We start from the raw sequence: 121,638 nt of genomic DNA, 5'->3' as shown, positions 1-121,638 counted from the left end.
GCCTGGTCAGTGAGCCCTGAGGACACTCAGGATGAGAAAGCACAGAATAGGCTTTCTCAAGATAGGCTGGCCCCAGATAGCTAAGATCAGTTCAGTTCAGTCTCTCAGTCATGTCCAACTCTTTTCGACCGACTGCAGCATGTCAGGCCTCCCTGTCCATCACCAACTCCTGGAACTTACTGAAACTCATGTCCATTGAGTCGGTGATGCCATCTAACCATATCATCCTCTGTTGTCCCCTTCTCCTCCTGCCTTCAATCTTTCCCAGCATCATGATCTTTTCCAATGAGTGAGTCCTTTGCATCAGGTGGCCAAAGTATGGGAGTTTCAACTTCAACATCAGTCCTTCCGATGAATATTCAGGACTGATTTCCTTTAGAATGGACTGGTTGGCTCTCCTTGCAGTCCAAGGGACTCTCAAGATATCTAAGGTGCATGTCAAAGGAATAATGTCAGTGAGTCCAAACTATTGCACCTTCCCATAAACAGAAAAAGTGCTAAATTCTTCAGTTTATCTGGTTTTCTTTTATTAACAATAATATTTTGGTGTTCTGATTATCTGATCTTTTGTTGCAAAATCTTCTGTCTCTCCTGGCTACCCCTTGCTTCTTCAGAATTTGCCTCTGCAAAATAGTTTCTTAGCACTGTGATGCTGTGTCCCAGGCTTGAAGCCCTCAGAATATCTGCCAAATAAAATTTAACTCTCAACTTTTAGTTTGTGCCTTTTTTCAGTGGACAACTTTATCACCCCAGTGGGTTCATAGCATTATGCTAGGTAAATAAAATAAAAATAATAAATAAATAAATATAAATATATATTTATATATATGAATATATATATAAATAAAAAATAATAAAAGAAAGAAAGAAAGAAACTGAATGTTCTGTTGATGTAATTTAAATTGTAAAGGAAGAGTTCTTAAAATGTATGTCCCTTGTGGTGCGGGGGAGATGCAGGCAGGGGAGAACGAAGTCATAGATATATTAACATCCATGTGTCATGATTTATACAATCTCTCTATATCACCATGAGGTAAATAAATTGGAATAATATTCTGAACACAATTGTAATGTTCTGTTTTCCTGGTATCCAATTAGCAATTGATCCAGCTGTAAAAATAAAACACAATTTTAGGTTCTTGGAAATCTTTTTATTTTTATTGAAATATAGCTATAATGCTCTATTAATTTCAGGTACACAGCAAAGTGATTCATATCACTTTTTTTGTATATGTTTGCTGTTATGTAATCACTAAATCGTGTGTGACTCTTTCGTGACCCTATGGACTATAGCCATGTGTTTTTGTCCATGGGATTTCCCAGGCAAGGATACTGGAATGGGCTGCCATTTCCTTCTTCAGGAGATCTTTCTGACGCAGGGATTAAACCAGTGTTTCCTGCTAAGCCCATATATATATATATACGTATATATATGTATACTGGTGTGACTAAGGAGGTAAAGAATCTCTACCTGCCAATGCAGGAGAAAAACAATTAATTAAGCACACACTTGCAATCCTAACACCATTTTCTGCTGTTTAAGACAAAGCATTTGGTTCTCATCACCCTCAGGCTGTCGTTTCCTTCTCCCCACTGGAAGCCCGCATTTGCCAAGCCTATGTCACCACTGATCTGTGTGGACAGAACCCACTCTGTAGTGTAGTTTCCACTGCCATGGGTGAGCTGAGGTTTGGTTTTATAGACAGGGCACCGTCCACTGTACAAGGCTCCCCTCTACCCCATCTGGAGTAATGGGGGCACACTGACTGCTCCTCCAACTCATCTGAAAAGCAAACACAAAAAGGTTCTTCTGTATTTCTTTAAGTGGCTTTACATAAATAATCTGGCCACTCTCTTACCTGCAAATTGTAGGAATTTATGTGAATTTCTCATTCCCTTATAATATTATTGTGCTTCATTTTACTGTATGTGTGTGCTCACTCAGTTGTGTCTGATTCTTTGTGATCCTATGGACTGCAGCCCACCAGGCTCCTCTGTCCATTGGATACTGGAGTGGATTGCCATTTCCTCCTCCAGAGGATCTTCCCAACCCAAGGATCGAACCCCTGTCTCCTGTGGCTCCTGTATTGGCAAGTGGATTCTTTACCATTAAACCATCAAGGAGCCACCCCCACCCCACACACAGGCATCGTTGCTCTAAATCACTTTTAAATCCTTCTATATCAATCCATGAATTTTTCAATCTCCAAGCAATTTCTTATTTATTTATTTTTTTCCTGTATTGTCTCTCATTCACTCTTCTCTGCTTGCCAAATTCTTCATATGGATTCAATTAATCCTCCCTTTCTCTGTTTTGTACCCAGAGTACCAGCTAGCATGCCTACATAGAGAAAGTGTTTTTATTGAGTTAAAATTCTCGGTCAATCCTGGCCTTGGACAGCCAAAATTCCACTTGAACGTGATGCACAGATAACACATATTGGAGTCAATGTCATTCATCATTGACTTTCTACCTACATGCGGTGAAATGAAATGCCTGCTGTCATATTGATAAACAAGAAATGTCACAGCCATCTGTGATTTCTGGCCTCCAAATGTGACTGAGGGCTCCTCAAACCGAGAGCCAGCTGATGCTGCCACCCCCACAGGTGTTCACTAAGGAGCTCAGGGAATGCAAGCAGCAGCCATCTGCCACATCGGCCACTCCTTAAGGTGAATGAGGAATGAAGGATGCAAACAATCAGGAGACAGAATTTGGCCTCAGATAGCAAGCTCTGGGAGTTGGTGATGGGCAGGGAAGCCTGGCGTGCTGCAGTCCATGGGGTCTGGACAGGACTGAGCTACTGAACTGAACTGAGCTGAAGTGTATATGGAAGGAATGAATTCAGTGAGCCCAGAGGCTTGCATCTTTCTGTATGCAGAAGAACGATAAACTCCTTAACTTGATATCTGATTTTCTCTACCTCACAATAATCTCTGATGTTCAGGTTCCCTGTCCCCTTTGTTGCAAACTTGTATAAAGCCTGACTCCCCCTCCTGCCACCTTGAAGCGGTTTTCTCATGACTACTGAGATGCTGCCTCCTGGTCTTAGAGTTCTTAACATTCCCATCAATTTTATGTATATTAATCTACCATTTTGAAAGTCATAATATATTTTTGCTTGAGATGTTCTTAAGAAATAGAAAAACACATTACATCATTTCTTTTGTGTTTACCTGACTCCTCAGTAAAACTCTAATTGCTCAGATAAGTGTTCCCATTGGGATTTGGATATCAGAGTGTGTGATCCTGAGATCTGAGATTAGAAAGCTAATATCAAAAAGTCTACCTTCAGGTTGTGACTATGTTATTTTCTAGTTGACAATGTTTACTTAAAAACCTTCTAATTCTCAATGCCTGTATAGGTACATTTGGCTTCATTTCAGTTTGTCCCACTGTTCTGTCACATAGAACTTCTATTAACTGATAAATTGCTTTGAACAGGTTAAATCAGATAGTAAGTATCTTCCTCCAGTTTTATGTATAATAATCTACCATTTTGAAAGTCATAATATATTTTTGTGTGACATATTCTTAAGATATAGAAAAACACACTACATCATTTCCTTTGTGTTTACTCAACTCCTCAGTAGAACTCTAATTGCTCAGGTAAGTTTTCTCATTGGGATTTGGATATCAGAGTGTGTGATCCTGAGCTCTGAGATTACAAAGCTAATCTCAAAAGCTTCAAAGAAACATATAAAAGGTTTTGCATTACCCTAAGGAACTTCAGTCTTTCCAAGGAAGGCACAGATTTCTTCTATGAACACAGAAGACCTGCCCAAATGTGTTGTAAAAATTAGACAATGGATCAATATTTCTTTATAAATATTTAAGTGCTAAAATTGATTTTTTCAGTGAAAAGTGAACTGATACTGACAACAGTGTAGAAAGAAGGTGAATGAAATATATAATAATCTGATAAGTGTTCTTACATTAATCCTAGGCTATTAGAATTTGATGGGAGTTTAAGTGCTTATCTTACTTTTTTTTTATTTTTCTCACAGCTCAGTTATGTCTGACTCTTTGAGAACCCATGGACTATAATCTGCCAGATTCCTTGGTCCATGGGATTGGCCAGGCAAGAATACTGCTATTTCCTTCTCCAGGGGATCTTCCCAACCTAGAGATCGAACCTAGGTCTCCTGTATTGCAGGCAGACTTTTCTTCTCTGAGCCACTAGGGAAGCTCACTTATTTTACACATAGAAACTGATGTTTTGAGGATAAACATACTTAGGGTAATACAGGTTTTAAATTCTGAAAATATATCTAACAGAAACAACAGCAGAAACAAAAACTTAATGTTTGACACATGATAGTGTTAAAGAATCTGCCTGACAATGCAGAAGACCTGGGTTTGATCTCTGGGTCAGGAAGATCCCCTGGAGAAGGAAATGGCAACCCAATGCAGTATTCTTGCCTGGGAAACTGCAAAGACAGAGAAGCCTGGTGGGCTACAATCCACAGGGTCACAAAAGAGTAGGACAAAACTTTGCAACTAAACAACAACAGCAATCCTTAAAACGAAGCTCACCATTACTGGACTATGCTTAGGAATCAGAATTAAATATTGCACAATTATCTTTATCTTTCTGGCTTACTTGCATACTAACACATATATATGGAATTTAGAAAGATGGTAATGATAACTCTATATGCAAAACAGAAAAAGAGGCACAGATGTACAGAACAGACTTTTGGACTCTGTGGGAGAAGGTGAGGGTGGGATGTTTCGAGAGAACAGCATGTATATTATCTATGGTGAAACAGACAACCGGCCCAGGTGGGATGCATGAGACAGGTACTCGGGCCAGGTGCACTGGGAGGACCCAGGGGAATTGGGTGGCGGGGCGGGGGGGGGGGGGGGGGGGGGGAGGTGGGAGGGGGGATCGGGATGGGGAATACACGTAACTCCATGGCTGATTCATGTCAATGTATGACAAAACCCACTGCAATGTTGCGAAGTAATTAGCCTCCAACTAATAAAAATAATTGAAAAAAAAATATTGCACAATTATATATCATTTATTTTTAAAGAATGGATGAATTAAATTAAATCAATTAAAGCTGAACTGATTTTTATATTATAGTGTTTGTCCTATCTTATGGTAATGCATTGATATCAACAACTATCAATACACAAGTGAAAAGACTCAGGCAGATAAGAGGGCTGACTTTAAGGGAGAAGAAAAAATAATGTTTAAAAAATAATGATCTGATCCATGCCAGCCCCTTGCTCTTGGACCAGAGTCCCTAGCTCTAATTATGCTATAATCTTATTTTTGCATTTCCTAACAATTTTGGGGATTTGATCCACAGTCCTTCCTACTGCTTAGAGTTCTAAGCATTTCTCTGGCTTCATACTAGGCTCTTCTTATAGTCTCTGAAAGATCTCAAAGGGTGTCCTGGGCCACCTGTATCAAAATCATCTAGATTACTTGTGAAGAAAAAAAAAAAAAAAGATTTTCAGGCTCTTACCTAGATATCCTGATGTCTAGAAAGATTATTAAAATTAAAAGATGCTTGCTCCTTGCAAGGAAAGCTATGACAAACCTAGACAGCATATTAAAAAGTAAAATGATTACTTTGCTGGCAAAAATCCATAGTCAAAGTTATGGTTTTTCCAGTACTCATGTACAGATGTGATAGTTGGACCATAAACAAGGCTGAGTGCTAAAGAATTGATGCTTTCAAATTGCGGTGCTTAAGAAAACTCTTGAGGGTCCCTTGGACAGCAAAGAGACCAAAGCAGTCAGTCCTAAAGGAAATCAACCCTGAATATTCTTTGAAGGACTGATGCTGAAGCTGAAGTTCCAGTACTTTGGCCACCTTATGAGAAGAGCTGATTCATTGGAAAAGACTGAGACACTGGAAAAGACTGAAGACAAAAGAAGAGGACGGCAGAGGATTAGACGGTTAGATAGTATCACCGACTCAATGGACATGAATCAGAGCAAGCTCAGGGAGATAGTGAGGGACAGGGAAGCCTGGCTACCACAGTCCATGGGCTTGCAGACACATGACTCAGTGACTAAAAAACAGCAAAAAAGAAATATTATAGAAGTGGGAAAGGATGCTGGAATTGAATTTCTAAAGATCTCTACCAGTAATTCTTAGGTGTTCTAAAGTTTGAAGACCACAGCTATATATTATTTCCATCAAAATATTCATATGTTTCATGACTTCAAGAGTTACTTTGCTGTAGTATCTCCCCATGTCCTCTCACCTGATTTAAGTTCTATACCTCCTTATAGGTGGTACTTCCTCTGGTGTATTTGTCAATTTGACATCAGTTGGAGCATGTATCATTCAGTTAAAACTAAAGAATTGTACATGAGTTATCCTCTTTCATTAATACATCAAACTAATCACCATTTCTAAAAAAAAAATAAAAAATAATGACATTACTCAACTATTAAAAATAATGAAATAATGCCATTTGCAGAAGCATGGACCTAGACAGTGTCATGCTGAGTGAAGTAATTCAGACAGAGAAGAAGAAATATCATATGGCACCCTTTTTATGCAGAATTGAAAAAGAATTAATAGAAATGAACTTATAAAAAACAGAAAGAGATGTACAGACTTAGATAATGAACTAATGGTTACCAGTGGAAAAGAGTAGGGGGGAGGAGAATGGGATTTGGGGATGAACATGTACACACTGCTGTATTTAAAATGGATTATCAGCAAGGATTATCAGCATAGCACTGGGAACTCTGTGTAATGTTATGTGGCTGCCTGGATGAGAGGAGAGTTTGAGGGGGAATGGATACTTGCATGTGTATGGCTGAGTCCTTCTCTGTTCACCTAATACTATCACTACATTGTTTGTTAATCAGATATACCTCAATACAAATAAAAAAGTTTAAAGAAATTAAAATAAAGGGAAAAAAGAAAAAGTGACTAAGGACGTCCCTGGCAGGTGAGCACATTGAGTTTTGGGGAAATAACTATATTATTTACAGTAATCTTCCAAGCTCCACCATTTCTAACATTTCAGTTTCGGGGAAGGTAGTGTTTATTGAAGAAGGTCCAGTATAGAGAATGTCCAAACTCAGGACCTGTTCTTTGATTGCAAAGCTATGTAGCCCTGGACTGTTCATTGGGCTGGAATCATCAGTTCCTTCTCAATAAAACTGAGAGATGATCAGCCCTGTTTAAAGAACTGTGAGACTTAAATTAGATGAGAAAGTTTACTTTGAAAATTATAAGATGCAGATGTATTTACGTCAGATACACACATTTACCCAGAATTTACCTAATCCACCTAGAAACAGAACAAATGCAGAAAAATAGCTGCTGAGCAATGCAGAATCTACAATTATTATTGTGTCTGTAGTTCATTTTCTGTGCCCGTATTGTGCTTATTAACTCTAAATGTATACACAGTTTTAATATGACATTTAGTTTTGTTAAGAACTTGGAACAAATTAAGGATAGGATGGGAGGTTAAGATTTTTGTAATGTGCTTAGATTATGTTCTGAGACAGAACATATGAGATGAAAATGAAAATGTATTCAAATCTGAAGTTATTTAAATACTGAGTTTGTAGGAACCATGAATAATGTGAATTGTTAAAGAAAAAATATATTTGTGTATATAACATATATGCACACATATTTAACTTATCTTTAACTTTTGTAGGCAGGAGACAGTGAGGTACAGGGAAGCCTAGCATGCTACAGTCCATGGAGTCTTAAAGAATCAGACACTACTTAGTGACTAAACAACAATAACAATGCATATAGCATGCATAGGCATCAAAGATTTTACTTACTTTATTCAATATGTAGCATGTTATAAAATGCACACAGCATAACTCAAAGAACCACAATATTATAAATCAGGAATTCACAAATAAACTGACAAATAGATGTAAAGCTGGATTTTTGCCATCAGCAGAGAGAGAAATCAATTATCTCTATCCTAGGCAAAATGTGCCTGTCTATAGACAAGTGTCACTTGAATTGCTATGGGTTATCTACAATTTACAGAGCTGTGGACTAAAGCAAAGGCAAGGAAATGCAGAGATAATATAGAGAGGTAGGTGGGTGAGCATTTGTAACATCTCTTTTTTTTTTAATACAGATAGTATAATTTTATTGTCTTTTTGTCTTTTTTTTCATTTATTTTTATTAGTTGGAGGCTAATTACTTTACAATATTGTAGTGGTTTTGTAGGTCATGATGAACTGCAGACCACCATAGGCTGCATTCAAACATTGCTCTGTTCACCAGGACCTACACTGTCATTACGAAATATAATAGGACTTCTAAACTTTGCCTGTCATATACAAAATCTTCATCCTTGAGGGCTTAGTGTCTGAAGTCACACCAGAGTTTTGCCAAGTATCAGAGAAGGTTAAGAATATTGAGCCTCCTTTCCTGAGAAGAATAATAGCTGATCACACAACTGTTAACACATTTGGTTTTTATTAAAATAGGTTAGGTAAGTACAGTTATGAACCTTTACTAATAAGGTGACTGAGGCAAAGACAGGTGTCACTTGCATAAAATCGTAAGTGGAATCCCTGATGGGATGAGCCTACATGCTGCATTTGGGTTTCTGCCAGCCACGAGATTCTGTGTGGAAGAGCAGAGCTACTGCACAGTTCTGAGTGGCATCCCTCCCGCTCAGTGCCAAGACCATTCAGTGGGTTTCCCTGACGGATCTCTCCCAGGTCTGCTGCTTCTCTAACTATATGAGTGGTGTCCCTAAACCAACAGTGTTCAAAGGAAAGGCTGTGGTTTTTGTCTTCGGATATACAAAATGTTTCAAAAATTCCTTGAATATAATTAGTTACAATAATTGGTTTCCAAATTCTTGACAATTTATGTGGCCTTCCCTAAATTGATCCATCTGATAAGTTCCTGAGTTTGAGGAGTGTTTCTCTATCTTCTTTCTATCTGGCACTGTCACTATTCCTTTTCTGTCATTTTTTTCAAAAGCAAAGATTCCTCTTTTCCATTCACATAATACCCTCAATTAGAAAAGCAAAATCAATTTTCCAAAACCTAAACACAAGAACACTGTAGAATATTACTTTCCAAGAAGCCTAAACTGTGCTTCAAACCTATGGTTTGACTTCTTATTTCTCTCTGATATATATATATATATATATAATTTTATATATGTATATATATAAATATTTATATATATATATATATTCATGGAAAACTATGACATTAGATGTGTTTTACCCCCAATACAGTGATGTTATGAAATTGAATATTAATAGATTGTTATTAGTTTGAAATTCTTAATACACCATAAACTTGTTTTCACAAAGTGTATCATCTGAAGAAGGCTGTATATTGTCAAGGCTATATATTGTCACCCTGCTTATTTAACTTATATGCAGAGTGCATCATGAGAAATGCTGGGCTGGAAGAAGCACAAGCTAGAATCAAGATTGCTGGGAAAGATATCAATAATCTCAGATATGCAGATGATACCACCCTTATGGCAGAAAGTGAAGAAGAACTAAAGAGCCTCTTGATGAAAGTGAAAGAGGAGAGTGAAAAAGTTGGCTTAAAGCTCAACATTCAGAAAACTAAGATCATGGCATCTGGTCCCATCACTTCATGACAAATAGATGGGGAAACAGTGGAAACAGTGGCTGACTTTATTTTCTGGGCTCCAAAATCACTGCATATGGTGATTGCAGCCATGAAATTAAAAGACACTTACTCCTTGGAAGGAAAGTTATGACCAACCTAGACAGCATATTAAAAAGAAGAGACATTACTTTGTCAACAAAGGTCCATCTAGTCAAGGCTATGGTTTTTCCAGTGGTCATGTATGGATGTGAGAGTTGGACTGTAAAGAAAGCTGAGTGCTGAAGAATTGACACTTTTGAACTGTGGTGTTGGAGAAGACTCTTGAGAGTCCCTTGGACTGCAAGGAAATTCAACCAGTCCATCCTAAAGGAGATCAGTCCTGGGTGTTCATTGGTAGGACTGATGGCTGAAGCTGAAACTCCAATACTTTGGCCACCTGATGCGAAGAGTTGACTCATTAGAAAAGACCCTGATGCTGGGAAAGATTGAGGGCAGGAGGAGAAGGGGACGGCAGAGGATGAGATGGTTGGATGGCATCACCGACTCGATGGACATGGGTTTGAGTAGACTCCGGGAGTTGGTGATGCTGGGGAGTTAGGGAGGCCTGGCATGCTGTGGTTCATGGGGTTGCAAAGAGTCGGACACGAATGAGTGACTGAACTGAACTGAACTGAACTGAACTGAACTGAAGAAGGGAGTCTCATGACAAAAACACAAAAACCAAAATCTATACAGAGCATCATTGTCAGTGGCCCTTTATATGTCCGGGAAACACATTCACAGGAAAGCTGCTTTGCATGGCAGGTGTTTTACATAAATTATTTAAATATAAAAATTATTGAAATGTATTTCATAGTCATTAGTCATAAATTGAGTAACATAAATATGCAGTTTTGTTTGATGAACTGTATTTAAACCACATAAAACAGCATTTTAGAAGAATATCAGAAAGGTGGAATGACATCAACAATATGTTAAATTTTCTAACTTTCAAATTTCATTGTTTTAATCAATTTTTTATTCTATGTGGAAGAATAGCAGTCATGTTTAATTGTTATATAATAAGCAGTACTTAATACTAAGTACATAATGAGGATACATAATTACTCATTCATTTATTCACTCATGTTTAAACATATTTATTATAGGCTTGCCCAGAGATAAGTACTATTTTAGGTACTGCAGGAAGAAAAAAAGAATGTTCCTTTGTCAAAAATTTATATTTAAGGGGAACAGTTTAATAGATTAATGTCTTAGTCATCTATAAAAACCTCATGTAAATATATGCTACACGTCTTGGAAGGCTCTTTTCCCATTGTTAATAGGCATTGAAGACTTCTTTGGACATTGGTTCAGTGAAATGAGGCTTTTGTGTCTATTAATTTTCGGAAGGCATCATTCACATCTTTATTCCTCAGGCTGTAGATCAGCGGGTTCAGCATGGGGTTGACCACTGTATAGAACACAGAGGCCACCTTGACAGTTTGTCACAAGTTCTTGGAATTGGGCACATAGTAGAGAGAAAGGATGGTCCCATGGAAGATGGTAATGGCAGTCAGGTGAGACGCAAAGGTGGAGAAAGCTTTGCGACATCCACTGGCAGAACGGATGTTTAGCACAGTGACAAGAATAAAGACATAGGAAGTGAGGATGATCAGAAGTGTACTCACCTCGTTGAAGGTGGCGAAGCCAAAGAGCAGCAGTTTGGGGGTGTGTATTGGAGCTTGAGACAGCAATGAGAGCAGTGTATTCACAGAAAAAGTGCTTGATCACCTTATGTCCAGAAAAGTTTAGTTGGAGGGCATAGCAAAAAAGTACCAATGGGCCAAACATGACCCAGAGATATGACCCAGCCACCAGCAGGGCACACAGCCTCTGTGACATGACCACTGTGTAAAGCAGAGGGTTACAGGTGGCCTCGAAGCGGTCATAGACCATCACTGCCAGCAAGAAGGACTCAGTCACCACAGCAATGCAGGACAGGAAGAACTGCAGCATGCAGCTACTGTAGAAGATGCTCTTATTGGCCATGACCAAGTTCTCGAGCAGCTTGGGAGTAACAATGGAAGAGTAACAAAAATCAACAAAAGAAAGATGACTAAGGAAAAAGTACATGGGGGTGTGAAACTTAGGGTTAATTTTGATGATTACCATCATGCCCAGATTTCCTACCACAGTGATAATGTACATGATCAGAAACATGAGGAAGAGAGGAATCTGAAGCCCTGGATAATCTGTGAAACCCAAGAGGGCAAACTTTGTCTCCAGACTCAGATTTTTTGTAGTCATCACTATGATGCCTTTGAAAAGAAAGGATGGGAGAAGGGAGTTTTTCTTGACAAAGAGGAGATTTACAGAAATAAGTGAAAATCATACTGTGACTTTCTGTGATGGACTAAATAAAATGAAAGGAGTTATTAGTTCTAACTTTTTCCATTTACAACATTCCTTATATAGATAACTACTGTGGATGGATCTACCAATCCAACTGAGTCTCTGAACTGTTTTTGCATATCCATTGCAGCTGGTATTTTCCTAGAAATACTTAACACATTGAAGTGAGTACATTCACTCATCAGCTAGTAGCATAGTATGCACATAACTGATAGAAAATATTTACACATGAATGCATAAGCAAATGAAAGTGTCTAAGAAAAATGTGAGATGTTTGCCTCAAATAACAACATACATTGTTACTGTATTTTGCTTGCATACACAAATCAATTAAAGCCTTGAAGAAAATATGTTTGTCTTCTAAGTATCAAGAAAAATAATAGAGACATCTAAGAAGAGAGTATCAGTTCAGTCAGTTCAGTTCAGTTGCTCAGTCGTGTCTGACTCTTTGCGACCCCATGAATCGCAGCACACCAGGCCTCCCTGTCCATCACAAACTTCCGGAGTTTACCCAAACTCATGCCCATCGAGTCGGTGATGCCATCCAGCCATCTCATCCTCTGCCGTCCCCTTCTCCTCCTGCCCCCAATCCCTACCCCCAGCATCAAGGTCTTTTCCAGTGAGTCAACTGTTCGCATGAGGTGGCCAAAGTATTGGAGTTTCAGCTTCAGCATCAGTCCTTCCAATGAACACCCAGGACTTATCTCCTTCAGGATGGACTGGCTGGATCTCCTTGCAGTCCAAGGGACTCTCAAGAGTCTTCTCCAACAACACAGTTCAAAAGCATCAATTTTTCAGTGCTCAGCTTTCTTCACAGTCCAACTCTCATATCCATAAATGACCACTGGAAAAACTATAGTCTTGACTGGACAGACCTTTGTTGGCAAAGTAATGTCTCTGCTTTATAATATGCTATCTAGGTTGGTCATAACTTTCCTTCCAAGGAGTAAGCATCTTTTAATTTCAAGAAGAGAGTATAGCAATCCCATTTTAGCATGTTTTGTTCAGTAAAGGATACTTCTCTCCTGGGACAGCTTCACTGCTGAGGAGGACAATGACTCGTTTTGAATTCTAAGTGGGGTGTACACTTTATCAGGATTTATAGCTTATGGCTTAACTTCTATTACAGACCTAGACATTGCATACATGTCTCTTAAGGGTCTCAAGATTTATCAGGTAAGAGTTCTCTCAGAATTAACTACTTCTCATTTTTGTAAAAGTTTATATATCAATTTAAACTACACATAAGTAAATATGTATAAATGCCCATTTCCCAGTAGCAAGTTTATTCTCTTCTTTGTGAAATAGTTGTCAGGGGTCTTGAAGCATGGTTGCTAATTTGTTTCTTTAATATTATTGGACTCAGAATTGGCTAGCATTTACAGTGATTTAACATAAAAAGAAAAGTGAAAAGAAAACCTCAGTTACCATTTCAAGAAAATAATATTTGTACTGTGTCATAAACAACTTCAAAAATTTATCTGTAATAGAGAAGCAGGTCTCCACCATCTTGTTTTTCTGTGGGCTGAGTATAACTGGGAGACCAAGACCCTCACATCTGACTCTGTAGCCCTGGAGGCTCAAACCCAGGAGGACCACTAGCAACATTTTCCTCACAAGCATCAAAACAGATCATTAAGGCAAAAGGTAGGTCTCATATCATTTTTAATGACTAGAGCTTTTTTGGAATTACACAGAAATGTGTGGCTTGAAATTGGCTGCTCGGCTTTGTTTCCATGTAATTGAAATGCCCCTGGAATGAATGACACTAAAATAAAGCTAAGGGAAAGATCCTTAATGATGTCTGAAATTGGAAGCTTACTTACATAGTTTTCTTGGCAATTTGGTTTGTCTGTTTCTTGAGTATAAGTTTAATATTTACTCTTTCTTGGATTTACTTATTGTTTTCCAAAAATTTTAAAAGATTTAGATATAATTTTCCAACTTTTTTTCACACCTGATATACCCAGTGTTGCAATTATTTTCCTAGAAAGCATCTGTCAGAAATATATTTCATGTTTGAGTTATAATGAACAGGACACAAGTCAATTCACAGTCAGCTACATCAGCAATAAGTGAACAATGAACTTCCAGATGCTCCAGCTGGTTTTAGAAAAGGCAGAGGAACAAGAGATCGAATTGCCAACATCTGCCGGATCATTGAAAAAGCAAGACAGTTAAAAAAAAAAAAAACACATTTATTTCTGCTTTATTGACTATGCCAAAACATTTAACTATGTGGATCACAATAAACTGTGGAAAATTCTGAAAGAGATGGGAATACCAGACCACCTGACCTGCCTCTTGAGAAACCTGTATGCAGGTCAGGAAGCAAGTTGGAACTGGACATGAGACAACAAACTGGTTCCAAATAGGAAAAGGAATACGTCAAGGCTGTATATTGGCACCCTACTTATTTAACTTGTATGCAGAGTACATCATGAGAAATGCTGGGCTGGAAGAAGCACAAGCTGGAATCAAGATTGCTGGGAGAAATATCAATAACCTCAGATATGCAGATGACACCACCCTTATGGCAGAAAGTGAAGAAGAACTAAAAAGCCTCTTGATGAAAGTGAAAGAGGAGAGTGAAAAAGTTGGCTTAAATCTCAACATTCAGAAAACTAACATCATGGCATCTGGTCCCATCACTTCGTGACAAGTAGATGGGGAAACAGTGGAAACAGTGGCTGACTTTATTTCTCTGGACTCCAAAATCACTGTAAATGGTGACTGCAGCCATGAAATTAAAAAGACACTTACTCTTTGGAAGGAAAGTTATGACCAACCTAGACAGCATATTAAAAAGCAGAGACGTTACTTTGCCAACAAAGGTCCATCTAGTCAAGGCTATGGTTTTTCCAGTGGTCATGCATGGATGTGAGAGTTGGACTGTAAAGAAAGCTTAGTGCCAAAGAATTGATGCTTTTGAACTGTGGTGTTGGAGAAGACTCTTGAGAGTCCCTTGGACTGCAAAGAGATCCAACCAGTCCATCCTACAGGAGATCAGTCCTGGGTGTTCATTGGTAGGACTGATGCTGAAGTTGAAACTCCAATACTTTGGCCACCTCATGTGAGGAGCTGTCTCATTTGAAAAGACCCTGATGTTGGGAAAGATTGAGGGCGGAAGGAGAAGGGGATGACAGAGGATGAGATGGTTGCATGGTATCACTGACTCAATGGACATGGGTTTGGGTGGACTCCAGGAGTTGGTTATGGACAGGGAGGCCTGGCATGGGGTCGCAAAGAGTTGGACACAACTGAGCAACTGAACTGAACTGAACTGACCCTGTGTGTCATGCCATCTCCTATGATGTACAGGGAAGGCTGACTTGCTGCAGTCCATTGGTCGCACAGTCAGAGACAAATGAGTGACTGAACTGAACTGATGATGGGATCATTAATATTTGATTTCCACCCAATTGAAATCAGACAAAGACACTACCCTGATCTCTCTATCTTCGTGGCTGAACTCACTGTTGGCCTCTTCCCTCATCTGTTTGTATAAAATTTGTAATACATACATTTCATCTTCCATTTAGCTCAGATAACAATTTGCCAGTTCCATGAAACTGTACCCCTTTTATTTGTAAATCAGTTTGTGAAAAGTGGTCTAGGTGATTTTTTAATAATACTCAAATAGACCTTTATCTTACATTTTAATAAAATTTTGCCACTTTTAATTGACAAATGAGAGAGGAATTTAGGTTTACCTCTGTCAATTTTCTGAAACAGTGTAGTTTACCCTCCTCTAGTGTAACCACATCCAGAATAACTAGATTGTTTTCCTCTAGTTCAGTATAACTATAACCTATAACATTACCCTTGTAGGATTAAGAGAAAGCTCCAGAGGCATCCATACCATGACTACTTTTTCCCATGATTTTCCTAGAGTGAGGTCAGTTTAAGTAATACAGAGCTGCTTTGAAAATACTAATGTCCTGGATTTCTGCTTTTCTTGTGATATTCTTGCCCCATATGTTTGGCTAAGAGATTCATCAATGTATTAAGTTGCGGTCATATGTTTTAGCCTCTGATCATGCATCTTTAAAAGGTTTAATATTCCTATTGTTACTGTTAAAAATTTGCCACAAACTTAGTGGTCTATAGCAATTCATAATTATGATCTTGCTGGCAAAAAGTCCACAGTGAGTCTTATGGGGCTTGAGACAAGAATGCTCACAGCTCTTTCCTTCTGGAGATCCCAGGAACCATTCATCCTTCTCTTCTTCCTGCTTCTGGGGGCTGCTGGCACTCCTTGACTTGCAGCAGCCTCACTCCAGTCTCTGGTCCATTGTCACATTTTCATCTCCTCTGTAACAAATCTCCCCCACCAGCCTCTTATAAAGACACTTATATTTAGTACTCATATCATCTTCCTGTCTCAAAGTCCTTATCACAGCCGTAAAGTCCCCTTGTAACAGAAGGTCACACTCACAGATTCCAGAGTTTAGAGCGTGAATGACTTTGGGGGATATTATTCAGTCTCTCACAGTTATTTTCTAATTTTGTCCTGAGAAGACTTTTGAAGTATGTATGTATTTGTGTGTATGCATATGTATGTATTTGTGTATGCTCACACTGTCAGGCGTGTATTTATCTATCTTCCTCTTCCACTAAGCTATACAAAGTATTGGACAATGATACTTGTTATGAGGAAATAACCAACCCCACCTCTCAGGACTTTGCTGCTGTTATAGTCCTCTACTGTTTCTGCACTTATTTGAAAATTCTCTCTTCTGTTTGTATCATCTTCTCCATTTAAGAGATGAAATTTTCTACTTCTATTTCCCACCTTTATTGAGGCATACTATTTTCTAGCTTTATTAGCTTAAAACACTACATAATTTTATGTGTACAATGGGATGATTTGATATACACATGTATTGGAAAACATTACATTAAAGTTAGTTAACATATCTGTCATCTCACGTAGTTACAAGTGTGTGTGTGTGTGTGATGAGAGCATTAAGATCAACTCTTTAGAAACTTTCAAGTATGCACTAGAGTACTTTTTAACTATAGTCATGATGCTGTACATTAGATCTTCAGAACTTATGGCCTTCTTTTTTTCTGAAAAACGTTATTTATTTTAATTGAAGGCTAATTATTTTACAATATTGTAGTGGTTTTTGCCATACATTGACATGAATCAGCATTGGGTGCACACGCATTCCCCATCCTGAACCCCCCTCCCACCTCCCTCCCCACCCCATCCCTCAGGGTCATCCCAGTGCACCAGCCCTGAGCACCCTGTATCATGCATCGAACCTGGACTGGTGAACTTATTGTCGTACAACTGGAAGTTGCACCCTTAGACCAATATCTCCCTGCTTCCCTCACTCCCTAACCCTTGCAAACCACTATTAAACTCTGCTTCTATGAGCTCATTTTTTTCTGATTCCACATATAAGTGAGATGACATGGCATTTGTCTTTCTTTGTCTTAGTTTATTTAGCATGTTGCCTTCAAGATTCATCCATGTTGTTGCAAATGGCAGGGTTTCCTTCTTTTCTATACCTGAATAATATTATATATTATTATACATACTCATAAAATTCTTAATCCTTTCATTTGTCAATGGACACTTATGATACTTGTATGGTTTCCATGTCTTGGCTATTGTGAATAATGCTGCAATGAATGTAAGGGTGCAGATATCTCTTCAAGGTAAATTGATTTCATTTCCTTTGGACATGTACTCAAAAGTGAGATTGCTAGATCATATGGTAGTTCTATGTTCATTATTATGTACCTTTTTCTATAGAGTCATCAACAGTGCACCAAGATTCTATTTTCTCTTCACTAGTAGCAAATTCTTGTTAGCATTTTCTCTCTCTCTCTCTTTTGTCTTTCTGTTTAGTTTTTGGATAATAGCCATTCTTAAAAAGTTGTTGCTGCTGCTGAGTCGCTTCAGTCATGTCCGACTCTGTGCAACCCCATAGACAGCAGCCTACAAAGGCTCCTCAGTCCCTGGGATTCTCCAGGCAAGAACACCCGAGTGGGTTGCCATTTCCTTCTCCAATGTGTGAAAGTGAAGTCTCTTAGTCGTGTCCAACTCTTAACGACCCCATGGACTATAGCCCACCAGGCTCCTCTGTCCATAGGATTTTCCAGGCAAGAGTACTGGAGTGGGTTACCACTTTCTTCTCCAAAAGGTGTTAGATGATATTTCATTTTGGGTTTAGTTTGTATTTCCCTAATTATCAGTGATTTTGAACATGTCTTCATGTATCTTTTGGCTATGTGTATGTTTTCTTTGGAAATAAGCTGCTTCTCTTCTGGAAAAAAATATCATTATAATTATGTTGTAAATCAAGGTGACTCTGCCTTTTGGCTAGGACTTTAATTTTTTCAGTGAGTTAAACATTTCAGAATACTAAATAGTAAGGTCAGTTAAAGAGCAGTTTCATCTTTTAATTTTCTAGAGCCTGCTTTTTTCTTTACCAATATATCGTTGGATAAAAACCATTTACCATTCACAGCACTTCTAAATCTTCCACATGTGAAATGTCTAAATGGTTTTGGATTTACACCAGAGATTTATGTCACACTGGTTATAAACAAGAAAATGAAGACGGGTTGTTTTATCTACTCCAAACTCCCTGAGCATCAAAAGGTAATTGCTTCCTAGAAAATGATATTTTGGTACTTTTAATGATCTCCCTTGGGGAAGAAATAAAGAACACTGAAATTTTCAATTTTGACTTTTCTTTCCCTTTGAAACACTGAGAGGTTGATCTAAAAAGTAATAATGATAATAACACTTGCTTATTTATTTTTCCTAGAACACTGCATCATAGATCAAAAATCCTTTCATAACTTCCTGGCTGTTCAGTTCAGTCGCTCAGTGTGTCCGACTCTTTGCGACCCCATGAACCGCAGCACGCCAGGCCTCCCTGTCCATCACCAACTCCCGGAGTCCACCCAAACCTATGTCCACTGAGTCTGTGATGCCATCCAGCCATCTCATCCACTGTCATCCCCTTCTCCTCCTGCCCTCAATCCCTCCCAGCATCAGGGTCTTTTCAAATGAGTCAACTCTTCACATTAGGTGGCCAAAGTATTGGAGTTTCAGCTTCAACATCAGTCCTTTCAATGAACACCCAGGACTGATCTCCTTTAGGATGACATTTCATTCCCCTCTTATTCCTTGGTGATTAACTTCATCTGTAATTTGGTTATTTTCACTCCCATGATATTGTTTATTTTGTACCTATGTGAATATTTATAAACAAGATATATAGCATTCACTCTACTTCTGGATATAAATGAGATTAAAGGATATTTATGCTAACTAGTACATTTTTCTAATGTAATAATTTCAATTTGTACAGTGTTTAATTGTGTGACTAAACCATTTTTTAAATGTCTTTTAAGGCTATTTCCATTTTTTGTTATTGCAATCTATATGCAGCTGAATGTTTTTGCACATTTTTTTCATTTGTTTTTATTAGTTGGAGGCTAATTACTTTACAACATTGTAGTGGTTTTTGCCATCTTTTTGTGTATATTTGAGTTTCTCCAGAGCAGTGATTTGCTATGATTTTTCATGTAATGACATACACAGAAAAAAAAAAATACCTATTGGATACACAAAGAAAAACTAAAGATGATTTGCTTTACATATTTTCTCAGTTTTATCACCTCTTTACTGTATTTTCCTAATTATTTTGTCATAGATATTATAATATTGATATTTAGTAGATACTTATTGTAGATATTGATCTTCAGCTTCTTAAATATATATTTTTTTCTCTCATTCTGAGGTTTCTTTTTAATGTTTCCATGTGCTTCAATAGAACATACTTTAATTCTAACATGGTGCATTTATTTTGATTTTTAATATTTACCTACTCTGAATTCATAGTTTGTTTATTACCTTAAGAGAGACCAACTTTTATAAGAATTTTTAATTGAAACATTAGCATAAAAAGTAGTATAGTTGCTTAAAGAGAGATTTTCACAGACTTTCTACAGGGTACTTACATATTTCAGACACTTTTTCTTGTGAATCATACATGATTTTTCTGGAACCTAAATATTTTTGAGGTGCTATACATCAGGAATGTGAGTAGCACTATTCCAAGTTTTCCAGTGAGCACAATTATCACTTGGTAGGTACCCCGAGGCAGTTTATCTAGAAATAAGTGGAATGATCCAGTATCATTCTGGCTTTTAATCCAAGTTGTAAACAAATTTCTCCAATTGTGGTGGACCAGAATCAACCTAATTAGGGATATTATTTATCAATTATATCTAGCACTCTGCAAGTTTGAATTTCTGCATCCAAGTAATTCAAATGAACTAATATTACCTAAACTATTAACTACATTACTGAATAAACTCTTCAGATTTTCTGAAATCTGTATTAGCTTAGAAAGGGCAAGATCCCTAAATTTAACATGATCAGTTTTAATAAACTGTATTCAAGGCCTAATTATGAGACACTTTTGATAATGGAAGTGTCATTTCTGTGATTCTGAAAACTGCAAGAGTCAAATGTTTATAGAATATGTAACTACAACTAAATATTTAAAATTAGGCAAAAAATATATTCCAAGGTACAGTACTCAGCAATAGAAGCATTTATATAAGTATGGTTATTTTTTACTTTGAGTGTATTATTTATGCTATTTTACCTTTTTAAATTTCAGGTGACAACTATATTCATTAAAGAGACATCACCTAGGTGAAGTGCTAGTCACTTAGTCGTGTCCATCTCTTTGTGACCCCATGGAGTGTAGCCAGGCTACTCTGTCCATGGGATTTTCCAGACAAATATAGTGGAGTGTGTTGCCATTTCCTTCTCCAGGGGATCTTCCCAACCCAGGGATCGAACCTGGGTCTTCTGCATTGCAGGAGGATTCTTTACAATCTGAGCCACCAGGGAAGCTCCCTTACCTAGGTGAACACAGTACTAATTATTATGAATTTAGTCAAAATTTTTCATTTCTTTTCATCTTTTACTCATCTGGCAAGTATTCACTGAAGGCCAAACATATTTCTAGGTAATGTTTTAGGCATTAGAGATATAAGATGCAATAATAAAACCAGAAATTTTTTCTCTCTTGGAGGGTATACAGGGAGAAGGAAATAAGAGACAAATACATTGTTGCATGTATTAAACATATCATCTATTTCTAGGAAAAAATATAAATCAATAAATCAAGTTAAGGGAATAATGAGTGATTATCTCATTATATTAGGTTTTCAGAAAAGAACTTTCTTGGAAGGTGATAGTTGAATAGGCACATACATGATTTCTTTGTATTATTATTATTAGTGCTAAATATTCTGGAGTCTATTAACTCCCTTACAAGGTGTTTCATGCTTTTGTATTTCAAGTATTATGTCAGTGAGTATATAAGCATGTATACTGTCAATGAGTTCAGCATGAGAATTAGCATGGTTTAAAAGAGACTCTACTTGAACAATTATTTATGAGAATTTGGAACTGAGAATACTATAGAGGGGCTTCCCAGGTGGCTCTAGGGTAAGGTACCTGCCGGAGACATAAGTGACTCGGGTTCAGTCCCTGTGTCCAGAAGATGCCCTGGAGGAGGGCATGATGACCCACTCCAATATTCTTGTGTTGAGGATCCCATGGGCCGAGGAGACTGGCAGCTACAGTTCAGGGTCTCAAAGAGTCAGACACGAATGAAGTGACTTAGCACACAGCAAGCACATACTATAGACAGAAAGGATGATGATGTGTGGGTGGCACAAGTAGACAGGACTCTGTGATGCCCACAGATAGAAATTATCTTTGAAATAGTGACTGAAGTGAAAGCTAGGACATGATGACTTTGAGCTTTTTTAATTCATTGAATTGGCTAAAGTAAAACAAGATCCAAAAGGGCAACAGAATATGCATATCAATTATGTTAACTATGATGGACTCACAGTAGGCAATACAACTTAAAGGATGAATGCAAGAAATAGTCTATGCTCAGCAGTAGCATCAGCCAGAAGGATGGAACACAGCTTCTGGGGCACAACAGCTGTGTAGAGTGCAGGATTACAAACAGCCAGGAAGCACTTATGTACCAACAGTACTAAAAATGAGGTTTTTTTTTTTTTTGTTGTTGTTGTTTTTAAGAATTGTGTGTGGTTTAGGAGGAAAGAGAGAGAAGCGGAATTCACACATTCTCCTTCCCTGTGTGTCTCTGTGTATCTTTTTCTGTCTCTTAAAAGGACACTCTTTGGATTTTGGGTCCACTTTAATCTCATCTTGACTCTTACCTTGATTACATCTGTAAAGATCTTATTTTCAAATAAGGTGACATTCTGAGTTCTGGGTGACATGGCTATTTGGGGGACAATATTCATCCACATCACTTCCATGGTGGCTCAGAAGGTAAAGAATCTCCCTGAAATGCAGGAAATGCAGGTTCAAACCCTAGGTTAGGAAGATCCCCTGGAGAAGGCAATGGCTACCCACTATATTATTCTTTCCTGGAGAGTTCCATTGACAGAGGAACCTGGCAAGCTATAGTCCATGGGGTGGCTAAGAGTCAGACATGACTGAACAACTCACATTTTCACTTTTCATACACCCACAACACACATCATTTTACACATGATATACAGTTATTTTATTTGACATTGAACTGAACAGAAACTAAAAGATGAAATAGCCAATTTACGACTCTAAATTTATGATCTAGTGAGCTGACTACATAATTTGAGTCATCATCTCTACAAGAAGATTTAATCAACAGTACATAATAGATCAAATTTCTTTTGGACATACAGATCTTCAACTAAATTGTATTAAGTGATTAATTAATTTCCTGACACTCTCTTTCACATCTTTGTTCCTGAGACTATAGATCAGAGGGTTCAGCATGGGACTCACCACTGTACAAAATACAGAACGTACTTTGACCATGAGCCATGAATTTTTGGAGCTGGGTACACAATAAAGGAACAGGACAGTCCCATGGAACATGGTGATGGTGGTCAAAAGGAGGGAGGGCACAAGTAGAGAAGGCTTTTTGGCGAATCCCAGCAGAAGGCATTTTTATGATAGTGACAAAAATGGAAATATAAGTAGTGAGGACAGTTACCGGGCTGCTCACCTCATTGCATTTGGCAATGGCAAAATAGAGCACTTGGCTGATGAAGGGGTCAGAGCAGGAGACAGAGACAATGACAGAGTGCTCACAGGAGAAATTATTTATGATGTTAGACCCACAGAAGGATAATGTCTGGAGAAAATAGGTGAGTGACAGGGAAGAGACTACACCCCACGTGTAGGGACAGGCCACTAACGATGCACAGAGCTTTGGGGACATGGCCACTGTGTAGAGAGTGGAGGCTTACAAACGGCCACAAGTCGGTCATAGGCCATCACTGCCAACAAGAATGCCTCTGCCACTACAAACATACAAGCCGAGAAGAATTGCATGATGCATCCCGTGAAAGGGATGGTTCTGTCTTCCACAACCAAATCTCCAAGAGTTTGGGTGTAACTGTGGTGGAGTAGTAGAAATCAACAAAGGGCAAGTGACTGAGAAAAAAGCACATGGGGCTGTGGAGTTTGGGACTGATCCTGATGATGGTGATCATGCCCAGGTTCCCCACCACGGTGACTGCATAGATGGTGAGGAAAACCAGGAACAAGGGAACCTGGAGGTCGGGATATTCTGAGAAGCCTAAGAGGGTGGCTAAGGCTTAGCCTAAGTGGCTTAGCCACTCTCTTAGCCTAAGAGAGTGGTTCTGGCACTCTGATTTCCTTCAGCAAACCACATAATTGTTGTTGGAGAAAATCTGAAATAGTGATAATAAAATGATAACAATGATGATAGTCCATGGATATCATATTTACTGTGTGTCAGACATCGTGTTAAAATATTGGTACATTAGTTTTGAGCACTAAATAAGATTTATGAATTTCAAAACAAGCAGTTTCATATTTTACAAAAGGAAATGGAAGCATATATGAGTTAAAAAACTTGTTTGAATTAACACAGCCTGCTGGTGATGAGTTAGGTTTGAAGTGACCATGAGTGACAGAAATTGAATTTAGTTTAGAGTCAGAGAGAAATATCTTCTATAATGTCATAGAAAAAACATGTTTTTCACAGTTCCATCATTCTCAAGGTCTGTGCTGTGTAATGGGAGTAACATAACAATAAATGAAAACATAGCACTCAAATTTATTTTAAAAAGCAGGAGGAGTAATATTTTTAGAGGCAGTAATACTTCTATCATTATGTTCAAACTGAAGATCATCGAAAAGGCAGAGGTCATGAGTCACCACAAGAATTTTCACATTTTGAAAAACATAAATGGACATTGAGGGAAATAAAGCTCTATCTTCAAGTTTTCCAGTGATTCCAGTTTGCTGCTAAGATTATTGGCTTGTGTTCAATACAGCCACCTGGTAAAGTAATGGAGCTGTATTATAATTTGTGGTACCCTCACTTTTGTTTTCTTTCCTATTTCACTATTTATCATTTGTCTCACATAGTGAGTGCCACTGATGCTCTCAACATAGTCTTTTAAATTATTTGATCAATATCTCTTAACTTGCTATCAATATTTTCAATCTAATAAATTTATTAGGAATATTATAGCATTAAATGCTTATAGAATATCTGAATTATAGAGTAGCTTAAAATACATTTTGCTCAACTCTTCCATATTCTATACTGTTTCTCAAGAAAATCTGATAATACAGTAATAAACACAAAGTTACATTATGACCCACTAAACTTCTGGTGACAGGAATATTGAGTTTGATTAAAACCACAGGTGAAAAAAAATAAAAATAAAAAAAAAACACAGGTGATAATCTTGCCTTGAGTTATACAATTATTTGTATACATTATTTTGAGAAAGCAAAAGCATCTTGTACTGATAAGCAGTTTATAGCAACAGAAGTATATTTATTTAGCAAATATTTTAAAATAAGTTAACCAATAACAAGCACACATCTGAAATACTCAGATTAATAAAGGGACTATTAGTTCAACTCTCATAAACACAGATGCAATTTTAGTTTTGTCTGACCATGTGAAGGGAGAAATAATTCATTATTTCTTGAATAGCTTTGTGGTACTTTTGACACTCAAAAAATGTATTTCCTATATGCAGAAAAGGGAATGGTTGGGGAGTGGAAAAGAGTTAGTGACAGACAGAATGAAGCACTGGCACAGACTGGCACAATGAAAGAAGCAAGGAGTTGGAAACGTAGATTTAAATTCAGTTGCAAGCTTTGGCATTCACTGTATGATCTTTGGTGATTCACTCAGATTTTATGAGCCTCAACTTCTTTATCAGTAATAGTGACATGATAATGTATATTTTATAGATGTATAAATATTAAGTTAGGAAATGACATTAATATAATTAGTACAAAGTCTGATAGTTGTGGAGTTTTCCCACCCTCATCCCTTTTAATTCTTAATGCTCTGAATAACTGGTATTATTTTTAAACACATATTATTTTAAACAATCTAAGAAACAGGTCAAGGTCCAAATTTGGCAGCAACAAAAATGCAGGAAGAATAGCTCAACTTTTTTTTTCTGAATTTCCTCTTGGCCCTGTTCATGTTAATTCATCAATCACTATCCTTCAATAAATTGTCTCTGTTTCCCCTTTGTTTTCTCTTTATTATCTGACTCTTACTAATCATCCAATTTTAATCTCATGGTCACCTAGGTTTAACCAACTTCCCTGTAGTGGTGCTACCCTGAACTGTGAGAAAATTAATTTCTTCTTGATTACTTTATCTGTTATGACAGTTTCTGTCTCTTAAAAACTTTAATTTCTCCCTATCAACTAATTTATCAAGTCTAAATTTCTCTGCTCAGTTTTACATAAAGCCTTATCCTAGCTATATTCTTCAATTTTCAACCTTCTTTAATCAAGTCACTATTCTTATAATATAATGCCTGTAATTTCCTCTTTTATTAGATACTGATGCAGTGATGAACAATATACAAAATATTTCATGAAAATTACTATCATAAGGACACTTTTCCTTTTCACTTCAACCATATTTCCTATACCCTTGACATACCTGCAGACATTACTGTCAGAAAAATGGAATTGTATATTATGGTGTTCATTATTATTATCTACATATGATTGTTACCTTCTTTCAACTCAGTTTTGAGGTGTTGAGGAATTCTCAGGCATTATAATATTTTTAAAAATTTCATTGTGACTATTCTGCTAAGCACAATGTGGATATCCTCAGAGCAAAAATCAGGATGATACCCCAGTGAAGGAGGAGGAGATCAAAGCTCAGCCTTCAGGAAAATCGACTCAAGAGACATCACCACACAAAGACTGACAAAGAGCGTCCACTGCTTTAGAGGTTTCAGGATCTCAGAGTTCCCCAAAGGAGAGAAAAGAAACACGATAGAACATTCCACCTGAAACCAACTCACCTGAAGATCCTGTTTCTACTATTAATTGTCTCCAGGGGAGTTCCCACTCTGAATTCAAATATCATGTAAAATATTAAGGAGTTGGTTAATGTAGCAGGAGCCCACAAAAATTTAATGGGGCTGGAATATAATTCTTTCTTAATATCCAGGAAAACTCAGAGAAAGGAAGAGACAGAGAGAGAGATTTGGAAGCTGAATCTGATTCCTATGAACAAAATGTAGGGCTTATGTATGCTTCCATGACCTTGGGGATTTAGACCCCAGAAAGTATTTCTTGAGCTATTTCTTTTTATACCCCACATCCAGAAATTAGCTGGAATGCTTTTCTATGTGGCAATTTGCAAGAAGGTAATTTCTTCTAAATCACTGGAGATAGTGCCTCAATAGCCTCTTTCATGGATTTCTTTAAAAAATAATTATAGAAAAATACATGAACTGAATAAAAAAGCATGGTGACTACAGTAAAATCCAAAATGAAAGATAAATAAGCTAATCTTTCAGAGATATTAATAACTGCTATTATATTTATTTACTGTATGATTTTTCTGTCCCATTCTGTGTATGAAATGCCATGTGTTTTGAGATGTGTGAACAACATAACTTGGTCTCTGGTTTTATTGCCTAACCTAAATGAATATTGTTGTCTGCAGAAACAATGATATTCTTTATTGAAACTAAATTGTCTTTCCTTCTAAATATGAGCTAAACACACTTCCAAGCTTATATTAATACAATTAAATCATATAATCTCTTAAAAATGCTGAATGCATCTTGGTGATGAATGGTGAATGTTTAAATCTCTAAAACCTCTGAGTATCAGTCAATCCACTGGTTTCACTACACTGAAATGCCACACAATTAGATCCACTGACTTGCCTGGTGGCTCAGCGGTAAAAAACAAGTTGCCCGAAATGCAGGAGATGTAGGTTCTATCCTTGAGGTCGGGGAGAAACCCCGGAGAAGGAAATGGCTGCCCCCTCCAGCATTCTTGCCTGGGAAATACATTGGACAGAAGAGCCTGGTGGGCTGCCATCCATGTATTTGCAGAAGATTTGGACATAGCTTACTGGCTAAACAACAACAACAAATGCTTTCCCTAGGCTCCTGACAACCTGACTAATGCTTGCCAGACTCTACCAGGAAGCCATAACACACCAGAGGCTGTTTCCCATCAGGCACAGAATTATTGTACATAGTGTGATGTTAATCCAAAATCCCACAAGTCATCATGGCTATTCTTTCACTGAGATAAGTTTGAGGTCCACAATGCATCTTCCCCCATTTCTGACACCTCTGTACCCTGGACTAACTTTTGAGCCAATATCTACACTCTAGCCACCCAGAGTTAGCAACCTTGTTGGATATTAGTTTTCCATGCTGTACAACAAATTGCCCACCAACTTAGAGATTTCAACTTCTATCACAGTTTCTATAGCATAATAGTCTGGGAAGTGTTTGAATAACTTTATAAGATACTGCTAAAGTATTTTCAAAGTTATTTAACCTTGTATTCTTATTTGAAATGCATAAGCATTCAAGTTGTCCCACATTTTCACCAAGATTTGAAACTCTTATTCATATTAGCTATTCTAAATAGAGTACAGTAGTTTCTCTTTGTGGTTTAAGTTGTAACTTTAATAAGAATGTCATTGATGACTAATGATGCTTAGTATTTTTTCATGTGTTTATCGATGGTTTGTGTGTTTTGTTTTGTCAAATGTGTGCTCAGATAGTTCATCAAACCTTTAAGTGTTTTTTTTTTTTCTTGTTGTTTTGACTATAAAGACTTCCTGTATGTTTTATATAGAAATAATTGATCAAATATAAGTTTTGCAAATATTTACTCACAGTCTATAGCTTATATTTTCATTTTATTAATGGTGTCATTTATGATTAAAAGACTTTTATCAAATATTTTTAATGGTAATGGAGTTCCTTTTATTGTTTTTTAAAGATCCATAATTTTTATGTTCTTTCAAAAAACTCTCACCCCAAGTTTTGAAAGATATTTTGTTTTATGCTAAATTTTTTAGTTTTGATTTTTATGTCTACATCTATGATTCATTCATCTATGACTTCTTGGAAGGAAAACCATGACGAACCTAGACAGTGTATTAAAACGTACAGACATAACTTTGCTGACAAAGCTATGTTTTTTTTTCAGTAGTCACGCTTAGGTGTGAGGGTTGGGCCATAAAGAAGTCTGAGTGACAAAGAATTGTTACTTTTGAATTGTGGTGCTAGAGAAGACTCTTGAGAGTCCCTTGGATAGCAAGGGGATCAAAACAGTCAATCCCAAAGGAGATCAACCATGAATAGTCATTGGAAGAACTGATGTTGAAGCTGAAGCTCCAATACTTTGGCCATCAGGTGAGAAGAGCTGACTCTTTGGAAAAGATCCTGATGTTGGGAAAGATTGAGGACAGATGAAGGGGGCAACAGAGGATGAGATTGTTGAATAGCATCACTGACTCAATGGACATGAGTTTGAGCAAACTCTGGGAGATGGTGAAGGCTAGAGAAGCCTGGTGAGCTGCAATCCATGGGGTGGCAAAGAGTTGGAAACAACTTAGTGACTGAACAACAGCAACGATTCATTTCATTTCATTCATGTTAATAGTTGTGTATGCTCTGAAATAAAAATTAGAGCTTATTCCTCCATGTGGATACTCTATTATCTCAGCCTTCTTTATAGAAAATTATAATTTCTCTATTGAATTATAATAACAGGTATTTTTGAAATTTAAATTACCAGAGACACTTGAGTCCATTTTCGTACCCTATTAGTCTAGTATTCTATTGCCTTGATTACTGGAAAAGCTTTTGTAATAAAATAAGGATATGAACATGGGGAAAGTAGAATGATATTTTAATTTTGTTTGCTGGTCAGCAGGCTATACATTTCATGAATAGAAATTGACTTCCACCATTTATTATGCAATGATTAGCAAATGATTCTTTATAAGCTACAATATGCTGAAACATTTGCTTAAGCCAGCTCTGGAGTATGATTATTAGTCTAGGGACTTATGTTTGACTTGCACATATCTGATGAGCTGAGAGTAAGTTTTTCTTTGGAAGGGAAAGTTGCTCAGTCATGTAGAACTCTTTGAGACCCCTTTGGAATTCTCCAGGCCAGAATACTGGAGTGGGTAGCCTTTCCCATCTCCAGGGGATCTTCCCAATCCAGGGATCAACCCAGGTCTCTAGCATTGCAGGTGGGTTCTTTACCTTCTGAGCCACAAGGGAAGCCATTTCTTTGGAAACACACATATAAAATTATACTATATATGGTAAAGAATTCATAAAGCAATTGTATTCCAATAATAAAATAAAATAAAGTAATTAATTAATAAATCACTGAAAAGTTTTGTTCAACAAGACATTTTTATTATCAATAGCAAAACACATGAAATAAAATTGCTTTTCATGGGCTGTGAACTCTAACTGATGGTACCTAATTGTTTTCAGAATGTACTAGTTTGAACCCTAAAAAAATAATAAAGAAACAGGGTTACCAGGGGCCAAAGTGGGAACAAAATCTAATACATTTCATCAGGCTCTCTTCTCCCTGCTGACTCCAGGTGTCTTCTTTTCTAGATTGCTGTCATGCGTGCCTAAACATTAGTCTAAGACAACATTTGGTCATTGTATGATTAGCATAATTGTGTTATTGGTTGATTACTCATATTTTATTGCTATTGTGTATTCAGTTGATTAGTTCTTGGAGTCCACATTGCCCTCCTGTCTTTAATTTTCCCAGACTTGTGTTTTGAAAAGGGAATCATAAACAGTTTAATGCCTTCTTTGCATGAAACTTGAACTTTCTCCTTAGTCATCTTTCTTATGATGTTCATGCCAACTGGCTAAGGCAGAAAAAAAATAGCTTATTTCACCCTGTACCCATAAACTTTTAATAAATTTGAATTCACTCAAAAGCAATTTACAAATATTACAAAAAACAGTCAAAAATTTTGTTTGTTTTGGTTTACATGTGGTTTACAGCTATTTTACTAAACATTGATGTATGCAACAATCAACTATCAATAAAAAGTTATCCTGCCATAGGTATATTAACTAAAAGCTTATTTATTAAAAGATTTGAATCATCAATTTCACTACAAGAATTGAACAATCTGTAGTATAGTAAATCAGCTTTTTTTCAGAAATAGAATAATGAGTCTAAGAATATTAGGTGGCATGACAAAGTGACTTTGTGAAAACTAATCTTGTGAGTGTATTTTTTACTTCTTTGTTCCTCAAGCTGTTGATAAAGGGTTCAGCATAGGAATCACTATTGTGTAAAACACAGAAGTCACTTTAACTGTGAGCCAAGAAGTTTTTGGATTAGGAATGCAGTAAAGGAAAAGGATGGTTCCATGGAAGATGCTGATGGCTGTCAGGTGGGAAGCACAGGTGGAGAAGGTTTTCCAGCACGCACTTGCAGAGGGCATCCTCATAACAGTGATAAAAATGAATATATAGGACATCAGAGTAATCACCAGGCTGCTCGCCTCATTGAATATGGCAATAATAGAACATAACATCTAACTGATATAGGGATCTGAGCAGGAGACAGAAACAATTACAGAGTGGTCACAGATAAAATTATTTATGGTGCTAGACTTGCAATAGGATAATGCAAGAAGAAAGTATGTGAGTGTCATGGAGCACACTACACCCCATGAGTAAGAGCCAGGCACCAGGAGAGCACAGCGCTTCGGAGACATCGCAGGGGCATAGAGCAAGGGGCTGCAGACTGCCACGAAGCGGTCATAGGCCATCGCTGCTAACATGAACGTTTCTGCTACACCAAATAGGCGAGCGAAACAAAATTGCACAATGCAACCAGAGAAAGAAATGGTTCTGTCCTCCACAATCACATTCTCTAACAGTTTGGGTGTAACTACAGCAGAAAAACAGAAATTGACAAAGGACAAGTGACTAAGAGAAAAGTACATGATCATGTGGAGTTTTGAATTGATCTTGATGATTATGATCATGTCTAAATTCCCTACCATGGTGACCATGTAGACAGAAAAGGAAACAAGGAAAAATGGGACCTGAAGTTCTGGATATTCTGAAAAATGCAGGAGAATAAATGTGGGTATGATACTCTGATTTCCTTCTGATAGCAGAATGATTACTGTTGAACAAAGGACCAAACATTATTCCTGAAAAATAGAAATGAATAGAAAAGAGAAACAGAGAAGGCAGAAGCTTCATATGTTTCTGGGGAGTTGGTATATATTCTCCAGGTATGGTCCTCAAACCAGCAGCAGCAGGGACACCTAAGAATATGTCAGGGATGAAAATTCTAAAGCCCCATCTCCAACTTCCTGAATCAAAAACTCTGGAATGGAGCCCACAATTTGTGATTTATCCAACCCTCCAGGTGATTTCTGATGCATGATAAATTATGACAACCGCTAAAATACAGACTATTCATTCTATCATTTAAAATTTAGCCCTTAGCTAGTATTTTCAATATACAACTAAAATATAAATTTGGAACACAAAACAAATTGTAAATCTCAAAACTTTGAGACGCCAAAAAGAAGCAGAGTACTTTGTTATGGTTCTAACAGTTACACTAAGGATCATGGAGATCACATGATATGTAAAAGGTGCCATATAAATCTTAGTATATATTTTTTTAATATTCTAGTCATATTAAAGAATTAAGCACCCATAAAGTTTGTGAATTGGCATACATCTTAAGTTGTAACTAGTTCATGCCTTCTATCTTGTGCTTAAATTAGTTATAGAATCTTATTCATGAAATAATCATGTACCTTCCATCAAAACCTCCATTAAGGTTATAGTGCCTCCTGGGATAATTTTTGGGCTTTTTATATTGACATTTTGTTTAACATTGATTCATTCATTAATGACGCTAATTAACTTTTATTAATTATTTTTAAATGTGATTTTAGATCATCTATTTTAATATAAAAGACTTCCACAATGGCTTAACAGTAAAGGATCCACCTTCAATGTAGGAGGCACAGGTTCGATTCCTCAGTGGGGAAGATTCCCTGGAGAAGGAAATGGCAACCCACCCCAGTATTGCTGTGGGCCTTTCTGGTGGCTGAGTCAGTAAATAATCTACCTGTAATGCAGAAGACCACCTGCGATGCAGGAGACCTGAGTTCAATCCCTAGGTTGGGAAGATCCCCTGGAGAAGGAGATGGCAACCCACTCCAGTATGACTTAGCAGCTAAACTTTTTTGATATATATCTAAAATTATAAGTGAGTGTTAGTTGCTCTCTTATGTCTGACTCTTTGAAAACCCACAGACTGTAGCCCATTGGGTTTCTCTGTCCATGTGATTCTCCAGGTAAGAATACTGGAGTGGATTGCCATTCCCTTCTACAGGGGATTTTCCCAACTCAGAGATCAAACCCAGGTTTACTGCAGACAGATTCTTTATCACCTCAGCCACCAATATGTGGTTAAATATATCATATAAAGTATATATAATATTATGAGAAACAGAAAGATATAATTATATTTACCAACAATAATTTTATGCAAAATGCTTTCAAAGACAATGAAAATTACACATTTTCTCTACCAATGAGTAAATCTCTGCTATGATGAGGCAAACTTGGACAAGATGGGGAAGCAAGAGCTGCAATGCCTTAAAATGAATGACCCCGAGACACAGACATAAAACTTCAGTAAAACTAGATGGATGGTCTGTTTCATCTTAGTTTTGTCTAGATCAAGTATCAGGCTACAGACCCAGCTCCATGAAGACCTGCTTGATATCCACTACAAACAACCCTAGAAATAAATAATGTGCCATCAGAATATTTTTTTTCCAATAGCAAGTGGTACTGGGCAGATACATTGTAAATGCCCATTATTGTTCAGATTATTTTAATAAATGACTCTCCTTTGACATTTGAAAATATTAGCAACACCTTGGTATATTAGGAAGACTGGAACCACTGTTTTAGTTTATTGATGCAATACTCACACCAATAACAAAATAGACTGAAAGATTGATTTGGTGTTCAACCTTAGCAATTTTAAATGATTTTGGAGAAAATCAGTGGATTAATGGTAGGTTTGTATTCAAATTGGAACTAGGTTTATGGAATTACAGAATTCTGTGTATTTTTGCAATTTCCCTATTGCTCATTGCTGCCAGTTTCAGTAATACAAATCTTAATTGTCAAAACCACTTCATGCCATATTAGTGCAAACTGAAATGTCTCTGATCATAGAAAGGAATCCTCTATAGTTTGTGAAATAATCTATATGAGCTGTAGCTCCATCTTTTCCACTTAATTTGAAAGATACAGAAAGTAACATAAACTGACCTTAAACCACATGTTCTTGATTAATTTACTGAGAATTTATTTTTTGGATTAATTAATCTCAGGTATATTTCTTCTCAATATTCAAACCTTCTTTAAGATATTAAAAGAATTTAGGCTTGCAAAATTGATAATATATTTCAATGAGCATGCCAACAAAATGGCATTTTATTTCTAGGGACATTAGACGTATCAAAAAACACAAAGAAAAATTTAAATGCTGAATTCACAGTCTAAATTCTGCGAAGCCCTGGGACTTATATTTCCCCCCATGACCATGAATATATGAAGTACACAGAATTGTAATTGGAGTATTACTCAGTTCAGTTCAGTTCAGTTCAGTCACTCAGTCGTGTCCAACTCCTTGCCACCCCATGAACTGCAGCATGCCAGGCCTCCCTGTCCATCACGAATTCCTAGAGTTCACCCAAACCCATCCAACCATCCAACCATCTCATCCTCTGTTGTCCCCTTCTCCTCCTGCCCTCAATCTTTCCCAGCATCAGGGTCTTTTAAAATGAGTCAACTCTTCACATGAGGTGGCCAAAGTATTGGCGCTTCAGCCTCAACATCAGTCCTTCCAATGAACACTCAGGACTGATCTCCCTCAGGATGGACTGGTTGGATCTTCTTGCAGTCCAAGGGACTCTCAAGAGTCACCTCCAACACCACAGTCCAAAAGCATCAATTCTTTGGCGCTCAACTTTCTTTATAGTTCAACTCTTACATCCATACATGACCACTGGAAAAACCTTGACTAGACGGACCTTTGTTGGCAAAGTAATGTCTCTGCTTTTCAATATTCTGTCTGGGTTGGTCATAACTTTCCTTCCAAGGAGTAAACATCTTTTAAAATCATGGCTACAAACACCATCTGCAGTGATTTTGGAGCCCAGAAAAATAAAGTCAGCCACTGAGTATTACTCAGTGGGCCACAAACCATGTAATTAGTAAAAACACTGTCTCTTGTGTCATTTCAGTAGATTCATTTTCTTCTAAATCATTAAAGATAATTACACCACCACATCTATCACATTAATTACTATTTTGACATTGAACTTTTGAAATAATAAGTATTCACCTAATAAACATGAAATGTAGACTTTGAAATATGAAAAAATATAGAAATAATTGTTATTAACATCATTTCAAATCCAGTTTTCAAGTTTAGAGTAGAGAAACTTGGCCAGCTCTGCATTAAGAAAAAGATAAAGGTAGTCTTCTCCAGTGATGTAATGTGGATATCATTCACCCCTAATATGATGTCATGAGAAAAGCTTCACCTCTGTGAGAAAACCATATTGAAAATCTACAATTCCAGTTTAATGTAACAGAATCATTAGGTAAACCCATATCCAGAAACATTCTTTAGGATACCTCACCAATATTCCTTAGAATTGTCAAAGTCAAGAAAAAACAAGAAAGGAGTCAAACACTGTTTCAGACCAGAGGATACTGAGGAGATGTGAAAACTAATGCAATATGGTACCCTGGATTACATCTCAGAAAGAAAGGAGTGTATTAGTGGGAAAAAACAAACCGGATGGAATCCAAATAAAATTTAAATTTTAGTCATCATAACATACCATTAATTCTTTCTTATATTTTATTTTACTGTGGTAAGAACACAATATGAGATCTACCCTCTTAAGATATTATTCAGTGTACAATACAGTACTGTTGACTACACATATCATTTTGTACAGTACAACTGTGTGTGTCTTGCTAAACTGAAACTTCTTAACCATTGATTTGTAAATTCCTGCTTCCCTCTCCACTAGCTTCTGGTAACTATTATTCCACTCCTTGATTCTGATATATTATACAAGTTGAATCATGCAGTATTTGTCATTCAATGACTGACATTTTAATATAGCATAATGTCCTCAAGTTTCATCCATGTAGTCACATATTACACAATTTCCTTCTTTATAAAGATCAGATTGTATTCTACTGTTTACATATGCACCACATTATTTTATCCGACTATCTGTCTATAGACATTTCAGTTGTTTCCACACCCTGGTTATTGTGAATGGTTCTACAGTGAATGTGGGAATGCTAACATATTTTTGAAAGCTTGATCTCAAATTTTTAGGATAATACCCATAAGCAGGATTTCTGGATCATGTACAATTCAATTTTCAACTTAATAAAAAAACCTCTAGACCATTTTCCATAGCAGCTGCAACATTTTGCATTCCCACTAACAATGTACAGTGAGGTGTGATGAAAACTCTGAAATATCTTTGCAACTTATTTTTTAAATTAAAAATTATATAATTTATTGTTAAAATGTCATCATCAATTAGTAGTCCCATTTTATTGTATCTCCAATACTACAACCAGCTCTGCTTTATGCCAACATACTATCAATTCTGAACTGAAAAAGTGTAAATGTAATAAGTAGCTCTCAGTATCTCCACTTTGCATCATTTTGCTACAACATTTGCCAGACTGTGCTTTTAGTATTTGTGACTGTCAGTGTGTTGGGTCCAGGTTGAGAGGTAGTTTTTGGAAGTACTAAGCAATATTTTTCAACTTATTATTAAGTAAATAACTACTAATTAGTGAATGCAAACTTACAATTTCCTAATAATGTTGGGCTGGGCATAAAAGTTCATTCCAGTTTTTCCATAATATGTTACAGAAAAACCAGAACAAACTTTTTGGCTAACACAATATACACATTTCACAAAGAAGTAAGCAAGACACAACAAATCTAATTTCCTGGGCCAGAAAATTGGTATGTGATGTCAGGGTTTGAATACTATATTCTTCACATAAATAGATACTAGAAAATCACAGGAGCTTTAGAGTCTCCTCCCCTAATAGGTTTCCTGGTGGCTCAGACAGTAAAGAATCTGCCTGCAAGGTGGAAGAAATGGGTCCAATCCCTGGGTGAGGAAGAACACCTGGAGGAGGGCATTGAACCCACTCGAGTATTCTTGCCTGGAGAGTACCATGGACAAAGGATCCTGGTGGGCTACAGTCTCTGAGGTCACAAAGAGTCAGACACAACCAAGCGACTCAGCGCACCAGGAATAGCCATCACTGGAGTAACTGCTTGGAGTACAGTAACTGGCCTTGGAGTACGGAATGAAGCAGGGCAAAGGCAAATAGAGTTCTGCCAGGAGAACGCACTGGTCATTGTAAACACCCTCTTCCAACAACACAAGAGAAGATTCTACCCATGAACATCACCAGATGGCCAATACCTAAATCAGACTGATTATATTCTTTGCAGCCAAAGATGGAGAAGCTCTATAGAGTCAGCAAGAAAAGACTTGGAGCTGACTGTGGCTCACATCATGAAGTCCTTATTGTGAAATTCAGACTGAAAATGAAGAAAGTAGGGAAAAATCACTGGACCATTCAGGTATGACCTAAATCAAATCCCTTGTGATTATACAGTGGAAGTGACAAAAAGATTCAAGGGATTAGATCTGATGGACAGAGTGCATGATGAACTATAGACAGAGATCCAAGACATTGTACAGGAGACAGGGATCAAGACCATCTCCAAGAAAAATAAATGCAAAAAAGCAAAATGGTTGTCTGAGGAGGCCTTACAAATGGCTGTGAAAAGAAGAGAAGTGAAAAGCAAAGGATAAAAAGAAAGATATACCCATTTTAATGCAGAGTTCCAAAGAATAGCAAGGAGAAATAACAAAGCTTTCCTCACTAATCAGTGTAAAGAAATAGAAGAAAACAATATAATAGGAAAGGCTAGAGATCACTTCAAGAAAATTAGAGATACCAAGGGAGAATTTCACACAAAGATGGGCTCAAAAAGGACAGAAATTGTATGGATCTAACAGAAGCAGAAGATATTAAGAAGAGGTGGCAAATATACACAGAAGAGTATACAAAAAAAGTTCTTCACAACTCAGAGAATAACGATGGCATGATCACTCACCTAGAGCCAGACATCCTGGAATGCGAAGTCAAGTGAGACTTAGGAGGCATCAGTATGAACAAAGCTAGTGGAGGTGATGGAATTCCAGTTGAACTGTTTTAAATTCTACAAGATGATACTGTGAAAATGCTGCACTCAATATGCCCACAAATTTGGAAAACTCAGCAGTGGCCACAGGACTGGAAAAGGTGTTTTCATTCCAATCCCAAAGAAAGGCAATGCCAAAGAATGCCTGAACTACCTCACAGTAGCAGTCATCTCACAAACTAGTAATGTTCAAAATTCTCCAAGCCAGGCTTCAATAATATGTGAACTGTGAATTTCCAAATGTTCAAAATGCTTTTAGAAAAGGCAGAGGAACAAGAGATCAAATTTCCAACATCTGCTGGATTACCAAAAAAGCAAGAGAATCCCAGAAAAGCATCTATTTCTTCTTTATTGACTATGCCAAAGCCTTTGACAGTGTGTATCACCACAACTGTGGAAAATTCTTAGGGATGGGTATACCAGACCACCTGACCTGACTTTTGAGAAATCTGTATGCAGGTCAGGAAGCAACAGTTAGAGCTGGACATGGAACAACAGACTGGTTCCAAATCAGAAACAGAGCACATCAAGGCTATATATAGTCACCCTGCTCATTTAACTTATATGCAGAGTACATCATGAGAAACGCTGGGCTGGAGGAAGCACAAGCTGGAATTAAGATTGCCAAGAGAAATATCAATAACCTCAGATATGCAGATGACACCACCCTTATGGCAGAAAGTGAAGAAGAACTAAAGAGCCTCCTGATGAAATTGAAAGAGGAGAGTCAAAAAGTTGGCTTAAAGCTCAACATTCAGAAAAATAAGAGCGTGGCATCTGGTCCCATCACTTCATGGCAAATAAATGTGAAAAAGTGGAAACAGTGGCAGACCTCTTTTTTTTTTTGGGGGGGGGGGGCTCCAAAGTCACTGCAGATGGTGACTGCAGCCATGAATCTAAAAGACGCTTACTCCTTGGAAGAAAAGTTATGACCAACATAGACAGCATATTAAAAAGCAGAGACATTACTTTGCCAACAAAGGTCTATCAAGGGATTAGATCTGATGGACAGAGTGCATGATGAACTATAGACAGAGATCCAAGACATTGTACAGGAGACAGGAATCAAGACCATCTCCAAGAAAAGAAATGCAAAAAAGCAAAATGATTGTCTGAGGAGGCCTTACAAATGGCTGTGAAAAGAAGAGAAGTGAAAAGCAAAGGATAAAAAGAAAGATATACCCATTTTAATGCAGAGTTCCAAAGAATAGCAAGGAGAAATAACAAAGCCTTCCTCACTAATCAGTGTAAAGAAATAGAGGAAAACAATATAATAGGAAAGGCTAGAGATCACTTCAAGAAAATTAGAGATACCAAGGGAGAATTTCATACAAAGATGGGCTCAAAAAGGACAGAAATTGTATGGATCTAACAGAAGCAGAAGATATTAAGAAGAGGTGGCTATTGTTGAGGGAAACTACGTGACTGCCTTGAGGAGAAGGTCCTCACAAGGAACTGGCAAAGGGCCAGGGCTGCCAGGCATGTCTCGAGGTTTTGCCCTGGGAAACATTTCCTGCATATATGGCTTTTACGACTGCATGAGAATAGTGCTGAGGATAAAAAGCTTACCTTGAGGAAAACAGACTGTCTTTTGATCCTGAGACAATAGAGTCTATGTGTCTCATGAACTTTGTAAACTTGCTGTTATCAACTTTGTACATGCTCAAGCTCCATCTGTGTAACCTTGGTTTCTGTATAAGCTTCATCTGTGTAACCTTGGTTTTTGTAAGCTATTTCCTTGCTTTCATGTATAAAACGATTTGCTGTAGAAGTCAAGTTTTGTCAGCCTCCCAGAGAGGCTGTCTGTGTCCTTTTTTCAGAGTCTACTCAGCCGAGCTTTCCACAGCTATGGTTTTTCCAGTAGGCATGTATGGATGTGAGAACTGGACTATAAAGAAAGCTGAGAACCGAAGAATTGATGCATTTGAACTACAGTGTTGGAGAAGACTCTTGAGAGTCCCTTGAACTGCAAGGAGATCCAACCAGTCCATCCTAAAGGAAATCAGTTCTGAATATTCATTGGAGGACTGGTGTTGAAGCTGAAACTCCAATACTTTGGCTACCTGATGTGGATACCGGACTCATTTGAAAAGACCCTGATGCTGGGAAAGATTGAAGGCGGGAGGAGAAGGGGACGACAGAGGATGAGATGGTTGGATGGCAACACTGATGCGATGGACATGAGTTTGAGTAGGCTCTAGGAGTTGGTGATGGACAGGGTAGCCTGGTGTGCTGCAGTCCATCGGGTCACAAAGAGTCTAATACTACTGAACAACTGAATTGAACTGAATAGTTCAGTTTTTTTTTTATATGAATACTGTTCTTGTATATCTCCCTATCACACTCTCTTTTTCATTTCTACATAATATTCACTGAATTGAATAAGAAAACTCTATTACCATTTCTGTGTTAAGAGACAAATATAATCTTGATGGCAAAAACTAACAGATAAAGGACAATAAAAGGAAATTACAGAACAATCTTACTAATGATCATAGGATTTTAATTATACATAAAATATTGACACATTAAACCAATCAACTAATATAAAGGTAAATATATAATGCTTATAGTAATTTTCTCAGGAAAAAACACATATTTTGATTAGAAATTTTTTAAAAATATAAGTTACCATATCAAAATATTAACTGGAGCCCATTATACAGAGTGAAGTAAGCCAGAAAGTTAAAGACCAATACAGTATACTAACACATATATATGGAATTTAAAAAGATGGTAAGGATAACCCTATATGCAAAACAGAAAAAGAAACACAGATGTACAGAACAGACTTTGGGACTCTGTGGGAGAAGGCGAGGGTGGGATGTTCTGAGAGAACAGCTTTGAAACAAGTATACTATCAAAGGTGAAACAGATCACCAGCCCAGGTTGGATGCATGAGACAAGTGCTCAGGGCTGGTGAACTGGGAAAACCCAGAGGGATGGGATGGAGAAGGAGGCGGGAAGGGGGATCGGGATGGGGAACACATGTAAATCCATGGTTGATTCATGTCAATGTATGGCAAAAACCACTACAATATTGTTAAGTAATTAGCCTCCAACTAATAAAAATAAATGGAAAAAATAATAAAGGAGTTAAAATGAGGAAAATTAGCTTGATAAATTCAATATTCATTCACTAAAAAAACAAAATATAACAGACACATACAAAAAAAAAAAAAAACAAGCATGAGATAACTTTGCTTAACATTTTAAAGCATGAAATGTTAAGTATTCATACTTTCCTTGTTAGATGAGGAAGTCAAGGATACCTACTTTTACTGCTTATTCAAAATGGTACTAATTTTTTTTTTTTTGGTACTATTGTTTTCACTTAGTTAACCAAACACACAAAAAATGTAAAAGGAATAACATTGGAAATAACATATTCAGAAAATGTTTAATTAGAGATTGTATGATATGCATGTTGAAAATCCAAAATAATCTGCAAATAAATTATAATATTATTAAGAGATATTTTTAGAGTTGCCAAAATGCATTGAATACTAATTGAAAAGCAATACACATTTTACAAACAATATTTGAAATAGTATGACGAATATCACACATCCATATTAATTTGAAAGTATATATATCTTATATATATGATATATCTTATATTGTAAAACATTAAGTAGATCTAAATAAACATAATAATGTAGCATGCTTATGATTTGGAAGACTTGAGGATGCAAACTTATTTTCTGCAAATAGATCTACAATTCTACTGTATTTCTACACTAAATATAAATAAGAATAACTCTAAAGTTTGTTTTAAAAGGTAAAGATAAATAATATATTAAAAACCCTGCAAGATAAAGAGTAACTTTTTAGGAGTAGCTCAACTTGATGTCAAAACCTATTAGTCAAGGGTAGTTCTGATTATAAAACACCTAGGAACATAAAGAAATTCTAGAAACAGAACTACAGATATACTGATATTTACTTTATGAATATTCTGACACCAAAGAACGTGTTAAAATGAGTGAATTTTTCAATAAGTATGTCTGGGGTAAATATACACCAATAAGTCAAAATATAAAATTAGCTTATAGTCATGCCCCACAAAAATTTACTTTCAGTTTGAAACAAATTTAAAATTAAAAAGAATACATTTGAATCAGTTCTAATAAGGTGGCTAAATGTGGAATGATCTGAGAGAATAACATTGAAACATGTATATTATCAATTGTGAAACAGATCGCCAGTCCAGGTTTGATGCATGAGACAAGTGCTCAGGGCTGGTACACTAGGATTACCCAGAGGGATGGGATGGAGAGGGAGATGGGAGGTTTCAGGATGGGGAACACATGTAAATCCATGGCTGATTCGTATCAATGTATGGCAAAAACCACTACAATATTGTAAAGTAATTAGCCTCCAACTAATATTAAAAAAAATGAAAAAAAAAATCAATGTAAAAAGAGAAAATAAAACCCTGATTTGAAAATATAGGAAAAATATAAAATAAAATACTGTATGAAATTTGTGATAATTTAGCACATAAAATATGAGAATATCTTTACTATTTTGGAGGTAAGAAGTGGATCTTAAATAAAACATTAAAAGCACTTCACTGTGTAAAGAAACAGTTTGATAAACATTGATTCATTAAACATAAGGGAATGTGTACACCTAAGTACATCACCAAGCGAGTGAACAGGCCAGCCACAATCTAGGAGAAAATAGTCATGATACACACATCAAAGGATTTTTACTTAGAATGCATAATGGAATACATATATCATAATAAAATATTAGCAACCTAATATAAAAATAGGTTAAAAGAAAACCTGAATAGGCCCTTCACAAAGAAGTAAGACAAGTCAAATGACTAATAACTAAATTATAGGGATTCAACCACATTAGTAAAGTGGAATTGAATTCAAAACCAAAATAAAGTACCCCTACTCACCCACCAACCTGAAAATATTAAAATGTTTACTATGACAATATTAAATGTTGGCAAGAATGGGCAATAATTAGAACCCACAAGCAATATAGTTGGAATTTAAACTAATCCATCTATTTTGGAAAATTGTTTGATGGTACCTAGCAAAAGATCATAAAAAAAGCACCCTTTGATCTGGAACATTCAGAGATAGGGCAAACCTCACACAATGAGTCCCCACGTGCAATGCAGCACATTATTGTGTAGGAATGTTCATGCAACATTTCCGTTAAAGATAAAAAAGATGAAATAACTAGGAGTGAAACTGCTGGATCATATGGTAGTTCTATATGTAGCTTTTGTGTATGTTTGCATGTGTGTGTGCAAAACTCCATACTGTTTTCCATACAGTTTGTAATTCAGTCAGTTCAGTTCAGTTCAGTTCAGTCTCTCAGTCATGTCCAACTCTTTCTGACCTCATGAACCTCAGCACGCCAGGCCTCCCTGTCCATCACAAACTCCTGGAGTCTGCCCAAACCCAAGTCCATTGAGTCGGTGATGCCATCCAGCCATCTCATCCTCTGTCATCACCTTCTCTTCCCACCCTCAATCTTTCCCAGCATCAGGGTCTTTTAAAATGAGTCAACTCTTCACATGAGGCGGCCAAAGTATTGGAGTTTCAGCTTCAACATCAGTCCTTCCAGTGAACACCCAGGACTGATCTCCCTCAGGATGGACTGGTTGGATCTCCTTGCAGTTCAAGGGACTCTCAAGCTTCTCCAACACCACACTTCAAAAGCATCAGTTCTTTGGTGCTCAGCTTTCTTTCTAGTTCAACTCTCACATCCATACATGACCTCTGGGAAAACCATAGCCTTGACCAGACGTACCTTTGTTGGCAGAGTAATGTCTCTGCTTTTTAATATGCTGTCTAGATTGGTCATAACTTTCCTTCCAAGGAGTAAGCATCTTTTAAATTCATGGCTGCAATCACCATCTGCAGTGATTTTGGAGCCCTGAAAAAATAATGTATGTAATTGGCTATACCAGTTTATATTCCCACCCACAATGCACAAGGTTTCCCTCTTCTCTAATTCTCTCTAACAATTGTTATTTGCAGACTTTGTATATAGAGGAAAGGCGAAGAAGCAATTTAGGACTATTAAGTCTACAAAATACTCTGTTTGAAAAAATAAGCAACAAGGATACCATTGTATAGCACCGCGAGTTATAGCTGTTATCCTCTGTGTGCTTTGCTGTGCTCAGTCACTTAGTCATGTCCAGCTCTCTGCAAATCCATGGACTGCAGCCCACCAGGCTCCTCTCTCCAGGGGTTTGGGTTGCCATGCCCTCCTCCAGGGGATCTTCCCCACACAGGAATCAAACCCATATCTCAGACATCTCCTGCATTGCGGGCAGGTTCTTTACCCACTGAGTTTGAATAGTGTATAATCTTAAAAAAATAATGAATCACTATCTTATGCATCTAAAAATATTATAACACTGTAAATCAATAATACTTCAATAGGGAAGAGGAAACAGCCAAAGTCCATTAGTAGTAGTATGAATAAACATATTATCATATCAGTATATTTATTTTATGGAACGTTCTTCAGCAATGAAAATGGAGGTACTGTTAAAATCACTTAAAAATTCTTTTTTTTTTTTTTCCATTTATTTTTATTAGTTGGAGGCTAATTACTTTACAATATTGTAGTGGTTTTTGCCATACATTGACATGAATCAGCCATGGATTTACATGTGTTCCCCATCCCGATCCCCCCTCCCACCTCCCTCCCCATCCCATCCCTCTGGGTCTTCCCAGTTCACCAGCCCTGAGCACTTGTCTCATGCATCCAACTTGGGCTGTGATCTGTTTCACCCTTGATAGTATATTTGTTTCAATGCTATTCTCTCAGAACATCCCACCCTCGCCTTCTCCCGCAGAGTCCCAAAGTCTGTTCTGTACATCTGTGTTTCTTTTTCTGTTTTGCATATAAGGTTATCATTACCATCTTTCTAAATTCCATATATATGTGTTAGTATACTGTATTGGTGTTTATCTTTCTGGCTTACTTCACTCTGTATAATGGCCTCCAGTTTCATCCATCTCATTAGAACTGATTCAAATGAATTCTTTTTAATGGCTGAGTAATATTCCATGGTGTATATGTACCACAGCTTCCTTATCCATTCGTCTGCTGATGGGCATCTAGGTTGCTTCCATGTCCTGGCTATTATAAACAGTGCTGCGATGAACATTGAGGTCCACGTGTCTCTTTCAGATCTGGTTTCCTCAGTGTGTATGCCCAGGAGTGGGATTGCTGGGTCATATGGCAGTTCTATTTCCAGTTTTTTAAGGAATCTTCATACTGTTCCCAATAGTGGCTGTGCTAGTTTGCATTCCCACCAACAGTGTAAGAGGGTTCCCTTTTCTCCACACCCTCTCCAGCATTTATTGCTTGTAGACTTTTGGATAGCAGCCATCCTGACTGGCGTGTAATGGTACCTCATTGAGGTTTTGATTTTCATTTCTCTGATAATGAGTGATGTTGAGCATCTTTTCATGTGTTTGTTAGCCATCTGTATGTCTTCTTTGGAAAAATGTCTGTTTAGATCTTTGGCCCATTGTTTGATTGGGTCATTTATTTTTCTGGAAATGAGCTGCAGGAGTTGCTTGTATATTTTTGAGATTAATCCTTTGTCTGTTGCTTGGTTTGCTATTATTTTCTCCCTTTCTGAAGGCTGTCTTTTCACCTTGCTTTGCTAAGCCAAATTAGCCAGACATAAGGGAATGTACTCTAAAATTTTATTAAGATAAATTTCAATAGCGGCAAAGTTAAATTTTATATTCTCATAAACTATTCTCCGGTTAAAAGAAAAAGTTTTGAACACAGCAATGAAGTTTGCTCCTAGAGGCATCAGAGAGGCACAGTGACTCAAAAAATGCTTACAGAAATGCTGCAAAGAGCTGATAATGTCTTTAATTTCTTGGAGAAAGTAACATATAGGATGATTATACAGAATTACTTGTCTACCTGTTTATCCCATTCTATAATTTGAGGGAGAGAAAAGGATGAGAAAAAGACAAAAAAAAAAAGAAAGAAAGAAAGAAAGAAAGGAGACATGGAACAGAAATCGTTTGCAAATTCTGAGGATTTTGGGTGTGGACAGCCTTTTGCTGAGCTGTACTTTGTTGCTCAGTGTCATCCGATTCTTTGTGACCCCATGGACTGTCCTCCACCAGGTTCCTCTGTCCATGGGGATTTTCCAGGCAAGAATATTGGAGTGGGTTGTCATGTCCTCTTCTAGGGGATCTTCCTAACCCAGGGAAAGAACCCAGGTCTCCCATATTGCAGGGAGATTCTTTACAATCTGAGCCACCAGGAAAGCCCGTGGACAACATTAGATGATCGTTATTTAGCCTATAACCCTCTGAAAGTGAGACATGTGCAGAAGTTTACTTTTTTTCTTTTAAACTGAAGGTGATATTTTAAAAGAACAGTGAAGTTTAAAAATCACATTATATTTATATGAGTTATATGATAGATATCATATATATATGTGTGTGTGTGTGTGTGTGTGTGTATTTTTTTTTCCCCCTCAAAAGATTGTATCCCACTGTGGCTCAGTCACTGAAAAATCCACATGCACTGTGGAAGACATGGGTTCCATCCCTGGGTTGGGAAGATCTCCTGGAGGAGGGCATGGCAACCCACTTCACTATTCTTGGCTGGAGAGTCTCCATGGACAGAGAAGCCTAGTGGACTGCAGTCCATGGGACTGCAAAGGGTAGGACACAAATGAGCAAATAAGCACATGTTTGAAGAAAAATGTAATAACCATCAACACACTGTATAAAGCACACTTAAGAAAGTGCTCTCCTTTATCTCTCTTCTCACTCAAAATTACATTGGGTGAGAAAAGATTTTGGTGTTGGCTAATTTTCTGATGGTCTCCTTCACATCATTATTTCTAAGGCTGTAGATAGGGGATTTAGCATGGGAATCACTAATGTGAAATGCACAGTGGCTACTTTGATGAAGAGACATGAGCTTCTGGAGTTGGGTACACATTAGAGAAGAAGGATGACCCCATGGAAAATGGTGATGGCAGTCAGGTTGGAGGCACAGGTGGAGAAGGCTTTTTGGACTCCACCGGCTGAAGGCATCTTGATGATTGTGACAACTATGAAAACATAAGAGGCGAGAATAGTCAGGAGGTGATGCACTTCATTGAGAGTAGAAATGATAAAACATGTCATCTGACTGAAGTAAGAGTCAGGGCAAGAGGCAGAGACGATGCAGAGTACTCACAGCCAAAGTGACATATGACGTTAGAACCACAGAAAGACAGCTCCAAAGGAGAACATGTGATTGTCAGGAACACATTCCACCCCATGTGTAGGTTCCAGCTACCAGGAGGCTGCAGAGCTTAGGAGACACACAACTGTGTAGAGCAGGGGTTACAAACAGCCACAAACCGGTCATAGGCCATCACTCCTAGCAGGAACATTTCTGTAATCACAAGTGTGCAACCAAAGAGGAATTGCATCATGCAACCCACGTAAGAGATGGTCCTTACATCCACAACGAAGATCTCTAAGAGTTTGGGTGTGGTTATAGAAGAGTAACAAAAACCAAGAAAGGAGAGATGGCTGAGAAAGAAGTACATGGGAGTGTGAAGTTTGGGATTGATTCTGATGATCACAATCATACCCAGGTTCCCCAGCACAGAGACTGTATAGATGGCAAAGAAGATCAAGAAGAGGGGCACCTGGAGCTGTGGGTATTCTGAGAAACCCGAGAGGACGAAGGTCATTCCAGCACTGTGATTCCTCTCATCCATCACTATGGTTCCTGCCAGAGAAAATCAGAGTTCACCCTAAGCAACCAGACAGGACAGAAATAGAGGGTTTTTTTTTTTTTTTTTTCCAGCCTGGACAGGTAATTGGTCTGCAGTGGTGAAGTCTGGGATTTACCAGGAATGCGAAAAGACATGGTTGGAGCCCAAATGGTACACCGTGTGTCTACAGGTGTGGAGAGTGCAGCTCAACTTCTTATGGAGGGGTAAGGAGAGGATGGACTGGGATGAACTGAGTGTCAAAGTGACTCAGAAAATGTCCTTGTTTGAATTTTCTCAACCTTCTCAGCTCTGTCTCCCTTTTCTCCACATGGATAATTACTTTATTTAGCTTCATTTAGTTGAACTTGTTGATGACACTTGCAAATTCTTATGTTTGTTCAGGCCATTCTAACTGCTCAAGATGTCTTCTGTTTTTTTCTCACTTTTCCTTAGCGCTCTTCGATCAGAGGGAGGCTTCCCAGGTAGTGCAGTGGTAAAAAATCCTCCTGATAGTTCTGGTGATTCAAGGGACATGAGTTCAATCCCTGGGTAAGGCAGATCCCCAGGGGAAAGAATTGGCAACCCACTCCAGTCTTATTGCTGGTGAAATCTGATGGATGGAGGAGCCTGGTAGACTACAGTCCATGGAGTTGCAAGTCATATAACTGAGAGATTCAGCACACACCTTATTAGAGAAGCCTTGGGTTTACATCCCTTTAATGATTTCACCAACAGCCCAAATATTTCAAAGTTTAAGTTTTTCAAGACACATAGTGGCAGGGGGGATGTAATGCCATTTCTTTCTTCCTAATATCTTAATATGCTGACCACCTTTAACTGATATGGCCCATGTGTAATGGATTTTATTTCTCTTTTTGAATCTCTAGTGTGACAAGTAGAATTAGAGGTGTGTTTTTTTCTTCCCCAGTGAAAAATCTGTCATGTTACATCAATGTAATACTAAATCCCTTCTAAAGGTAAGTAAATAATAAAATATAATGATACCAATTGAAAAGTAACAATTAGACAAATCTGTGAGATCCTTCTAAGCTAGTATTTTGAAAGAGTCCATAGACCTGAGACACTTTAAAAATTTCACTTTTGTGGGTCTGTCACAGATTTACTAACCTAGAATCTTCATTATAGAGTGTGTCCTACCAAGCTGCTTAGAAAATGAAGAAACAATAATAATATAATTAATTTTTTCAAAGTACTGACCTTACTGCTGAGCATCAAACTCAGAGCACAAATTTTAATTTTGCTTAAGATTTTGTGTTTATTTTTCTAGGTGGCATACTTATTCTCAGCCAAATATCATGGAGCAAGTCAATTAGAAATCACTGAATGGCTGCATTTAAAAAGGCATACATGATTTATTAACACAAGTGTAGACATGATTTCAATGTTAAATCAGTAGATAGGAAGACTCACTTCTCTTTGCTGGGAGAGTTACCTGGGAAGCTTAGAAAGGGGCAGTAGTTATCTGATATTTTCTAATACCATGTGCCTCATATACATTTCATAATATTTTAGAAAAGGTGTTTTATATATATATATTTATATAATATAAATTATATAAAATATAATGTTTATTACACAATAATTTAATAATAGAAAGTCTAAAATATAATAATCAAAACAAATTTATAAATATAATATTTAATAATCTAAATACATAATATAAAATAAACATAATTTTGAAGACTATATTAAATTGGATTTTTCAGTATGACTATGGACATTTAAACAAATACACATGAGAAAGGACTATTTATTTCCAAACATTTTCACTGCTGATGTATCCCATGCAAATGAAAAAAAATAAACCTTGGGTACAATTAAAGTACATATCTCAAGAGATCAAAGGTGCTAATTGACCAATTCTTTTATGATATATATTTGTGAGTTTAAAAAGAGATTCTGGTATAAAAAGACAGTTTAATACTAGATTTCTGAAGACAATCCTTTATCATGAGACTGCTTTATAAAAACACTGAGAACAAAATTAATTCTGAATACAAATCTAAATTTGAGCTAAAAAATAGATTTGAATTCTTGAGAAGGTACATGCAAATAAACAATTATTTTGCTAATTTGGCTCTTATTTTATCCTGTCATTGGAAGGTGATATATGTATTTCCCATAATTGTCATCAGAACCAAAACCATTTTCCCCATCAACTTCCTGATATCATTAGGGACCCATTATGTTAGAAATAGAGCTCTGTGATAACAGACACAGTAGCAGCTAAAACAGCCACAGAAAGAAGACGTCTTATTGGGAATTCATAGAGTTCAGAATTATAAATGGGGTAAATATAGTTATGTGTCAAAAATTGTGATGAATTTTGCAAGTATTACACAATATTTTCTCTTCTTGTTGCTTGATCATAAACCTGAAAAAAGGTGGAAGAGTCATGAAAGAAAAGGGAGTTTCCTTTTGATGAGTAAATCTCAGCTAAGTCTAATTGTATCATCCTCTTCTTTTCATTATTGTGTAGTTACTTGGCAACTGACTCCAGTACTCCTGCCCCGAAAATCCCAAGGATGGAGGAGTGTAGTAGGCTACAGTCCATGGGGTTGCAAAGAGTCGGACACAACTGAGTGACTCCACATTTTCCGCATATGTGTTTCCCACAATGAGACAGTTTTTATTTTTATATACCTGCACCTTCCGGCAACCTTTAAGAAAAGTGCCTTTAATGACAGCCAAGACAAAATGTCTTCATTGACTAAATACTAAATAAAGGAATGAATGGATAAATAAGTAGGAGCACTGTGAGCATGAGAGATACTAATGGATTAAGTATATTTTATAAAGCAGATTCCTTTGGGTTACTCAAGCAGAGTGCCACATGTCTGAAATAAACTGCATTAATATCACACCAGTTTCAGTTTTACTTATCTATCATGTTTATGTCAATATAACTAGCAAATAAGTTATTTGATTTTTAGTTAAATCACTGTATATTTTAATTTTCTGTTTTAAATATAACAAATCATATTCATTTTACCATTTGTAGGCTTCTTTGCATCATATTATTGAGTTGAATCCTGTTATTGACAATGCATTAGTTACTGCCTGATGTAGCCAAGTGTTTCATGTTGAAAATAAACCACAGAGGCAAAACAATTTGGCTGCATCATAGACTATGTTCCGCATTTAGAAATGTTCACCAATAGAAAGAAGGGTATGTGATAGGAAAAAAATATAGAGAATTTTAGTATTAACATGTAAAATAAGCAGGATGTTTCTTTTCTTTTATATTAATATATAAGTCCCCTATATATGAATGAGTTCTGTTCCTAGGGCACACTGGTAAGTCCAGTTTGTTTGTTAAGTCCAACAAAGTTAGCCTAGGTACCCAGGTAACACAATCAACTATATAGTGTTGTCCTGTAGTAGGTTTATAATAATTTTTGCACAACTAATGCATAAAAAAACAAACACGAAAGAGAAAGGAAATATCTTTAATCTTACAGTACAGCACCTTGAAAAGTGCAGTGCTATGGAACAACAGCTGGTATGCAGGGGCCGGCACTGAGTGAACAGGCGAGAAAAGTCACCGCCTGAACGGAAGAGAGGAGCTGGGAGATGGCAGAGCTGAAGACTGTCAGCGATAGTAACAGGGCAAGCTGCGATGTCCTCAGGCTTGACGCCGATGCACAGGTTCTTGTTCCTTGCCAGATTCAGTTCTACCCATGAATACCCTCTTGAAAAATTGATCCAGAGGTGTCTGAGTAGTAGCTCTTTTATTCTTGTCGTAGATGACAGGCTGGCAATGGACTGTATTCTGAACGGCTGCTGCAGCTTTCATGCACCATTCTACATTTGGGTCCTGAGCCTCAAAAAACTAACAGTGGCTCCTCAAATAAATAAAATCCCCTTACCATTTCCTGACTCTCTTCTGAGCAGTACCAGCTATATCACTGTTGCTTTTATGGTTGCTTCCACCCAACCTGCACCTGAAATAAAGATCCTGCACGGCTGTACTCCACACAGCAATGCCCAGTGATATACACAGAAGAGCAGTCCATTGCAGAGGAGGGACAGTGTATGCCAGACATGTAAGCTGACATGTGAGTGAACATGTGAACTCACATTTGCATTTTTGAAAGTGCACGACTTGGGGGTTCATATTAGGGAACACACACACACACACACACATATATATGTGTGTGTTAATCACTCAGTTGTGTCCAAATTTTCGTGACCCCATGGACTCTAGCTCACCAGGGTCCTCTATCCATGGGATTCTCCAGGCAAGAATGCTGGAGTGGTTGCCATGCCCTTCTCCATATTATATATATATATATATATATATAAAACATCTCACTTACTATATGTAAATATATGCATATGTTTATACATAATATTTTGCTAAATATATATTTTATAAATTATATACATATATATTTACAAAATTTAGCAAGCCTTATTGAGTCCAAGGAACTATTAGATATGCCTACTGAAGATCTCATTAAGCACCTAAAACAACCCTGTAAAGTAGTTATTGGCTGTTGAAATCTTATGACTGCCACACAAGGTATCATTACATTTTAAAATTTAAATTTCCAGCTGAGCTTCATGTTTTCTAAGAAAAATACATAATCAATTACACTATGTAAGTTTTAAAGTATATGAATTGGGTCCCAGAAATAGATAAGGGAAGAGAAAATTTCTAGAGAAATTTCTTTAAAAAGCAATCCAGATAGATTTGTTTGTTTGTTTGTTTTTTTAGAATGTAACCAATTCCAATGAATGTGAACTTGGAATTTTTGAATAAGTTCTAATTTTTTTTTAAATTAAAATCATGTACAAATTCTCAATTAACTTGAAGTCACTTAATATTTGCTTACCATCTGTTACTTTTTCATTATGGGAATCTAGGTCAGTGCTGCTTATCATGCCTTTGGACTTGAATTTCCTCCAACTTTTCTTATCATTTTTCAGCAGAGAAGTCAAGGGTCTGAGTTGACAGAAATGGCTGGGAACAATTTCACAGAGGTGATGTTCTTCATCTTCCACGGATTTGCAAATCACCCTAAACTACAAGTTAGCCTCTTCATGATGTTTCTTTTTATTTATCTCTTCACTGTTTTGGGGAATCTTGGACTAATTCTGTTAATCAGAATCAACTCTCAGTTCCATACACCTATGTACTTTTTCCTTAGCAATTTAGAATTCATTGATATATTTTATTCCTCTACTGTAACACCCAAGGCACTGGTAAATCTCCAGTCAATTCAGAAAATCATCTCCTTCGTTGGCTACTTTGTTCAAATGTACTTTTTTGTGGGTTTAGTGTGTAGTGAGTGCTTTCTTCTGGGGTCCATGGCCTGTGACCACTATGTAGCTATCTGCAATCCCTTATTGTATTCCGTGGTCATGTCCCAGGAGGTATGCAGGTGGTTGGGAGTCATCCCTTACATGATCAGCTTCACCAATTCTCTGGTCTCCATCTGTGTGATCAGCACATTGGCATTCTGTGATGCAAGCATCAATCACCTTTTCTGCAACACCACAGCTCTTCTAGCTCTGTCCTGCATGGATGCATTCAACACAGAAATGGTGATCTTTGTTTTAGCTGGCTTCACCCTTCTTAGATCTCTCTTCATCATCACAGTCACCTACATTGCCATCATTTCAGCCATCCTGCAGATCCAGTCTGCAGCAGGCAGACAGAAAGCATTTTCCACCTGTGTGTCCCACATCATGGGGGTGACTGTCTTCTATGGGTCCCTGCTTTTCACGTATTTGCAGCCTGATAACACATCCTCCTTGACCCAGGCACAGGTAGCACCTGTAATCTATACCATTGTCATTCCAGTGCTGAATCTGCTTATCTAGTTTGAGGAACAAAGATGTAAAAAATGCTCTTCTGAAAGCATTTCAAAAACTGTTTCCATGACAAATCTGTACATGTTTCAATTAAAGCAAACCTGAAGTGTTTCAGGCATTCAATGGCTCAAAAATTTGGGAACTAGTAGAGTAACCCCAAAAACAACAAGACAAAAGAAATGGTAACAGAGTCATGAAATGCAGGAGGTGAATTATCATTTGATTTGTTGACATAGAATCCTGAATCACCATGGAAATAGTTCATTTCAGTACATAAATTATTCAGACATAGACATGCACAGATTTGTAAAGAATCTGAATGGTGGCTAAACCCCACTTGTGATTATGCCATCACACTGCAAAATGTTGAACTACTATTAAATTGATGTTTCATAAGTTTTGACATGCTGTTTTCTCCACTATCAACAATTTAAGAGTAGAAAATTGGTAGACTAAGAAATGATGACTCAAATGTTATTAACAAGAAATGATTGCTGAATAGCCGAGAGGACGTGAAAGCATAGAGAAATAATAAAAGCAATTATAAATCTGTGGTCAGAAGGGAATGGTTAGGGTTAGAGTTATTAATTTCCATGAGGTGTAAGCACAAGTGATAAGAGGTCATTGGGTAATACAGAGAAATCTCTTGGTAATGTGCATTCATTTTGCATGACAGTTGAAATTCTTACCATTTATCTATGAAACCTCATCTTATGAAGTAGAGAATATTAAAAAAAAAAAAAAACCACAGAGTTCCATTTCTTAACAAATGCAAAGTGACTCCCTAAGTTCAAAGACTGAATAAACTGCATGTGTGTGTGTGTGTGTGTGTGTGTGTGTGTGTGTGTGTGTAGATTAATAAAGCACTGGCTATACACAATTCCTGAGGCATTTTGGAGGTATCTATAGAGATGGTGGCTCAGATGCTAAAGAGTCTGCCTGCACTGCAGGAGACTGGGGTTTGATCCCTAGGTCGGGAAGATCCCCTGGAAAATGGAATGGCCACCCACTCCAGTATTCTTTGGAGAATTCCATGGACAGGAATTCCTGGCAGGCTACAGTCTGTGGTATCCCAAAGAATTGGACATGACTTAGCAACTGAGTACACATGCACATTAGCACTCAAAAACTATTAGTTTTGTTGAAAATTATATTTAAGAAATTATTTCAAAGACATCTGTCATGGCTTGGGTGTGAGTTGGAAAATAACTTCTAGACATGAGACCGAGAGGGAAATAAAGTTTATTAGAGTGGGAGATGCTGTTAGAACAGTGGACCAGCTCAAGGGAGAACTGAAGTTGAACAGGGATCCTTAGTCCACTTTTATACCCACGGTACAAGGAGTGGGATAGGAGTCTGGCAGGTTATTTTCTGATTGGATGAGGCATGTATACTGGGTAGGGATGGGGAAGAGTAAGGCAAAGGCCTTCTCCCCTCCTATGGGGTAGGAGGGGAGACAGGTTATACTGCTCAGGAGGACCTGAAATCCATTAATAGTGACAACATGGGGGAGGGAAGGACAATAAGGATCTGGTGTTTCTGTTCCTGCAATCCAAGACCTTCCTTGATTTTATCTGCTTTTTTGTCCTTGGGTCACCACAGCATCTTTTATTTATAAATATATTTTCAAATCACATTTTCCTTAGTGGTTAGGACATTGAAATTAGTGTATATACAGAATTATACACTGTATAGGTGATTTTAAGTAATTGAATTCCACTAGTTATGTATTGTTGAAATATGTTTCTATTTGGAGCAAAGAAAGCTTTATTCTAAGGTTAAGCAAGGAAGATGTGGTGTTCATGTTCAAGGGGCTTCCCAGCTGACTAGTGGTAAAGAACTCACCTGCCAATGTAGGAAACATAAGAGATGAGAATTTGATTTCTAGGTGGGGAAGATCCCTTAGAGGAGGGCATGGCAACCCACTGCAGCATTCCTGTCTGGAGAATCTGATGGGCAGAGGAGCCAGCAGACTACATTTCATTGCATCGCAGAGTCAGACATGACTGAAATGAGTTAGTACACATGCACACGTGTTCAAAAGACCCAAGCTCCCAGATGATTTTCAAGGAAAAAATTTTATAGGCAAAATTTGCAGGGAGTTCTGCAGGATACTTGACCTTCCTCTGATTGGTTGGTGGTGAGGTCACAGGGTGGTGTTCCAGGAGTTTGCTTTCTGGTACCAGCCAGTCTGGCATCCCTGAGCTTGTGCTCAGCCTGAAGTTACCATCCTCCACCTGGGTGGGGCCTTAGTTCCTATAGAAGATCTCAGTGACATGCATTGTTATGTACCTCACTTGTGGAGGAAGCAGGACACTGGCCCGTTACTACAATATTGTTTCTTTCCACGTGTGCTCACTGACCTAAACAGTTATTGTTTGAATATGCCCTTTGAAACTCAGGAAAGGTCAAGGAGGATGAAAACCTTCTTTCTACAAAGAGGAAACTAGGAACAAGAAAATGCATTTGTACCTGGGAGAGCCCCACAAGTCCTACCGGGCTTCAATCACTCTTTTCTTTGATAATCCTCAACTTTGTGGGGAACAGGTGTTGGACAAGGAAGGGAAGAGCATTTTGGATAGAGATGTTAATCATAAACTCAGCAGAGGAGCTCGGTTTTATGAGGACTTGGTATCAACATGACAAAATAAACAGTCGTGGTCAAGTAAAAAATAAATATTCTGAAAGCATAATCCTAGACTTGAACAAAATGGGTTTCAACATTGGGACATTACTGAGCAAGAAGAGCTTGCTTCTGGTAATTTTGCAATCGTCATGGTTATTGAGGTGGCTTTACACTGAAAATAACAGAGTTTCTCAGTTGGCTTAATTCCCTAAGTTGTCTGTCCTCAAATAAGTTTACACTGGAGTTTTAATTTCTAAAGATTTCTATTTTAGCAGGAGACAAAGAAGTGCTATCTTTTGATGAATAGAATTGCCCTGCATCAAATGTAGAACACATAAAAAAGTAGCTTCTTTATCAACACCAATAAATTATTACCTGAAATTCTGGGTGTATGAGCAAACTTTCTTGTAAGATTCACATTTAAATCTATATAAACATTGATTTCATTATCATGAATCAGCAGAGAATTTATAATAATATTATAATCTGATATTTAGTCAGATTTAGACCCTTTTAGAGTCTTCTTCATCTTGGGCAAATAATCCTCAGTGAGATATTTAATATTTGATGAACATTTCTGCAGGGGCAGAGATTACTTTGCTGACAAAGGCTTGCATAGCCAAAGCTATGTTTTTTCCAGTGGTCATATATGAATGAGAGTTGGACCATAAGGAAGGCTGAAAACCAAATAATCAATGCTTTTGAACTGTGGTGTTGGAGAAGACTCTTAAGAGTTCCTTGGACTGCAAGGAGAGCAAACCAGTCAATCCTAAAGGAAATAATTCCTGAATATTCATTGGAAGGACTGATGCTGAAGCTGACGCTCCAATACTTTGGCCACCTGATGTGAAGAGCCTAGTCATTAGAAAAGACCCTGGTGCTAGGAAACATTGAAGGCAGGATGAGAAGAGGATGAGATGGTTGGATGGCATCACCAACTCAGTGAACATGAGTTTGAATAAACTTCAGCTGATGGTGAAGGACAGGGAAGCCTGGTGTGCTACAGACCTTGGGGTCACAAAGAGTCAGACACGACTGTGACTGAACTGAACTCTGGAGGAAAGTTGGTCAAGGGGTATCAGTCAATGCATAAGGCATTTAATTTTGGGATTTATGAAAGGTTAGCATAAAATCGGTCACATTATATTATGAAATTTTAGTTATAAAATGCAGATGGATACTGACTATATAGTATAATAAGTATGCAAATAAAGAATACAATTAAGCATTTAATGAACAAAAATAGCTCATTCACCAAAATTTGAGTTTGTTTATCTTCATATCATTTTTGAATCTTGTTATATATTCATTTTTGTACATGCTATATTTTAGTATGTGGTGGTTACCTTTAGAAATCTTTTTTTTTTTTTTAACCACAAAACACATACACATGCATAGAAGAACACAAGGGAATTTTTGGAGCTGATGGCTAGGTTTAGAACCTTGAATGTGGTGATGGCATTTGAATATATGCAGATGTCCAAATTCATTAATAAGTATATAGTAAATGCGTGTAAATCTTCCTGTATCAATTATACTTCAGGAGAAGGCAATGGCAACCCACTCCAGTATTCTTGCCTGGAGAATCCAGGGACAGAGGAGCCTGGTGGGCTGCTGTCTATGGGGTCACACAAAGTCAGACACAACTGAAGCAACTTTGCAACAGCAGCAGCAAAGCTTAAAAAATCAGTTCTGATCACCCCTGGAAGAATTTTCTTTTTCATATTTGGAGATTTCATTTTGTATCTAATGGACATATTTACTCTTAGCATAGTGTCACACACATATTTAAATATAACTATGAAATTTCATTGTAAAAAATGTATCTTTCCATCCCTGATGGTTACAGTCATAGATTGACCATTTCTCTAGAAATGATTACTCTACCACCACTGGAATAAATTTAAACCATCACAAAGGAAAACTAAAGCATTGGGCTCTTCATTGTGTGGCTCCTAAGGGAAAACACAACCAGCTTTTCAAAACTCAGCACAGCTGCATTTAGTCCTTGAACCCTTGTCCTTGGAGACATGCAAAGCAATCTTTGATGGAAATTGTCCATACGGATGACCAGATGTTGCACAACCACCAATCCCCAGTATATGAGGTGCCCTGGAGTTTCCAGGATGAGAGGCAAAGCATATTCTACTCTGTATTCATACACAGTTAGATCCCTGATATTCTCTTTTAGACACAACTTCCTGACAAATTTTACATTTGAACAATAGTTAAACAAAATTTCTATGTTGATTTACTTTTCCCACAGAATGCAACAAAATGAGAGAATTAAAATTAAAAAAAATCAAAAATACTATGTAACAGAAATTCTTAGCTGAAATCCTCTTCATATTTTATTCATGAGGGAAACTTTGTCCTATTTCTAGTCAGATAATATTGGAAACATTTGTTCCTCCACCAAAGTTGGCTGCTGGTAAGTGTCATTTTGAAAATCAGAAAGTTTTAGTTAGGTTCAAATAAAACAGGAACATTAGAGAAGCAGGCATACAGATGTCATTTAACCTTACCCAGGGCTTGTGAAAGATGACATTGATGTAATCAAGGTCTGCAAGGAATGTATGTATTTTAGAGATATAATTTTTGTAGAAATTTGGTTTTGCATATCAAGTTATGAAAACACATATATTTTTTGGAAGTTAATGCTAATATATGGTCTAGGATTCTTAATACACCCTACTGAAATCCAAAGGTTGAAATTTATATTTCATTAGTATTAAATCATATTGGAAAAAAAATAATTGTGCATGATGTATTGAAATAATTATTTAGTTATTGTTTTATATCTAGCATTTGTTTGTCAGAGTTGCTGAAATTAATTATGAATAGTAACTAGTACTATGGGCATACACTCTGTGATCAATCTGTCCTCATAAAATTACTGAGACAACACGTACTAGTTCTGACTCTGGATAAATTACCTAAATTCTCTATGTACTTTTTTAATGTAAAAAGTGTGACTAATATTAATATATATGGTATAATTTTCTCAATGGAATTAAATGCTTTAATAAAGTGAAGTGTTTAGAACACTATAAGACTATTTCTAATTTTCCAATACAGTAGTTTTTAGTACATTACATGTAAATGTCAACTTATACACATTTCTATATTTAGCAATCAAGTAAAAATTTTTTCTCTTCATAACTGACATACTCCCCAATATGTTCCCTTTTCAGAAAAAGCTAATATAAATATGCCATGTTGTTCATGGAAACACAAATCATTTTTGCAGTGATTCCTGCTAAGAATCAACTTTAATTGCTCAACAGTTTGGAGAATTTGAACACCATGGGCAGAAGGAATATCATTCACGTGTCTGATTTCATCCTCATGGGACTAACAGACTCTGAAGAGATCCGGCTGGTTCTCTTCACCCTCTTTCTCCTAATATACCTGAACACTGTGCTGGGCAATGCAGGAATGATGTTGATAATCTGCCTCGATGTCCAGCTTCACACCCCCATGTATTTTTTCTTCAGTCACCTGTCATTTCTTGACCTCGAGATTCTCAACCGCCCTCACCCCTAAAACTTTAGACAACTTACTGACTTCCAACAAGTATATTTCACACCTGAACTGTTTCATCCAGATGAATTGCTTTGTCTTCGTGGCACCACTGAATGTGTTCTTCTCTCCTCCATGGCCTATGATTGCTGTGTGATCTGCAACCCGCTGCATTACCCAATTGTTATGTCCACTAGATGCTGCTGCTCTCTTGTCTTTGGATCCTTCTTGATTGGCTTCATGGGCACCTTTGTCAATGTGCTTTGCTTGAACAAATTGCATTTCTGTGACTCCAGTGTAATCTATGACTTTTTCTGTGATGCACCCCCTGTTTTAGCCCTGTCCTGTACTGACACACATGCTATTGAAATCATAATATCCATTTTTGCTGGCTCCACCCTAGTGGTGTCTCTTATCACAATATCTGTGTCCTATGCGTCCATCCTGTCCACTATCCTGAAAATTACTTCCACTTCAGGGAAGCAAAATGCCTTCTCTACTTGTACCTCCCATCTCCTGTCAATCACCATCTTTTATGACACTACGACTTTTACTTACATAAAACCAAGTAAGTCCTACTCTTTGGGAAAGGATCAAGTGACTTCTGTTTTTTATAGTATTGCCATCCCCATGCTGAATCCGCTCATATACAGTCTTTGAAATAAATAAGTAAAAAATGCTCTCAGCAGAGTCTTACAGAAGAGAAAGAGCTCCAAACAATTAAAGTAACCTTGATCCTAAACTTTTAAGCTCCTCTGTTTGTTTGTTTTTTTGTCCCTATAGTGTATTTCCTTGCTCTTTCTCCAAAAACAAATAGAAGTATTTATTTACTTTATTGATACATCCTTTACTTGAATAAATTGAATCTCAGGCCTTTCTAAGAATATGATTTTAGAAATCTACATTGTAATTGGAAACCATGAAACACGTTTAAACCATGGTCTTAAAAACCATATGTATGTTTTTAAGGGCAACTGATTCACAAAATGAAAAGTATAGTTGTCAGTTTTTAAAGTGTGCTGTACAAATCCCCATGCATAATCAAACTGTAAAGAATTTTATGATTGCAAAGAGCTCCGTTTTGGGAAAAAACAATAGCAGTTTCAGAAATAATTTCCTTTACTTGGTGGAGAAGCAAGATAGCAGAGTGATTATGAGTACTTGGTTGGAAACCAAACGTTCAAGGATTTGGATTCCAAACCTTCTATGCAATTGTCTGTTGAATGCTTTAAAAAAAAATCGCTGAAACTAAGTTTTGAGTTCCTAAACTGCACAGATAAATAACAATTCCAGGTCCAAACAGTTACTATAAAGATTAAATCAGTTAATTGATATTAACTTTTTAAGGCCATACTAATAAATATTGGCCATTATCATCAGAACATTCACATCCCTGCAGTATTTTCAATGCCCAATGCCTTTTTCTTAATAAATATTCACGTGTAGTTTTATGAATTAGCTTTGGTTGATTTAAAGGACAAACACACAAAAAGAAACTAAATAAAAACTTAGCATTTCACAATTTTTCATTTAGAATGGAATGTGTCAATATTGGAGATATTTGAAAAATTTAAGGAAATCGATATGCCTAAGAAGTTATTCAGGGTTTTGTATGTGTTCTTCTAGATTGATAGTTTTTCTTTTTTAATTTGAGGCTAATCACTTTACAATATTTTGGTGGTTTTTGCCATAATGTGACTTGAATCAGCCATGGGTGTACATGTGTCCCCCATCCTAAACCCCCTCCCTCTCCCCTCCCCATCCCATCCCTCAGGGTTGTCCCAGTGCACCAGCTTTGTGTGCCCTGTTGCATGCATTGGATTTGGACTGGTGATCTATGTCACATATGGTACTATACATGTTTCAATGCTGTTCTTTAAAATCATCCCACCCTCACCTTCTGCCATAGAGCCCAAAAGTCTATTCTTTACCTCTGTGTCTCTTTTGCTGTCTTGCATATAGGGTCATCATTACCATATTTCTAAATTCCGTATATATATATATGTATATTAACATATGTTAATATACTGTATTGGTGCTTTTCTTTCTGACTTACTTCACTCTGTTTAATAGGCTCAAGTTTCATCTACCTCATTAGAACTGAGGTAAAAAAATGCATAAAAATGCATTATTTTTCATAGCTGAGTAATATTTCATTGTGTATATGTGCCACGGCTTTCTTATCCTGTCATCTGCCAATGGACATCTAGGTTGCTTATATGTCCTAGCTATTGTAAACAGATTGATAGTTTTAAATGTAAATATAGGGGTGTGTTTGTGTGTGTGTGTGTTTTGTGTAATAATATTCTTATCATTTCCTATGTCCTTTTTTGAGGTTTTCTGTCTACACTTACAAGTTTAATCTTTGATTATTCCTTTACCATTGAAATCTAAGACAACTGTGTTTGGTTAATGGGAGAATCTAGATTCTCATTTTGCAGTGTTTGGACATAAATATTTGTAAATTTATGAAGTTAAAATTCTGCACGCAGTGTTACCACTTTTATGGCTCCCAGAATATATCAATTATATTTTCTTAATAATTATTTATTTTGATGCATAATTGTTTTGCAATGTTGTGTTAGTTTCTGCTGTACAACAGTAAATCAGATATCAGTTCAGTTCAGTTCAGTTCAGCCGCTCAGTCGTGTCCAACACTTTGCAACTCCATGAATCACAGCACACCAGGCCTGCCTGTCCATCACCAACACCCACAGTCTACCCAGACCCATGTCCATCAGGTCACTGATGCCATCCAGCCATCTCATCCTCTGTCGTCCCCTTCTCCTCCTGCCCCCAATCCCTCCCAGCATCAGTGTCTTTTCCAATGAGTCAAATCTTCACATGAGGTGGCCAAAGTATTGGAATTTTAGCTTAAACAACAGTCCTTCCAATGAACACCCAGGACTGATCTCCTTTAGGATGGACTGGTTGGATCTCCTTGCAGTCCAAGGGACTCTAAAGAGTCTTCAACACCACAGTTCAAAAGCATCAATTCTTCAGCTCTCAGCTTTCTTTCTAGTCCAGCTCTCACATCCATACGTGACCACTGGAAAAACCACAGCATTGACTAGACAGACCTTTGTTGACAAAGTAGTGTCTCTGTTTTTTAATATGCGATCTAGGTTGGTCATAACTTTCCTTCCAAGGAGTAAGCGTCTCTTAATTTCATGGCTACAATCACCATCTGCCGTGATTTTGGAGCCAAAAAAAAAAAAAAAAAAAATCTGACACTGTTTCCACTGTTTCCTCATTTATTTGCAATGAAGTGATGGGACCAGATGCCATGATCTTAGTTTTCTGAATGTTGAGCTTTAAGCCAACTTTTTCCACTCTCCTCTTTCACTTTCATCAAGAGGCTTTTTAGTTCCTCTTCACTTTCTGCAATAGGGGTGGTGTCATCTGCATATCTGAGGTTATTGATATTTATCTCAGCAATCTTGATTCCAGCTTGTGCTTCTTCCAGCCCAGCGTTTCTCATGATGTACTCTGCATGTAAGTTAAATAAGCAGGGTGATAATATACAGCCTTGACATATTCCTTTTCCTATTTGGAACCAGTCTGTTGGTCCATGTCCAGTACTAACTGTTGCTTCCTAACCTGCATACATGTTTCTCAAGAGACAAGTCAGATGGTCTGGTATTCCCATCTCTTTCAGAATTTCCACAGTTTATTATGATCCACACTGTCAAAGGTTTTGGCATAGTCAATAAAGCAGAAATAGATATTTTTCTGGAACTCTCTTGCTTTTTTGACGATTCAGCAGATGTTGGCAATTTAATCTCTGGTTCCTCTGCCTTTTCTAAAACCAGCTTGAACATCTGGAAGTTCACAGATCACATATTGCTGAAGCCTGGCTTGGAGAATTTTGAGCATTACTTTACTAGCTTGTGAAATGAGTTCAATTGTGCAGTAGTTTGAGCTTTCTTTGGCATTGCCTTTCTTTGGGATTAGAATGAAAACTGACCTTTTCCATTCCTGTGGCCACTGCTGAGTTTTCCAAATTTGCTGGCATATTGAGTGCAGCACTTTCACAGCATCATCTTTTAGGATTTGAAATAGCTTAACTGGAATTCCATCACCTCCACTAGCTTTGTTCGTAGTGATGCTTCCTAAGGCCCACTTGACTTCACATTTTAGGATGTCTGGCTTTAGCTGAGTGTGAGTGATCACAGCATTGTGATTATCTGGGTCATGAAGATCTTTTTTGTACAGTTCTTCTGTGTATTCTTGCCACCTCTTCTTAATATCTTCTGCTTCTGTTAGGTCCATACATTTTCTGTCCTTTATCAAGCCCATCTTTGCATGAAATGTTCCCTTGGTATCTCTAATTTTCTTAAAGAGATCTCTAGTCTTTTCCATTGTGTTGTTTTCCTCTATTTCTCTGCATTGATTGCTGAGGAAAGTTTTTTTTTCCCCTCTCCTTGCTATTCTTTGGAACTCTGCATTCAGATGGGGATATCTTTCCTTTTCTCCTTTGCTTTTTGCTTCTCTTCTTTTCACAGCTGTTTGTAAGGCCTCCTCAGACAGCCATTTTGCTTTTTTGCATTTCTTTTCCATGGTTATGGTCTTAATCCCTGTCTCCTGTACAATTTCACTAACTTCCGTCCATAGTTCTTCAGGCACTCTGTCTATCAGATCTAGTCCCTTAAATCTATTTCTCACTTCCACTGTGTAATCATAAGGGATTTGATTTAGGTCATACCTGAATGGTCTCTTGGGCTTCTCTTGTGGCTCAGCTGGTAAATAATCTGCCTGCAATGTGGGAGACCAGGGTTCAATCCCTGGGTTGGGTAGATCCCCTGGAGAAGGGAATGGCTACCCACTCCAGTATTCTGGCCTGGAGAATCACATAGACTCTATAGTCCATGGGGTTGCAAAGATTCTGAATCAGCTATAAGTATATGTATATTCCTTCACTCTTGGGTTGGTGCCCCCTTTCCAACTGAAAATATTTAATAAGGCTACCTTTCTGTTACAGGTCAACAAGCTTCAGTAAATGCATCTTTGTTGAAATTCTGTGTGTTTTAAAACATTACTGCCTTTCTCCTTATTTCTATAGGTTTGATATGATTGTTAAAACTAAATTCTTAATCTGAATGCTTGGTTCATCTATTTTTTTTTAACAGAGAAAAATTATATACCTTCCAATTTGCAATGAATTCAGAAGCTTTGGTAACCCATGACATTTAGTCATTTAGAATACTAAAGTTTGTTATATTTTAAAGCTTTTCTTGTACATAACCTTGAATTGTAATTTTCATTTTCTCTATTGAAAGCTTATTTCAGAATGCATTTTTTATTTTCCAGGTAGTTCTTGTTTAAACTTTTGTAACTACTTAGATCATTTATTCAAGCATCAGTGGTTATAAAAAATTATTTGAAATTTAGATTGCTTTATATGTGAAACAATCTTTGATTTTTTAAAATATTTTTAAATGTTACAAATAAAATGCATAAGCATAAACTCTTTTTTAGGAGATAGTGTAAATTATTTGTATTAATTCAAAACTCTCAACAAATTCAAATGTTTTAAATGTGCATTGTTTCACTTACCTAATCTATTTTAATTATTTTCCATTTTTACAAATTCTACTTAAGATTATTATGACTTATTTTTGCTCTTTACCCATGTTTTCTAGACTCTATATTTACAGCAATTGCTATTTATTTTTGCTTGCATTTGTTCAATAATATACTTTTTGACTCCTGTCTCATCTTTCAGAAGCATAATGCTTTTTCCTATATTTCTGGGCATGTTTCATTTTTCTAGTCTTTTGGGAAGCTAAGTTTTCATCTTGTTTTCAAGAAAAAGGTGATGCATTTATGCATTGGAGTACAGAACCCATCAAAAACAGCTGTGTTTAATTTTTATTCACTATAATGTGCTTCCCTAAGATCAAAGAGTTGATAATTTTTTAATGTTTGTGTGTGTGTGTGTGCATGTATGTGTGTAAAAACATGAAGTACTTTAGCATAGCATAATTCCTAAGCCATTTTGGAAGTATATTTAGAGATTCTCATTTCTCCAAATCAGGCAGAAAAACTTCATTAAGTCTATAGTATTAAAAATGAAACTGGGTTTTGCTTTCATTTTTCCTTGAAAAGAGACTTGAACAACAACCCAGTTTAATGTACTCTTCCCAGCATTGTTACAAAATGACCTCTGGAAAAGATGAAATCCCCATTGCTGCCTTCACTGTGCATGAATCATTGAGAAGTAATGAAACAAATTGAGCAGTCAAAACATTTGTTGAAAGGAAAGTGAAAGAAAGAAAGAAAGTGAAGTCGCTCAGTCGTATCTGACTGTTTGCGACCCCATGGACTGTAGCCTACCAGGCTCCTCCGTCCATGGGATTCTCCAGGCAAGAACACTGGAGTGGGTTACTGTTTCCTCCTCCAGGGGATCTTCCCGACCCAGGGATCGAACCTGGGTCTCCCACATTGGAGGTTGAAGCTTTAACCTCTGACCACCAGGGAAGCAAAGATTAATTTAATGAAGTTCTTTCAGAATAAAACACATGTGTTTAAAATATTTGTCTCTCTCTTCAACAAGATTGTAAGCTCTTTGGGAAAAACTTGTTTAGTCATAGTTTTGCTCTCCACAGCATGGAACGAATGTGTTACATATACAGTATATAAGTAAATGCTTTCTTTGCTTTTTTGCCTTGTGGAAACATAGTGATGAATTCATTAAGGTTAAGAATTCTATCTTATTCATGTTTATCTCTTGCCTGGTATTTAGACAACCCTGTGCATATCAGCACTCAAAAAACATTAATTGAAAGTTCTATTTCTAGAATTCTTTCAAAAACATTGCTTACTTGTATATTAAAAATGGCATAGCGATTAATAGATTTTCTTTCAACTGATTTTTTTCTTTAATGGTTAGTATAAGGAAATGAGTGTATGTGGATTTATACTTTGTTGATGTGTTTTGTAATCAGTACAGTCAACTGATAGGCCTCTTATAATCTTATGTATATCACAAACCAACCTCCTGAAGAAATAAAGAGTCTTCAGTCTTGGGACTAGCTGAAGACAATTCATGTGAAAGGATGTGTGTGTGTGTGTGTGTGTGTGTGTGTGTGTGTGTGTGTGCGCGCGCGCACGCAATGTATACATTTGGTTTTGAAATTTTAATTTTCTTCTCTGACCTACATTACTGATATCTGACTCCTGAAAACTTCACTTTACAATGTGATTTTACATGATAAACTATTGCAAGTGAAAACTGATGACATATACTATATAATATTTTATATATTATATATAAAGGCTTATTAAGGCTGTCTTAACAATTCATCACTCATTCCCTTTCTTAAATCTACATACATTTTTCCTTCTAAGCACAATATCAGATTCAGATGATTGCTTTCATTATATTTTACCTTCATCATGGAAAATTATTAAACTGATATTTCCCTTTATTTTTTCTCTATCAAAGCTTTTCATTTATGCACTATAACTATAATGCTCACATTTTTATAATTGTGTGAAAAATGTCAGCTGTTGAAATTTATTTATATTTACCTATATTTTCCTTGGTTCTAATTGTATGTATTATCTGTACTTGCACTGTGTATTTATTCTGTAGATCATTCCAGGCCTTTATATTTATCTAGTATTAATAAAATTATATATCAATTGTTATTTTTAATGTTTTAATGTTTCCTAGTTAATCTCTCTCTAACAGCAGAAATATACCACAATTTTCCAGTTAATCATAAAATGTAGAAATATATTTTACTTGTCAAGTTATGATTAAATATCCAGATGTACACACATTTTGATATATACCTCAAATTTATCCTTGGTGACCTCTAATCATTTTCCCTTTGAACTGCTCTATATGTACTGTCCCTCAAAACCTCTAATATGCATCTTCCCAGAATGGGCCAAGCAGGTGTTACTAGGTCCTAGAAAAAATCAATAAATTCAACCTGATAGGGAACAGAGTTTTCAATGCCAATAGATGCTTTGTAGGCTCAAGGATTATCTGGTTATTTAAAAAAAATAAAATAAAACAGTAGACACAGAAGATGTTCTGGAAATTTGTAGGAGGCATTTACATTTAAAGAGGAAATGTCCATGTAGCTCAGATGATAAAGAATCTGCCTGAAATGCAGGAGACTTGGGTTTAGTCCCCAGGTGGGGAAGATCTCTTAGAGAAGGAAATGGCAACACACTCCAGTATTCTTGCCTGGAGAATCCCCATGAACAGAGGACCTTGGTGGACTACAATTCAATCCATGGTGTTACAAAGAGTTGGACACAGTTGAGTGACTAACACTGCTACTCTCCATTTGGAAGGATGGCTCCCTCTCTGTGGGCTTCCCTGCTGGCTCAGAGAGTGAAGAATCTGCCTGCAATGCAGGAGACCTGTTTGATCCCCAGGCTGGGAAGATCCCCCAGAGAAGGGAATGGCTACCTACTACAGTATTCTTGCCTGGAGAACTCCAAGGACAGAGGATCCTGGTGGGCTACAGTCCATGAGGTCACAAAGATTCACAGAGTCCGACATGACTGAGTGACTATCACTTTCACTTTGCCTCCGTTTCTATACCAGGAGGAGAAAGATGGCTAAATCCCTATTCAGTGAAGAAGGAATGAAGTTGATTCTGCATTAACAGTTGCACTCTTGGTTCCTATTCTTTCTCTGGCTCCTACCCTCCCACATCTTCTTTTACCTTTAGCTGGAGATGGTATTTAGGGGTTTGGGAACTTTTTGGAGAATTACTCAATTTTCTTGTGTGTCTCCCATGTATAAAGGGGGTATACATATTACTAAATTTCTATTTGTTTTTCTCCTGGTTATCTGTCTTTCATTGCAAGAAAGTGGGTTTTAGCCAAAAATCTGAAAGGACAGAGTGAAAATTATTTTTTTGTTCCCCATAAATCTCATAAAGGAAGGAAATCTCATAAATCTCAAGCAGGAATATCTTAAGGAGTTGCTTTGTTGATGCTAGAAGAATGCAGTTATTTAAGGCTGAGCAGGTGTTTCTGTTGATGGTAGAAGTTTGGATGCAGATACACAATGCACAGTAGAGGTGAGAGAGGAGGTGAAAGGCCAGAGGAAAATTTTTGTTTATAATTTTTATGGTCTCATCACAAAATGTAGACTTTATTTCACACCTGTTCTAGCAGAATGAAGCTTCAGTGAGTATAATTGCTCTTCTAAAATTGATTAAAAATACAATAAATGCACAATCTTTTTTTTCTTTTTTCCAAACAAAAAATTATCTCCTGAAATTCTGGAGTATGACCAGAGTTTTCTGTAAGAGTAACTTAAATCTATATGAAAATTGGTTTAGTTGTCATGAATTAATGAAAGATTCATTAGAGTATTTCCATCTGATTCTCAGTCTATCCTTTTCATAGTCTTTCTCTGTTGTATCTTGGATAAATAATGTTCAATAAAGTTCTTAATATCTGAAGAAGACTTCACTAGAATAAAGTTGGTTATAGGGTATTGGTCAATAAATAAAACAAGAAGTTATTGGCTTCATAAGAGGCTAGAATAACATTGGTCATAGTGTGTTATGAAGTTTAAGTTATGAAACAAGGATGGATACTGAATATCCAGTATGATAATAACTGCGAAGTTCTACAGGAATGCAAACTAGCATTCTATTAAAAAAAAAATCATCCTGAGAAGTTTGTCAAAGTGTTACAAAAGTTTTGAAAATTTTCATATCATTTTTTTAAAAGATGAGTACTTTATTTATTTTTTAAGGTTTTTGGCTCATATTTATTTATTTATTTTCATTTATTTTTATTAGTTGGGAGCTAATTACTTTGCAATATTGTAGTGGTTTTTGCCATACATTGACATGAATCAGGCATGGATTTACATGTGTTCCCCATCCCTCTGGGTCTTCCCAGTGCACCAGCCCTGAGCACTTGTCTCATGCATCCAACCTGGGCTGGTAATCTGTTTCACCCTTGATAGTATACTTGTTTCAATGCTATTATCTCAGAACATCCCACCCTCGCCTTCTCCCACAGAGTCTTCTGTTCTGTACATCTGTGTCTCTTTTTCTGTTTTGCATATAGGGTTACCATCTTTTAAAATTCCATATATATATGCGTTAGTATACTGTATTCATCTTTATCTTTCTGGCTTACTGCACTCTGTATAATAGGCTCCAGTTTCATCCATCTCATTAGAACTGATTCAAATGAATTCTTTTTAATGGCTGAGCAATATTCCATTGTGTATATGTACCATAGCTTCCTTATCCATTCATCTGCTGATGGGCATCTAGGTTGTTTCCATGTCCTGGCAATTGTAAACAGTGCTGCGATTAACACTGGAGTGCACATATCTCTTTCAGTCTGGTTTCCTTGGTGTGTATGCCCAGGAGTGGGATTGCTGGGTCATTTGGCAGTTCTATTTCCATTTTTTTTTAAGGAATCTCCACAATGTTCTCCATAGTGGCTGTACTAGTTTGCATTCCCAACAACAGTGTAAGAGGGTTCCCTTTTCTCCATACCTTCTCCAGCATTTATTGCTTGTAGACTTTTGGATAGCAACCATCCTGACTGGTGTGTATTGGTACTTCATTGTGGTTTTGATTTGCGTTTCGCTGATAATGAGTGATGTTGAGCATCTTTTCATGTGTTTGTTAGCCATCTGTATGTCTTCTTTGGAGAAATGTCTGTTTAGTTCTTTGGCCCATTTTTTGATTGGGTCATTTATTTTTCTGGAATTGAGCTGCAGGAGTTGCTTGTATATTTTTGAGATTAATCCTTTGTATCCGTTTATGATAGAAACTCTCCAGAAAGCAGGAATAGAAGGAACATACCTCAACATAATAAAAGCTATATATGACAAACCCACAGCAAACATCACCCTCAGTGGTGAAAAATTGAGAGCATTTCCCCTGAAATCAGGAACAAGACAAGGGTGCCCGCTCTCACCATTACTATTCAACATAGTGTTGGAAGTTTTGGCCACAGCAATCAGAGCAGAAAAGGACGTAAAAGGAATCCAGATAGGAAAAGAAGAAGTAAAACTCTCACTCTTTGCAGACGACATGATCCTCCACATAGAAAACCCTACAGACTCTACCAGAAAATTACTAGAGCTAATCAATGAATACAGTAATGTTGCAGGACATAAAATTAACACACAGAAACCCCTTGCATTCCTATACACTAACAATGAGAAAACAGAAAGAGAAATTAAGGAAAAATACCATTCACCATTGCAACAAAAAGAATAAAATACTTAGGAGTATATCTACCTAAAGAAAAGAAAGACCTATATATAGAAAACTACAAAACACTGATGAAAGAAATCAAGGAGGACACAAATAGATGGAGAAATATACCATGTTCATGGACTGGAAGAATCAATATTGTGAAAATGAATATACTACCCAAAGCAATCTACAGATTCAATGCAATCCCTATTAAGCTACCAACAGTATTTTTCACAGAACTAGAACAAATAATTTCACAATTTGTATGGAAATACATATTATTCTTTCAATTTTGTTAAATTCTCAATTTGTTTCTAATGAAAATATTCACTCCCATATAGTATCACACAATTAAATATAAAAGACTCATTGTGAAAAATGTATCATACCTTCCCTTACAGTTTCAGGCATGAGTAAGTAAGTATTTCTCTAGAAATAGTTTCTCTACCATCCAGGCAAAAATTTAGAGCATCATGCAGGAAGATCAGATCATTAGGTCCTTCACTGTAGGTCTTGGAAAGGAAGACATTTAGTTTCTCATGACCTAGCATACCTGCAATTTAGTCCTTGAAGATATGCCAAGTCCCTTTTACCCCTGGAGATATGACAAGAATTCTTCCTTGGAAATTGGTCCACAGGGATGACCAAATGTTGCAATCAATCCCCAGTATATGAGGTGCCCTGGAATTATTAGGATAGGAGGCAAGGCATACTCTGCTCTGCTTCTGATATTCATTTTAGAATAAATTCCTGGAAGATTTTGCATTTGATCAGGAACTGAACAAAATTTCTAGGTTGATTAATTTTTCCTCAGAATAAAGCAGAATGACTACACTAAAATTTAAAAAGAATTTATCTCAAAGAAAAAAAAATTATATTACAGAAATTTTCAACTGAAATGGTCTTCATATTTTATTTGTGAGTAAGTGTTGAAGTTGACGTACTTCTAGACAGATAATTTTGGAGAAAAGTGTTTTTTGATCAACCTTGCCTCCCAGTTGGTATTATTTTCAAAATTGGAAGGTTTTAGTTGAAATCAAATAAACTAAAGATAATATCAGAGAAGTATGCATTCAGATGTCATTTTAGATATATTTGCCTCAGTAGTGCCAGGACTGGTGGACCCAGAAATATAGGGTTTTTATAATCATGGTCTTTTAGCAATTTAGAAATATAATTTTGGAAGAAATTTGATTTTGAATGGTCAGGTTATGATAACTTTGTATCTTTTGGAAAGTAATGCTATGTATGTTGTACCTCTACTAAAGTCCAAAGGTTGAAAGTTATTTTAATTAATATTAAATAATATTGGGGGAATAGAAAAGCATGGTATACTAAAATATTCTATTATGATTGTTTATGATCTATAAACAGCATTTTAATAGGCATATTTGAAATTACTATGACAGGAATGTAATGGACATGCTCTCTGGAGTAAATCTATGTTGGTAGAAATACAGAGCCAACATTTAATAGTTCTAACTATGAATATACTACCTAATTTTGTTCCCTTTTTCTCATGTGAAAAATGTGGCTAATAATTCTATGGAATAATTATATTATGGACATTAGATGTATTAACAATGGGAAGTGTTTAGAACTGTGTCAGGCTTATACAAATTATTCAATATACTACCTTTTGTTGTATTCAAATGTCAATTTACATCTATTTCTATATTGGGAATCAAATTCATATTTTACTCTTCATACACAGTCCATACCTCATTATCATCAGTTCTTGGAAATGCTAAACGAATATAAATATGTCATGTCATATACAGAAACACAAAGCTTTTTGAAATAATTTCTGATAGATTTCAACTTGGATTTTTCAGCAGTATAGAGCTTTGAACACTATGGGTAAAAGGAATATCACACTTGTGTCTGATTTCATCCTCATGGGACTGACAGACTCTGAATATATCCAGCTGATCCTCTTCACCCTCTTCCTCCTGATGTACCTGATCACTGTGCTGGGGAATGTGGGGATGATACTGATAATCTGCCTGGATTCCAAGCTTCACACACCCATGTATTTTTTTCTTCAGTCACTTGTCATTTCTTGACCTCATTTACTCAAGTGTCATCATCCCTAAAACCTTAGACAACTTACTGACTTCTATCAAAACTATTTCATACCTGAACTGCTTCACTCAGATGTATTTCTTTGTCTTTTTGGGTGCCACTGAATGTTTCCTTCTCTCCTCCATGGCCTATGATTGCTATGTAGCCACCTGCAACCCTCTGCATTACCCCGTCGCTATGTCCATCAGGTGATGCTGCTCTCTTGTCTTTGGATCTTATCTGATTGGCTTTACAGATTCCTTTGTCAATGTGCTTTGCATGAACAAATTGCATTTTTGAGACTCCAATGTAATCTATCACTTTTTCTATGACACATCCCCAATTCTATTCCTGTCCTGCACTGACACACACAACATTGAAATCATGATATTCATTGTTGCTAGCTGTACCCTAGTGGTGTCTCTTATCACAATATCCATGTCCTATGTGTCCATCCTGTCCACCATCCTGAAAATTACTTCCACTTCAGGGAAGTGGAAAGCCTTCTATACCTGTGCCTCCCATCTCCTGGGAGTAACCATCTTTTACAGCACTATGATTTTCACTTACCTAAAACCAAATAAGTCCTACTCCTTGGGAAAGGATCAAGTGGCTTCTGTTTTTTATACTATTGTCATCCCCATGCTGAATCCCCTCATATACAGTCTTAGAAACAAAGAAGTGAAAAATGCTGTCAGTAGAGCCATTCAGAAAAGAAAGGTTTCCAAGCAATTAAAATAACAGTGATGCTGAACTTTTAAGCTATTTTTTTTCTTCTTCCCTCTATAGCATTTCCTTCCTCTTTCTTCAAAAATGAATTGAAGACTTCACCTGTTCTTTATTTATTCACTTATTCAGTAGAATTATCCTTTGATTGACTAAATATTTTCTTAGACATTTATTATAATATGCCTTTAGAAATCCACGTTGTAATTGGAAACACTGACACATGTTAAATCCATGGTGCAAATGTATCTGTTTTTAAGGGTAACTGATTAGCAAAATGGAAATTACTTTTACCACCTTTTAAAGTACATCATGCAGATTCAGAGAATTTTATGATGGAAAAGAGCTTCATTTTAGGAACAATGTTAGCAGTTTTATAAATTATTTCATTTACATTGTGGAAAAGCAGTATAGCAGAATGCTCTTGTTTTTGAACCAAACATTCCAGACTTATGATTCTAGATCTGCAACTCTTTCAGCTGTGACACTCTTAAATAAAATATTTCCTCAATCAAACATAATAAATTATGAATCCAGGTCCATAGAGTTTTTGTAAAGATTAAATTATATAATTGATATAAGTGTTTAAGGTAGTACTATTAAATACAGGGCATTATCATTAGAAAACTCATTTCTTCAGCATTTTTAATGTACAGTATCTTATTCATACAGAATATTCTCTTGTTTGTAAAAAATTACTTTTGGTCAATTTAAAAGATAAACACACAAACAGCTAAGAAAAAAACTTAGCACCTCACAGGTTTGGATTTAAAATGGTACCTGTCAATATTGGAGAAAACTTGAAAAATGTTGAAAATTTCAGGAAATAGAAATGTCCTAAAAATTAATAACTTTGTACATTTTCTTCCAGATTGATAATTATGTATGCACATATATGTGTATATATATGCACACTTTATGTGCTAGAACAATACCTCTGTCATTTCATATGTACGTTTTGCAGTTCACAGTGTACACTAACAAGATTAACCTTTGACTATTTCTTTGTCAATGAATTCTAAGATGAATGTGTTTTTGATACATGAGTAAGATTTAGACTTTGCAATTCTTTGGACATGAAGTGTTTGTAAATTCATCAAGTTAAAAATCTGCAGACAGTTATATCTCTTTGGTGACTATCTGAAAATATTAAAAAAATCCTTCCTTTCTATGATGTGTTAACAAACTTCAATAAATTGCTTTTAAATTGAAACTCTGTGCATTTTAAAGTATAATTGCCTTTCTCCTGATTTCTATAGATTTTTTAATGGTCATTTAAATTAATGAAATTAAGTGCTTAACTCATTTGTTTTAAATTACTTAACAGAGATAAGTTGTAAAGCTACAAATTTACAATGAATTCAGACTTTGTGTTAGCTCATTAATTTTAGTCTGGTAGAGTGCTAAAAATTTCCCTTATTTTAAAGTTTTTCTTGGACATAATATTGAATTTCAATCTTAATCTACTTTGATATTTAAAGGTTAAGAACATATTTTTCATTTACCAAGCATTTAATATTTTTTGTTTATATTTCTGCAACTAGATAGATCATTTTTATTCACACTATAATGATTATAAACTTTCATTTTTAAAAATTAATATTATTTTCTCTGAAAAACTATATTTGATTATTTTAATAATAATAATATGCAGAAGGGCAATTCTCTTTTAAGAGTTAAAAGTTTACATTGTTTTTACTAATTCAAAACTATTAACAAATTTAAGTGTTTTAAAAATGAGTTATTTTCTGATAATTTGTTTACATGATAAACATCATTTATCAAGGCCATTTGAAGTTATCATGACTGATTTCCATGATTTCTAGATTCTTTACTTAGAGCAATTGCTACTTGTTTTTGCTTTCATTAGTTTAATAATATGCTTTTTGTCTGCTTTGTTATCATTCATAAGCATAATGTCCTTTCCTATATTTATGAGCCCCTTTCAGTTTTCTAGACACTTTTGTAAATTATGCTTTTACTATGCTTTCATTTCCATTTCTATGATTAGGAAATGTATCTTCTTATTTTCTGCAAACAAATATGATGAACAGATTCTATGATGTGGACAATTCTTAAATTAGGTAAACTATAAGCAACATAAACTCTATAAATTGACAATACTATTCTTATAATAATGTAGTTTAGAATACATTTTATGGTAATAGAAATATAAGTAATGTTATTACCCATGTGCATTATGTTTTATAATCTATAGGCCATATGAAATATTTCAACCATTTTCATTTTCCTAAACGCTCCTTGTTATATTAGAGCATACCACGTTTTATGTAAAATGGGGTCTGAAGTAATTTAAAATATAATATACTTTTTTACAGTGTCATGCCAAAATGTTATTTAATAAAAGTATGATACAGAGAAGAATACCAAAAACATAAATAGCTGCATTTACTGTCAAATAATTGATAAATAGAATGATGATAATACATTTTGTTAAGTATTTCCCATCTACCAGCCAATACTCAAAGTGTTTTAGATATAGAGTGAAAAGAGTTTTTCTTCACAAGATAACTTTCAGGTAAATAACAGCAACATCTACATATTAGTTTCAGGTGATGGAAGGCCATCCTCCTAATTGTTCAGTCAAAGACTTAAAAGGAATCCTGAAATTTTCTCTTTATCTCACACACCTCACATTTAATCTATCAAGATAGTATATAGATTCAAAATATAAGATATATTTGAAGTCTGACTACTCAACATTTTTTCTGCTACCTATACTGGTTCAAAGAACCATCACAGTCTTAGAATTATTGCTGCAGTCTCTGGGCTTGTCTCTGCTTGGCCTTGTCCCTCTTGAATTTAAATGCAAGTGTAAGAGCCAGAGAGATCATACTATTAAAGAGTAAGTTGGAATATATTACTTTACTCAATAATCCTACAGTCTCATCTCACTAAGAGTAAAATGAAAAATCTTCATAAGATCCCACTAGTCCATAAAAACATTGCATCCACTCCTAATCTCCATGAACTCATTCCTTACTATTGTATCAATTATATTCACTTTCATTTAACCACATGGCATCCTAACTCTTCTGTATATACTAATCCTGATACCACCTGGGATTTTTCCATTTTTGCTTCATTCAGAAATTCCTCTTCATAGACAACTGCATTTTCCCCCCTTATTCTGTTGAATAAAAACATCCTTGCCACTTTATTTACAATTGTACCTGTTCTCTATTCCCTTTCATGTTTCATTTGTTTCCCATACCAACTATCTACATCTGACTATTAATAATATTTTGTTAGAGCAGTTTTGCATTTTTTTCTTGTCTGCTCCCCCCCGCCTCCCACACACACACACACTGTCATATAAACTTAATCAGTTCAGGGTTCTTTCTTGCTTTGCTCAACATTGTATCCCCAGCATTAGATCTATGCCTCAAGATGTATCTGAAGGTTGCAATTTACAGATGAGGAAACTGCAGAGCAGAAAGAGTAAATAGTGGTCCACAGTCACTCCACTAGTTAAAGAACAAGCTCACATTTGAACCCAGAAACCCTAACTCTATTGTTAATATGCTTTACCACCACTCTCTGACTGGATATTTTTTAAACAATATCCTACTATAATTATCAGAGTTGAAAAAGTAGAATTCATAGCTATATTAAAGAAAACATTAAAGAAAATACCAGGGGCTGTTGAAAGATGTATGTTGCTGGCAGACATTCTCTGGAAATGCTGATTGAAGACAGTGTAGTTTTGGCATGACTAGCTGTGGAAACATACAGTTACAGTCCTATTCACAGAAGAAAAAAAATTTGTAAAATAAAGAACAGTTTATCCCTCAAAAGTATTATTCTTAAAAAAACATCTGTAATAGTCAAGGAACAGGCTATGCTGGTGTAAGAGTGGGATTCAGAAACAGAGTGTCTCAATAAAGAAAAAAATATCCTCAGTTGCAAACTCCTAGATGTTAACTGGTTAGGGTGCCTGGATGATTCTTTTTCACAGAATAATCCTCGAAATTACATTTCTTTTATATTTTTGATTGATTAGCTCCCAAATGTTGCCCTCTTCTGCATTGTTCAAAGTATCGATTATTTTTTTTTAAGTATTGGTAGAATTTACCAGTAAAAACATCTGTGCCTGAGTCTGCTCTTCAGTATCTATCCAAGCTAACTGAAAGCACGAATCCACTTAAGCAAATGAGTGAAAATGTTCATAAGCAGTATGAATGACAGCTATAGAATAGAAACAACTCAAATGGCCATCAGAAGATGATGAATAAATAAAGTGTGATATAGCCATTCAATAGAGCAAAGTATGGCAATAAAGAAAAAATAAAATGAGTATACATGTTACTAACACTCAGCTAGAGCCAGACATCCTGGAATGTGAAGTCAAGTTGGTCATAGGAAACATCATTATGAACAAAGCTAGTGGAGGTGATGGAATTCCAGTTGAGCTATTTCAAATCATGAAAGATGATGCTTTGAATGTGCTACACTCAATTTGTCAGCAAATTTGGAAAACTCAGCAGTGGCCACGGAAATGGCAAAGGTCAGTTTTCATTCTAATCACAAAGAAAGACAATGCCAAAGAATGATCCAACTACAGCATTATTGCACTCATCTCACACGCTAGTAAAGTAATACTCAAAATTCTCCAAGCCAGGCTTCAACAATACATGGACCCTGAACTTCCAGGTGTTCAAGCTGATTTTAGAAAAGGCAGAGGAACCAGAGTTCAAATTGTCAACATCTGCTGGATCATCAAAAAAGTAAGAGAGTTCCAGAAAAAAACAAAACAAAACAAAACATCTATTTCTGCTTTATTGATTATGCCAAAACCTTTGACTGTGTGGATCACAATAAACTGTGGGAAAATTCTGAAAGAGATGGGAATACCAGACCACCTGACTTGCCTCTTGAGAAATCTATATGCAAGTCAGGAAGCAAAAGTTAGTACTGGACATGGAACAACAGACTGGTTCCAAATAGGTAAAGGAGTACATCAAGGCTGTATATTGTCACCCTGCTTATTTAACTTATATGCAGAGTACATCATGAGAAACGCTGGGCTGGAAGAAGCATAAGCTGGAATCAAGATTGCCGGGAGAAATATCAATAACCTCAGATATGCAGATGACACACCCTTATGGCAGAAAGCAAAGAAGAACTAAAGAGCCTCTTGATAAAAGTGAAAGAGGAGAGTGGAAAAGTTGGCTTAAAGTTCAACATTCAGAAAACTAAGGTCATGGAATTCAATACCATCACTTCATGGCAAATAGGTGGGAAACAGTGGCTGACTTTATTTTTCTGGGCTCCAAAATCACTGTGGATGGTGATTTCAGCCATGAAATTAAAAAAATGCTTACTCCTTGGAAGGAAAGTTATGACCAGCCTAGATGGCATATTAAAAAGGAGAGACATTACTTTGTCAACGAAGATCCATCTAGTCAAGGCTATGGTTTTTCTAGTGGTCATGTATGGATGTGAGAGTTGGACTATAAAGAAAGCTGAACACCTAAGAATTTATGCTTTTGAACTGTGGTATTGGAGAAGACTCTTGAGAGTCCCTTAGACTGCAAGGAGATCCAACCAGTCCATCCCAAAGGAGATCAGTCCTGGGTGTTCATTGGAAGGACTGATGCTGAAGCTGGAACTCCAATAATTTGGCCACCTGATGGGAAGAGCTGACTCATTTGTAAAGACCCTGATGCTGGGAAAGATTGAGGGCAGGAGTTGAAGGGGACGACAGAGGATGAGATGGTTGGATGGCATCGCCGACTTGATGGACATGGGTTTGGGTAGACTCCAGGAGTTGGTGGTGGACAGGGAGGCCTGGCATGCTGTGGATCATGGGGTCACAAAGAGTCGGACATGACTGAGCGACTGAACTGAACTGATACATGTTACATCATAGGTTAACTTTGAAACCTTTATTTTAAGGAAATACTTTAGTCACAAGACACAACATACTGTATGAAGCAATTTACGTGAAATCTTTAGAATAGGCAAATGAAAGAATATTTAAAACTGCCTATGAATGGATATAATGTGTTCTGTGTAAGTCAATAAATAATAATCATTTTAAAGAATTGATTAAAGTAAAAATGTCTATTTATTATGTTAATTTTTATACAATTTAAAGCAAAAATTCAAAATTTGTGTTTAGTTTTATGTTATCTTGCCATAAACCTGAATTTTATTTCACACTTGTTTTAGTAGAACTAACTTTTGGTGACTAAATTTGCCACTCCAAATTTCAAAAATGATACAATAAATGCAAAAGTAACTCCTTTATCCAAACCAACAAATTATCTCCTGAAATTCTGGAGTATGAGCTGAGTTTCCTGTAAGGGTCCCTTTTAAATCTGTATAAAATAGGTTTAATTTGCATGAGTTAATAAAGGATTCACAAGAATATTTTAATCTGATCCTCTGTTATTCCTTCACAGTCTTTTTTTGTTTCCTCGTGTTGGATAAATAATATTTAAGAAAGTTCTTAATATTTGAGGAAGGCTTCACTAGAACAAAGTTGATTACGGGCTATCAGTCAATGCATAGTACATGAAATTATGGGTTTTACAAAAGACTAATATAGCATTGGTCATAATATGTTAAGTAATTTTAGCATAAAATGAAAATGGATATTGATCATGCATTCTGATATTAATTATGAAAATCTGGAGGCATGCAAATAAGCATTCTATGAACAAAACATAATTGGGAGAAGTTTATCAAAATGCGACAAAATTTTGGTAATTTTCATGTTATTCTTTGAATTTTATTGTAGTCTCATCTTGCTTCTAATGAACATATTAAATCCTATGATAGTGCCACATGTTTAAATATAAAAGTTTCATTGTAAAAAAAATATGTCATGTCACCCTTCCTGGCTTCAATGTTAGATTAATTAAGAATTTCTCTAGAAATAGTTTCTCTACCATCCCAGGTATAAATTTAGCAAATCACAAAGGACAACCAAACCATTAAGCTCTTCATTGTTGGCTGCTAAGGAAGAGACAACTAGCTTCTCAAAACATAGCACAACTGCATTAAGTCATTGAGCTTTTGTACTTGGAGACATTCTGATAAATCTTCCTTGGTAATTAGGATGACCAAATGTTGCATTATTATCTATGCCCAGTCCATTAAAAGTGAAAGTGAAAGTCACTCAGTTGTGTCCTACTCTTTGAGACCCCATGGACTATACAGTCCATGGAATTCTCCAGGCTAGAATACTGGAGTGGGTAGCCTTTCCCCTTTCCAGGAGATCTTCCCTACCCACGAATTGAACCCAGGTCCCCCTCATTTTGGGCAGATTCTTTACCAGTTGAGCCACAAGGGAAGCCGAAGCATACTGGAGTGGGTAGCCCATGCCTTCTCCAGAGGATCTTCCCAATCCAGGAGTTGAAGTGAGGTCTTCTGCATTGCAGGCAGATTCTTTACCAACTAAGCTGTAAGGAAAGCCCTGTCTATGAAGTATCGTTGATTTATCAGGATGAGAATCAAGGCATATTCTGTTGTTCTGCTTATATATTTAAACAGTGGATCCCTAATATTCACTTCAGACACAACTTCCTGGAAAATTTACATTTGAAATTATATTTACAGGAGCTGAACACAATTTCTAGGTTTGCTTAGTTTTCTCTTTGAATAAAATAAAATGAATGCACTAAAATTTAAAATGAACTCATCTCCAAAAAAAAAAAAAAAAAAAAAACCAAAACAAATATTATAGATTTTTTTTTTTTTTACTGAAATGGTCTTCATATTCTCTGTGTGAACACAAATTGAGACTGATGTAATTCTAGACAGATAAAACTTGGAAGAATTTTTTTTTAACCAATTTTGACTCTTGGTAAGTACCATTGCATCAAACAAACAATGAAATAAAAAAGTGGGCCAAAGAACTAAACAGGCATTTCTCCAAAGAAGGCATACAGATGGATAATAAACACATGAAAAGATTCTCTGCATCACTCATTACTAGAGAAATGGAAATCAAAACCACAGTGAGGTACCATCTCATGCTGGTCAGAATGGCTGCCATCAAAAATCTGCAAATAATAAATTCTAGAGAAGGTGTGGATAAGTGGAAATTCTCTTACATTGTTGGTGGGAATGAAAACTGGTCCAGACATTATGGAGAACAGTGTGGAGATTTCTTTAAAAACTGGAAATGGGACTGACATATGACCCAGAAATCCCACTGCTGGGCATACACACCAAGGAAACCAGAATTGAAAGAGACACATGTGCCCCAATGCACATTGCATCACTGTTTACAGTAGCTAGGACTTGGAAGCAACCTAAATGTCCATTGGCAGACAAGGAAATGGACAAGGAAAGTATGGAATATTACTCAGCTACAAAAAAGAACACCTTTGAGTCAATTCTAATGAGGTGGACAAAAATGGAACCTATTATACAGAGTGAAGTAAGTCAGAAAGAGAAATACCAATACAATATCTTCAGTTCAGTTCAGTCACTCAGTTATGTCCAACTCTTTGTGACCCCATGGACCACAGCACGCCAGGCCTCCCTGTCCATCACCAACCTGCAGAGTTTACTCAAACTCAGGTCCATTGAGTCACTGATGACATCCAACCATCTCATCCTCTGTCATCCCCTTTTCCTCCCGCCTTCAATCTTTCCCAGCATTAGGGTCTTTTCAAATGAGTCAGCTCTTCTCATAAGATGGCCAAAGTATTGGAGTTTCAGCTTCAGCATCAGTCCTTAAAATGAATATTCAGGACTGATCCCCTTTAGGATGGACTGGTTGGATCTCCTTGCAGTCCAAGGAACTCTCGAGAGTCTTCTCCAAGACCATCGTTCAAAAGCATCAATTCTTTGATGCTCAACTTTCTTTATAGCCCAACTCACATGACTACAGGAAAAGCCATAGCTTTGACTAGACAGACCTTTGCTGGAAAAGTAAAATCTCTGCTTTTTAATATGCCATCTAGGGTGGTCATAGCTTTTCTTCCTAGGAGCAAGCGTCTCTTAATTTCATGGCTGCAATCACCATATGCAGTGATTTTGGAGCCCAAGAAAATAAAGTTTGTCACTGTTTTCATTGTTTCCCATCTATTTGCCATGAAGTGATCGGACTGGATGCCCAGATCTTAGTTTCCCGAATGTTGAGTTTTAAGTCAACATTTTCACTCTCCTCTTTCACTTTGCTCAAGAGGCCATTTAGTTCTTCTCTGCTTTCTTCCATAAGGGTGGTGTCATCTGCAAATCTGAAGTTATTAATATTTATCCCAGCAATCTTGATTCCAGCTTGTGCTTCACAGAGCCCAATGTTTCTCATGGTGTACTTGACACATAAGTTAAACAAGCAGGGTCACAATATACACCCTTGATGTACTCCTTTCCCTATTTGAAAGCAGTCTGTTATTCCATGTCCGGTTTTTGCTGTTGCTTCCTGACCTGCATACAGATTTCTCAAGAGACAGGTCAGGTCGTCTGGGATTCCCATGTCTTGAAAAATTTTCCCACAGTTTGTTGTGGGAAGTCAAAGGCTTTAGCAGAGTCAATAAAGAAGAAGCAGATGTTTTTCTGAAACTCTCTTGCTTTTCTGACCATCCAACAGATGTTGGCAATTTTATCTCTGGTTCCTCTGCCTTTTCTAAAACTAGCTTGAACATCTGGAATTTCATGGTTCATGCACTGCTTAAGCCTGGCTTGGAGAATTTTGAGTGTTACTTTGCTAGCATGTGAGATGAATGCAATTATGCAGTAGCTTGAACATTTTTGGCACTGCCTTTCTTTAGGATTGGAACTAAAACTGACCTTTGTCATTCTCGTGGCCACTGCTGAGTTTTCCAAATTTGTTGGCATATTGAGTGTGGCACTTTCACAGTATCATCTTTTAGGATTGTAAATAGCTCATCTGGAATTCCATCACCTCCACTAGCTTTGTTCATAGTGATGCTTCCCAAGGCCCTCTTGACTTCGCATTCCAGGATGTCTGGCTCTAGGTGGGTGATCACACCATCGTGAATATCTTGTTTGTACAGTTCTGTGTATTCTTGCCACCTCTTCTTATAGCTTCTGTTTCTGTTAAGTCCATACCATTTCTGTCCTTTATTGTGCTCATCTTTGCATAAAATATTCCCTTGGTATCTCTAATATGTAAAATAGATGACCAGGGCAAGTTCTATGCATGAAGCAGGGCACTCATAGTCAGTGTTCTGTGACAACCCATAGGGATGTGGTGGCGGTTTCAGGATGGGGGAACACATGTGAACCTGTGGCTGATTCATGTCAATGTATGACAAAAAGCAAACAAACAAACAAACAAAAAACACCACAATATTGTAAAGTAGCTACCCTCCAATTAAAATAGATAAATATTTTTTTTAAAGAATGCCTTCTTAAATAAACAATGCATAGACATAGAGGAAGACAATAGAACGGGAAATAATAGAGATATCTTCAAGAAAATTGGAGAAATCAAGGGAATATTTCATGCAATGACAGGCATGATAAAGGACAGCAATGGTAAGGACCTAACAGAAGGAGAACAGATTAAGAAGGTGCAAGATACACAGAAGAATTATACAAAAATGGTATCAATGACCCTGATAACCATGATGTTGTGGTCATTCACATAGAGCCAGATTTCCTGGCATATGCAGTTAAGTGGGTCTTAGGAAGCATTACTACAAACAAAGTTAGTGGAGGTGATAGATTCCCAGCTGAGTTATTTCAAATCTAAAAGATGTTGCTGCTATAGTGCTGCACTCAATATGCCAGTAATTTGGAATACTCAGCAGTGACCACAGGACTGGGAAAGGTCAATTTTCTATCCAATCTCAAAGAGGGGCAAGACCAAAGGTTGCCCCAACTACCATAAAATTTCTCTTATTTCACATGCAAATAAGTGTATGCTCAAAATCCTTCAAATTAGGTTTCAGCAGTATATGAACCAAGAACTTCCAGTTGTAAATCTGGGTTGAAAAAAGAGAGAGGAACGAGAGATTAAATTGCAACATTCACTGGCTCATAGAGAAAGCAAGGAAATTCCAGAAAAAAAATCTGCTCCATAGACTATACAAAAGCCTTTGACTGTGTGGATCACAACCAACTGTGGAAAATCCTTAAAGAGATGGGAATATCAGGCCACCTTTCTGTCTCCTCCTGAGAGACCTGTATGCAGGTCAAGAAGCAACAGTTAGAATCAGACATGGAACAACTAATTGGTTCAAACTGTGAAAGGAGAACAACAAGGTTGTATTAACATATTGTCACCTTACTTTTTAAACTCTTGTGCAGAGTACTTACTGCAAAATTTTGGGCTGGATGAATCACAAGCTAGAATCAAGATTCTGTAGAGAAATATCAACAACTTCAAGTATGCAAATGATACCACTCCAATGACAGAAAGTGAAGAGGAGATAAAAAGCCTCTTGATGAGGGTAAAGGAGGGGAGTGAAAATGATGGCTTGAAACATGAACTAAGATCATGGCATCCAGTCCCATCACTTCATGCATATAGAAAAGACAATTGTAAACAGTGAGAGATTTTATTTTTTGGCCTCCAAAATTACTGCAGACAATGAATGCAGCCATGAAATTAAAAGACACTTTCTACTTGGAAGGAAAGCTATGATAAAACTAAACAGTAAATTAAAAAAACAATAACATCACTTTGCCAACAAAGGTCCATATTGTGAAAGCTATAGTTTTTCCAGTAATCTTGTAGAGATCTGGGAGTTGGACCATAAAGAAGGCTGAGTGCTAAACAATTGATGTTTTCAAATTGTGATGCTGGAGAAGCGTCTTGAGAGTCCCTTGGACTGCAAGATCAAACCAATCAATTCTAAAGGAAATTAACCCTGAATATTCATTGGAAGGACTGATGCTGAAGCTGAAGCTCCAATACTTGGGGCACTTCATGCAAAAAGCCAACTCATTGGGAAAATCCTGATGCTGGTAACCACTGAGGGCAAAAGGAGAAGGTCATGGCAGAGGATGAGATGGTTAGAGAGCATCATGGACTCAGTGGACATGCATTTGAGTAAACTCCTGAAAAAAGTAAAGGACAGTGTATTCTGGCCTGCTGAAGTCCATGGGGGTCCCAAGGAGTTGGACATGACTTAGTGACTGAACAACAAAAACAACATTATATAATATTGCAATGGAAAGAACAATACATGTTATATTAAACTATTCTTTTATCATTGTTTATTACAAATCTAGCATTTTATTAATGCAGTTATTTGGAATTAATTATAAATAACAGTGTAATATTATGAAAATGATCTCTGGAGTCAATCTACCTTGGCCAAATTACAGAGCAACATTAAGTAATTTTAACTCTGGATAAGTTACCTAAATTCTCTGTTCCCTTTTTCCCATATGAAAAATGTGGTTAATAGTACTAACTGTGATATCATAATCTCATGGATATAAAGTGCACTAATAGTAAGAATCATTTAGAACAGTGTTCAGGCTTATTCTAAACATTCAATATACTACATTTTACTATATTGTATCCAAATATTCCAGGAACTGGGAAAAGATTATATACAAATGTTTCTTTCTTTTTTTTTTTTTTATTTTTTATTTGTTTTTTATTTTTATTTATTTTTTTTTCCAGTGGGTTTTGTCATACATTGATATGAATAAGCCATGGATTTACATGTATTCCCAATCCCGAACCCCCCTCCCACCTCCCTCTCCACCCGATTCCTCTGGGTCTTCCCAGTGCACCAGGCCCGAGCACTTGTCTAGTGCATCCCACCTGGGCTGGTGATCTGTTTCATCATAGATAGTATACATGCTGTTCTTTTGAAATATCCCACCCTCACATTCTCCCACAAAGTTCAAAAGTCTGTTCTGTATTTCTGTGTCTCTTTTTCTGTTCTGCATATAGGGTTATCGTTATCACCTTTCTAAATTCCATATACATGTGTCAGTATGCTGTAATGTTCTTTATCTTTCTGGCTTACTTCACTCTGTATAATGGGCTCCAGCTTCATCCATCTCATTAGGACTGGTTCAAATGAATTCTTTTTCATGGCTGAGTAATATTCCATGGTGTATATGTACCACAGCTTCCTTATCCATTCATCTGCTGATGGGCATCTAGGTTGCTTCCATGTCCTGGCTATTATAAACAGTGCTGCGATGAACATTGGGGTGCACGTGTCTCTTTCAGATCTGGTTTCCTCAGTGTGTATGCCCAGAAGTGGGATTGCTGGGTCATATGGCAATTCTATTTCCAGTTTTTTAAGAAATCTCCACACTGTTTTCCATAGCGGCTGTACTAGTTTGCATTCCCACCAACAGTGTAAGAGGGTTCCCTTTTCTCCACACCCTCTCCAGCATTTATTGCTTGTAGACTTTTGGATAGCAGCCATCCTGACTGGCGTGTAATGGTACCTCATTGTGGTTTTGATTTGCATTTCTCTAATAATGAGTGATGTTGAGCATCTTTTCATGTGTTTGTTAGCCATCTGTATGTCTTCTTTGGAGAAATGTCTGTTTAGTTCTTTGGCCCATTTTTTGATTGGGTCATTTATTTTTCTGGAATTGAGGACACAAACAGATGGAGAAACATACCGTGTTCATGGATTGGAAGAATTAATATTGTCAAAATGGCTATTCTACCCAAAGCAGTCTATAGATTCAATGCAATCCCTATCAAGCTACAAACGGTATTTTTCACAGAACTAGACCAAAGAATTTCACAATTTGTATGGAAATACAAAAAACCTCGAATAGCCAAAGTAATCTTGAGAAAGAAGAATGGAGCTGGAGGAATCAACCTGCCTGACTTCAGACTCTACTACAAAGCCACAGTCATCAAGACAGTATGGTACTGGCACAAAGACAGAAATATAGATCAATGGAACAGAATAGAAAGCCCAGAGATAAATCCACGAACCTATGGACACCTTATCTTTGACAAAGGAGGCAAGGATATACAATGGAAAAAAGACAACCTCTTTAACAAGTCGTGCTGGGAAAACTGGTCAACCACTTGTAAAAGAATGAAACTAGAACACTTTCTAACACCATACACAAAAATAAACTCAAAATGGATTAAAGATCTAAATGTAAGACCAGAAACTATAAAACTCCTAGAGGAGAACATAGGCAAAACACTCTCCGACATAAATCAAAGCAAGATCCTCTATGACCCACCTCCCAGAATATTGGAAATAAAAGCAAAACTAAACAAATGGGACCTAATGAAACTTAAAAGCTTTTGCACTACAAAGGAAACTATAAGTAAGGTGAAAAGACAGCCCTCAGATTGGGAGAAAATAATAGCAAATGAAGAAACAGACAAAGGATTAATCTCAAAAATATATATACAAATGTTTCTGATGCTGTGAGTGAAGGCCCCTTTGAAGGGCTTAGCCCAGGAGAGCCCCCAATCATGCCAATCACACTGGCGCTGCTTGCTTCCTCATTGGCAGTACTGCTCTCAGCCGGGAATGCCTGTGCAAGGATTGCAAAAGAAACGGGCATTTCACGGCCCTCTCACTAGAACTTTGCTGCTCTGAGCAGGTCTCCCGTTGTATCAGCAAACTTCTTGCTTCAAATAGAGGCTGGCAAGCACACGGCAGCTTGCTGTCTCTTCTTCCCCGAAGGAGGCTCGCTTTTCCTGTATCATGCGAATTTCCTGTTCCAGGCTCCTGGCAAAGTGCTTCTTAGAGTTCCTTTCCTAAGGGCACTTTTCCCTGAGCTTGGGGTAATAGGGAGTAGCCCCACTCTGAAATGGGAAGGAACAGCCACATGCACACATCTCTGGCGTCCCCTTTGCTCTGTAGCAGAGCTCCAGTGAAACAAGGTCTGTCGGGAAATTCTTGGCTTTCATGGGAAAACACCCAGTTTCAGGATCTGCATACCAGACCTAAGGGCCACAAGAAACCCATTTTGCTCCACTGGGACCTAAAGTGCTGCATAATAGAATAGCTTGAAAATCCATAACACTGCTCCCTTCAGACATTTGCAGAGCTAGCTTTGCTCCAACTTTTGTCAGTGTGGAAAGACAGGGCCACAGCTGTTCCCCAGAGGTACTTGTGGCCTACATATGAGTGAAGGCCACTTGAAGGGTTTAGCCCAGGAGGGCCCCCAATCATGCCAATCACACTGCCGCTGCTTGCTTCCTCATTGGCAGTCCTGCTCTCAGCCGGGAATGTCTGTGCAAGGATTGCAAAAGAAACGGGCATTTCACAGACCTCTCACTAGAACTTTGCTGCTCTGAGCAGAACTGGAGGTCTCCCATTGTATCAGCGAAATTTTTGCTTCAAGTAGAGGCTGGCAAACACGTGGCGGCTTGCTGTCTCTTCTTCCCTGAAGGAGGCTCGCTTTTCCCGCATCCTGCGACTTTCCTGTCCCAGGCTCCTGGCAAAGCACTTCTTAGAGTTCCTTTCTTAAGGGCAGTTATCCTGGAGCCGGGGCTACTAGGCAGTAGCTCCAGTCTCAAAAGGAAAGGTACTGCCATGTGCACACATCCCTTCTGTCCCTTTTGCTCTGTAGGAGAGGTCTAGTGAGCAAGGGTCTCTCTGGAAATTTCTGGGCTCTGATGGGAACACACCCTGTCTGTCAAACTCTATACCAGACCTAGGGGCCCCAGGGCGACTGATTCTCTCGAGTGGGCCTTCAAGTGGTTCAGATTGGCAAGAGCTTGAACATCCACCAAAGTGCTCTTTTGCTACCTCTCACAGAGCCAGCGTTGTTGCACACATTGGCAGGCTGGAAGGAAGAGGGCCAAAGCCCTTCCCCAGTGGGATTTGGTTCCTACCTCGAGAGAAAGGCCCCTTTGAAGACCTGAGCCCAGAAGGCCACCCTATCATGCCAAACACACTCCCACTGCTTTCTTCTTCAGTGGAAGTACTGCTCTCAGCCAGGAATGTCTGTGCAAGGATTGAAACGGAAATGGGATTTTCACGACCCTCTCACTTGAACTTTGGTGCTCTGAGGAGAGCTGGAGGTCCCCCGTTATATCAGCAAACTTCTTGCTTCAAATAGAGGCTGGCAAGCACACGGCAGCTTGCTGTCGCTTCTTCCCCGAAGTAGGCTCGCTTTTCCCGCATCATGCGAATTTCCTGTCCCAGGCTCCTGGAAAAGCACTTCTTAGAGTTCCTTTCTTAAGGGCACTTATCCATGAGATTGAGGTAATAGGGAGTAGCCCCACTCTGAAATGGGAATGATCAGCCACATGCACACATCTCTGGCGTCCCCTTTGCTCTGGAGGAGAGCTCTAGTTAGACAAGGTCTGTCGGGAAATTCTTGGCTTTCATGGGAAAACACCCATACAAGACCTAGGGGCTACAAGAAACCCATTTTGCTCCACTGGGACCTAAAGTGCTGCATAATAGAATAGCTTGAAAATCCATAACACTGCTCCCTTCAGACGTTTGCAGAGCTAGCTTTTCTCCCACCTTAGTCAGTGTGGAAAGACAGGGCCAAAGCCACTCCCCAGAGGCCCTGGTGGGTTACATATGAGTAAAGGCCCCAGGAGGGTCCCTAATCATGCCAATAACACCGCCACTGCTTGCTTCCTCATTGGCAGTACTGCTCTCCACCAGGAATGACTGTGCAAGGATTGTAGTGGTACAAGGTTCATCTCGCAGTGAGGGGGAAGTGTGAGTGGAACATTGGAATTCCTCGCCAGTTGAAGAATGAGAATTGGCCCTCATCTCGAGATCATATGGGGTACATGGTGTCTTCTGGAGTGTATGTCCTGACCTCGGTGTTCCTCTAATCTTTCTGTGGTGTTTTCGGGAAATGTCTGGATTGCCAAAAGAAGTCATGCCTCCTGACTTGTTTGATGGGGAATATGGGATGGCTCTTTGGTCAGTGCAGGAGAATAGATCCTCATCTTGCAGTGAGGGGGAAGTCTCATGGTCTTTCTTCAGTTGCGGCAGGAACCTGGGGATTCCTCTCAAGTTATGACGGGGATGACCCTTAAAAACTCGTGTTTTTTTTGGCGATGTCAGGACTCCTGTCTTGTTGCGAGGGACACCTCGGTATTCTCCTCAACGATTGGCAGGGCAATAGGGACCACTCTTAAGTTGAAACAGGAGACCCAGTGTCCCTTTCCAGTTGCCACAGGGATATTGAGATTCTTATCAATTTTCAAGAGGAGTCAGGCATCATCTCCTTTTGAAACATGGAACTCTGCATTCCTCTTGAGTTGTCAAAATGGTGTGAGGCATCCTGTCAAGAAGACACGGGGAACTAGGGCTCTTTCTAGGGTCTCAACAGGGGATTCAGACACCGCTTCATGATGTGAGAGGAAACATGGGCTTGTATTTGAGTCACTGCAGGGAACTAAGGCCTTACCTCGAGTGAGGGGAATTCAGTGTCCATTCCACTTGAGGCAGCAAACTCAGGGTTCCACTCACATACCTATAGCTGAGAGAAGCCTCCTATTGAGGTGCAAATGGAGAGTCGCCATTACTGTTGAAGTGAAGTAGGGAAATCGGCCCTCAGCTCGAGATGATTTGGGGTACATGGAGCTGTTTTGAGTTGCGGCAGTGACCTCGGGGTTCAACTAGACTATTGACCGTGCTCTTGGGGACTCTCTGGAGTTCCATAAAGGAAGTCAAGCTCCTTTCTTGCTTGATGTGGAACACGGAATGGCTCTAGAGGCAATGCTGGGTATTCAGGCATCATGTTGCTTTGAAGGTGGACTTTGGTGGTTTTACTCAAGTTGCGGAAGAAAACTCGTGGTTCCTCAACAGTAACTATGGGGATGGCAGTGAACCTCTCATGGTTTTTCAGGGATGTCAGGCCTACTTTCTCGTTGTTAGAGACACTTTGGGATTCTTCTCGAGTTGTGGCAGGGGAATCAGGGCGCATCTCGAGGTGAGGCAGAAATTCCAGCGTCCGTTTCCTGTTGTGACAGGGATCTTGCAGTTTGTATAGATTTTCCAGGGGAGTCAAGCATTGTCTCGTTCGAGGCATGGAAGACCTCTTTGCTCTCAAGTTCGAAGTGGGGTATCAGGTCTCATTTCGAGATGGGGCAGGGAACTCGGGCTTTTTCTAGAAGTGCAACAAGGGAGTCAGACCTCCGTCAGTGTTGCAACAGGAAACTCAGAGTTCCATTCAAGTCATTGCCATAGAATCGGTCCTTATGTCGAGCTGAGAGGGAACACGATGTCCTTTTAACTTACAGCAGGGACCTCGGGGTTCTTCTCGAGTCTCAACAGGTGAGACAAGGCAGCGCTTCTGGTGTGAGTGGAACATCGGGATTCCTCTCCAATCGAAGAATGAGATTTGGCCCTCATCTCAAGATGCTTTGGGGTACACGGAGCTCTTCTCGAGTTGCTGTGCTGACCTTGGTGTTCAACTAGACTTGTGACGGTGTGTTTGGGGAATCTCTGGAGTTGCTTAAAGGATGTCATGCATCCTGACGTGTTTGATGGGGAAGGCAGGATGGCTCTGGAAACAATGCAGGGGATTCAGGCCTCATCTCGTGGTGAGGGGGGAAATCTCATGGTATTTCTCGAGTTGCGGTGGGAACCTGGGGTTTCCTCTCGAGTTACGACAGGAATGTTCTTTAAGCACTCGTGTTTTCTCAGTGACGTCAGGACTCCTGTCGAGTTTCCAGGGACACCTTGGGATTCTCCTCGAGTCGTGGCAGGGCAGTAGGGAGGCCTCTCGAGTTGAGGAGGGAGACCCAGTGTCCCTTTCCAGTTGCCACTGGGATATTGGAATTCCTATTGATTTTCAACAGGAGTCAGGCATCGTCTGCTGTTGAAGCATGCAACTTCGCATTCCTCTTGATTTGTCAAAGGGGTGTGAAGCCTCCTGTGGAGATGAGACGGGGAACTAGGGCTCTTTCTAGGGTCTCAACAGGGCATTCAGACATCCCTTCATGTTGGGAGAGGAAACACATGCTTGCATTTGAGTCACTGCAGGGATATGAGGCCTTGCCTAGAGTGAGGTGCTCTCGGTGTCCATTCCACTTGAGGCAGCAAACTCAGGGTCCCTCTCACATAGCTAAACCTGAAGAAGCATCCTCTTGAGGTGCCTGTGGAAAGTTGGCATTCCTCTTCAGTCGAAGCCAGGGAATCAGCTCTCATCTCGAGATGACTTGGGGTACACGAAGCTCTTCTCGTGTTGCCGTGCTGACTCGGTGTTCCTCTAGACTTGGGACGGTGATCTCGGGGAATCTCTGGAGTTGCCTAAAGGAAGTCAAGCCACTTGTCGTGTTTGATGGGGAATGCGGGATGGGTCTGGAGCCAATGCAGGGGAATCGGGCCTCATCTCGAGTTGATTTTGGGTACACGGAGCACTTTCGTGTTGCTGCAGTGACTTCAGGGTTCCTCCAGACTTGTAACCGAATTCTTGGAGACTCTCTGGAGTTCCATAAAGGAAGTGAAGGCTCCTTTCACGTTTGATGTGGAACACAGAATTGCTCTGCAGGCAATGCAGGTGAATCGGACCTCATCTCGTACTGAGGGGGAAGTCTCATGGTTTTTCTCTAGTTGCGGCAAGAAACTGGGGTTTCCTCTCGAGTTACGGCGGGGATAACCCTTAACACCTCGTGTTTGTTCAGCGACGTCAGGACTCCTGTCTCGTTGCGAGGGACACCTCGGGATTCTCCTCGAGGCTTGACAGGGCAATAGGGACGCCTCTCGAGGTGAGGCGGGGGACCCAGGGTCCCTTTCCAATTGCCACAAGGATATTGGGATTCTTATCGATTCTCAAGAGCAGTCAGGCATTGTCTCATTTTGAAGCATTGAACTCCGCATTCCTCTCGAGTTATCAAAGGGATGTGAGGCCTCCTGTCGAGATGAGGCAGGGAACTAGTGCTTTTGCTTGGGTTTCAACAGGGGATCAGACATCCCTTCATGTTGTGAGAGGAAAGAAGAGCCTGCATTCAAGTCACTGCAGGAAAATCTGGCCATATTTCGAGTCAGGGCCTCTCATTGTCCATTCACTTGAGGCAGCAAACTCAGGGTCCCTCTCACATACCTATAGCTGAGAGAAGCCTCCTCTTGAGGTGCGAGTGGAAAGTTGGCATTCCTCTCGAGGTGAAGCAAGGGAATCATCCCACATCTTGATATGATATGTGGTACACGGAGCTCTTTCAGCTTCTGGCAGTGACCTCAGGGTTCCTCTAGAGTTGTGACGGTGTTCCTGGGGACTCTCTGGAGTGTCTTGAAGGAGGTCAAGCCTCCTTTTGTGTTTAATGTGGAACATGGAATTGCTCTGGAGGAAATGCAGGGGAATCTGTCATCATCTTGCATTGAAGGTGGAATCTTGTGGGTTTCCTCAAGTTGCGGTAGGAAACTCTTGGTTCCTCTCGTGTAACTACAGGGATGGAGGAGAACCTCTCATGATTTCTCAGGGATGTCAGGCCTCCTTTCTCGTTGCCAGAGACACTATGGGATTCTTCTCGAGTTGTGGCAGGGGAATCCGGACGCATATGGAGTTGAAGCGGAAATTCGAGTTTCCGTTTCCTGTTGTGACAGGGATCTTGTGGTTTGTATAGATTTTCCAGGGGAGTCAGGCCTTTTCTCGTATTGAGGCATGGAAGAGCTCCTTGGTCTCAAGTTCGAGATGGGGTGTCAGCCCTCATTTCGAGATGGGGTGTCAGACTCGGGCTTTTTCTAGAAATGCAACATGGGAGTCAGACTTCCTTTAGTGTGGCAACAGGAAACGGAGTTCCATTCAAGTCATTGCCATGGAATCAGTCCTTATGTCGAGCTGAGGGGAACAAGATGTCCTTTCGATTTACATCAGGGACCTCGGGGTTCTTCTCGAGTTTCAACAGGTGAGACAAGGCAGCGATTCCAGTGTGAGTGGAACATCGGGATTCCTCTCCAATTGAAGAATGAGAATCGGCCCTCATCTCGAGATGATTTGGGGTACACGGAGCTCTATCGGGTTTCAGCAGTGACTTCAGGGTTCCTCTAGACGTCTGACGGTGTTCCTGGGGATTCTCTGGAGTTCCATAAAGGAAGTCAAGCCTACTTTCATGTTTGATGTGGAACACAGAATTGCTCTGGAGGCAATGCAGGGGAATCGGGCATCATCTTGCGTTGAAGGTGGAATCTTGTGGGTTTCCTCAAGTTGCAGTAGGAAAATCGTGGTTCCTCTCGAGTAATTATGGGGATGGCAGTGAACCTCTCATGGTTTCTCGGGGATGTCAGGCTTCCTTTCTCGTTGTCAGAGGCACTTTGGGATTCTTCTCAAGCTGTGGCAGGGAAAATGGGACGCATCTCGAGTTGAGGTGGAAAATCCAGCTTCCATTTCCTGTTGTGACAGGGATCTTGCGGTTTGTATAGATTTTCCAGGGGAGTCGGGCATCATCTCGTATTGAGGCATGGAAGCCCTCTTTGGTCTCAAGTTTGAAATGGGGTGTCAGGCCTCATTTCGATCTTGAAATGGGGTGGGGAACTCGGTTCTTCTCTAGAAGTGCAACAAGGGAGTCAGATTTCCCTTAGTGTTGCGACAGGAAACTCTGTGTTCCATTCAAGTCGTTGCCGTGGAATCAGTCCTTATGTCAAGCTGAGGGGGAACACGATGTCCTTTCAACTTACAGCAGGGGCCTAGGGGTTCTTCTGGAGTTTCAACAGGTGAGACAAGGCAGCGCTTTCAGTGTGAGTGGAACATCGGGATTCCTTTCCAATTGACGAATGAGAATCGGCCCTCATCTCGAGATGATTTGGTGTACACGGAGCTCTTCTCGAGTTGCTGTGCTGAATTCGGTGTTCCTCTAGACTTGTGATGTTGTTCTCGGGGAATCTCTGGAGTTGCCTGAAGGAAGTCAATCCACTTTTCGTGTTTGATGGGGAACGAGGAATGACTCTGGACCAAATGCAGTGGAATTGGCCCTCATCTCCTGTTGATTTCGGGTACACGGATCTCTTTCGTGTTGCTGTGGTGACCTCAGGGTCCCTCTAGTCTTGTGACATTGTTCCTGGGGAGGCTCTGGAGTGGCATCAAGGAAATCACCTACTTTCGTGTCTGTTGTGGAACAGGTAATTGCTCTGGAGGCAATGCCGGGGAATCGAGCGTCATCTCGCGGTGAGGGGGGATATCTCATGGTTTTTCTCGAGTTGCGGTGGGAACCTGGGGTTTCCTCTCGACTTAAGACGGGCATGTTCTTGAAACACTCGTGTTTTCTCAGCGACGTCAGGACTCCTGTCGAGTTTCCAGGGAAACCTTGGGATTCTCTTCGAGTCGTGGCAGGGCAATAGGGATGCCTCTTGAATTGAGGAGGGAGACCCATGGTTCCTTTCCAGTTGCCACTGGGATATTGGAATTCCTATCAATTTTCAAGAGAAGTCAGGCATCGTCTGCTGTTGAAGCATGCAACTCTGCATTCCTCTGGAGATGTCAAAGGGGTGTGAAGCCTCCTGTGGAGATGAGGCGGAGAACTAGGGCTCTTTCTAGGGTCTCAACCGAGGATTCAGTCATCCCTTCATGTTGTGAGACAAAAGACAAGCTGCATTCAAATCACTGCAGGGAAATCCAGCCTTATTTCGAGTCAGGGCATCTTGGTGTCCATTCCACTTGAGGCAGCAAACTCAGGGTCCCTCTCACATACCTACAGCTGATAGAAGCCTCCTCTTGAGGTGTGAGTGGAAGGTAGCATTCCTATCGATGTGACACAAGGGAATCGGCCCTCATCTCGAGATGATTTGGGGTACATGGAACTATTTCGAGTTGTGACAGTGATTTCGGGGTTCCTCTAGACTTGTGATGGTGTTCCTGGGGACTCTCTGGAGTTCCATAAAGGAAGTCAAGCCTCCCTTCTTGTTTGATGTGGAATCCGTAATTGTTCTGGAGGCAATGCAGGGGAATCGGGCGTCATCTTGCATTGAAGGTGGAATCTTGTGGGTTTCCTCAGGTTGCGGTAAGAAACTCGTGGTTCCTCTCGAGTAACTACGGGGATGGCAGTGAACCTCTGATGGTTTCTCAGGGATGTCAGGCCTCCTTTCTCATTGCCAGAGAAACTTTGGGATTCTTGTCGAGTTATGGCAGGGGAATAGAGAGGCATCTCGAAATGAGGTTGAACTTACAGCTTCCATTTCCTGTTGCAACAGGGATCTTGGGGTTTGTATAGATTATCCAGGGGAGTCAGTCATCGTCTCATGATTAGGCATGGAAGCCCTCTTTGGTCTCAAGTTCGAAATGGAGTGTCAGGCCTCATCTCGACATGGGGCGGAGAACTCGGGCTTTTTCTTGAAGTGCAACAAGGGAGTAAGACCTCCCTTAGTGTTGCGACAGGAAACTCGGAGATCCATTCAATTCATTGCCATGGAATCAGTCCTTATGTCAAGCTGAGGGGGAACACGATGTACTTTCAACTTACAGAAGGGACCTCAGGGTTCTTTTCGAGTTTAAACAGGTGAGAAAATGAAGCGCTTCCAGTGTGAGTGGAACTTCGGGATTCCTCTTCAATCCAAGAATGAGTATCGGCCCTCATCTTGGGATGATTTGGGGTACACGGAGCTCTACTCGAGTTGCTATGCTGAACTCAGTGTTCTTCTAGACTTGTGAAGATGTTCTCGGGGAATCTCTGGAGTTCCCTAAAGGAAGTCACGCCACTTGTCATGTTTGATGGGGAATGCGTCGAGTCACTCGAGGCAAGGCCTGATTTCCCTGCTGTGACTCAAATGCAAGCCCGTGTTTCCTCTCACAACATGAAGGGATGTCTGAATCCCCTTTTGAGACCCTAGATAGAGCCCTAGTTCCCCGCCTCATCTCCAGAGGAGGCTTCATACCCCTTTGACATCTCCAGAGGAATGTGGAGTTGCATGCTTCAACCGGAGACGATGCCTGACTCCTCTTGAAAATCGATAGGAATTCCAATATCCCAGTGGAAACTGGAAAGTGACACTGGGTCTCCTTCCTCAACTCGAGAGGCGTCCCTACTGCCCTGCCACGACTCGAGGAGAATCCCGAAGTGTCCCTGGAAACTAGACAGGAGTCCTGACGTCGCTGAGAAAACAGGAGTGTTTCAAGAACATCCCCATCGTAACTCGAGAAGAAACCCCAGGTTTCCAGCACAACTCGAGAAATACGATGAGTCTTCATCCCTTACTGTGAGATGAGGCCCGATTCCCCGGCATTGCCTCCAGAGAAATTCCCAGTTCCACATCAAACCAGAAAGGAGGCTTGACTTCCTTTATGGAACTCCAGAGAGTCCCCAGGAACACCATCACAAGTCTAGAGGAACCCCGAGTTCACTGCCGCAACATGACAGCACTCCGTGTACCCCAAATCATTTTGAGATGAGGGCCGATTCTCATTCTGCGATTGGAGAGGATTCCCGATGTTCCACTCACACCAGAAGCGCTGCCTTATCTCACCTGTTGAAACTCGAGAAGAACCCCGAGGTCCCTGCTGTAAGTCGAAAGTACATCGTATCCCCCCTCAGCTCCACATAAGGACTGATACCATGGCAATGACTTGAATGGAACTCAGAGTTTCCTGTCGAAATACTAAGGGAGGTCTGACTCCCTTGTTGTACTTCTAGAAAAAGCCCAAGTACCCCGCCCCATTTCAAAATGAGGCCTGACACCCCATTTCGAACTTGAGACCAAAGAGGTCTTCCATGCCTCAACACGAGATGACACCTGACTGTCCTGGAAAATCTATACAAACCACAAGATCCTTGTCACAACAGGAAACGGAAACTGGAATTTCGGCCTCAACTCGAGATGCCAACCGACATCCCTGTCACAACTCGAGAGGAATTCCAAAGTGTCTCTGGTAACGAGAAAGGAGGCCTGACATCCCTGAGAAACCATGAGAGGTTCACTGTCGTCCCTGTAGTTACTCGAGAGGAACCACAAATTTCCTATCGCAACTTGAGGAAACCCACAAAATTCCACATTCAATGAATAATGATACCCGATTCCCCTGCATTGCCTCCAGAGCAATTCCATGTTCCACATCAATCATGAAAGGGGCTAGTCTTCCTTTATGGAACTCCAGAGAGTCCCCAGGAACAACGTCACCAGTCTAGACGAAGCCGGATGTCAGTGCAGCAACTCGAAAGAGCTCCATGTACCCCAAATTATCTCGAGATGAGGGCCGATTCCCATGCTTCAACTCGAGAGGAAAGCCGGCTTTCCACTCGCACCTCAAGAGTAGGATTCTATCAGCTATAGGTATGTGACAGGGACCGTGAGTTTGCTGCCTCAAGTGGAATGGATACCGAGATGGCCTGACTCGAAATAAGGCTGGATTTCCCTGCAGTGACTTGAATGCAGGCCCGTCTTTGCTCTCACAACATGAAGGGATGTCTGAATAACCTGTTGAGAACCTAGAAAAAGCCCTATTGCCCCGCCTCATCTCAAAAGGAGGACTCACATCTCTTTGAAAACTAGAGAGGAACGCGGAGTTCAATGCATCAAAAGGAGACGATGCCTGACTCTTCTTGAAAATCGATAGGAACCCAATATCACTGTGACAAATGCAATGGGACACTGGGTGTCCCACCTCACCTCGAGAGGCGTCACAAGTGCCCTGCCAAGCCTCCAGGAGAATCGCGAGTTTTCCCTCACAACTGGACAGGAGTCCTGACGTCGCTGAACAAACACGAGTATTGAACGGCCATCCCCGTCGTAACTCGAGAGGAAACCCCAGGTTCCTGCCGCAACTCAGGAAAAACCAAGATGCTTCCCTCTCTCCATGAGATGAGGCCTGATTCACCTGCGTTGACTGCAGAGCAATTCTGTGTTCCACATCAAACACAAAAGGAGCCTTGACTTCCTTGATGGAACTCCAGAGTCCCCAAGAACACCGTCACTAGTCTAGAGGGACCCTGAGGTCACTGCAGCAACACAAAAGAGCTCTGTGTACCCCAAATCAACACGAGATGAGGCCCGATTCCCCTACATTGGCTCCAGAGCCATCCCGCATCCCCATAAAAAACGACAAGTGGCCTGACTTCCTTGAGGCAACTCCAGAGCTTCCCTGAGATCACCGTCCCAAGTCTAGAGGAACACCGAGTACAGCAGAGCAACTCGAGAAAACCTCCGTGGACCCCAAATCATCTCGCGATGAGAGCTGATTCCCTGGCTTCGACTCAAGAGGAATGCCAACTTTCCACAAGCACCTCAATAGGAGGCTTCTCTCAGCTATAGGTATGTGAGAGGGACCCTAAGTTTGCTGCCTCAAGTGGAATGGACACCAAGTTCCCCTCACTTGAGTCAAGGCCTGATTTCCCTGCAGTACTCAAAGGCAAGCCCGTGTTTCCTCTCACAGCATGAAGGGATGTCTGAGTGCCTTTTTGAGACCATAGAAAGAGCCCTAGTTCACCGCCTCACATTCACAGGAAGCTTCACACCCCTTTGACATCTCCAGAGGAATGCGGAGTTGCATGCTTTAACAGGAGACGATACCTGACTTCTCTTGAAAATCGGTAGAAATTCCAATATCCCAGTGTCAACTCGAAAGGGAACCTGGGTCTCCCTCCTCAACTCGAGAGGCATCCCGACTGCCCTGCCACGACTCGAGGAGAATCCCGAGGTGTCCCAGGCAACTAGACAGGAGTCCTGACGTCGCTGAGAAAACACAGGTGTTTAAAGAACATCCCCATCATAACTCAAGAGGAAACCCCAGGTTCCCACTGCAACTCGAGAAAAACCATGAGATTTACCCCCTCACTATGAGATGAGGCCCGATTCCCCTGCATTGCCTCCAGAGCAATTCTGTGTTCCACATCAAACACGAAAGGAGGCTTGACTTCCTTTATGGAACTTCAGAGAGTCCCCAGAAACATCGTCACAAGTCTAGATGACCGCCAAGGTCACTGCCGCAACCTGAGAGAGCTCCTTGTACCCCAAATCATCTCGAGATGAGGGCCGATTCTCATTCTTCCATTGGAGAGGAATCCCGATGTTACACTCATACCAGAAACGCTGCCTTGCCTCACCTGTAGAAACTCGAGAAGAACCCCGAGGTCCCTGCTGTAAGTCCAAAGGACATCTTGTTCCCCCTCGGCTCAACATAAGGACTGATTCCATGGCAACAACTTGAATGGAACTCCGAGTTTTCTGTTGTAACATTAAGGGAGGTCTAACTCCCTTGTTGCACTTCTAGAAAAAGCCCGAGTTCCCCGACCCATCTCGAAATGAGGCCTGACACCACAGTTTGAACTTGAGACCAAAGAGAGCTTCCATGCCTCAACCCGAGATGATGCCTGACACCCCTGGAAAATCTATCCAAGCCGCAAGATCCCTGTCACAACAGGAAACAGAAGATGGAATTTCTGCCTCAACATGAGATGCGTCAAGATTCCCCTGCCACAACTCGAAAGAATCCCAAAGTGTCTCTGGCAACAAGAAAGGAGGGCTGACATCCCTGAGAAACCATCAGAGGTTCACTGCCGTCCCCCTAGTTACTCGAGTGGAACTACGAGTTTCCTACCGCAACTTGAGGAAACGCACACGTTTCCAACTTCAATGCAAGATGATGCCCGACTCCCCTGCATTGCCTCCAGAGCAATTCCGTGTTCCACATCAAACAGGAAAGGAGGCTTGACTTTCTTTATGGAACTCCAGAGAGTCCCCAGGAACACCGTCACAAGTCTAGAGGAACCCCGAAGTCACTGCCACAACATGAAAGAGCTCCGTGTACACCAAATCATCTCGAGGTGAGGGCCGATTCCCTTGCTTCACCTCGAGAGGAATGCAGACTTTCCACTTGCACCTCAAGAGGAGGCTTCTATCTGCTATAGGTATTTGAGAGGGATCCTGAGTTTGCTGCCTGAAGTGGAATGAACACTGAGATGCCCTGACTCGAAATAAGGCCGGATTTCCCTGCAGTGACTTGAATGCTGGCTCGTCTTTCATCTTACAAGATGAAGGGATGTCTGAATCCCCTGTTGAAACCCTAGAGAAAGCCCTAGTACCCCGCCTCATTTCGACAGGAGGCTTCACATCCATTTGGCAACTTGAGAGGAAAGCAGAGTTCAATGCTTCAAAAGGAGACAATGTCTGACTCCTCTTGAAAATTGATAGGAATCCCAATATCCCTGTGGCAACTGGAAAGGGATGCTGGGTCTTCCGCCTCACCTCGAAAGGTGTCCCTATTGCCCTGCCAGCCTCGAGGAGAATCCTGAGGTGTCCCTCGCAACTAGACAGGAGTCCTGACGTCGCTGAACAAACACGACTCTTGAAGGGACATCCCCATCGAGAAAAACCATGAGACGTCCCCCTTGCCACGAGATGATGCCCGATTCACCTGCATTGTGTGCAGGTCAATTCCGTGTTCCACATCAAACATGAAAGGAGCCTTGTCTTCCTTGATGGAACTCCAGAGACTCCCCAAGAACACCATCACAAGTCTAGATGGACCCTGAGGTCACCGCAGCAACATGAAAGAGCTCTGTGAACCCCAAATCAACTCGAGATGAGGCCCGATTCTCCTGTATTGGCTCCAGAGCCATCCCACATTCCCCATCAAACACGACAAGTGGCTTGACTTCCTTTAGGCAACTCCAGAGATTCCCTGAGAATGCTGTCCCAAGTCTAGAGGAACACGAAGTTCAGCACAGCTACTCGAGAAAAGCTCCTTGTACCCCAAATCATCTCGAGATGAGAGCTGATTTCCTGGCTTCAACTCAAGAGAAATGCCAACTTTCCACAAGCACCTCAAGAGGAGGTTTCTCTCAGCTATAAGTATGTGAGAGGGACCCTGAGTTTGCTGCCTCAAGTGGAATGGACACCGAGTTCCCCTCACTCGAGTCAAGGCCTGATTTCTCTGCAGTGACTCAAATGCAAGCCCGTGTTTCCTCTCACAACATGAAGGGATGTCTGAATGCCCTGTTGAGACCCTAGAAAGAGACCTAGTTCCCCGCCTCATCTCCAGAGGAGGCTTCACACCCCTTTGGCATCTCCAGAGGAATGCGGAGTTGCATGCTTCAACAGGAGACGATGCCTGACTTCTCTTGAAAATCGATAGGAATTCCAATATCCCAGTGGCAACTTGAAAGGGACCATGGGTCTCCCTCCTCAACTCGAGAGGTATCTCTACTGCCCTGCCACGACTCGAGGAGAATCCCGAGGTGTCCCTGGAAACTAGACAGGAGTCTTGACGTCACTGAGAAAACACGAGTGTTTCAAGAACATCCCCATCGTAACTCGAGAGGAAACCCCAGGTTCCCACCAAAACTCGAGAATAACCATGAGATATCCCCCCTCAACACGAGATGAGGCCTGATTCCCCTGCATTGCCTCCCAAGCAATTACGTGTTCCACATCAAACACAAAAGGAGGCTTGAGTTCCTTTATGGAACTCCAGAGAGTCCCCAGGAACACCGTCACAAGGCTAGAGGAACCCCAAGGTCACTGCCGCAACCTGAGAGTGCTCCGTGTGTACCCCAAATCATCTCGAGATGAGGGCCAATTCTCATTCTTTGATTGAAGAGGAATCCTGATGCTCTACTCACACCGGACGCGCTGCCTTGTCTCACCTGTTGAAAGTCCAGAAGGTCCCCGAGGTACCTGCTGTAAGTTGAAAGGACATCGTGTTCCCCCTCAGCTCCATGAAAGGATTGATTCCATGGCAACGACTTGAATGGAGCTCTGAGTTTCTTGTCGCAACAGTAAGGGAGGTCTGACTCCCTTGTTGCACTTCTAGAAAAAGCCCGAGTTCCCCACCCCATCTCGAAATGAGACCTGACACCCCATTTCGAACTTGAGACCAGGAGGGCTTCCATGCCTCAACACGAGATGATGCCTGACACCCCTGGAATATCTATACAATCCGCAAGATCCCTGTCGCAACAGGAAACGGAAGCTGGATTTTCTACCTCAACTCCAGATGCGTCCCAATTCCCCTGCCACAACTCGAGAGGAATCCAAAAGTGTCTCTGGCAACGAGAAAGGAAGCCTGACATCCCTGAAGACCATGAGAGGTTCACTGTCGTCCCCGTAGTTACTCGAGTGGAAGCACGAGTTTCCTACTGCAACGTGAGGAACTCCACAAGATTCCACCTTCAATGCAAGATGATGCCCGATTCCCCTGCATTGTCTCCAGAGCAATTCCGTGTTCCACATCAAACATGAAAGGAGCCTTGACTTCCTTGATGGCACTCCAGAGAGTCCCCAAGAACACTGTCACAAGCCTAGAGGGACCCTGAGATCAGCACAGCAACATGAAAGAGCTCCATGTACCCCAAATCAACTCGAGATGTGAACTGATTCCCTGTCTTCGACTCAAGAAGAATACCAACTTTCCATAAGCACCTCAAGAGCAGAGTTTTCTCAGGTAAATGTATGTGATAGAGACCCTGATTTTGCGGCCTCATGTGGAATGGACACCGAGATGCCCTGACTCGAAATAAGGCCGGGTGTCCCTGCAGTGACTTGAATGCTGGTTTGTCTTGCATCTCCCAAGATGAGGCGATGTCTGAATCCCCTGTGGAGACCCTAGAGAAAGCCCTAGTTTCCCGCCTCATCTCATAGCAGACCTCACATCCTTTGCCAACCCGAGAGGCACGGGGAGTTCAATGCTTCAAAATGAGACGATGCCTGACTCCTCCTGAAAATTGATAGGAATCCCAATATACCTGTTTCAAGTGGAAAGCGACCCTGGGTCTCCCACATAACCTCAAGAGGCGTCCCTATTGCCCTGCGAAGAATTGAGGAGAATCCCGAGGTGTCCCTTGCAACTAGACAGGAGTCCCGACGTTGCTGAACAAACAGGAGTCTTGAAGGGCCATCCCAGTCGTAAATCGAGAATATACCCCAAGTTCCTGCCGCAACTCGAGAAAAACAATGAGACTTCCCCCTTGCCGCGAGATGAGGCCCAATTCCCCTGCTTTGTTTACAGAGCAATTCCGTGATCCACATCAAACATGAAAGAAGCCTTGATTTCCTTGATGTCACTCCAGAGATTCCCCAAGAACACTGTCAAAGTCCAGAGGGACCCTCTGGTCACTGCAACAACAGGAAAGAGCTCCGTGTACCCCAAATCAACTAAAGATTAGAGTTGATTCCTAGGCTTCGACTCAAGAGAAATACCATCTTTCCACAAGCACCTCAGGAGGAGGCTTCTCTCAGCTATAGGTATGTGAGAGGGACCCTGAGTTTGCAGCCTCAAGTGGAATGGACACCGAGATGCCCTGACTCGAAATAAGGCCAGATTTCCCTCCAGTGACTTGAATTCAGGCTCGTCTTTCACCTCCCAAAATGAAGGGATGTCTGAATCCCCTGTGGAGACCCTCAGGAAAGCCCTAGTTCCCCGCCTCATCTTGACCGGAGGCTTCACAACCCTTTGACAACTCAAGATGCACGCGGAGTTCAATGCTACAAAAGGAGGTGATGCCTGACTCCTCTTGAAAATTATAGGAATATCAATATCCCTCTCTAAACTGGAAAGGGAAACTGGTTCTCCTGCCTCCCCTTGAGAGGCGTCCCTATTGCCCTGCCAAGCCTCGAGGAGAATCCCGAGGTGTCCCTCACAACTAGACAGGAGTCATGACGTCGCTGAACAAACACGAGTCTTGAAGGGCCATCCCTCTTCTAACTCGGGAGTATACCCCAGGTTCCCGTCGCAACTCGAGAAAAATCATGAGACTTCCCACTCGCTGTGAGATGAGGCCCGATTCCCCTGCATTGTGTGCAGGTCAATTCCGTGTTCCACATCAAACACGAAAGGAGCCTTGACTTCCTTGATGGCACTCCAGAGAGTCCCCAAGAACACTGTCACAAGTCTATAGGGACCCTGAGGTCACCGCAGCAGCTCGAAAGAGCTCCCTTTATCTCATATCAACTCGAGATGAGACCTGATTCCCTGGCTTCAACTTAAGAGGAATACCAACTTTCCACAAGCACCTCAAGAGGAGGCTTCTCTCAGCTATAGGTATGTGAGAGGGACCCTGAGTTTGCGGCCTCAAGTGGAATGGACACCGAGATGCCCTGACTCGAAATAAGGCCGGATTTCCCTGCAGTGACTTGAATGCAGGCTTATCTTGCATCTGCCAAGATGAAGGGATGTCTGAATCCCCTGTGGAGACTCTAGAGAAAGCCCTAGTTCCCCGCCTCATCTCGACAGGAGCCCTCACATCCCTTTGACAATTCTAGAGGCACGTGGAGTTCAATACTTCAAAAGGAGACGATGCCTGACTCCTTTTGAAAATTGATAGGAATCCCAATATTCCTGTGGCAACTTCAAAGGGACCCTGGGTCTCCCGCCTCACCTCAAAAGGCGTCCCTATTGCCCTGCCAAGCCTCGAGGAGAATCCTGAGGTGTCCTTCACAACTAGAGAGGAGTCATGATGTTGCTGAACAAACATGACTCTTGAAGGGACATCCTGTCGTAACTTGAGAATATACCCCATGTTCCGCTGCAACTGGAGAAAAACAATGAGACTTAACCCTCGCCAGGAGATGACACCCGATTCCCCTGCTTTCTGTGCACAGCAATTCCGTGTTCCACTTCAAACATGATAGGAGCCTTGACTTCCTTGATGGCACTCCAGACAGTCCCCAAGGACATTGTCACAAGTCTAGAGGGACCCTGAGGTCACCACAGCAACACGAGAGAGCTCCATGTACCCCAAATCAACTCGAGATGAGAGCTGATTCCCTGGCTTCGACTCAAGAGGAATCCGAAATTTGTCCATGCACCTCAAGAGGAGGCTTCTCTAAGCTATAGGTATGTGATAGGGACCCTGAATTTGCGGCCTGAAGTGGAATGGACACCAAGATGCCCTGACTTGAAATAAGGCTGGATTTCCCTGCTGTGACTTGAATGCGGGCTTGTCTTGCATCTTCCAAGATGAGGGGATGTCTGAATCTTCTGTAGAAACCCTAGAGAAAGCCCTAGTTCCCAGCATCATCTAGACAGGAGGCCTCACATCCCTTTGACAACTCGAGAGGCACATGGAGTTCAATGCTTCAAAAGGAGACATTGCCTGACTCTTCTTGAAAATTGATAGAAATCCCAATATTCCTGTGGCAACTGGAAAGGGACTCTGGGTCTCGCGGTTCTCCTCGAGAGGCGTCCCTATTGCCCTGCCAAGCCTCGAGGAGAATCCCGAGGTGTCCCTCGCAACTAGACAGGAGTCCTGACGTCGATGAACAAACACGAGTCTTGAAGGGCCATCCCCATCATAACTCGAGAATATACCCCAGGTTCTGTCACAAGTTGAGAAAAATCATGAGAATTCCCCCTCCCACCAAGATGATTCCCAATTCCCCTGCATGGTATGCAGAGAAATTCTGTGTTCCACATCAAACAAGAAAGGAGACTTACATCCTTGATGAAATACCAGAGAGTCCCTAAGAACACGGTCACAAGTCTAGAGGGACTGTGAGGTCACCGCAGCTACACGAAAGAGCTCCGTGTACCCCAATTCAACTCGAGTTGAGGCCCGATTCCCCTCCATTGTCTCCAGAGCCATCCCGCGTTCCCCATCAAACATGACAAGTGGCTTGACTTCATTTAGGCAACTAGAGTTTCCCCGAGAAGACCATCCCACGTCTAGAGGAACACCAAGTTCAGCACAGCAACTCGAGAAAAGCTCCGTGTACCCCAAATCATCTAGACATGAGAGCTGATTCCCTGGCTTCGACTCAAGAGGAATATCAACTTTCCACAAGCCCCTCAAGAGGAGGCTTCTCTCAGCTATAGGTATGTGAGGGACCCTGAGTTTGCTGACTCAAGTGGAATGGACACTGAGATGTCCTGACTCGAAATAAGCCCCATTTCCCTGCAGTGACTTGAATGCAGACTCTTCTTTCATCTCCCAAGATGAAGGGATGTCTGAATCCCCTGTGGAGACCATAGCTAAAGCCACAATTCCCCGCCTCAACTCTACAGGAGGCCTCACATCCCTTTGACTACTCGAGAGGAAAGCGCGGTTCAGTGCTTTTAAAGGAAATGATGCCTGACTCCTCTTGAAAATTGATAGGAATCCCAATATACCTGTGGCACCTGGAAAGGGACACTGGGTCTCCCGCCTCACCTTGAGAGGCATCCCTATTGCCCTGCCAAGCCTCGTGGAGAATTCCGAGGTGTCCCTCACAACTACACAGTGGTCCAGGAGTTGCTGAACAAACACGAGTTTTGCAGGGCCATCCTCGCCATAACTTGAGAACATACCCCATGTTCCCGCCGCAACTCGAGAAAAACCATGAGACTTCCCCCTCGTCCAAGAGATGAGGCCCGATTCCCCTTTACTGCATACAGAGCAAGTCCATATTCCCCATCAAACACAAAAGAAGCTTTGACTTCCTTGATGGAACTCCAGAGAGCCCCCAAGAACACTGTCAGAAGTCGAGAGGGACACTGAGGTCAGCGCAGCAACACGAAAGAGCTCCATGTACCCCAAATAAACTCGAGATGAGGCCCGATTCCCCTGCATTGGCTCCAGAGCCATCCTGCGTTCCCCATTAAACATGACAAGTGGCTTGCCTTCCTTTAGGCAACACCAGAGATTTCCAGAGAACACCGTCCCAAGTCTAAAGGAACACCAAGTTCAGCACAGCAACGCGAGAAAAGCTCCGTGTACCCCAAATCATCTCAAGATGAGAGCTGATTCCATGGCTTCAACTCAAGAGGAATGCCACTTTCCACAAGCATCACAAGAGGAGGCTTCTCTCAGCTATACATATGTGAGAGGGACCCTGAGTTTGCTGCCTCAAGTGGAATGGACACCGAGATGCCCTGACTCAAAATAAGGCCAGATTTCCGTGCAGTGACATGAATGCATTCACGTCTTTCATCTCACAAGATGAAGGGATGTCTGAATCCCCTGTGGAGACCCTAGAGAAAGCCCTGGTTCCTCGCCTCATATCGACAGGAGGTTTCACATCTCTTTGACGACTCGAGAGGCACGGGGAGTTCAATGCTTCAAAACAAGATGATGCCTGACTCCTCTTGAAAATTGTTAGGAATCCCAATATCCCTGTGGCAACTGGAAAGGTACACTGGGTCTCCCGCCTCACCTCGAGAGGCGTCCCTATGGCCCTGCCAAGCCTCGAGGAGAATCCTGAGGTGTCCCTCGCTACTAGACAGCAGTCCTGACTTTGCTGAACAAGGACGAGTTTTGAAGGGCCATCCCTGTCGTAACTCGAGAATATACCCCTCCCGTCATAACTCGAGAAACACCATGAGACTTCCCCCTCACCACAAGATGAGGCCCGATTCCCCCGCATTGCGTGCAGAGAAATTCCGTGTTCCACATCAAACATGAAAGGAGCCTTGACTTCCTTGATGGAACTCCAAAGAGACCCCAAGAACACTGTCACAAGTCTAGAGGGACACTGAGTTCAGTGCAGCAACACAAAAGAGCTCGGTGTACCCCAAATCAACTTGAGATGAGGCCCGATTCCTCTGCATTGGGTCCAGAGCCATCCCGGGTTCCCCATCAAACACAAGTGGCTTGCCTTCCTTTAGGCAACTCCAGAGATTCCCCGAGAACACTGTCCCATGTCTAGAGGGACACCAAGTTCAGCACAGCATCGAGGATACCTCCATGTACCCCAAATCATCTCGAGATGAGAGCTGATTTCCTGGCTTTGACTCAAGAGGAATGCCAACTTTCCACAAGCAACTCAAGAGGAGGCTTCTCTCAGCTATTAGTATGTGAGTGGGACCCTGAATTTGCTGCCTCAAGTGGAATGTACACCGAGATGACCTGACATGAAATAATCCCGGATTTCCCTGCAGTGAGATGAATGCAGGCTCGTCTTGCATCTCCCAGGATGAAGGGATGTCTGAATCCCCTGTGGAGACCCTAGAGAACGACCTAGTTTCCCGCTTCATCACAATAGGAGGCCTCACATCTCTTTGACACCTGGAGAGGTACACGGAGCTAAATGCTTCAAAAGGAGACGATGCCTGACTCCTCTTGAAAATTGATAGGAATCCCAATATCACTGAGGCAACTGGAAAGGGACCCTGGGTCTCACGCCTTAACTTGAGAAGCGTCCATATTGCCCTGCCAAACCTCTATGAAAATCCCGAGCTGTCCCTTGCAACTAGACAGGAGCCCTGACGTCGCTGAACAAACACGAGTTTTGAAGGGCCATCCGCGTTGTTACTCGAGAATATACCCCAGGTTCCAGCCACAACTCGAGAAAAACAATGAGACTTCCCCCTCACCGTGAGATGAGGACTGACTCCCCTGCATTGTGTTAGAGCAAGTCCGTGTTCCCCATCAAACACGAAAGAAGCCTTGACCTCCTTCATGGAACTCCAGAGAGTCCCCAAGAACACTGTCACAAGCCTAGAGGGACCTGAGGTGACCACAGCAACACAAAAGAGCTCTGTGTACCTCAAATCAACTCGAGATGAGACCTGAATCCCCTGCATTGGCTCCAGAGCCATCCATCTTTACCCATCAAACACAACAAGTGGCTTGACTTCCTTTATGCTACTCCACAGATTCCCAGAGAACACGGTCCCAAGTCTACAGGAACACCAAGTCCAGCACAGCAACTCGAGAAAAGCTCCGTGCACCCCAAATCATCTCGAGATGAGAGCTGATTCCCTAGCTTCGACTCAAGAGGAATGCCAAATTTCCACAAGCACCTCAAGAGGAGGCTTCTGTCAGCTATCGGTATGTGAGAGGGACCCTGAATTTTTTGCCTGAAGTGGAATGGACACCGAGATGCCCTGATTTGAAATAAGGCCGGATTTCCCTGCAGTGACTTGAATGCAGTCTCGTCTTTCAGCTCACAAGATGAAGGGATGTCTGAATCCCCTGTGGAGACCCTATAGAAAGCCCTAGTTCCCCCCCTCATCTGTAGAGGAGGCCTCACATTCTTTGACACCTCGAGAGGCACGTGGAGTTCAATGCTTCAAAAGGAGACGATGCCTGACTCCTCTTGAAAATTAACAGGAATCTTAATATCCCTGATTTACCTGGGAAGGGAGACTAGGTCTCCCGCCTCACCTCGAGAGACGTCCCTATTTCCCGGCCAAGCCTCGAGGAGATTACCCAGGTGTCCCTCGCAATTAGACATGAGTCCAGACGTCGCTGAACCAACATGAGTTTTGAAGGTCCATCCCCGCCGTAACTTGAACACATAACACAGGTTCCCGCCGCAACTCGAGAAAAACAATGAGTCTGGCCCCTCGCCTCGAGATGAGGACCTATTCAATTGTATTGCTTGAAGAGCAAGTCCGTGGGTTCTTAAAACAAGAAAGGAGCCTTGACTTCCTTAATGGAACTCCAGAGAGTCCCCATGAACACTGTCACAAGTCTAGAGGATCCCTGAAGTCACCGCAGCAACAAAAAAACTTGGTGTACCCCAAATCATCTTGAGATGGGAGCTGATTCCCTGGCTTTGACTCAAGAGGAATGCCAACTTTCCACAAGCAGCTCAAGAAGAGGCTTCTCTCAGCTATAGGTATGTGAGAGGGACCCTGAGTTTGGTGCCTCAAGTGGAATGGACATTGAGATGCCCTGACTCCAAATAAGGCCAGAATTCCCTGCAGTGACTTGAATGCAGACTCTTCTTGCATGTCCCAAGATGAAGGGATGTCTGAATCCCCTGTGGAGACCGTAGAGAAAGCCCTAGTTCCCCACCTCATCTTGACAGGAAGCCTTACATCCCTTTGACAACTTGAGTGGAACGCGGAGTTCAATGCTTCAAAAGGAGACGATGCCTGACACCTCTTGAAAATTGATAGGAATCCAAATATTTCTGTGGCAACTGCAAAGGGAAACTGGGTCACCCCCTGACCTCGAGAGGCAACCATACTGCCCTGCCAAGCCTCGAGAAGAATTGCGAGGTTTCGCTCGCAGCTAGGCAGGAGTCCCGTCGCCGCTCAACCAACATGGGTTTTGAACGGCCATCCTCGCCATAACTCGAGAACGTACCCTAGGTTCCCGCCGGAACTCGTCAAAAACCTTGAGACTTCCCCCTGGCTGCGAGGTGAGGCCCAATTCCCCTGCACTGAGTGCAGAGCAAGTCCCTGTTACCCATCAAACACGAAAGGTGCCTTTACTTCCTAGATGAAACTCAACATAGTCCCCAAGAACAATGTCACAGGTCAAGACGGACCGTGAGGTCACCGCAGCAATACGAAAGAGCTCATGTAACTCAAATCAACTCGACATGAGGCCCAATTCCCCTGCATTGGCTCCAGAGCCATCACGGATTCCCCATCAAACATGACAAGTGGCTTGGCTTCCTTTATGCAACTCAAGAGATTCCCCGAGAACACCGTCTCAAGTTTATAGGAACACCAGTTCAGCACAGCAACTCGAGAAAAGATCCGTGTACCCCAAATCATCTCCAGATGAGAGCTGATTCCCTGATTCGACTCAAGAGGAATGCCAACTGTCCACAAGCAGCTCAAGCAGAGGCTTCTCTCAACTATATGTATGTGAGAGGGACCCTGAGTTTGTGGCCTCAAGTGGAATGGACACCGAGATGCCCTGACTCGAAATAAGGCCAAAATTCCCCGCAGTGACTTGAACGCAGGTTCATCTTTCATCTCACAAGATGAAGAGATGTCTGAATCCTCTGTGGAGACTGTAGAGAAAGCCCTAGTTGCCCGCCTCATCTCGACAGGAGGCCTCACATCACTTTGACACCTCGAGAGTCAAGTGGAGTTCAATGCTTCAAAAGGAGACGATGTCTGACACCTCTTTAAAATTATTAGGAATAACAATATCCCTGTGGCAACTGCAAAGGGAAACTGGGTCACCGCCCTCACCTCGAGGGGCATCCCTATTGCCCTACAAGCCTCGAGGTGAATCCCGAGGTGTCCCTTGCAGCTAGACAGGAGTCCTGATGTCGCTGAACAAACATGAGTTTTGAAGGGCCATTCCCGGAGTAACTCAAGAACATACCCCACGTTGCCGCCAAAACCCGAGAAAATCATAAGATATCCCCATCGCCGCGAGATGAGGCCTGATTCCACTGTATTGCGTGCAGAGCAAGTCCGTATTCCCCATCAAACATGAAGGGAGCCTTGACTTCCTTGATGGAACTCCAGACAGTCCCCAGGAACACTGTCACAAGTCTAGAGGGACCCTGAGGTCCCCGTAGCAACACGAAAGTGCACCGTGTACTTCAAATCAACTCGAGATGAGGCCTGATTCCCCTGCATTGTCTCCAGAGCCATCACTCGTTCCACATCAAACACGACAAGTGGCTTGACTTCCTTTGGGCAACTCCAGAGATTACCCGAGAATACCGTCTCAAGTCTAGAGGAACACCAAGTTCAGCACAGCAACTTGAGGAAAGCTCCGTGTACCCCAAATCATCTCGAGATGAGAGCTGATTCCATGGCTTCGACTCAACAGGAATGTCAGCTTTCCACAAGCCCATCAAGAAGAGTCTTCTCTCAGCTATAGGTATGTTAGAGGGACCCTGAATATCCTGCGTCAAGTGGAATGGTCACCGAGATGCCGTGACTCGAAATAAGGCTGGATTTCCCTGCAGTGTCTAGAATGCAGGCTCATCTTTCATCACAAAAGATGAAGGGATGTCTGAATCCCCTGTGGAGACCCTAGAGAAAGCCCTAGTTCCCCGTCTCATCTCGAAGGAGGCCTCACATCCTTTTGATACCTCGAGAGGCATGCTGAGTTAAAAGCTTCAAAACGAGAGGATGTCTGCCTCCTCTTGAAAATTGATAGGAATCCCAAAATTCCTGTGGCAACTGGAAAGGAACTTGGGTCGCCACCCTCACCTCGAAAGGCGTCCCTATTGTCCTGCCAAGCCTCGAGGAGAATCCAAATGTGTCCCTCGCAACTAGACAGGAGTCCAAACATCGCTGAATAAACACGAGTTTTGAAGGGCCATCCCTGCCATAACTCGAGAACATAACCCAGGTTCCCGCCACAACTCGAGAAAACCATGAGAATTACCCCTCGCCACGAGATGAGGCCCGATTCCCCTGCAATGCATGCAGGGTAAGCCCGTGTTCCCCATCAAACAGGAAAGGAGACTTGACTTCCTTGATGGAACTCCAGACAGACCCCAAGAACACTGTCACAAGTCTAGAGGGACCCTGAGGTCCCCGCATTAACATGAAAGTGCACCGTGTACTTGAAATCAACTCGAGATGAGGCCCGGTTCCCCCGCACTGCGTGCAGAGCAAGTTCGTGTTCCCCATCAAACAGGAAAGGAGACTTGACTTCCTTGATGGAACTCCAGACAGTCCCCAGGAACACTGTCACATTTCTAGAGGGACCCTGAGGTCCCCGCAGCAACATGAAAGCGCACAGTGTACTTCAAATCACTCGAGATGAAGCCCGATTCCCCTGTATTGTCTCCAGAGCCATCACTCATTCCCCGTCAAACACGGCAAGTGGCTTGACTTCTTTTAGGGAACTCCAGACATTACCCGAGAATACCGTCTCAAGTCTAGAGGAACACCAAGTTCAGCACAGCAACTCGAGAAAAGCTATGTGTACCCCAAATCATCTTGAGATGAGAGCTGATCCCCTGGCTTCGACTCAAGAGGAATGCCAACTTTCCACAAGCCCCTCAAGAGGAGGCTTCTCTCAGCTATAGTTATGTGAGAGGGAACCTGAGTTTGCTGCGTCAAGTGGAATGGTCACCGAGATTCCATGACTCGAAATAAGGTCGGATTTCCCTGCAGTGACTTGAATGCAGGCTCGTCTTTCATCACACAAGATGAAGTGATGTCTGAATCTTCTGTGGAGACCCTAGAGAAAGCCCTAGTTCCCCGCCTCATCTCGGCAGAAGGCCTCACAACCTTTTGAAAACTCCAGTGGCACGCAAAGTTAAATGCATCAAAAGGAGAGGATGGCTGCCTTCTCTTGAAAATTGATAGGAATCCCAAAATTCCTGTGGCAACTGGAATGGACCCTGGGTCTCCCCCCTCACCTCGAGAGGCGTCCATATTGTCCTGCCAAGCCTCGAGCAGAATCCCGATGTGTCCCTTGCAACTCGACAGGAGTCCTGATGTCGCTGAACCAACATGAGTTTTGAAGGGCCATCCCCGCTGTAACTCGAGATCATACCCCAGGTTCCCACCACAACTCGAGAAAACCATGAGAATTCCCTCTCGCCATGAGATGAGACTCGATTCCCCTGCATTGCATGAAGAGCAAGTCCGTGTTACCCATCAAACACGAAAGGAGCCTTGACTTGCTAGATGAAACTCCAGAGAGTCCCCAAGAACACTGTCACAAGTTTAGGGGGACCCCGAGGTTAACACAGCAAAACGAAAGAGCCCCGTGTACCACAAATCAACTCGAGATGAGACCCGATATCCTTGCATTGGCTCCAGAGCAATCCTGCATTCCTCATCAAACAGGATAAGTGGCTTGACTTTTTTAGGCAACTCCAGAGATTCCCCGAGAACACCGTCCCCAGACTAGAGGAAGACCAAGTTCAGCACAGCAACACGAGAAAAGCTCCATACAGCCCAAATCATTTTGAGATGAGAGTTGATTCCCTGGCTTCGAATCAAGAGGAATGCCAACTTTCCACAAGCAGCTCAAGCGGAGGCTTTTCTATGCAGGAGGGACCTTGAGTTTTCTGCCTCAAGTGGAATGGACATCGAGATACCCTGACTCGAAATAAGGCCGGAATTCCCAGCAGTGACTTGAATGCAGGCTCGTCTTTCATCTCACAAGATGAAAGGATGTCTGAATCCCCTGTGCTGACCTTAGAGAAAGCCCTAATTCCACGCCTCATCTCGACAGGAGGCCTCACATCCCTTTGACAACACGAGTGGAACGCAGAGTTCAATGCTTCAAAAGTAGATGATGACTGACTCCTCTTGAAAATTGACAGGAATCCGAGTATCCCAATGGCAACGTGAAAGGACACTGGGTCTCCCGCCTCACCACGAGAGGCGTTCCTATTGCCCTGCCGAGCCTCAAAGAGAATCCCGAGTTGTCCCTTGCAACTAGACAGGAGTCCTGACGTTGCTGAACAAACACGAGTTTTGAGGGGCCATCTCCGTCGTCACTCGAGTATATAACCCAGGTTCCCTTCGCAACTCGAGAAAAACCATGAAACTTCCCGCTCGATGAGAGATGAGATCAGATTCCCCTGCATTGCAAGCAGAACAATTCCGTGTTCCCCACCAAAGATGAAAGGAGCCCTGATTTCCTTGATGGAACTACAGAGAGTCCCCAAGAACACTGACACAAATCTAGAGGGGCCCAGAAGTCACTGCAGCAACACGAAAGAGCTCGGTGTACCCAAAATCAACCCCAGATGAGGCCAGATTCCCCTACATTGGCCCCAGAGGCATCCGGCGTTCCCCATCAAACACAACATGTAGCTTGACTTCCTTTAGGCCACTCCAGAGATTCCCCGAGAACTCCGTCCAAAGTATAGAGGAACACCACGTTCAGCATAGCAACTAGAATACAGTTCTGTGTACCTCAAATCATCTCGAGATGAGAGCTGATTCCCTGGCTTTGACTCAAGAGGAATGCCAGCTTTAAACAACACCTAAAGAGGAGGCTTCTCTCAGCTATAGGTACGTGAGAGGGACCCTGAGTTTGCTGCCTCAAGTGGAATGGTCACCGAGATGCCCTGACTCGAAATAAGGCTGGATTTCCCTGCAGTGACTTGAATGCAGGCTCGTCTTTCATCTCAAAAGATGAAGGGATGTCTGAATCCCCTGTGGAGACCCTAGAGAATACCCTAGTTCCCCGCCTCATCTCGACATGAGGCCTCACATCCCTTTGACAACACGAGAGTCACTCGGACTTCAATGCTTCCAAAGGAGACGAAGCCTGACTCCTCTTGAAAACTGACAGGAGTCACAGTATCGCTCTGGCAACTGCAAAGGGAAACTTGGTCTCCCGCCTCACCTCGAGAGGCATCCCTATTGTCCTGCCAAGCCTCGAGGAGAATCCCGAGGTGTCCCTCGTAACTAGCCAGGAGTCCTGACGTCGCTGAACAAACACGAGTTTTGAAGGGCCATCCCCATCGTAACTGAAGAATATTCCTCAGGTGTCAGGGAATGTTTGACAGGAGGATTCCTACGTGCTATCTCTCATGAGTTCTTTGTCCCTTTTCAAGTGGAACAGCACGCTGCTCCCAGAGACTGAGGTCATTGTCTGAGGCAGGCTTGGGTCTCCTTTCGTAAACATTCTCTTTAGGACAAAACTGCTTAGTCTCTTTCCCCTTTCTTGAGATATGGATTGTCTCCTGCCCTTGTGACTAACATTACCCCTTGTTCTCTTGGTAACGGTTGCTGTACATTTGGTTTTCTCATCTCTATCATTTCCAAAAGAAGTTTATTTTCCTGTAGCCTGTATATACTCATAGAAAATTCATTAAAGCAACTTTGCTCCATCAGAGCTTAGGTCCCCGGGTCATTTTTGTCTCTCTCTCTCTCTCTCTCTTTTTCTGGCTGACTCTCTGGAGCATGGAGACCCGTTGTGCTCACTTTTCTGCCCGGGCTTCTAAGACCCCCTCGAGAGGACGCCTGGTGCCTTCGTGAGTGATGCAAGTCCTGTGTCAAGGACTTTATGGGTCCTCTGCATAAACCTAGGGATATCAGCCTCTTTCTCTCTTTTACTTTCTTATTGTTGACTCCATACCACATGGTTCTGGTCCATTAAGGGACCCCAACAAATGTCGCCAAGGAACAGGGAAACTGGTATACGTGGCATATCGGGTGGAGTGACTCAGGGACCTATTGAGGTCGGTAAGTACTAAGGCATGAGTTAAAAGGCTGGCCAGCCCCATTATTTTTCTACTTTACTTCACCATTTGTTTAAATTTCAGGGACTTCTGGTTTCACGCCAATGAATAGAGGTTTGCCTTCAAACAGTAGTTGAACATAATCCTTAGTTTCCTGATAAATGCAGTTTTGATTTATAAATTTGGCTCTGGGTCAAAGAAAGTGTTAAATGAGCAGCCACACAAGGAAAAAATATTCCAATTGATGTCTTGCCCCTATGGGCTCTTATTAAAGCCATAATTCTGCCATTTTAAGGTACAATCTAGCCCTTCCAATATTCAGCAACAGACAAAACACTTATTACATAAATATAAATTAAATGATTAAACTTTACAAAAGGCCCAATTAAAACAATACAAAATATCTCAGAATTTTCTTACTAGCCCTGCCCTGGCTGCTCCAAATGCTTCTCCTCTGCCAACAGTTGCAACTCCAAAAGTCTCTGCCTTATTGAAACCTAATGAAGAGTTACGCTAATTGTTAAGCTAGATTAGAAGCTGCTATTTCCCATACTGTAATCAGAGAAGAAACCAAAAAAAAAAAAAAAAAAAAAAGCTAGAGAAATTACTTGATTATGAGAATGCAAATCAGAAATGTCAAAGAGCTATAGCTGCAATTTGTGAGACTAGGACTATTATTGATTATTTAAAGGCTTGTCACAATCTAGGATCAAAAACTTAAAAGATGCAAATACTAGCTGAAACAATGGCTACTACCTTTTAAAAAGAGAAATGAAGGATGCTTTACATGTGGAGATAAAAACCATTTAAAAAGGGACTGCCCTAAGAAGGCTAATAAAAAACCTCCACAAAGTTGCCCTTGCTGTCACAGAGGAATGCACTGGGCCAAAGACAGTAAATTTAAATTTGATATTGAAGGAAAACCTATTCCAAGAAACTCCAAACAGGGGACCTCCCAGTTCCCTTACAACAAAAACCAGGGGCAAATTCTATCTTTTTCCTCAAACCCTCAAAATCCAGCAGTGCTGCCATTAATATACCAGCCCTAAATGATTTTTTACTTTACCCTTAAGCAGTCCCTTCTAGAGTACCTACTGGACTTTTTGGACCCTTGCCCCCACAAACCTTCAGTCTTTTACTTGGCTGATCTAATTTGGCTTCTAAAGGAATTACTGTTCACCCTGGAATAATTGATTCAAATTATAAAGGAGAAATTCAAATTATGATGTCAGCTCAGATTCTATGGCAATTCAAAAGGGGGGACAAAATTGCTCAATTACTTCTTTTGCTTTACATTTCTATTAACTCCTCTAATAATGTACGGAGAGGCAGATTTGGTAATACAGATCAAAAACAATCCTTATGGACATCATTGGTATTTAAATATGTCTGACCAAATATAAATATCAAAATTAATGGTAAAAGACTTTCTGGTCTCCTCGGCATTGGATCTAATGTTATTATTATTTCCAAACACTTGTGGCCCAAATCCTGACCTATACAAAAGGTCTCTTGCCAAATTGCAGGAATTTCTCAAACCAAAGTATGAGAAATTTATCAAAATATTCAAATCTACCCATATGATGGACCAAAAGGCCAACCTACAACATTAAGACCTTATGTGATAGATGCGCCCCTTAATCTAATAGGAAGGGACTTACTTATGCAATGGCAAACTCAGATATTACATTCCCCATTTTTCCTAGGGGCCACTGCTCATTTAACAAACAAAACAATTATTAAAATAACTGAGAAAAATTATGAGCCTATTTAGACAAAGCAATGGCCCCTTATGAAAGAAAAATTACAAGCTACTAAAGAACTTATAAACACAATTAAAATTGAAACATATTGAAGAATCTTGCTCTTTTTGGAACTCTCCTATTTTTGTTATAACAAGGAAATATAACAAATGGTGTGTCTTAACAGAGTTTAAAAAAGTTAATTCTTTTATGAAACCTATGGGTGCATTGCAACCAGAAATCCCATCACCTATTACTATTCCTCAAAATTGGCACATTATTATTACTGATTCACAAGATTGCTTTTTTAATATACCTTTACACCCTTTAGACCGGGAGAGTTTAACTTTCTCTCTCCCTTATCCTAATCATTTCGGGACTCATGAAAGATTTCAGTAGACTATGTTACCTTAAGGTATGCTTAAAAGTCCTGCTACTAAAAAAAAAAAAAAAAAAAAAAAAAAAAAAAGTCCTGCTACTGCTGCTGCTAAGTCACTTCAGTCGTGTCCTACTCTATGCGACACCATAGATTTCAGCCGACCAGGCTCCCCTATCCCTGGGATTCTCCAGACAAGAGTACTGAAATAGGGTGCTATTGCCGTCTCCATAATAGTCCTAGTATTTGTCAAAATTTTGTAGCCAAGGCTTTACTTCCTATGTGACAACAATTCCCTCATGCATATATCATTAATAATATACTATAGCTAGAAAAAGGAGAAATGATATTTTTGACACTGAATGGCTATGATATTCTTTAGACTCCAGAGAAACCTGATGAAGATAAAATCATTTTTGAAATTGCAAAACCAGTTCTTCTTGCACGTGCAGTTAAGAAAAGGTTAACTTGTTAAAATATTATTTTTTTGGAGCTCCAGTTCTGCCTGGGAAACAAAAATAGGCCTAAGAAAAAACCTTAAGTTAACTCTTATCATGTCCTTGGGATACACAGCCCACTCTATCTAGGACTCCAGCCATTAACAAATTGGTGGAGCTCAAAATAAATTAAAAAAACAAAAAGATATTTTTAATTTCAAACGGAGAACTATGCCTATGTATATAAAATTATCTATGTCTCAATGTATTTCTTTGTTTTTAGATAGTATGGAGTTAATGAGCTATATTTGGATTCAGCTTTACATGAACTGAAGGGTGTTCAATTTAAACGTGAATTTAAACGTGAATGTGATTTAAATATAATTATTTGTTAATCTAGTTGGGACATGTCTTGAGTCATCAACATTATATAATACTTTTGTTATGCCTTGGTTTGGGGTAAGCTAAGTTTGTCAACAAAAAGGTAACTATATATATATACACACACACACACACACAAATATATAGACGAGATGAAAACTTTTAGATAAGCTCTATTAAAAATAATTGTATTTTTGATAAAATGATCTATTATCTATAATCTGGAGCAGTCCCTTGGGATTAGAGTGACTTAGGTTTCTGGAGTTATGCTGAACTAAGTAGTAGAAGTTTGTTGAATGGCTGGGTCACTTCCAAATGAAGTAGGATTTTAAAGCTTTAATTGCTGACCATTGGCTTACTCTTACAAGGGGTTTTTCTTGCAGAAGAGCTGAAGAGATTTTGAGCTGTTAATGAATATAAATATATATTTGTATAGGAATGGATGTATATATAATATAATATGATTTGATAAATATGTTCAATGATCTATAAAGTGCTAACATACAAGACATTTCATGGTTGCTATAGAAAAGTAAAATATATGCTTTTAATAAAAAGATATAAGAAATGGCAAAATGATGAATACAAATTTTTTTTTAATTGTTGAAACATTTATTATAGAATAAAGTAGTATTTGCATAGGGTTTGCTAGGCTAGTTTTTCATTGTCGTTCTAGCCACAGCAAATGTTCTTTCTCCAAATTAGGCCAAATTAGAAACAAAAAAAATTCGGAGAAAACAACATTTAACAGAATTAACTTTGGTCAGCAGATACATTCAGACTGCAAATATATTGGAAAATGCGGTTGAAATGCTTGGGTGGATCACAATGAAAACCACAAAGTATGATATGTTTATTTGAAATAAACATTGCATTTGTTTATTGTGCTATCATATTTTGTTTTGGCCTTTTAACTTTTAGGGATGTTTAATGCTATAATTTTAAAAGGGCTTATGACAAATGAAGGAAAATTTTATGGCAAATAGATGTAACTCATTGTCCTGAACTTTCTTCCTCTTCATTCTTACATGTCTCGATCAATACAAATTCTTCTTTTCTAGGGGCAACACCTCTCTAAGGTAAGACTACACAACATGTTATAACCCACCTATCAACTTACTTCATGATAATGAGAACACCTATTTCTATAAAAACAGACAATGACTCTGCCTATATTTCTAAGCAGTTCAAAGAATTTTTACATTCATTCCCTATTAAACAGATTGCAGACGTTCCTTATAGTCCACAAACACAAGACATGATTGGACAAACACATTACACACTGTAACTGCAAATAAAAAAATAAATAAGAGGAAATACACAAGAACACTTTTGTCTTCCTTGTCCAGAGCAAACTTTACTAGATTCTGGTGTAGTGTAGTCTTTAAGCCTATAGATATTGTTGATGTGACTTTATTTCTGTTTCCAATCTGTAAGATTCTTAAAGCAGGGTGAAAACGGCATAAAAAAGACACCATTTCCCGAATGGATTATTTGTTTCCAAGAATATCAGAAATGTGGAATGTTCGCCTTCTTTTCAGGTCTGTCTTGGAAGTGTAGTCATCCTCTTTAACACACTGAACAGTGAGATTCAACAGTTGCTAAGCTGCATTTCTTTTTCAAGTACAAGGTCAAATATATTTGGATGTGAGCAATATTTCATTTGTCAAGTTGTTCTGCATCACCTTTTCAATAATTTCACTTAGGAAAATATATTTGAATGGTTACTCCTAATCCATTGCCCCAAATAACACA

The 121,638-nt window shown here is 39.8% G+C and overlaps 1 protein-coding gene and 6 pseudogenes across 1 annotated transcript; 3 read left to right on the top strand and 4 right to left on the bottom strand.

Moving 5' to 3' along the window:
* Positions 1 to 10,919: 10,919 nt before the first annotated feature.
* LOC133047048 (olfactory receptor 5D14-like) lies at positions 10,920 to 22,269 on the bottom strand (annotated as a pseudogene).
* Positions 22,270 to 22,723: 454 nt separating this feature from the next.
* On the bottom strand, positions 22,724 to 26,004 carry LOC133047047 (olfactory receptor 5D13-like; annotated as a pseudogene).
* A 4,554-nt stretch (positions 26,005 to 30,558) lies between these two features.
* LOC133047046 (olfactory receptor 5D13-like) lies at positions 30,559 to 32,181 on the bottom strand (annotated as a pseudogene).
* Positions 32,182 to 46,501: 14,320 nt separating this feature from the next.
* Positions 46,502 to 47,593, bottom strand: LOC133047045 (olfactory receptor 1165-like; annotated as a pseudogene).
* A 4,828-nt stretch (positions 47,594 to 52,421) lies between these two features.
* On the top strand, positions 52,422 to 53,288 carry LOC133047133 (olfactory receptor 8I2-like). Its single transcript, XM_061130190.1, has one exon. The coding sequence runs from the start codon at positions 52,422 to 52,424 to the stop codon at positions 53,286 to 53,288; it is 867 nt and encodes a 288-aa protein (XP_060986173.1).
* Positions 53,289 to 59,211: 5,923 nt separating this feature from the next.
* Positions 59,212 to 60,156, top strand: LOC133047044 (olfactory receptor 8H1-like; annotated as a pseudogene).
* A 12,334-nt stretch (positions 60,157 to 72,490) lies between these two features.
* On the top strand, positions 72,491 to 73,439 carry LOC133047310 (olfactory receptor 8H1-like; annotated as a pseudogene).
* The last annotated feature ends 48,199 nt before the right edge of the window (positions 73,440 to 121,638 follow it).

This window comes from Dama dama, chromosome 26, assembly GCF_033118175.1.
Source record: "Dama dama isolate Ldn47 chromosome 26, ASM3311817v1, whole genome shotgun sequence".
NCBI lineage: Eukaryota > Metazoa > Chordata > Mammalia > Artiodactyla > Cervidae > Dama > Dama dama.
Note: the sequence above shows the minus strand (reverse complement) of the source record. Positions and strands in the feature narration are given on the sequence as shown.

Bases quoted from the DNA above. Each gene is read 5' to 3' on its own strand.
- LOC133047133 (XM_061130190.1), top strand. From the start codon at position 52,422: ATGGCTGGGAACAATTTCACAGAGGTGATGTTCTTCATCTTCCACGGA.